Source organism: Oncorhynchus kisutch, linkage group LG28 (assembly GCF_002021735.2).
Source record: "Oncorhynchus kisutch isolate 150728-3 linkage group LG28, Okis_V2, whole genome shotgun sequence".
Lineage (NCBI taxonomy): Eukaryota > Metazoa > Chordata > Actinopteri > Salmoniformes > Salmonidae > Oncorhynchus > Oncorhynchus kisutch.
This window is the reverse complement of record NC_034201.2, coordinates 23,501,644-23,645,822: the sequence shown is the minus strand read 5'-3', so window position 1 is coordinate 23,645,822 and position 144,179 is coordinate 23,501,644. Positions and strand designations below refer to the sequence as shown.

Sequence of the window (144,179 nt, the reverse complement as noted above, 5' to 3'; positions counted from 1 at the left end):
AGTACATTAAATTGATTGGACAAAAACCAAGCCATGAGGTCAAAGGAATTGTACATAGCACCGAGATAGGATTGTGTTGAGTCACAGATCTAGGGATGGGTACCAAAAAATGTCTTCAGCATTGAAGGTCCAAAGGACACAGTGGGCTCCATCATTCTTAAATGGAAGAAGTTTGTAACCACCAAGACTCTTCCTAGAGCTGGCTGCCTGGCCATCCTGAGCAATCGGGGGAGAAGGGCCATGGTCAGGGAGGTGACCAAGAACCCAATGATCACTCTGACAGAGCTCCATAGTTCCTCTGTGGAGATGGGAGAACCTTCCAGAAGGACAACCATCTCTGCAACACTCCACCAATCAGGCTTTTATGGTAGAGTGGCCAGACGAAAGCCACTCCTCAGTAAAAGGCACTTGACAGCCCACTTGGAGTTTGCCAAAATGCACCTAAAGGACTCTCAGGCCATGTGAAACAAGATGCCCTGGTCTGATGAAACCATGATTGAACACTTTGCAAAGCGTCATGTCTGGAGGAAACCTGGCACCATCCCTAAGGTGAAGCATGGTTGTGTCAGCATCATGCTGTGGGGATCGTTTTCAGAGGCAGGGACTGGGAGACTAGTCAGGATTGAGGGAAAGCTGAACGTAGCAAAGTACAGAGAGATACTTGATGAAAATCTGCCCTAGAGTGCTCATGACCTCATATTTGGGCGAAGGTTCACCGTTCAACAGGACGATGGCCCTAAGCACACTGCCAAGACAGGAGTGGCTTCAGGACAAGTATCTGAATGTCCTTGAGTGGCCCAGCCAGAGCCCGGATTTCAACCCGATCTAACATCTCTGGAGAGATCTGAAAATAGCTGTGCAGAGACGCTTCCCATCCAACCTGATAGAGCTTGAGAGGACCTGCAAAGAAGAATGGGAGAAACTCACCAAACACAGGTGTGTCAAGCTTGTGGCGTCATATCCTAGCAGACTCAAGGCCTTAATTGCTGCCAAAGGTGCTTCAACAAAGTACTGAGTAAAAGGACTTAATACTTATTTAAATGTGATATTTCAGGGGGGGGGGGTTTTAATAAATTTGCAAAAATTTCTAAAAACCTGTTTTTGCTTTGTCACTACTGTATATTGTGTGTAGATTGATGAAGGGGGAAAAAACGATTTAATCAATTTTTAAATAATGCTGTAACTTAACAAAATGTGGAAAAAGTTAAATGGTCTGAACACTTTCCGAATGCACTGTGTCGTGTGCAATATGATTATTAGGCAATGGCAGTTTGTTTGTGTGCAAGGCTGAAGAAAGAGGTACTGTACCTACTTATTAAATTAATTCAATCTTCATTTTCATGTTGTTGGCGTCGCTTTTGAACACACTAACACAGTACATGTAAATCAAAATTTCAAAGAGGGGGGTGGAACTCTTGTGAGATTCGAACGTTTGCCACAATCTGCGACAATTACGTGGACCAGACACCAGTCAGTCAAATACACATGATAGTTGCTTTGATGATCAGAGTGTGCTGTTGGACTTAGGTATGTTATTAAGGACGCTTCCATCGATGAACAAGTGTTGGAACAAGTCCAACTACTATTTTTAATTGGCTGATGCAGTTATGCCAGGATATAAATCAGTGCCACCTGTTGAATTTAGCATAGGGCTAACGTGTGCCATGTTATCGGATGCGACAAGCTACAATTTAGTGCGCTGTCGCATGCAAGAAAATCAACCATTTTAATTGGCTGATTCCCATTTTGAGCTGGAGAACTCATCTAACTGAATTGGTTACTTATGATTGCAAGTATGGCCCTAACACATTTATTTAGTGTGTTGAGATCTGATTAACTTTATCCCTAAATGTTTTTAATTTAGAAGTTATGCAACACAACGCTTATCTAAATTTCATCTCAACCACAATATTTTAGCTAAAATAAAGCGAAGCATCAATGTCAGCCCAGAACCTCAAACAGCAATCAAAGCAGATGTAGAAGCACGGTGGCTAAGAAAAACTCTCCAGAAAGGAAGGAACCTAGGAAGAAACAGAAAGGAACCAGTCTCTGAGGGATGGCCAGTCCATTTAGGCCAGATTGTTCTTCAAGATGTTCATAGATGACCAGCAGGATCAAATAATAATCACAGTGGTTATAGAGATACAACAGGTCAGCACCTCAGGAGTAAATATAAGTTGGCTTTTCATAGCCCAGCATTCAAAGGTCAACACAGCAGGTGCGGTGGGTGGGTGGGGGGCATACTTAAGTTCACACAGGACACCAGATAAGGCAGGAGAATTTCACCATATAAGACGTACTGACCCTAGCCCCCCGGCACATCCCCTATTGCCACATTGATACTAGAGGCTGAGACAGGGGGAGTAGGGGGACACTGTGGCCCTGTCCGATGATACCCCCGGATAGGGCCAACTAGGCAGGATATAACCCCTCCCACTTTGCCAAAGAACACCCCCACGCCACTAGAGGGATATCAACAGATCACCAACTTTCTACCCTTGGCAATTTTCCTATTTTGTTGCCTGACAACCTGGAATTAAAATATATTTTTTTTAGGGGTTTGTGTCATTTGATTTACACAACATGCCTACCACTTTGAAGATGCAACATATTTTTTACTGTGAAATAGACAAGAAATAAAAACTTGAGCATGCATAACTATACACCCCCCCCAAAGTCAATACTTTGTAGAGACACCTTTGCAGCAATTACAGCTGCAAGTCTCTTGGGGTATGTCTCTATAAGCTTGGCACATCTAGCCACTGGGATATTTGCCCATTCTTCAAGGCAAAACTGCTCCGGCTCCTTCAAGTTGGATGGGTTCCGCTGGTGTACAGCAAAGTCATACTACAGATTCTCAATTGGATTGAGGTCTGGTTTTTGACTAGGCCATTCCAAGACATTTAAATGTTTCCCCTTAAACCACTCAAGTGTTGCTTTAGCAGTATGCTTATAGTCAATGTCCTGCTGGAAGATGAATCTCCATCCCAGTCTCAAATCTCTGCAAGACTGAAACAGGTTTCCCTCAAGAATGTCCCTGTATTTAGCGTTTCCCAGTCCCTGCCGATGAAAAACAGCATGATGCCACCACCATGCTTCACGGGATGGTGTTCTCGGGGTGATGAGAGGTGTTGGGTTTGCGCCAGACATCGCGTTTTCCTTGATGGCCAAAAATCTCAATTATAGTCTCATCTGACCAGAGTACCTTCTTCCATATGTTTGGGGAGTCTGCCACATGCATTTTGGCGAACACCAAATGTGTTTGCTTATTTTTTTCTTTAAGCAATGGCTTTTTTCTGGCCACTCTTCCGTAAAGCTCAGCTCTGTGGAGTGTACGGCTTAAGGTGGTCCTATGGACAGGTACTCCAATCTCTGCTGTGGAGCTTTGCAGCTCCTTCAGGGTTATTTTTGGTCACTTTGTTGCCTCTCTGATTAATGCCCTCCTTGCCTGGTCCATGAGTTTTGGTGGGTGGCCCTCTCTTGCCAGGTTTGTTGTGGTGCCATATTCTTTTCATTTTTTAATAATGGATTTAATGGTGCTCCGTGGGATGTTCAAAGTTTCTGATATTTTTTATAACCCAACCCTGATCTGTACTTCTCCACAATTTTTTCCTGACCTGTTTGGAGAGCTCCTTGGTCTTCATGGTGCCGCTTGCTTGGTGGTGCCCCTTGCTTAGTGGTGTTGCAGACTTCCAGATGTTATTTAGGGGCTTCATAGCAAAGGGAGTGAATTCATATGCACGCACCACTTTTCCGTTAATAAAAAAAAGAAATTTAAGCAAGGTATTTTATTCTAACACAAAATAGTCCAACTTGGTGAAGTGAATGTCCATTACATGAAATCCAAATAAAAATTAATTTAAATTGCAGGTTGTAATGCAACAAAATAGGAAAAACGCCAATGGGGATGAATACTTTTGCAAGGCACTTTAGGAGGGCCAAGCACAGGAAGTAGCTCTTTCAGTAGTTTCATTGGAATAGGGTCCAGTAGGCAGCTGGAAGGTTTATAGGCCAATATTATTTTTGTAAAATGTGTCGACAGATTTTTTTAAAATGAATGAATGTCTCCCTTGATCCACTGAGTCTACAGCCATGTGCAGACTCAGGGCAACTGAGTTTGGGGAGAAATACACAGATTCAAAGAGGAGTCCGCAATTTACTTTTCTTTGAATAAGTTGAATTCATCACTGCTGAAGTGAAGGCTATCCACTCTTGGGGAATGTTGCTTTTTAGTTAGCTTTGCAACAGTATAAAACAAATATTTTGGATTGTTTTAATTCATTATTAAGTTGGAAAAGTAGGCTGATCGAGCAGCAGTGAGTGCTCGATATTGCATGGTGCGGTCTTTCCAAGCTTGTCGGAAGACTTCCAGTTTGGTGGTGCATCTTGAGTATTATGCAGGGTTAAATTTAGATCCTTGGTTAGGTGGTTAACAGATTTTTGTACTTCAACGTCCTTGGGTAGGTGGAAGGAGTCTGAAAGAGCAGCTAGGAATCTTTGGGTTGTCCGAGAATTTATAGCGCAGCTTTTGATAATACTTGGTTGGGGTCTGAGCAGATTATTTGTTTTGCAATTGCAAATTTAATGAGATGGAGGTCAAATAGTTCAGGATTCTGAGGAAAAACATTTAGATCCACAATATTTATTCTACAGGACAAAACTAGATCCAGATCCTATAGAGCTCATCACTCCCCCTAACTGGGAGGGGGCCAGAGACAATTACGTGATGCCAACACGTCTTTCTAGCTACATTATATGCTGAAGTTATGTTGCGCTTCGTGACCTCAACCTAACATCGTTGGAGCCGGCATGGATAAAATATCCCTATACCATCTACACTCGCCAATTTTAGCCTCAGCCAGCACCATCTTCAGTATTAGCCTTTACGTCGGTAGCCCTGCCCCCTGGTAAACAATGTATGATCACTGGATGATTATTATTTTATTTATTTATTTAAACATTTTATTTACCCCTTTTTCTCCCCAATTTCGTGGTATGCAATTGTTAGTAGCTACTATCTTGTCTCATCGCTACACCTCCCGTACGGGCTCGGGAGAGACGAAGGTTGAAAGTCATGCGTCCTACGATACACAACCCAACCAAGCCACACTGCTTCTTAACACAGAGCGCATCTAACCCGGAAGCCAGCCGCACCAATGTGTGGATGATTCTTTTTAAGTGTAACATTGTGGTTAATGGAGTTGCCAAGGACTAGGGTTTTCAATTTGTCAGAGCTAATGGTGGGAGGCTTTGGCGGCTTAGATCCCGTAACAGGTGGAGGAGAGACCTGAGAAGGCTCGTGCTCTGACTCCAACTCATTGTTTAGTGGGGAAAACCAGTTGAAAGTTTCTATCGGCTGAATGAGCGACACTGGTTGAGCATGCTGAAAGCATTTCTTTCCAGGAGCCATGAGAAAATTGTCCAGCTGCGGGAACAGTGTATTCACACACAGGTGTGCGGAGGTCAAACCCCTGGCAGGAAATACCATTTATGGCTATCTTCACAGTGAACAGAAAGAATGGTTAGTGGGTTGGAAGAGAGGCAGCCATATGTGGACAGGGTAATGTAATCTCATGTAATGGTAATGTCGGGGGAGGGTAGACATGGTAATGTCACCTCACCTGGATTAGAACGTTATCATGGATCCATGTGACGTTGAGGAGGTGACAATTGGCTGAAAGGGGAGCCAATGAAATGAATATTTACTAGAAGATGTTAGTCATAACAGGGATTCCTACAGGCAACATTATGATAACCCTCACAGTAGTCAGTAGTGCCTTACTACAAATACACAAATAACACTGGTCTACATCACAATTTCCCTCCATTTTTTATTTTTTTTTATTTTTTTATTTCACCTTTATTTAACCAGGTAGGCTAGTTGAGAACAAGTTCTCATTTGCAACTGCGACCTGGCCAAGATAAAGCATAGCAGTGTGAGCATACAACAAAGAGTTACACATGGAGTAAACAATTAACAAGTCAATAACACAGTAGAAAACAAAGGGTGGGGTCTATATACAATGTGTGCAAAAGGCATGAGGAGGTAGGCAAATAATTACAATTTTGCAGATTAACACTGGAGTGATAAAAGAACAGATGGTCATGTACAGGTAGAGATATTGGTGTGCAGAAGAGCAGAAAAGTAAATAAATAAAAACAGTATGGGGATGAGGTAGGTGAAAAGGGTGGGCTATTTACCAATAGACTATGTACAGCTGCAGCGATCGGTTAGCTGCTCAGATAGCTGATGTTTGAAGTTGGTGAGGGAGATAAAAGTCTCCAACTTCAGCGATTTTTGCAATTCGTTCCAGTCACAGGCAGCAGAGTACTGGAACGAAAGGCGGCCAAATGAGGTGTTGGCTTTAGGGATGATCAGTGAGATACACCTGCTGGAGCGCGTGCTACGGATGGGTGTTGCCATCGTGACCAGTGAGCTGAGATAAGGCGGAGCTTTACCTAGCATAGACTTGTAGATGACCTGGAGCCAGTGGGTCTGGCGACGAATATGTAGCGAGGGCCAGCCGACTAGAGCATACAAGTCGCAGTGGTGGGTGGTATAAGGTGCTTTAGTGACAAAACGGATGGCACTGTGATAGACTGCATCCAGTTTGCTGAGTAGAGTGTTGGAAGCCATTTTGTAGATGACATCGCCGAAGTCGAGGATCGGTAGGATAGTCAGTTTTACTAGGGTAAGCTTGGCGGCTTGAGTGAAGGAGGCTTTGTTGCGGAATAGAAAGCCGACTCTTGATTTGATTTTCGATTGGAGATGTTTGATATGAGTCTGGAAGGAGAGTTTGCAGTCTAGCCAGACACCTAGGTACTTATAGACGTCCACATATTCTAGGTCGGAACCATCCAGGGTGGTGATGCTAGTCGGGCATGCAGGTGCAGGCAGCGACCGGTTGAAAAGCATGCATTTGGTTTTACTAGCGTTTAAGAGCAGTTGGAGGCCACGGAAGGAGTGTTGTATGGCATTGAAGCTTGTTTGGAGGTTAGATAGCACAGTGTCCAAAGACGGGCCGAAAGTATATAGAATGGTGTCGTCTGCGTAGAGGTGGATCAGGGAATCGCCCGCAGCAAGAGCAACATCATTGATATACACAGAGAAAAGAGTCGGCCCGAGAATTGAACCCTGTGGCACCCCCATAGAGACTGCCAGAGGACCGGACAGCATGCCCTCCGATTTGACACACTGAACTCTGTCTGCAAAGTAATTGGTGAACCAGGCAAGGCAGTCATCCGAAAAACCGAGGCTACTGAGTCTGCCATTAAAGGCCATGATTCCAAAAACTTTTCCTCCAGCTTTGAAAATGTAGAATCTGATAGTTTCCACTTGGCCCTGGTCTGTAAAAGAAACACTTTGAAGTGTGACAAAAAATAATAACCCTATGTCATTTATTGTGCTATTCTAAGTCTTTCTTGTAAGAAATAGATGAGAGGTCTACATTAATACATACCAGTCATTCTTTGATGACAGCTTTATAATTAATATATCTAAGTCATTCTTCAGGCACTCTAGCTAGCTCTCTCTAACCATGCCACCAGCACCATGACATCTGTCTTGTGTGAGCCATCACAGGGACTCGCTGCGAGAGACACATTTACTCTGGAATAACGAAGGGTGACTGTTGTCCACCTCCCTGACTTCATTATTCAAAGCGAAAGGATGTATCACGCTCAGAGAACAAGATGTCTGCCCCCTCCTGCCTGAGACCCTGTTGCCCATCAATACGGTTCAGCTAGCTTTGGCCTCCACCAAGTGGCTCAAGAATATGACAAGAATACAGTTGGCCATTACAGAGATGAACAAATGAATATCTGCAATGCAGGGTTACAGAGAGAGAGAAAAATGAAGATAAGTAAAGATAAGTCAATTCAAATTAACTTTATAATACATGTTTATTGCAGAAAAAATACTTTGTCTCTAAGGGACTAGGTTTTCTTTCAGGTGTCATGTTCATTCTTGCTAGGAGGAGCTGTGGCACCTTGCTCAGGTGGAGCAACAAGACATTTGCCTTGACTGTAAATGGATATGTTGAGAGGATGCAGGAAGGTCCCAAAGCACTTCTCAAAGTTCACGGATCTCTCTCCCTTCCAAAAACACTGAGTAATTATACAACCTCAATCAACCCCTCCAGCAACGACTCATTGATTTTCTCATGATATCTACTTGGAATGACAAATTCCCATTCCTCGCTTGTGGAAGGAGGGCCGAGGCTCTCGGTCACAAATGTCAGTATGGAGATTATCTCGATTGCTCAAAGACTCACTGTACATACATACTGTAAGTCAATGAGTTCTCAATAGTAAGGCAAGTTATGGTATCACTGAACAGAAATGCAATGTTCATAAGTACAGGGACATGGTTGTAAGACAGACGACTTCAGATTGAATTCATACTGCAGGATTAAACGAAAAACATAATTTTACTCATTTGGGAACATTTTTAAAACATAATTAGTATTGTGTAGGCTTTTGTGCTGTATCAAATATTAACACAATGTTTTTCCTCTCTAGTAACTGTGCCTGTGGACATAGGTCACTAACCTGAGAACTTGGAGGATAAACCAACAGATAAAACAGGCCACAATGTGTCTTTTTTAATTGTATCCTGAAGCTTTTCCTACCCCTCGCGGTAACAAGATTCATGTCATGTTTTGTTACGATTGGCTACCGCTAAACCAAAGAGAAAAGCCTTTCTGTTATAGTACCGGTACGTATTTATACTGTTGTTTTGCTATGAGGTAGAATTGATGCTGCAGAGGCAAGAGAAGAACAAATTGAAACGGACTTCTACCATACAGTATAAAGTGGAGATTTTTTTTTAAAGTGGATATTGAATTAAAATGGTTATTCAATCAAAATTATATCAAAGCCCTTGACAGCGTGTAATTGCAATCAGTTAAATTGCTTAATCTAAATGGAGAGACATAGCCATGGTGTGTTTGAGAGAATGAACTATAGACCGTTTCTCAAACCATTTCCTACAGCGTTTAACTACATTTAACACTGATGATTAAATGTGTGTATACTGTCTGGCAGTTGGCTAATACTGATGAACGTACACCACCATTTGTTAAGTAAAAACACTGTGATTGAGTGGTATCTTAACTTCTAACACAGCAAGCCTTCCAAATCTCTACTACTCAATCACTGAGACCAAGAAGTTAAAATGCGAAGATTTTGTAGACAGAATATGTATTAGCCAGAATTATAATGATACTCCAGATATTTACCACCAAATACTTACAGAGAAGAACATATTTGTATTTTTTGTTGATGGGTGGCTTAGTTGGTAGTTAAAAAGTATGCACACATGACTGAAAGTCGCTTTGGATAAAAGCATCTGCTAAATGGCTTATATTGTTATTATTATATTATTGATGGATGAATGATAATGAAGGGGAAGTGTCCAGCACCCCAAGAAGGTTCATCAGACTTTGCATTAATACTGTCTGACCATGATGGAAGTGTTCCGTCTAACCATGCCTTTTCCCTATTTCAGCTCTATTTCCCCAGAGAGAAGCATGGAAGGCGTGGAAGAAAAGCAGGCTAGGATCGGTAGGCCATAATTTAACATGCTCCAGAGTTGAGATTATATCCGAACATTATGATGGTGGTGAGAAATAGCCCCTCTACACTGTGGGCTTGTGTTCCAGCAACGCTGAGGTGAATAATGGCACCCGGAGAGCAGTGATTTGGTTGCCGAGTTCACATGTACATTACCACAGTTTATGTTCAGAGGGCTCTCCGAGAGCCGAATACTTTATGGTACTTTGTAGGCAAGATAAAGGCATTCATCTCATTTTAACGCAGCTGCAATGGAGGGAGAGAGAGGGCCTCAGTGGAATGTGAGTGGCTCTCTCTCTCGCCTCCTTCCGTTGTGTTATTTATCCCCTTTCAGTGAGCTCCAGCAAGTCAACTGATTGAGATAATACATTTGGAGTGTTAGTAATGCCACTTTAAGTGCCTCTGGAGGAGCCAGGCAAATTAATAGTCTCCATGCCACGATCTCAGCCAATTACATTATCCCCTGATTTATGGAAAAACAGGCCTTAAATAGAACCGTAACCTTGAGTCGGAGGAATGCAAAGTGAAATAGCTTTTCTATGAAATTCCACAGTCAGAAATGCTCGACATCGCTAAAACGCTTAAGAAATCAACCATAGACATGAAGAGATGAGAAAACAATGTAACTTCTTTGTTTGTTGATTTGGATTTAAATACAGATGCTTTCTTTGGCAGTTCAGTGGAATGAGAGTTAAATTTTGACACCAAGTTGAAATCCATGAGTGAACAAGAAAACTTAATGTACTCTGTGGAATGTATTATAATTCAGTCGATTCACCTTGCAGTACTGTCACGTTCTGACCTTTATTTCCTTTGTTTTGTCATTATTTAGTATGGTCAGGGCGTGAGTTGGGGTGGGCAGTCTATGTTTGTTTTTCTATGATTTGGGTATTTCTATGTTTCGCCTAGTATGGTTCTCAATCAGAGGCAGGTGTCATTAGTTGTCTCTGATTGAGAATCATACTTAGGTAGCCTGGGTTGCACTGTTTGTTGGTGGGTGATTGTCTATGTTAGTGGCTTGTGTGAGCACAGGTCTCATTTGTAGCTTCACGGTCGTCATTGGTTTATTGTTTTTGTTACTCTTTTGTATAGTGTTGCAGTGTTCAGTGTTCTCTTTATTAAAATTCACTATGAACAGATACCACGCCGCATTTTGGTCCTCTGATCCTTCTCGCCTCTCCTCTTCAGATGAAGAGGAGCAAGACCGTGACAAGTACTTTGTTATCACTCCCAGCTAACTCCGAAGTGCCTGGAATCCTTTGGACGCTATTGTGCAAATAGGCCTGCAAAAGGCTTTTGAGTGGCTGCCTAAAGTGAAGTCAGACCAAATTAAAGATTTCGAGAGTCATAACGATCAGATTTAGAAGCATTAACATAATAATTGTCTCTGACAGCCATTGCAATAGGTTTTCAAAACAGGCCTAGTATTTCATGTAGACCTTAGATATTCATAATAGTCTAATTTATGTAATGCTGATGTATTCTAGCCATGCAAAAGGGGGCTATAGCAGTATGGCTACAGAGGTTGGATTGCTAGCTAACAGATCTTGTGCATCAATCAATGCAATTACATCTAGCAAGGAGGATGATGATAAGGATATCCTTGTGACAAAACTAACTGCCCTGAAAGGATCAACCATAGACTTCAGCTCACATTAAATCCAAAGTCAGCGTCCTGCTATTAATCTACAGTGACTCAGTGATCGACTCATTGGCCTACATAGCCTGAGGAGAGAGAACCAAGGAACAACACAATGTGTTTGATAGAGATTTCGGATGATTGGCTTGTCTGCATCTGGGAGTCACCACAAGCACACGAGAGTACATTAAAGCAGATTAAAGCTGAGCCTGTTTTGCACAGCAGCTTAAACCGCTTGTGACAGCCTCTTGTCCTGTGGGCCTTCGAGTGGGGCTTCAACCACCACAGGATGACTAGAAGTGCCACCGTTGTTTGGACTGCCTGTAATGCCAGCAGACAAAACCTCCAAAAATCAATGGACGTCCGTTGTTGTTCTGATATCCTTTGCTTAGTTTACATACAACGAGTGACCTACCAAGTGGCCTGTGAAACCTGATTTAATCACAGTCGGTGGGTGCTGCTTACAAACCAAAATGAAGCATTCTCATCTACAGCAGTAGTAAAGCCAGACATGTGTTGGTGGGTGAGCCTGCATAATTTTGGGCGGGCCCAAAAAAATGACATTAAAAAATAAAGAAAAATGTGGGAAAACAGCTAACTTCCTGCACATTTTTCCATGGAGCAAAGAGAGAAAAAAAATGCAATTTTATAGCTAATCTCATGCTATTCTACACATTTTGCAGTCAGGCTGGTAGAACCTATTTCATTTCTTTAAATATAGGTGTGTTGACCGCAATAAAGGCACTGGATTATGAACTGTATTGTTTGCTAAATAGACAAATGAAGTAGGCAGTGGCATGGTGCATATAGTCATAGAAGCACAGTGGAGGTGTGACTATCAGTTAGTTATTTTTGGCATACCATCCCATGAGAGTGAATGTCATTTCAGTTCATCTGAATGTCATTCCAGTGCACTGCTTGCTATGAAAAGTGAAAGTTGGAGACTTTTATCTCCCTCACCAACTTCAAACATCAGCTATCTGAGCAGCTAACCGATCGCTGCAGCTGTACATAGTCTATTGGTAAATAGCCCACCCTTTTCACCTACCTCATCCCCATACTGTTTTTATTTATTTACTTTTCTGCTCTTCTGCACACCAATATCTCTACCTGTACATGACCATCTGATCATTTATCACTCCAGTGTTAATCTGCAAAATTGTAATTATTTGCCTACCTCCTCATGCCTTTTGCACACATTGTATATAGACCCCCCCCTTTGTTTTCTACTGTGTTATTGACTTGTTAATTGTTTACTCCATGTGTAACTCTTTGTTGTATGCTCACACTGCTATGCTTTATCTTGGCCAGGTCGCAGTTGCAAATGAGAACTTGTTCTCAACTAGCCTACCTGGTTAAATAAAGGTGAAATAAAAAAAATATAAAAAAAATGAATTCTATCTGATAGTGTTTGCATGTTTAGGTAAAAAGAAAAATAATGTCCCGTTTGGAACACTGACAAGTACAGAGCATAAAATATGTAAATACATTCTATGCAACTGATCTACAGTATCTCCAATTCTCCAAAGCTGAGTATATAGTGTAGGTGGCATTCAGAAAGGTCACTGGGGGACTATTGAATATGCCACTGTAATTAAACGTCAAGTCACTGTGGCTGTATTGAACAAGTCTGTAGTCTGGAGTCTACAGCACATAAAAAAAAAAAAGCACATTATGAAAAAAAAAAAAGCACATTATGACCTATGATAAAGTAAACATACTAAACATTAACACCATTTACACACACCACTTGTCTCAGGGGTAACAGCTCTTAAAAAGTTATATAACCATGTAAATATGTTTGTTTATGTGAATATACATTGGGGCAAAAAAGTATTTAGTCAGCCACCAATTGTGCAAGTTCTCCCACTTAAAAAGATGAGAGAGGTCTGTAATTTTCATCATAGGTACACTTGAACTATGACAGACAAAATGAGAAGAAAAAAATCAAAACTCTGTCCTCCAGAAAGTGGAGAGCAACACTTTGCAGTAATTCATGATGACTTTCAAAAAAGCTGTGTTAGAAAGGATTACCTATAAGGATTACCTATACATACTGAGCAGCCCTTTGTTATAGACAGAAGCATGCTACATGGCAGACCAATCCGAACTCATCTCTCGGCATGTCCAGCCTATCCATTGTCTTAGCCAATCATGGCTAGTGGGAAGGTTCCTGACTTTTTCCGTTGCTAAACCGACTAGGCTTGTAATTTAACAATTGAATTAGTATTTACAGACCATATAAAAGTTTGTAATTAAGGCACATGAAAGTACACATATTCCAGAAGGCATATCTACCAAAAATGCATTATGATAAAAAAAAAAAAAATGTTTATGTTCAATTGCCTCTCCTGTGAAGTAGTGACATGTGACATACACCTAGTTTCCTGAAACAAGTCAAATTGTGTTGTGTTACAGCCTAAACTTTAAATTGATACAATGTTGTCACTGGCGTACAAACAATACCCCATAATGTCAAAGTGGAATTATGTTTTTGGACATTTTTAGAAATGAATTAAGAATGAAAAGCTGAAATATCTTGAGTCAATAAGTACACAAACCCTTCGTTATGGCAAGCCTAAATAAGTTCAGGAGTAGAAATGTGCTTAACAAGTCACATAATAAGTTGCATGGACTCTGTGTCTGTGTGCAATAATAGTGTTTAACATGATTTTTGAATGACTACCTCATCTCTGTACCCCAAACATACAATTTAGCTGTAAGGTCCCTCAGTCGAGCAGTGAATTTCAAACACAGATTCAACCACAAAGACCAGGGAGGTTTTCCAAGAAGGGAACCTATTGGTAGATGAGTTTTAAAAAAACAGACATTAAATATTCCTTTGAGTATGGTGAAGTTATTAATTACACTTTGGATGGTGTATCAATACACCAAGTCACTACAAAGATACATACCTTTCTGAGTTGCCAGGTCACAGCTTATTATGTGACTTGTTTAAGCACATTTTTACTCCTGAACTTATTTAGGTTTGTGTCACGCCCTGGCCATAGAGAGGCTTTTTATGATCTATTTTGGTTAGGCCAGGGTGTGACTAGGGTGGGCGTTCTATGTTATTTTTTCTATGTTTTTGTATTTCTTTGTTTTTGGCCGGGTATGGTTCTCAACGAGCGACAGCTGTCTGTCTCTGATTGAGAACCATACTTAGGTAGGTCTTGCCCACATGGGTTTTGTGGGTAGTTATTTTCTGTTTAGTGTGTTTTGCACCTGACGGAGCTGTTTCGGTTGTTTCTTTTGTTCCTTGTTGTATTTAGTGTTCAGTTTATTAACATAATGATGAACACTTACCACGCTGCATCTTGGTCCTCACCTTCTTCATACAACAACCGTTACAGTTTGCCATAACAAAGGGGTTGAATACTTAGAGTCAAGATATCTCACCTTTTCATTTTATATTAATTTGTAAAAATAAACATAATTCTACTTTGACATTATGGGATATTGTGTGTAGGCCAGCATACCCATAAAAATAGCTGAAAACACAATGCGAAATCTACGCTGGAGGTGCTTACCAAAAAGACAGTGAGTGTTCCTGAGTGGCCGAGTTAGTGTTGGCATAAATCTGCTTGAAAATCTATGGCAAGAATTGAAAATGGTTGTCTAGCAATGATCAAATAACAATTTGACTAAGCTTGAATAATTTAGAAAATAATAATGGGCTAGGAATGTACCATGTAAATGCCTTAACTGAAGATGACATTCATTGTAAATTAAATTATGTGCTCCGGATTTTAGCACATCATGCTAATATTCCCAATCCTTCAGCACCTCCATTTATTTTCCTATAATGTGTTCACACTGAATGAAACATTGAGGATAATGCTGTTTTCACACCAACCATAGAGGTGTATCAATCAATCAAATTGATTTATAAAGCCCTTCTTACATCAGCTGATGTCACAAAGTGCTGTACAGAAACCCAGCCTAAAACCCCAAACAGCAAGCAATGCAGGTGTAGAAGCAGGTACTGTATTCTATCATTCTATTCACTGTCGATTGATGTTTTGTTTATTTTTTAGCTAACATTATAAAATTGGTCAGTAATTGAAATAGCTATAAAAGCTTTAAATATAACCTATTGTAATACAGGAATGCAGGAAGAAATGGTCATGATATAGATCTCCACACCCTCTAACACGTGCATGCTTCCGTTACAGCATATGTATCTGTGCAAATTGCAGACCAGGCCTTCCCAGGGACCTGGTTGACAGTCAAGGCCTGGGTAGACAAATTACCATTAGCACATACAGCCTGGGTCAAGTGCTGAGGGCCACAGATTCATTATCACAGCCAGGCTAAGAGAGGCTCCACATGCCTAGACATGGGCCACATTACATGATGAAGAGGGTTGAGATGTGGCTAGGAGTTTCCTTACCTTGCCATTACTCACCTGGATATAATACCACTGTAGTCTGCTTTGTCAATCAACAGCCATCCAATCAAGACTGAGCATAGGATTCCATCGATCCACTGAGATACTGGACATTGCTGACAAAAAGTTATTACAAGGCAGATGTAGGATGTGATGATTGTGAGACATATTGGAGAGGACATGAGTTCATACAGATTCAGATGTAAGACCATAGTTTCATAGTTCACTGTTTGTCACAATATTGTGTACGACAGGCACACACAACAAGGGAGAGAGAGAGAGTTGGTTTGTTTAACTATATTCTTGCACAGAGAATAACATGTAAGCCTATGAATGTAAATCCAGTATCGATAATGTGAAACACCAAAAATAATCAAATAAACCTTTATGACCCCTCTACCTTGCAGTGCAAAACCAGTTTGCAAAGCAATGTGTTTTACTGCTCTATTTATGCCGTATGTCTTTGGTGTTGATCATTGGGCAGTGTGTCAGAAAAATATATATCACCTTGTGGAGTTTCCCAACCTTGGGTTCAGTAATCGGAACCATTAACGATCCTCACGAGCCCTGCAACACAGCTCCTCTCCCCTCCTAGTCAAACCTCAGCACCTTAGCCGCATGGCCCAACCATTGCTTCTGAATCACACACTCTCCAGTGCCATATAATGCAAGTAATTAGACTGAAATCTCATGACCATTGGAGTCCAATTTAACCAAATTGGTGTGGCATGACAAATAACACGCTTTATAGAGGGTATACTATGTTTAATGCACATGTGTGTTATGTGACTACACAATGGCCAAGCATACTTTCTTTCAATGGTCTCTTTCTAGCCATAATTGTAACAATCCAGTTTAATCTTCAGAGGAAGGGGAGAACCTGCCAGATTGAGGGTTTATCTTACATTTTCCATTACACAGGTCCCGATCATGTCACAACTCTTGTCATAGTAAGCGTTCACTGTTTTCACTAAGGTTCAAGGCAATTGAAAATAATGATTGTAAAGTCGACTCTATTTCAAGCCAGAGCCCGCTCTCCAGTTAACCTTGGTCAGGTCCAACAACAACAACCACCACCACAACACCATTAGCGGCCTGTGCTCTCGATGTCTGATACCACGTGGAATCTGCACTACAATCTGCAAAAAAAATACCTTAATTTATCTTCTTAAGTGAGAAAGCATACCAAGATGAGCAACAAACCAAATCCCCAACCAAACTTGTGCAACATTTCCAAATCAATCAAGATTCAAATGAATGAAACCACACACCTGCAGTGCCAAGCTATCGCCAGAGGACAGTGAATAATCTGCCAATAAAATGAATCAAGCAAAAGGGTCTGACTAATTATTCACAAACAATCTGGAGCATGGCGGTGTGCTTAAACAGTTGATAGTTATCATTGAATTAGAGCAGAGATTAGTGCAGGCGCAGTGGCTGGGTTGTTTCATCATTTAGGAGCCTGATGAACTGTGGCCTGGGCTGGGCATTTGTTTTGGGAGAGTGACAGGCAGCCCTGACTTTAATTTGCTAGAGCCTAAAGAAGGGTCAGAGACAGAGAGAAGTTAATTACTAGTGGGAATGCAGCGCCACAGCGGAGCAGAGCATTACAGCATGGCAGAGTCACAGCTCCTGTCTTACATAAACTCAACAAAAAAAGAAACGTCCCTTTTTCAGGACCCTGTCTTTCAAAGATAATTCATAAAAATCCAAATAACTTCACAGATCTTCATTGTAAAGGGTTTAAACACTGTATCCCATGTGTGTTCAATGAACCATAAACAATTAACGAACATGCACCTGTGGAACGGTCGTTAAGAAACTAACAGCTTACAGACGGTAGGCAATTAAGGTCACAGTTATGAAAATTTAGGACACTAAAGAGGCCTTCCTACTGACTCTGAAAATAAATAAATAAAGATACCCAGGGTCCCTGCTCATCTGCGTGAATGTGCCTTAGGCATGCTGCAAGGAGGCATGAGGACTGCAGATGTGGCCAGGGCAATAAATTGTAATGTCCGTACTGTGAAATGCCTAAGACAGCGCTACAGGGAGACAGGACGGACAGCTGATCGTCCTCGCAGTGGCAGACCACGTGTAACAACACCTGCACAGGATCGGTACATTCGAACATCACACCTGTGGGACAGGTACAGGATAGCAACAACAACTGCCCGAGTTACACCAGGAACGCACAATCCCTCCATCAGTGCTCAGACTGTCCGCAATAGGCTGAGAGAGGCTGGACTGAGGGCTTGTAGGCCTGTTGTAAGGCAGGTCCTCACCAGTCATCACCAGCAACAACATTGCCTATGGGCACAAACCCACCGTCACTGGACCAGACAGGACTGGTAAGAAGTGCTCTTCGCTGACGAGTCACGGTTTTGTCTCACCAGGGATGATGGTCGGATTCGCGTTTATTGTCGAAGAAATGAGCGTTACACCGAGGCCTGTAGTCTGGAGCGGGATCGATTTGGAGGTGGAGGGTCCGTCATGGTCTGGTGTGTCACAGCATCATCGGACTGAGCTTGTTGTCATTGCAGGCAATCTCAACGCTGTGCGTTTACATGGAAGACATCCTCCTCCCTCATGTGGTACCCTTCCTGCAGGCTCATCCTGACATGACCCTCCAGCATGACAATGCCACAAGGCATACTGCCGTTCTGTGCGTGATTTCCTGCAAGACAGGAATGACAGTGTTCTGCCATGGCCAGCGAAGAGCCCGGATCTCAATCCCATTGAGCACGTCTGGGACCTGTTGAATCTGAGGGTGAGGGCTAGGGCCATTCCCCCCAGAAATGTCAGGGAATTTGCAGGTGCCTTGGTGGAAGAGTGGGGTAACATCTCACAGCAAGAACTGGCAAATCTGGTGCAGTCCATGAGGAGGAGATGCACTGCAGTACTTAATGCAGCTGGTGGCCACACCAGATACTGACTGTTACTTTTGATTTTTACCCCCCATTCTTTCAGAGACACATAATTCAATTTATGTTCACATGTCTGTGGAACTTGTTCAGTTTGTCTCAGTTGTTGAATCTTGTTATGTTCATACAAATATTTACACATGTTAAGTTTGCTGAAAATAAACGCAGTTGACAGTGAGAGGAAATTAATTTTTTTGCTGAGTTGTGTACATGTGTACAGTGGGGGTATATAGGGTATGTGATCTCATAATGTTAGTATGTTTACCTCTGACTGCAATCAAGTAAAGTTACTCTCTATAAAATGGGATTTCCCATTTTGTGCCTGACTGGTTTGACCCAAATTTGAATATTTCAAAGGGACTTCAATGGTACAAAAGATTTTGGATACATGTAAATCCAAATGATTTTAGTTAGAACCACAGATGACATTCATATTTGAACATCCCTGCGTGCCTGATCTCCCACTGCCATATCCATTTAAAAATCTTGACTGCCACTCAGATAATTTTTTTATGAACATTTCCGGGAAATTGAGATGCTGTGTTCCCCTTAAACGAAGCAATGACACTAATCATTCAAACAATAAATCAAAAGAACTTGTGCCAGAGGGACATTATCAATTTCTAGTTTTAGAACGTACACCATTGAAAAATAATAGATGAAGTTGGCTCCGAGCAAAAGCACTAAGCACTTTAAAAGCTTTCACAGGCTTACAATACATTTCCAAATCAATATTTCATTATCTGGAAAGAGGTGCAATGTTCTTTGTTAATAAAAATGGATAGAGGTACATAGTTCTTTGTTAATAAAAAAATGTTTTTGCTGGATACAGAGTTAAAGTTTACAGTTTGAAAGACTTTAGGCATGAAGATATGGTATAGGGTAGGTAAGGTGGGGGGCTGACTGTGACCTGTCGCATGGAGAGCCCTGATTGTATATGTGTTTATGGCTCGTTTTATGGACAGAATGCAACGGATCCCTATAGACACATGTATTAGGTGACTTTCCCCACAGCAGGTAGTAAGTACTGTACAGTAGGAGGTGCTCTGACTCTGGCACTGACTAATCTCATAGGGCAGGGCTACTCAAATACAATTTGAGAAGGTCCAGTGACACAAATTTGATGTGATGTTTTCATTTATCTGCAATTCGATGTAGTAGCAAACCTCCACTTTCAGCTTTAAAGCTAATTTCCTGCAATTCTGCACATTTTGGCATGTCTTATGTGTGTTCATATGATACCTGAGGGACTCAACAAAATCAATGGGGGTCGAGTTGAAAGCTCGACTGAGTTCCCCAAAAATATATATGAATATGTTTTTAAGTCGGGACCCGCGGTCATAGGAAGACCGGACGGACCATATAAACCGTGGAGCTGTATAGCATAACTATAATTAATGTCAACTGTACGGTTGACATTTAAAGAAGAAGAATTGAAGATTTGGAGGCAAGAGGTGGAAGGTGGTAAGGAAAGTCTATTTTGAATATGTCCCCTCTCTACCCATATGGTGCCATCCCCACAACTGCATAGCAGCACACTGTTTATCAATTACCTTTGTAATACTAGTAACTATTGGAATGATAGGATGACACAGTATTAAACAAATTCTGTCATTACATTATTCAGCAATCCCATTCATTCTAAGATGATAAGGTCGCGCGTAACCAATTTAAATATTGAAATTGTAACATGCATAACAATAGGATTGGATTTGTGCCTCTCAATAGCTGCTCAATTTAAACATGATATTGGATTTTATCTGCCCGGAATATAAATTGTGGGCATGTGCTCCATTCAATCAAGAGAAACATATTCCAACACATTTTTCTGGTGCTGTTGGGTCTTTGCATAATTTAGTGTTAAGTGCATTTAGGAGCAACACAACAGTGACACCTAGAGACAAGCAGTGACTATTAGGCAAACTGGCTTCCTTCATTATGATTATCACAACATGAATCCATTGTGTTGGATTCATGTCAGAGGTTTTATTATATTTTATTATATTATATTATATTATAAAACCTCTGAAACCTTACTGCAAAATTAAGTATGTTAATGCAAATCTATAACTATAAACTAGGCTGGCATTTACAAAGATCTTCTATACTAATTCTTATTCTAGGAACAGAACTAATGCCCCAAATGTCCTCCTTGCTGATTCTGCAGTGATTATCTATTATAAAGACGCATTCATGATGGAAACAACAAAATACCTATTTTAAGGATGCATTCATGATTCAGCAGGTAAAAAAGCCAGACCCCACCCAGGAAATTGCCAACGTGATGAGGACGCTCTGTAAGCAAATATATTAAGGGACAGATGTGAATATTGTTTTATTGAAGCCTTCAGACTAGCTGAAGTCCAGGATGCAATGAACGTGTTTATGTCGGATTCTGTTATTGCTTTGTCTCAAGGGCAAAACATTCTGTGCAGGCTGCATGGCCGTGTGAGCTGCCGCTGGTGTCTGCAATGGATTTCATTTAGGAGCTAACATGTTGTGGCTGCACAAAGTATTCCAACCTAAACCACTACTACTATCATATTAACAGTAACACAACCCCCACTGCAAGAAAATAACATTCTATCTCGCGAGAATACTTCACCCAAGGAGTGAGAAGAAATCTATACATGGCCTTTTCTCAATGCACGGCTTCGCATGATGAATAATAGAGGGCTTTCTCAAATCAAGACATTTTATGTCTTTCACAACCATCTCTCTTGGCAAATCACACATCTAGTTGACTCAGTGGCTGTGGAGCATATGGTTGAAATGATGCATTATTGAATGTCTTTAATCTTTTATCATTGGATCTATCCTGGGACCTCATAGTACCAAGCACAGAAGAGACCATACCCAGTCACATCAGAAGTGAATACTTATTTCTGAACAGGAAGTTGGCCGAGCAATCCAATGTCTTATTCATCAAGTTCCTCCATATATAGATCAAAATGAATGTGAATCGTTTCACAACCCCATCCTGTAGCAAAACAGCAAAATTTAACAGCAAAATTAACACTGGTTAATCAGTGTGCTTTTTAAAACCTGAAACCAAACGTATGGCATGTGGCTGATGCACACTCAGCCTACCTTGTTCATGTGACAATGTTTCTGCCATTCATTCCAATGTAAGGAATGACACATTGCTGATGTTACAGTATCATTCTACCTCAATCAGCTCACTCAGATCATTGTCTAATTGCTATGCTCGTCTAGTGATTAATCAGTGTTTTCATTTCACAGCGAGGATTCATCTAACATCCTCTTTACTTGTACAGAGCTGATAGACAAGATGGTTTCCTTAACACAAACCTTCAGGGTTATTGGTCTTTCTTGACAGCTGCAAAAGCTTTTTCACAGCATTTGTATATTTCCGTGTCGCTGATTGGAGGCAATCATCTGTACAATATCAGCTAATTGGATGAGGCATTACACAAGCCAGCTTGTCTCCACACAACTGGGGGATAAAAATGCTTCATATGCAACAACTGAGAAGCTGGGAGTCACCATATTTGAGCGGAGAAAGTAAATAACCACTTTCTGCAAATGTGTCAATAATGGCAGCATTTGTTATACTGCATACCGGTAAATAAAAACGTATGATGTATGCATGTCTGTGATTGTGCTGTGCTCTACTAAGGTGTGATTGGGGAGAAAAAATAATCATTAAAAGAAAGAACAGCTGCTATGCTTTTGCTGGCTCTGATGAGTTCTGTGCTCTGGGAAACGATGGGATAGTCATGGGCTCTAACCTGAAATTGAGGGCACTTGTCTGCTGAAATTGGGGCCAGGAGATAGCATTTTATTTTTAAATACACTCAAAGCCATTCGGAGCCGACATGGGCTTTGGCAGGATGAAGTGACAGACAGAACAGACAGGCTGGCCAGATCTGTAACATAAGAAGTGGGGAAATAGGGCAATTAGGAACAGCAGTGACCCTGCTCCAAGCCTTTCCTCCTCCCAGACTGCTCCCCAACCTGTGACCTTTACAAGATGGGGAAACCTTAATATAAAACTGATAATATACACGGGAACTGTAACCAATTTTGTCACAGAATGATGGAGAGTGGTGAGGATGGGTTGAATAAGTCAAAATGTAAAGGTGAATGCATGGTATTGAGAAACAGAGAAAAAAAGTATTCCTTTGGATGTAGATCAAGATACAGCACAGTGCTCCCCTTGAGAAAACATCATGTCAATGCTAGACTGCTTCTTCTTTACTGCTGCATTTTAAAGCATTGTCAAGTTGCACCGTTTTGTAAATGCAGTCAGGCCCAAAGGAGAGCCCTGTCTACACTCATAACAGTCACAGATCTAGAAGTAAATGGAGCATAGAAATGGGAGCTGGTGTTACAGGATTACACAAGGGGAGATGGCTTGGTTACTGTTGTCATGCAAAACCAGACACCATCAGGGGAACCCCGACTTGAAGGGTATTTGGATGTTGTATTCGCAGAGTTGTTGGAAGCAAACCAAGATGTCTATTCAGCCGTGGTGATGTGCCTTCTGACAAGGTTTTCGTGTTGATGCTGTGGTTGAGGGAATTCAGCAGTGCTTTGCACAGGTCAAAACATAGTGATGCAATGTCGTAGTACTGTCTATTTTCTCATTATGATAAATAAGCCAAGTTTACCCTCTCCCATAAAAAAATGTATTTTTATTTTACTAGACAAGTCAGTTAAGAACACTTGTTTATTTACAATGACAGCCTAGGAACAGTGGGTTAACTGCCTTGTTCATGGACAGAATGGCAGATTTTTACCTTGTCAGCTCAGGGATTTGATCTAGCAACCTTTCAGTTACTGGCCCAATGCTCTAACCACTAGGCTACCTGTCACCCCACTCTACCCACTAGAATACCTGCCACCAGGCTACCTGCATGAATGATGAAAGTTAAATGGAGTTTTGAGCCTGCATTACAGTTGCTAGATTGTAAAAGATTATAATAGTTTGGTCTCTGACAAAAATAATGGCAATGCAGCACCAACTCACCTGTCTACCTTATTAATGCACTTCATTTAATACAAAAAGCTCCATAACATCAAGATTCACCTTCATATTTGACAGTAGGTATGGGGTTATTTTCTGCTTATGCATCCTTATTTCGACGTCAAACCCACCACTGGTGTGCATGGCCAAAGAACTACATTTCCATGTGACCTGACCATACCACCGGTTCCATTCTAAGTGCCAATGCTACTTAGCAAACTCCAAGCTTTTAGACTTGTTGGATGACATGAAAGTAGAGCTCTACTCAAAGGCATCATCAACTTTACTCAGTACCTGGACATTTTAGTCAAAAACTTGGTTGTCAAGACAATAATCCCAAAGAAATTGTTAATTGACCACATTATCAACATTTTGCAATGGCCATGAACCCCATTGAAAACCTGTGGTTTGAATTGAAGAGGGCAGTCCATAAGCGCAGACAAAGGATATCAATGATCTGGAAAGATTCTGTATGGAGGAATGGTCTAAGATCCCTCCGAATGTGTTTTCCAATCTCATAATTTTTTTTAGAAAAAGTCTGTGTCGTTATAATCGCAAAGTGAGGTATTGAAAGGTATTTAAATCAGGGGTGGCATTAATGTTGACCACTATCTTTTTTAGAAAAAATATATTACTGGTTAAACAAAATATCTTTCTCTGAGCAATTGTATTAGTATAAAATAACATACACACATACAGTTGAAGTCGGAAGGTTACATACACCTCAGCCAAATACAGTTAAACTCTGTTTTTCACAATTTCTGACATTTAATCCTAGTAAAAATTCCTCCAGACCAGAGATGGTGTAACTGAATCAGGTTTGTAGGCTTCCTTGCTCACACACATTTTTCAGTTCTGCCCACATATTTTCTATAGGATTGAGGTCAGGGCTTTGTGATGCCCACTACAATACCTTGACTTTGTTGTCCTTAAGCCATTTTGCCACAACTTTGGAAGTATGCTTGGGGTCATTGTCCATTTGGAAGACCCATTTGCGACCAAGCTTTTTCCTGACTGATGTCTTGAGATGTTGCTTCAATATATTCACATAACTTTCCTGCCTCATGATGCCATCTATTTTGTGAAGTGCAACAGTCCCTCCTGCAGCAAATCACCCCCACAACATGATGCTGCCACCCCTGTTCTTCGTGGTTGGGATGGTGTTCTTCGGCTTGCAAGCCTCCCCCTTTTTCTTCCAAACATAACGATGATCATTATGGCCAAACAGTTCTATTTTTGTTTCATCAGACCAGAGGACATTTCTCCAAAAAGTATGATCTTTGTCCACATGTGCAGTTGCAAACCGTAGTCTAGCTTTTTTTATGGCAGTTTTGGAGCAGTGGCTTCTTCCTTGCCGAGCGGCCTTTCAGGTTATATTGATATAGGACTCGTTTTACTGGGGATATAGATACTTTTGTACCTGTTTCCTCCAGCATCTTCACTTTGCTGTTGTTCTGGGATTGATTTGCACTTTTCGCACCAAAGTACGTAATCTCTAGGAGACAGAACGCGTCTCCTTCCTGAGTGGTATGACAGATGCGGCGTCCCATGGTGTTTATACTTGCATACTATTGTTTGTACAGATGAACGTGGTACCTTCAGGCGTTTGGAAACTGCTCCCAAGGATGAACCAGACTTGTGGAGGTCTACAATTCCCCCTAGAAATGTCCAGGAACTTGCAGGTGCCTTGGTGGAAGAGTGGGGTAACATCTCACAGCAAGAACTGCAAACCTGGTGCAGTCCATGAGGAGGAGATGCACTGCAGTACTTTTAATGCAGCTGGTGGCCACACCAGATACTCACTGTTACTTTTGACCCCCCCTTTGTTCAGGGACACATTATTCACACACATCATTATTTCTGTGAGTCACATGTCTGTGGAACTTGCTCAGTTTGTCTCAGTTGTTGAATCTTGTTATCTTCATACAAATATACACTACCGTTCAAAAGTTTGGGGTCATTAAGAAATGTCCTTGTTTTTGAAAGAAAAACATACTCCTCTTTCTATTCTGGTTAGAGCCAGTTTGTGCTGTTCTGCGAAGGGAGTAGTACACAGCGTTGTACAAGATCTTCAGTTTCTTGGCAATTTCTTGCATGGAATAGCCATAATTTCTCAGACCAAGAATAGACTGACGAGTTTCAGAAAAAAGTTCTGTGTTTCTTGCCATTTTGAGCCTGTAATCGAACCCACAAATGCTGATGCGCCAGATACTCAACAAGTCTAAAGAAGGCCAGTTGTATTGCTTCTTTAATCAGAACAACAGTTTTCAACTGTGCTAAAATAATTGCAAAAGGGTTTTCTAATGATCAATTAGCCTTTTGAAATTATAAACTTGGATTAGCTAACACAATGTGCCATCGGAACACAGGTGTGATTTAAACAACATGCCTACCACTTTGAAGGTGCAAAATATTTTTTTTAAATTGTGAAACAAACATAAAATAAGACAAAAAAATGAAAACTTGAGCGTGCAAAACTATTCACCCCCCCAAAGTCAATACTTTGTAGAGACACCTTTTGCAGCAATTACAGCTGTAGGTCTCTTGGAGTCTGTCTCTTTGGCACATCTAGTCACTGGGATTTTTGTCCATTCTTCAAGGCAAAACTGCTCCAGCTCCTTCAAGTTGGATGGGTTCCAGGCCATTCCAAGACATTTAAATGTTTCCCCTTAATAACCTCTACTGACTCCCCATCCCGCATGCGGGAGCGTAATTATCGCCTGACACAAATTAGCATAATACAACGGACATAACTATCCCTAGAAAATATTCCTATTCATGAAAATCACAAATTAAATATATTGAGACACAGCTTAGCCTTTTGTTAATCACCCTGTCATCTCAGATTTTCAAAATATGCTTTACAGCCAAAGCTAGACAAGCATTTGTGTAAGTTTATCGATAGCCTAGCATAGCATTATGCCTTGCTAGCAGCAGGCAACCTTTTCACAAAACAGAAAAGCAATCAAATTAAATCGTTTACCTTTGATGAACTTCGGATGTTTTCACTCACGAGACTCCCAGGTAGATAGCCAAAGTAAATTTTTTCCCAAAAGATTCTTTTTGTAGGCGAAATAGCGCCGTTTGTTCTTCATGTTTGGCTGAGAAATCGCCTGGAAATTGCAGTCACGAAAACGGCTAAAAATATTCCAAATTAGCTCCATAATATCGACAGAAACATGGCTGTTGTTTATAATCAATCCTCAAGGTGTTTTTCAAATATCTATTCGATAATATATCCGTCGGGACAATTTGTTTTTCAGTAGGACCGATTGGAGTAATGGCTACCTCTGTATTTTACGCGAGAGTCACCCTGGGAGCCATCAGGTGACCACTTACGCAATGTAGCCGCCTACGGCTATTCTTCAACATAAATGCGTAAAACTACATCACAATGCTGTAGACACCGTGGGAAATACGTAGAAAGCGTAAGCTGGTTGATAGCACATTCACAGCTCAAAAGGGACTCATTGGAACGCAGCGCTTTCAAAATATGGGGCACTTCCGGATTGGATTTTTCTCAGGCTTTCGCCTGCAACATCAGTTCTGTTATACTCACAGACAATATCTTTACAGTTTTGGAAACGTTAAGAGTGTTTTCTATCCAAAGCTGTCAATTATATGCATATTCTAGCATCTTGTCCTGACAAAATATCCCGTTTACTACGGGAACGTTTGTTTCTCCAAAAATGAAAATACTGCCCCCTAGTCACAACAGGTTTTAAGCATGTTTTTACTCCTGAACTTATTTACTGTTGGGCTTTTATAACAAAGGGGTTGGATACTTAGATACTCAGCTTTTCATTTTTTATTAATTTGTAACTTTTACATTATGGGTATTGTGTGTAGGCCAGTGAAATTGTTTTAAACAAATGTAATATTCAGACTAACACAACAGAATGTGGAAAAAGTCAAGAAGTGTGAATACTTTCTGAAGGCACTGTAAGTAGTGCTTTTTTTTTGTTCCAAAAATGAAAATACTGCCCCTAGAGTCATTACTTGAGTGTTGCTTTAGCAGTATGCTTAGAGTCATTGTCCTGCTGGAAGGTGAACCTCCTTCCCAGTCTCAAATCTCTGGAAGACTGAAACAGGTTTCCCTCTAGAATGTCCCTGTATTTAGCGCCATCCATCATTCCTTCAATTCTGACCTGTTTCCCAGTCCCTGCCGATGAAAAACATCCCCACAGAATGATGCTGCCACCACCACTGTGGGGATAGGGTTCTCGGGTGATAAGAGGTGTTGGGTTTGCGCCAGACATATCATTTTCCTTGATGGCCAAAAAGCTTCTTCCATATATTTGGGGAGTCTCCCACACCAAACGTGTTTGCTTATTATTTTCTTTAAGCAATGGCTTTTTTCTGGCCACTCTTCCGCAAAGCCCAGCTCTGTGGAATGTTTGCTGTGGTGCCATATTCTTTCAATTTTTTAATAATGGATTTAATGGCGCTCTGTGGGATATTTTTTTATAACCCAACCCTGATCTGTACTTCTCCCTGACCTGTTTGGAGAGCTCCTTGGTCTTCATTTTTTACATTTTATTTTTACCTTTATTTAACCAGGTAGGCTAGCTGAGAACAAGTTCTCCTTTGCAACTGTGACCTGGCCAAGATAAAGCAAAGCAGTTCAACACATACAACAACACAGAGTTACACATGGAATAAGCAAACATACAATCAAAAATAAGTAGAAAAATCTATATACAGCATGTGCAAATGAGGTAGGATAAGAGAGGTAAGGCAATAAATAGGCCATGGTGGCGAAGTAATTACAATATAGCAAATAAACACTGGAATGCAGTGATCTGTGAGCTGCTCTGACAGCTGGTGCTTAAAGCTAGTGAGGGAGTTAAGAGACTCCAGTCCCATAGATTTTTGCAGTTCGTTTCAGTCATTGTCAGAGATGTGGAAGGAGGCGGCCAAAGGAGGAATTGGCTTTGGGGGTGACCAGTGAGATATACCTGCTGGAGCGCGTGTTATGAGTGGGTGCTGCTATGGTGATCAGTGAGCTGAGATAAGGCCTAGCAGAGACTTGTAGATGACCTGGAGCCAGTGGGTTTGGCGACGAGTATGAAACGATGGCCAGCCAACGAGAGCGCACAGGTTTCAGTGGTGGGTAATATATGGGGCTTTCGTGACAAAACGGATGGCACTGTGATTAACTGCATCCAATTTGTTGAGTAGAGTGTTGGAGGCTATTTTATAGATGACATTGCCAAAGTCGAGAATCGGTAGGATGGTCAGTTTTACGAGGGTATGTTTGGCTGCATGAGTGAAGGATGCTTTGTTGCGAAATAGGAAGCCAATTCTAGATGTAATTTTGGATTGGAGATGCTTAATGTGAGTCTGGAAGGAGAGTTTACAGTCTAACTAGACACCTAGGTATTTGTAGTTGTCCACATATTCTAAGTCAGAACCGTCCAGAGTAGTGATGCTGGACGGGCGGGCAGATGCAGGCAGCGATCGGTTGAAGAGCATGCATTTAGTTTTACTTGCATTTAAGAGCAGTTGGAGGCCACGGAAGGAGAGTTGTATGGCATTGAAGCTAGTCTGGAGGTTAGTTAACACAGTGCCCAAAGGGCCAGAAGTATACAGAATGGTGTCGTCTGCGTAGAGGTGGATCAGAGAATCACCAGCAGCAAGAGCGACATCATTGATGTATATACAGAGAAGAGAGTCGGCCCGAGAATTGAAGCCTGTGGCACCCCCATAGAGACTGCCAGAGGTCCGGACAACAGGTCCTCCGATTTGACACACACACAAACTCTATCAGAGAAGTAGTTGGTGAACCAGGCGAGGCAATCATTTGAGAAACCAAGGTTGTTGAGTCTACCGATAAGAATGTGGTGATTGACAGAGTCGAAAGCCTTGGCCAGGTCGATTAATACAGCTGCACAGTAATGTCTCTTATCGATGGCGGTTATGATATCGTTTAGGACCTTGAGCGTGGCTGAGGTGCACCCATGACCAGCTCTGAAACAAATAGCAATACTTTTTTAAAAGTCTGAGATAAAAGTTTGAGGTGGGGGTTTAAGTGTTTTTTCCCTAATTTATGCGTTGGCCACAAATACAAGTATAGGACAAGTCAAAAACATTATAAGCATATGAGTTAAGAGTATATGAACTTTTAAAAAGTAAGAATTTCATTGGACAGTTACTTTAAGCTACATGAAACCTACCCTTAAGAAAAATATTGTTTACTTAACTGAAGTTACTTTGAAAAAGTAGATTACTACATCCAAACTACTTCATGATAAATTATCATATACAAATATGAAATGTCATTGACTATAAATTTCAACAGATAACATCTGAATTCATAGTTAACAGAATGTGTAACAGACTATTAAATGCCCAAAAGGAAATGATTGCCTACTTCACCCATATGCAATTTTATTTTTGCCCCCCCCAAAAAGATGTGTGTAGTTCCAGTAGCTAGCTACAGCACTACATACAACAAAGTAATGAACTACTGAAAACACTACCAAGATTTGAATTTAGTTCAACTACCTCCAAGCTACTGCAAAATAGAGTTAAATTACTGGTTGAAATCTGGTGATGTGTCCTTGAGCAAAGCGCTTTATCCCTAATTTGCTCCTGGTGCACCTTACTACTATGGCTGACCCTGTAAAACAATACATTTCAGTGCACCTATCTGCTGTATGTAACAAAACTTTTTTTTTTCTCCACAACTGCTGGATATAATCGCAAGATTTCTTTTAACACAAAAACATACTTGTCTCAATTTCTGGATGATTTTACAGCATAATCAATCCTAAATGAGAAAGCCATAATCATAAAAACAATCCAGCAAATATAATACATGATTTATTTACGATAAATATCAAATCACAAACAGAGTGTATTAGTTGCCCTATCGTGTGTGGATAATGGTGCGATTGAAATAGCCTGTCTTTTGTTCCACTTTAGATGGGAGCCCTTCTACCAGCTTGACAAAGTAGTGGCAGTGCACTTTATCCATGATCGCAAATATTCCTCTGCCATGGAAACGGATACGTTTCAGGTACTTCCCCTTTTTGGAGAATGATTCCATTGAAGAGAGGGAGAAAGGGATAAATGTGCGGTTTTTTTTCATTCCGGAAATTGCATTTAAATGTCAAACATCAGAATTGAGAGATTTCAGTTTCCATTTGTTTATCTATAATAACTTCTACATTACAACTGCATAAATCATACTCAGCCACTGAAGTGAAGACAGGTATTTTTCAGGTATCAAAAATTACATCCCTATTGGGATTTATCAAGACATTTCCATTGACTTAAATTTTAAACAGTCAGGATGTGATTAAAATGCACTATACACCCTTTGATGATCATCACCATAACTTGTTCTAACCTTCTGCTAAAACAATTTACATTAGAAATTCAATCATGCTATTTAGGGCACACATGGGCAATTTATGTCATACTTTTAGAGATGAGTCTAACAAGAGGTTATGTGTATGTGTAAGATTTCAAGAAGATGTTCTAAAGTTGACACTTACGAACATATAAATTGGACTTGTTATGGACTGCCATCTCCTGGGCCTGCAAGATAAAAATATTTAAAAAACAATGTATAACATGAATGGAAGACAGTGCTCAAACACTGACTAAGTCATACCAGTGGATGTTGTCAGTATACTGTAACTATAGAACTACAGTACATTAGCATATCACAAGCCTAAAGAAAATAGTGTATTGTTTTGCAAAAATAGGAAACTAAGTTCCTTGTTGTCCACATGACCAACAAACTATTATGGTCCAAACACACAAAGACAGTCGTGAAGAGAGCACGACAAAGCCTATTCCCCCTCAGGAGACTGAATTGATTTGGCATAGGTCCTCAGATCCTCAAAAAGGTTCTATAACTGCACCATCATGACTGGTTGTCTTACTGCCTGGTATGGCAACTGCTCGGCCTCTGACCGCAAGGCACTACAGAGGGTATTGCATACGGCCCAGTACATCAATCGGGCCAAGCTTCCTTTCATCCAGGACCTATACCAGGCGGTGTCAGAGGAAGACCCTAAAAATTTCCAAAGACTCCAGCCACCATAGTCATGGACTGTTCTCTCTGCCACCAGAGCACCAAGTCTAGGTCCAAAGTGCTTCTTAACAGCTTCGACCCCCAAGCCATAAGACTGCTGAACAGCTAATCAAAGGGCTACCCAGACCCCTCTTTTACGCTGCTGCTACTCTGTTTATTATCTATGCATAGTCACTTTAACTCTACCAACATGTACATATTACCTCCACTAACCACAGCCCCCACACATTGACTCTGTACCGGTACCCCCTGTATATAGCATCGCTATTGTTATTTTACCGCTGCTGTTTCATTATTTGTTACTTTTATTTTCTATTTAGCATTTATTGTTGGTTAAGGGCTAAGTAAGCATTTCACTGTAAGGTCTAATACCTGTTGTATTCAGCACGTGACAAATATTATTTGATCAAATTTGATTTAAAAGCATGCTGTTGACAGTTGTACAAGGATAAATTAGAGGTGTTAAAACACACCACATTGTTGTCATGACGTTGGCCTGGGGGTAGGTTTATGACAGTCATAAATACCTCTTCCCCCCCTTTTTCCTCTCTCTACCCTACTGATGTGAAATTTGAAAACCCCTTGGTTAACATTGAGATTCTGGGAGCATCAGAAGGTGGGGGGAAATGAACTACATTCTGGTAATCCAACCAATTGAACATATGGAATTGTTGTTCAATTTAAATGCTTGAATATAAAATTATTCGTGATGGGATGAATTGTTATTTTAGTTTCTAAAATGTGAGAATTGGGTTTTCATGAGTGATTTAGGCCCGACTCAGTGGCCCGCCCACGTGAAGAGACATAGGTTGTAAACTATGAAACACACCCCTTTTCTCCCTCCAATATATAAGCCCTTGACTAAAATGTAACCTCCCGTTCCGAGGATGTGAGGACGACGGTCCGATGTCAGAATGGTTCAGATATTAACTACAGAACAAAGCCAACATCAGCGTGAGCTTTGGTTGAGAATGGTATGAACTTCGAACTCTTATTCACTACAGAAGTGATACCTCCAAGCCATTGAGTGTTGGGGAATAATCAGAATTAGTTGGTAACATAGGTAAAATGTTTTATATTCATCATATTTTTTAGAACACACTCAAGAACCTCCAGAAGCTAACCAGCTAACTAGCTGCCAAGATGGCGTAGCAGTAGGTCGTCCTGTCCTGTCGTGTCCCTGTATATATCGTTTATTTTTCATTTTTTACATATTTTCTCCACATATCTCTTTGAAAACATTTTGCTAAACCCTAAGCTTCCAAATACTCTCCTGCAACCCGACTCACCCAATGTAGCTATTTTTCCTAAAGTATTTATATTTACTTCGGGACCCCTCAACTGAAGCTAGCCAGCTAACCAGCGGGTATGCTAGCGGTCTCCAGCTAACCGGTCATCAGCTAACCTGTAGTTCGGAAAGCTCTCTCCTGTTCGTACAACGCGACTTTAACCAGAGCACAACGGACCTATTTATTTTTCATCCCCGGATTCCCACCGCAAACGGAACATCTTTCAGCTGGATTTTTCAGCAACTAGCTATCTAGCTAAACCGCAACCTCGGATTACTCCTGGCTAGCGTTTCCACCCACTTAGCTTGAAGCTAGCCCGGCCGTAGCACCTGCGCTACCACCGTAGCATACTCCTGAGCTACAATACCCGGGCCCACGACCGGTCTACCGATGTCATCGCATGAAGAGGAATAAACAGACTCACCCCATCGCGACGTCCCCCAAAGGCTAACTCTCTAGCCCTCGCTATCTCCCTGCTTGCTAATTCGGCCTGCTAACTGCTAGCTTGTCCAGCTCCGGCCCGCTAACTGCTACCTTGTCTAGCCCGGGCCTACAAACTGTTAGCTTGTTAGCACAGGCCTGCTAACTGCCTGAATCGCCGCGTCTCAAACGCTCACCGGACCCATATTTACTTTCTATCTCTTTTGACTTTTAATTTGTTTATACCTTCCGGAAACCTGCCTCACCCAATGTGATACGGAATCGCTATTATTTTTTTATTTATTTTTAGAACACACTCAAGAACCTCCAGAAGCTAACCAGCTAACTAGCTACAAGCTATTTAGTCATTGTTCGTTTTTTAAAAACCTGGATAACACTCGCCAGGCCAGCTTCCCTGCCCCATCCACCGCTGCCCCCTGGACACTGATCTCTTGGCTACATAGCTGATGCACGCTGGACTGTCCATTAATCACGGTACTCCATTCTGCTTGTTTGTTTTATCTGTAGGCCCCGTTTCCTAGTCAATGCCATTTTACCTGCTGTTGTTGCGCTAGCTGACTAGCTGTTGTTGTCTCACCTACTGTTTTAGCTAGCTTTCCCAATTCAACACCTGTGATTACTGTATGCCTCGCTGTATGTCTCTCTCAAATGTCAATATGCCTTGTATACTGTTGTTCAGGTTAGATATCATTGTTTTAGTTCACAATGGAGCCCCTAGTTCCACCCTTCACACCCCTGATAACTCCTTTGTCCCACCTCCCACACATGCGGTGACCTCACCCATTACAACCAGCATGTCCAGAGATACAACCTCTCTCATCATCACCCAGTGCCTGGGCTTACCTCCGCTGTACCCGCACCCCACCATACCCCTGTCTGCGCATTATGCCCTGAATATATTCTACCATGCCCAGAAACCTGCTCCTCTTATTCTCTGTCCCCAACGCTCTAGGCGACCAGTTTTGATAGCCTTTAGCCGCACCCTCATACTACTCCTTCTCTGTTCCGTGGGTGATGTGGAGGTAAACCCAGGCCCTGCATGTCCCCAGGCACCCTCATTTGTTGACTTCTGTGATCGAAAAAGCCTTGGTTTCATGCATGTCAACATCAGAAGCCTCCTCCCTATGTTTGTTTTACTCACTGCTTTAGCACACTCTGCTAACCCTGATGTCCTTGCTGTGTCTGAATCCTGGCTCAGGAAGGCCACCAAAAATTCAGAGATTTCCATACCCAACTATAACATCTTCCGTCAAGATAGAACTGCCAAAGGGGGAGGAGTTTCAGTCTACTGCAGAGATAGCCTGCAAAGTAATGTCATACTTTCCAAGGCCATACCCAAACAGTTCGAACTACTAATTTTGAAAATTACTCTCTCCAGAAATAAGTCTCTCACTGTTTCCGCCTACTACCGACCCCCCTCAGCTCCCAGCTGTGCCCTGGACACCATTTGTGAATTGATCGCCCCCCATCTAGCTTCAGAGTTTGTTCTGTTAGGTGACCTAAACTGGGATATGCTTAACACCCCGGCAGTCCTACAATCTAAGCTAGATGCCCTCAATCTCACACAAATCATCAAGGAACCCACCAGGTACAACCCTAACTATGTAAACAAGGGCACCCTCATAGACGTCATCCTGACCAACTGGCCCTCCAAATACACCTCCGCTGTCTTCAACCAGGATCTCAGCGATCACTGCCTCATTGCCTGTATCCGCTACGGAGCCGCAGTCAAACGACCACCCCTCATCACTGTCAAACGCTCCCTAAAACACTTCTGTGAGCAGGCCTTTCTAATCGACCTGGCCCGGGTATCCTGGAAGGACATTGACCTCATCCCGTCAGTTGAGGATGCCTGGTCATTCTTTAAAAGTAACTTCCTCACCATTTTAGATAAGCATGCTCCGTTCAAAAAATGCAGAACTAAGAACAGATACAGCCCTTGGTTCTCTCCAGACCTGACTGCCCTCGACCAGCACAAAAACATCCTGTGGCGGACTGCAATAGCATCGGACAGTCCCCGTGATATGCAACTGTTCAGGGAAGTCAGGAACCAATACACGCAGTCAGTCAGGAAAGCTAAGGCCAGCTTCTTCAGGCAGAAGTTTGCATCCTGTAGCTCCAACTCCAAAAAGTTCTGGGACACTGTGAAGTCCATGGAGAACAAGAGCACCTCCTCCCAGCTGCCCACTGCACTGAGGCTAGGTAACACGGTCACCACCGATAAATCCATGATTATCAAAAACTTCAATAAGCATTTCTCAACGGCTGGCCATGCCTTCCGCCTGGCTACTCCAAACTCGGCCAACAGCTCCGCCCCCCCCCCGCAGCTCCCCGCCCAAGCCTCTCCAGGTTCTCCTTCACCCAAATCCAGTTAGAAGATGTTCTGAAAGAGCTGCAAAACCTGGACCCGTACAAATCAGCTGGGCTTGACAATCTGGACCCTCTATTTCTGAAACTATCCGCCGCCATTGTCGCAACCCCTATTACCAGCCTGTTCAACCTCTCTTTCATATCGTCTGAGATCCCCAAGGACTGGAAAGCTGCCGCAGTCATCCCCCTCTTCAAAGGGGGAGACACCCTGGACCCAAACTGTTACAGACCTATATCCATCCTGCCCTGCCTATCTAAGGTCTTCGAAAGCCAAGTCAACAAACAGGTCACTGACCATCTCGAATCCCACCGTACCTTCTCCGCTGTGCAATCTGGTTTCCGAGCCGGTCACGGGTGCACCTCAGCCACACTCAAGGTACTAAACGATATCATAACCGCCATCGATAAAAGACAGTACTGTGCAGCCGTCTTCATCGACCTTGCCAAGGCTTTCGACTCTGTCAATCACCATATTCTTATCGGCAGACTCAGTAGCCTCGGTTTTTCGGATGACTGCCTTGCCTGGTTCACCAATTACTTTGCAGACAGAGTTCAGTGTGTCAAATCGGAGGGCATGCTGTCCGGTCCTCTGGCAGTCTCTATGGGGGTGCCACAGGGTTCAATTCTCGGGCCGACTCTTTTCTCTGTATATATCAATGATGTTGCTCTTGCTGCGGGCGATTCCCTGATCCACCTCTACGCAGACGACACCATTCTATATACTTTCGGCCCGTCATTGGACACTGTGCTATCTAACATCCAAACAAGCTTCAATGCCATACAACACTCCTTCCGTGGCCTCCAACTGCTCTTTAACTCTAGTAAAACCAAATGCATGCTTTTCAACCGATCGCTGCCTGCACCCGCATGCCCGACCAGCATCACCACCCTGGATGGTTCCGACCTTGAATATGTGGACATCTATAAGTACCTAGGTGTCTGGCTAGACTGCAAACTCTCCTTCCAGACTCATATCAAACATCTCCAATCGAAAATCAAATCAAGAGTCGGCTTTCTATTCCGCAACAAAGCCTCCTTCATTCACGCCGCCAAGCTTACCCTAGTAAAACTGACTATCCTACCGATCCTCGACTTCGGCGATGTCATCTACAAAATGGCTTCCAACACTCTACTCAGCAAACTGGATGCAGTCTATCACAGTGCCATCCGTTTTGTCACTAAAGCACCTTATACCACCCACCACTGCGACTTGTATGCTCTAGTCGGCTGGCCCTCGCTACATATTCGTCGCCAGACCCACTGGCTCCAGGTCATCTACAAGTCCATGCTAGGTAAAGCTCCGCCTTATCTCAGTTCACTGGTCACGATGGCAACACCCATCCGTAGCACGCGCTCCAGCAGGTGTATCTCACTGATCATCCCTAAAGCCAACACCTCATTTGGCCGCCTTTCGTTCCAGTACTCTGCTGCCTGTGACTGGAACGAATTGCAAAAATCGCTGAAGTTGGAGACTTTTATCTCCCTCACCAACTTCAAACATCAGCTATCTGAGCAGCTAACCGATCGCTGCAGCTGTACATAGTCTATTGGTAAATAGCCCACCCATTTTCACCTACCTCATCCCCATACTGTTTTTATTTATTTACTTTTCTGCTCTTTTGTACACCAATATCTCTACCTGTACATGACCATCTGATCATTTATCACTCCAGTGTTAATCTGCAAAATTGTAATCATTCGCCTACCTCCTCATGCCTTTTGCACACATTGTATATAGACTCCCCCTTTTTTTCTACTGTGTTATTGACTTGTTAATTGTTTACTCCATGTGTAACTCTGTGTTGTCTGTTCACACTGCTATGCTTTATCTTGGCCAGGTCGCAGTTGCAAATGAGAACTTGTTCTCAACTAGCCTACCTGGTTAAATAAAGGTGAAATAAAAAAAATAAAAAAAAATATGTTTGTAAGTTACTTCTCATCAGAATGTTATTTTTGTATAATACTGTGGCGGGGTTGCAGTATCTGTTCTATGTCAAGACTAAGTTGCTTGGGCCGGAGAGAGGGGAGAGGTCAAGCGTGTATCTCTTGGCTCCACAATGTCTGTGTGCTAGTCAGTGTGTCTCTGTGATCTTGTCAAGATAGGATGGATTTGATATATGGCTGTTGATATGGAGGATTTGTTTATGGTTCTGAGTTTGAGAAAAGAGCATGGTTTAGGAGACAAAGCTGAACGATAAATTATGTCTATGCTGTCTGGCTATGTGTGTTTTTTGCTATTAAAGGATCTCAGTTGGTTGCAATGTGGAAGGGACTCTCAGAGAATTCATTGATAGACACTGAATTGATCTGAGAGTCACAGGGTTGTGATAGAGCTCATATAATTAAAGATGGACTTTGATAGCTAACTCTGACTTGTGTGTGGTTTGCTCTCATGATTTGGTAAATAGAGGAAATTTCCATGAAATTTGGCGATGAGGAGGGGATGTGAATCTTCACTCGGTGACCATTCCTGACGATCTAGGTAAATAAATCGTGCACGAGGGATCCCCCAAACTTGGGATCTCAGGGAAACCACACTTCGGGAACGAAGCAGATGGACCAACCTTTGATCTAAGAGGAAGCGAGCCGAGTGGATACCACATCTCGAACTGAGTTTTTTTTAAAGAAAAAGGTGAGCGAACCACACACAGATTTGATGTCGAGTTTTTAAATTATGCCTGTTACGTATACTCTGAGCGTGAATTCCTTTGTAAGGAAGGCACATTGGCGGCGTAAGCAGGGCCGAGTCAGGGGAGAGTAATCTGGGGGTTTTGTGGACTCAAAAGATACTCTGCACTGTCCGGTTGCGAGTGACCAAGAGCCCTCCTGACACTGAATTGATCACAGTGGGGATTTGGTGAGGTCTGTAGGGGTGAGGGGCCAGGGGACTGTGTATTCTAGGTGAAACACGGCACTTGGTGAAGCCCTATTGGAAGAAGGACCTCATTCTGTGCATCTGTGTGATTGTCTAAGTGACCCTCAGAGGTGGTGAATTTTTATTTTAAATGTGCTAGCCAGGTATGCCCTGGGTTACTCTGTGTGAGTATTCTGTTATGGGATCACTAGGTAATAGTTGTCGGACCGTTCTGTGTGAGCGGGGTAGGGTTGACTCTGTGTGGGCAAACCTTTTTATGTTCTGATGTTCTGTGTGGACGTCTGACCAGTTCTGTGTGGACGTCTGACCAATCCTGTGTGGGTGATCCTTAAAGTTCTGTGTGAGTAACTAAGATTTCTTAAGTTTTATATGGATTCTGTGAATTATTTGAAATTATGATAAATTGTATGTGTGTATAATCAATTACTAGAGATTTGATAAAGTAATGCTGAGAATGATTAGATACAATTTAAACCACCCATTCGTAGATGTACGTAGGTTTTGAGTTGGTATCTTAAATGGATAATTTGATAAAAATGACGTTTTTAAGCACTATTAAAATAATCTACAAAATCTGGGAAATTGAGCTCTAGAAACTGATTAGAGTGTGTCCACTTTTGGTTATCTTACCCTAACGATGTAACTATAAAACGCATATTGGATTATCTCTGTCTGGGTGAAACATTTTAAATTTAACTGCCTTTAAGGTCTGAACATGTTATATTTTTTCTTCCCAGTATGAGAGAAGTTGCGGGATTTATTGAATAAACTGAATAAAGTTAGAGAGAAATAAGGGGGAATCTCGATGTAATTTATAATGTCGTACAAAGCCTAAGGTTTTCCATCAAACTAATTATCATTGTGTGATTAATGTGATGTAGTAAAGTAATTGAAATACGTTGCATAAGTAAACATAATCTACTTTTATTAAAAGGCGCAATATCTTTTTCCTATTTTATTCTTTGATTGCTAATATATTCATTTGGAATTTGAGAATCATAGCTGGAGTAACGTTTGTACTATTAAAATTGGGCTATTATTCTTCTGGGAATTGCCGACAGTGACGTATTTTGATTTTACTTGTAAATTGGGTTTATTTGCGGAGAATCTTAGTTTCTTACATAGCATTAGTGGTTCAGTGGTAGAATTCTCGTCTGCAACGCGGGAGGCCCGGGTTCCGTTACCAGTCATTGCGCTGACTGAATTCTGAGTTTTTGATTGTAAAATAATCTATTTGTATGTTTTGCCTGGAAAGTTATGGTCGCTAGTGTTTGTATAAGATATATAATAGCTTAAGCTATTAATAGCTTGTCTGGTTCAAATTGATAGAAGGGATAAATTGAACATTTTCAATAGATTGTTTAGGTTAAATTGATAGACTAATTCAACTTAAAATAATAACGAAGCGAATTCTGATGCTAGACGATGTCTGTTCACTAAATTATCTGCTGGAATAATGTATTGAGAATTGAGTCGTATTTAAATTACTGTATCAATAGAGAAGACAGTTACCTAAGTTTTAAAAAATCTGAATAATAGCGGAGAGAGAATGGCGATAGAAAGTGATTACCGAAATGATTTTCATTCTTATAGATTGACTGACGCATGTTATAATTTTGGCGCTGCGCGTGTTATTTTTAAAGAAATATGATACATTTCATAAGTGTGGAGAGCAAAGAGAAGAGGAAGTTATAAAGTTGGGTTTTAATCTTACGATAGAGGTAAGGAAAAACGTTGAAATGAGAGGGGTTATATTTTTGCCCACTGGGGGAAAAAGAAATAGGAGAGTTAAACTGAAAGTTGTGAATGAGTAAGACATTGTAAGAATAGATTCTGATGGTTATTGATTATTGGTTTGATTGTTAAAGTAACACCAGTTAATTTGAGCAGGAAAGTTCATGTAGTCTAACATTATAGTATGTTTCCATTATGTGGAACAATGTCAGGTCATTAAAGGTGATTGCTGGATTGAGTAGTATGAGAGCCCGTTGGCAGAAGACTAAACTAATATGTTAAGTGGGGGAGTATCATAGATTTTAATTATAGTGTTGTTACCGCAATAGTCAACACAATTTCATATGTTTTGGGGAATGAAAGCCTTGTGGATATGAGTGGGAAAAAATAATAAGTTTGTTTTGATTTTTACGCTGATGAGACAGCGCCAACTTTTGAAAGATTTTAGGTTGAAATTATTAGATTGCTGATTAAAAGTTTTTTTAGGAGTTGATTTAACTTAATTAAACATTGTATCATGCATATACATTTATTTGATTAAAACTTATGATTAATGATTTGAGGTGCAGTGGAATTATCATTAGGTTTGGTTTATAGTTCACGTTTGAGTTTCTGAATCGATGTAGTGTAATGAATACTAACTAAGTGTTTTTGTGTTTTCTCCGGGAAAATTGATATTTCACTGTCTCTCTCTGGAATGTTTCCAGGGACTATACTCTTGTGGAGAGTGAGTGAAATTGAGGCCATAAACTACCACATTGGAGGGGGCCTGGAAGTGTTTTGTTTTACACACGCAAATTCTTTTGATAAAGGAATGTTCTGGGAACATGGAAATACAAAAATGTTGGAACTAGTTGATTATTGTTTGCAATTTGTTTTATATAGTGAAAAACACTGCTTTGAAGGGTTTTGTATGACCTATGACCTTCTGATGACTTCCGTTGTGGCTTGATCACCCGCATTGGAAAGCCATTTGGATAATGAGTTTATGGTCATTTGTAATACTGCTTTCAAAATCATTTGTGTAATTGCTAAATATGTTTCTTAGCCATATTTGTAATTTGGACCACTGTGAAGGGCATTGCTTTTAACTAAGGGTATGCTGCTTTTAAGTCTATTTTCCTATGACCATAGGGGTTAAATCATTTTTCTTTGGAGTTTTTTTTCAGTTTAGTGATTTTAATTTGATTAGGTTAGTTGAAATGTTGTTTTACATTTCTTCTCAGTTTTGTTTTACATTACTCTCATATGGAGAGATGTGTGTAAAACATGGGGGAGGATTCAGTTTTTTGAGGGTTTGAATTGAAGTTATACACCTTAAGTGATATGTGAAGGAGTGTATTGTATTGTTGAGTGTATTGTATTGTTGTGTTTGTTTTGTTCTATTCCCGAGGGGTATAGGTCTAACTTCTTGATCCTTGGCTCTACGATGGAGTTGACAGTGAGATGGGGAGTATAAACCAATTTGAAAGAATAGTTTCAATAGAATGTTTTGATATACTCTGTGAAATATGTTTAGATATGTGTATTAGGAACAATTGGTAAAAGTAATAATTTATCATGTAGTTAATGAACTGAACTGAACTAAACTGTTGTTCTGATCTGATCTTTCGAGGTTATCATGAAAAGTGACATCAGATGGTATCTTAATGCATGGAAGAGATAATTGGACAGAATGATGTGTGTACCTCAAAACCCCCTCTAACTGGCTGAAGAAGAGTGACAAAGGCGTTGAAGGCTTTCCGAACCACTTCTACCGAGAGAAAAGAACCAAGCCAGAAATTGGTGTACAGTCTCAGATCTAAGCTATCAACTGCTTTCCTTTCATGTTTCTCTCATACTGTGAGAGTCCACTTGGAGTGATCATGGAGAAAGATCTGTTCTAACATTTTCTTATGATGCTGGTATATTGGTTGACGAATGGACAAGACATGAGTGGTAAAGATGAGACATTGAAATTGGGACATTATCATGGGCCGTCCACTTTGAACTGTAAGGCTATCTGAAGAAGAACGAAAGAGACGCCAGAAGATGCAGTGCCTGAGAGGGGGGGGGGGGGGGGGGGGGTTGGTCAACTGTGCCATTAAATGGTTTATACTTATTGTGGTATCAGGATGATTGAAGAGGTCTACACTATGTAAATTGTAGTAATTTAGATTAAGAATGCATTGAGATACTGATCTGTATTATAATCATGATTAAAAAAGTTAATAGTAGAATTATGGGATAATTATACTGAATGGAAGTAAATCTGCTAATATTGATGATGTGTGTTAAATTGAGGTTTTTACTTTGAGTGATAAGACAAATTTGAATCACTGAGGAATGCTATTCTAAATATTGGTTGGATAAATAGTTGGGTTGTTACTTATGATTTGGAATATGAATGATTTCACTGCCCTATTCTCTATTCCTAAGTATATTTCTGAGCATGAGGACTTAGAGGGATGTCTGTCCTATATGTTGTGAGGAGGCCTGTGTTTAGATACTGGTTCTCATGTAACTTAGGGAGCATTTCTAAATATTGGTTGTGTTTTATTTTCCTCAAATGGATTATTCTGTGTTATTAAACATGTGCAAGTTTGTCTTGTAGAATAAAGGTTGTAAACTTAGTTTCAGAAGGGAGAAAGCTTACATATAAGCTAAGGTATTTGACATTGAGGGGATTTGAATTTTTATATTGAGTATGTAATTAATATTCTGATTCTTTAGAAGGGACAATGTCCCTTGAGAGGGGAATGTTGGGGGAATAATCAGAATGAGTTGGTAACATAGGTAAGATGTTTTATATTCATCATATGTTTGTAAGTTACTTCTCATCAGAATGTTATTTTTGTATAATACTGTGGCGGGGTTGCAGTATCTGTTCTATGTCAAGACTAAGTTGCTTGGGCCGGAGAGAGGGGAGAGGTCAAGCGTGTATCTCTTGGCTCCACAATGTCTGTGTGCCAGTCAGTGTGTCTCTGTGATCTTGTCAAGATAGGATGGATTTGATATATGGCTGTTGATATGGAGGATTTGTTTATGGTTCTGAGTTTGAGAAAAGAGCGTAGTTTAGGAGACAAAGCTGAACAATAAATTATGTCTATGCTGTCTGGCTATGTGTGTTTTTTGCTATTAAAGGATCTCAGTTGCAATGTGGAAGGGACTCTCAGAGAGCAAAACTCATGTGACCACTTGACGCGATGTTATCGTTGTGGCTCATTTTTTTTGAAACTATGTCTGAAGACTGTTGACACCTTGAGGAAGCGATAGGAAAAGGAATCTGGTTCATATCCCTTTAAATCCAGCAAAGGGAGGATATGGAACATGGAGTTTTCAAAATAGAAGCCACTTCCTGGTTTGATTTTCCTCAGGGTTTCGCCTGCAATATCAGTTCTGTTATACTCACAGACAATATTTTGACAGTTTTGGAAACTTTAGAGTTTTCTATCCAATACTAATAATAATATGCATATATTAGCAACTGAGACTGAGGAGCTGGCCGTTTACAATGGGCACCTTTTCATCCAAGCTATACTGCCCCTGCAGCCATAAAAAGTTAATTACATTTACATGATAAGCCCAATCAGGTAATATTAATTACAGAGAAAGGATTTTATAGATTATCATGTCATATTACTTAATCCGGCATAGCCAAATACCCAACATAATTGGTGCCCCCTGTGAGGAATCTAAAATAGAATGACGCTTTCAATTTGATTCAGCCTATATAAAATTGAAAAACAGATTACATAATATACCAAGTTTATTATACACATTTTTGGAGTGATAGAGACAAGAATTATTGGGTGTGTGTGCGCTGAGTATTCCCCACCTCCGTGTTGTTCTCTGACGTAGTCAGTGGGTAACGTAAGCGATTACATTTCTGTTTGAGGGCTGATAAAACTAATTATAGAAATCTGAGAAATAGAGCGTTTGGCCACGCAGGGCTATTTCTGTCTGGCGCATTTCAGACACGGGTAGGCTCGGTCATTATGAATTTCTCGAGCGAGGACAAAGAGCCAGCCGATTCAGGAGATATAAGCTTGACCAGCGATATATATCTCTGATTCCTCGCGAGTAGACCACGGTGCATTTCTTTGTTTGCCGCGTGTTCCGGTTAAAACATTGTCAAAAATGCAGAAAAGGGTTTGAACATAATACGTTATAAGTAAAACCTTTCCCTTGCCAAGGGAATCCTAAGTGCTGCATTTTCAGGTACAAAGGAGGGTTTAGCCGCATGAGATGCTAAAACTAACAAGGAAAAATAGCAATTTTTCGTTTCTTGTGCCACGTTGAAATTCCTCCGCCTTGCGGAACGGAAGTCCCGCCCCGGGTAGTTCTGTTTGATTTCAGCGTGTGAAATCATTGACCGCTGAAGTGTGCCCTACTATATTCGATCAAGAAATAATTATTCAGGTCACACTCAAGTCATTACTTATGATATCCTGACAGATATCAATGTCTTATCCAATTGAACTAATACGTGTAAATCTGGCAATTTACATTCTGAAATAGATATTTTAAATAATATCCAAATTGATGAGTTTTCTAAATATGACATTGTAAACTTTTTCCAAACTAACCTAGATGAAGCAACTTCTCAGGTTAATTAAAGTTTAATTCCCAAATAGCCTATACAGGTCTGATTTATCATTAAATTGATAAACCAGTAAAATGTGCTTTTTGCAAAACCATTCAGTAATCCAGTACTGACAGAAGTCCCGCCCCAGCGGGAATCCCATGTGGCTTCAGCCTTAGGGAGAAGTGTACCATAGTTGTGGTGAATGTTCCCAACATTTGATCTAATGTTTACACTTATGATATCCAATCAATGGAGATTGTATGGATTATCGTCTCATTCAATTTAATAAGTTAAATTGTTGAACATTATTTAATGTTCTTCCAATAAATGAGACACTTTTAAACTTGTTATATTAACCTAGATGAAGCAACGTCTCAGGTTAATTAAAGTTTAATACCCAGATAGCCTACAAAGGTATGATTAATAATTGGCATTGATTAATTCAATTTGCTTTTGGAAATTCATTCACGTCCAACTTCCACATTACTGGTACGGTACTGATGGTTCGTCAACATCTATAAATAGATTAAACTTGTCTTTGCAGCTTCCAATGAATTCCAAACCCAAACTTTGAAAAAAAAGGAACAATTTCTCTAAATTTTTCTAATAATGTGCAAGCTATCAAAGGTGGTCACCACTCCTCCGCTAATTAGTGAACCTCCACCCATAAAAGGATTGATCTCTAACCTCAGCAGTACCAACCCTCAGCAATACCAACCTTAATTATGCCATTAGCGAAAAAAACAGCCGAAATTGCGAACGCTCTCCAAAATCAATCATCAAACACAGGCTTTGTGACGGTTCTCCCCACTTTTGCACTGATGTATCGCCATAAAAATGTGGCATTGGTCCAATACCACAGTGCACAGCTGAGGAACGTGCCAGACATGGCTAACATGAGGGGACAGGTGGAGAGAACTGAGCAACTATTGACAAAAGCAGGAAATGAAAACAATCTGCTAGTCGAGGAACTGCATTTGAAATTTGAACAATTAAAAGTAATTGCAAATACTTATGATGATGAACATGCACAAACTCTCCAACAAAATCGTTGTCTCCAGGAACAACTCGATTTAGCCAAAACTAAATACGAGGTAGTTCACTCCAAACTAGATAAATCTGTTGAGTTATCTACAAACAGGAGCATGCAATTTGATAACATGCGGGCAGTTTTGTTGAACGTTACTTAGAGTAACAATGTTCTACTCCAAATTCTGCGGACCAAAGACGATCAGTTGATGAACACAATGACTAAGTTGGATGACAAATCAGCAGAACTCATTGAAGTCGCTGACCATATGAATGATGAGAGAACTCGGGTGATGAAGATGGAACTCTTAACTTCTAAGCAAGCGGAATAAATCTCATCACTGAATCTCTCGCTCCGTACTCAAGAACTCTATCTGCAAACCATGACAGATAAGTTTGAGACCGAAAGGAGCAAGTGCGACACTCACGTGTCCAAAATCAGTACTCTAAGCGCTCAAGTGGACTCTGCAATGCAGCAGAATACCACCCTTAGGTACCATCTGGAGGAAGTCCAGAATGGTCACGCTCTACAGCGTGACTATCCATCCAAGCAACCGGAGTGAAGACGATAGGTTTCAGACATTGCCTCCATCAAGTGTCCCTCAGTCTTCTCCTCTTGGCCACTCGGCACTGAGTAATATGGCGCCTCTTGGCCAACAAAGACAAAGCTTGGCTTCTCCTCTTGGCCTTTCGGCCCCACTTTTCCCACAGGATGAAGCCAACATTCTCCGCCCGCCTGATGCGGAATACCTTGACAAACTCGTCAAGAATTTCCCCACCTTTGGGGAGGTCAGCCAAACGATACTGAGACGTTCCGAGCTGACATAGAGGACGCGTTGGATGGCTACCCGAATGCTACGTGACAAGGTTAATTCACCTACAACAGCAACACGTGCTAAATTACTACACTAAACTTGCCACAGCTTTGAAATTAGAATTCAGTCGTTCTGCAACTCGCAAACACGATAGCTCACAGGCTAACACGATCAAACAAGCTCGGAATGAACACCCACAAGCTTACTGTCATAGGCTTCGTTCAGCTTACTTTGGCCTACTCACTGAAACAGGCATGGAAGACCTGTTACCATTTAAACAAATGTTCCTGTCGAACATGTATCCCACCTTCATGACCTACTTCGGCCCTGCCCACGTTGGCTTGCCTATCTTGCAACTCAGAGAGCTTGCAAGCACAGCTTTTGAGGCATCAACGCTAAGAGCCCTGACCACTCAGTTTTGAAGTTTTGAACTCACTCAAGTTAGAGGGTGCATTATCAAGTATTGGAGCGTTAAGAGATGACGCACAACAACAGTTTCTACCATGAAACCATGATACCAATAAACTCCGCAGTAGAAATAACTAAAGTACGTCGCCATCAAAACGACTACCGCTACAATCGACCTGTTCACTACGTTCCTGCACCCAACCTACACAAAGTGTCAGAGCACATGGGTAACAAAAGGTTGAAGGATGATCAAAACGTAGACCAATGTTCTCCAGAAGCTCCACTACGTGAAGAACTAAAGTGAGAAACATTTGAGAAAAGGGTAAGTCACAAGGACTAGACGGTGAATTACCGGACACCAGGTCCGCAGGAATTAACACCCATAGCAAGGACGTTAAAATTCATATCTCTCCCGCTCTCACTCGAGACCCTATCCAGGGCCCGCTTGATCAAGAAACAAGCCCACGGGATTTGTCAATAGACTCTGATACAAAGGTTGCGAAGAAAAAGGTAAAATGCTTCGTTAAAGCCCACTCAGAATCTGAAAAGTCGATCTGCTTCCACCTTGAACAGAATTGACACATCACGTCGTTGCGAACGACCACTCCACTTTGTGGGGAATATGTCCACTAAACACGAATCGAAATGACAATACCTGGAAACAGTCCTGGAGGACTGCTTAACTTCTTGGATATAGGGGGCGCTATTTTAATTTTTGGATGAAAAACGTTCCCGTTTTAAACAAGATATTTTGTCACGAAAAGATGCTTGACTATGCATATAATTGACAGCTTTGGAAAAAAAACACTCTGACGTTTCCAAAACTGCAAAGATATTGTCTGTGAGTACCACAGAACTGATGTTACAGAAAAACCCCAGATAAAAATCCAATCAGGAAGTGCCAAATTTTTTAAAATCGCCTCATGCCAATGACTCATTATATGGCTGTGAAGGAGCTAGGAGTCAGCTTAAGTTTTCCACGTTTTCCCCAAGGTGTCTGCAGCATTGTGACTTATTTGTAGGCATATCATTGGAAGATTGACCATAAGAGACTACATCTACCAGGTGGTCGCTTGGTGTCCTCCGTCGCAATTATTGCGTAATCTCCAGCTGCAGTATTTTTCAGTTTGCTTCTGATGAGAAGCCAACTGCCACCACTGATAGATTATCGAATAGATATGTGTCACGTTCTGACCTTTATTTCCTTTGTTTTGTATTTATTTAGTATGGTCAGGGCATGAGTTGGGTGGGCAGTCTATGTTTGTTTTTCTATGATTTGGGTATTTCTATGTTTCGGCCTAGTATGGTTCTCAATCAGAGGCAGGTGTCATTAGTTGTCTCTGATTGAGAATCATACTTAGGTAGCCTGGGTTTCACTGTGTGTTTGTGGGTGATTGTTCCTGTCTCTGTGTTTTGCACCAGATAGGGCTGGTTTTGGTTTTCACGGTTCTTGTTTTTGTTAGTTTGTTCATGTGAAGTGATTTATTAAAACATGAATCAAAATAACCACGCTGCGCTTTGGTCCGCCTCTCCGTCAATGGAAGAAATCCCTTACAATATGTGAAACACCTTGAGGATTGATTCTAAACAACGTTTGCCATGTTTCTGTCCATATTATGGAGCTAATTTGGAAAAAAGTTCGGCGTTGTAAGTGAATGCATTTTCCGGTCTTTTTCTTAGCCAAACGTGATGAACAAAACGGAGCTATTTCGTCACACACAAATAATATTTTTGGAAAAAATGAACATTTGCTATCTAAATAAGAGTCTCGTCATTGAAAACATCAGAAGTTCTTCAAAGTTAAATGATTTTATTTGAATGCTTTTCTTGTTTTTGTGAAAATGTTGCCTGCTGAATGCTAGGCTTAATGCTATGCTAGGCCATCAATACTCTTACACAAATGCTTGTGTAGCTTTGGTTGAAAAGCATATTTTGAAAATCTGAGATGACAGTGTGGTTAACAAAAGGCTAAGCTTGTGTTTGAATATATTTATTTCATTTAATTTGCGATTTTCATGAATAGGAAACGTTGCGTTATGGTAATGAGCTTGAGGCTATGATTACGCTCCCGGATACGGGATTGCTCGAGGTTAGAGGTTAACTTGTCATGCGCCAATTGATTCGGGTGGGACAATATCACTCATCTCTCAAACATTGTTTGATGATCTAAAAAGGGCCTTTGTAGAACGATGCCACACTACACTTCAAGAGGTCACTCGGACTACCTCGCCTCTCACATTGAGAGTCATACTGAAACTACACTTCAAGGACGTATCGCTCGTCCACCATGTGTATGTTACCAGCCTCGAAACTGTACCCCTGCTACTTGGAGTAGACTTGATGGATCGGTTACTCCCATTGATGGATTGGAAAACCAACCAGGTATGGTCACAGGCTACAGTGCCTTCTCCACCGACCACACTGTCTTCCCCTAACGCTAGCTGCAATGCAGTCATTCACGAGGGGTATATGTCGAAAGCACCACTTGGGAAAAAGATGTTTGGAAAACACTTGGTGCAGAATCCGATCCAAGGAGATATTACCATATCTCAACACATTCCATCAGCCAATCTGATTGACAATTATTTTCATGATTTCGAGCCAGCTATCTCTGTGAATGAGCAACTTCCCTCCTCCTTGCAGTCGTGCAATACGGTAGTTGAGATGAACTTCTCTTGCCCTTCGGACACTTCCGCAAACACTGCGGCCGTCTCAGCAAGAAAAACATTGATGTACAGAGTATACTCTGCTTCCGATGATACACCTTCCGCTTTGTGGGGGACTGTCAACCCTTACTATGACACTAATGGTGTCAATCCAGCAACTGACCCGATGACTCCCACTGTTGAAACACTTTTTGATATCACAGACCGATTTCAGTTCGCAGGTACTGAAGAGGTTGCCACACACAGACGCGGTGGTGACTGACAGACCGACGGCCACTGACAACTCGTACATAGGGTCCAAACCTTTCGTTTGCGCCTCGGATACCAACACCACATGCTGGTGGGGGGATCCCGAGACACAAAGGGGGGGAATAGTAGCCCAGACCCATGATGAGCCTTATCGAGGCCGGTGGAGGGAGGGGGGGGGGGGGGGGGTCGAGACTACGGACAACACCGTACGAGGCCGCCAGAGCATAAATCAAATCTAGTTGTAAACTCCCCTTTAAGTACAGTGAGGAGCAGACAGGCCCCTAGACGGGGATTATCTTAGAACACATCTAAAATAGTACTGAGGTGTACCACACTGGTCGTAAAGGAAGTCCAGTGGACTTGTCCACCTCCAAAACAAATGGCAACAATAATCATTCCTTGCCATGTGTAGTAGTCACTACAAGACAACTAGTAAAATGCTCTAATCATGTATTCCTGTAGGATAACATTTCAGAATAAATTGGTAGGACAACTGGACCCCTTGAGTACCAGTACCAATACCACAGTCAGTCCAGCAACACTCAGTAAGAGGATTGGTAACCTCACAAGTTAAATTGCTATTGATAATAGCGATATAGCAGTCACTCAGAATGCAACACGGGGAAGGGAATCTCCAATGGTTAAACATGCCACTAATAAATAGAACCCTCCGTTCAGGAGAAAAGTTATTAGAAGTCATGAACCATGATCACACCACGTACGACTGGTCTAATACTTAAAGAGTACTTCCGTCATGAGGTTAGCTCCTCCGTGGATCACATTGCTATGAAGTAGACTTCTTCATACCTACCGCCACTACAATAGTGGAAGACAATGACTGGTAGTAAAACCACTACAGACTCTCTCGACACCAATTCTGACTGACCTCCAGACATTGACCTGAAAATTACCAGACTCATTCTGAACAGGTTGTAATCTGCCAAGATACTTGGTTTCCTTCCCTTGACATGTGTGCTTGCGTAAGCATAAACTCACATGCACAACGGAACATCCCATTAGGATTTATGCTAGGATCACTTAAGGGTCTGAGCAAAATACCAGCCTTAGTAAAGTTTAACATTTATTTTGAGGCCTTTAACTCTACAGCCTCAGCACTCACCAGTTTTCTTCTCAGAAGTCCATAGGTCATCTCTGTAGACTGCCTAAAACTAGTGCCTTACAGCTGTAGACTTATCATGTAGTTATCAACTTAGGATAGTACCCTAAGCAACACCCTGCAAATTAGGAAAGCCCTAGATATGACATTAGACAATGCCATGATAGGGTCATTTTGCCAAGACCACGGATGTAGATAGAATACAGTCCAATTAGATGATTAAGGGGGCATAACTATATTTTGTATTGTTTATGCTTTGAATCATTTTGTTAAATTTTCTTCGGCAAGTAGAAAGTGATAGAGCCATAAACAACTTCCCCATACAACCTTCAGTTAGTGCCACAACGCCGCTCATTTGGGATGAATGTAAATGTAATGATATATTTCATGAGTGTGTGTGCGTTGTTAACATCTGCCTAAGTTACTGCCCAGATCTTCCAGTCGGACGACCAGACCACGGGTCCGGAACATCACTGCTCTAGAGGAGATCTGCATGGAGGAATGGGCCAAAATACCAGCAACAGTGTGTGAAAACATTGTGAAGACTTACAGAAAACGTTTGACCTCTGTCATTGCCAACAAAGGGTATATAACAAAGTATTGAGAAACTTTTGTTATTGACCAAATACTTATAATTATACACCATAATTTGCTAATAAATTCATTAAAAATCCTACAATGTGATTTTCTGGATTTTTTTTCTCATTTTGTCTGTCATAGTTGAAGTGTACCTATGATGAAAATGACAGGCCTCTCTCATCTTTTTATGTGGGAGAACTTGCACAATTGGTGGCTGACTAAATACTTTTTTGCCCCACTGTATAAGCCCTTGACCAAAATGTAACCTCCTGTTCCGAGGATGTGAGGACGACGGTCCGATGTCAGAATGGTTCAGATAATAACTACAGAACGAAGCCAACATCAGCGTGAGCTTTGGTTGTGAATGGTATGAACTTTGAACTCTTATTCACTACAGAAGTGATACCTACTAGCCAGCAGCTGCAAACGAGGGTTAGGAAGGAACAGACAGAGTATCCCGTCTATCACACAACAACGTTATTACAATGTATCCAATTGACCACCAGAGACATTCTTCAAAGGACAAAGGACTCGGTTTGGTAACACGGCCTTCCATCTACCACCAACCTACCGAAGCGCTGCTCAGAGTAAATATTTATGCATTTTCCTTTTCCAAATGGGCGGTAATTTAGAATGCATAAAATACTATATTTACAATAGCACAGCTTCTTCCTTTGGTCCTCAGTCTTCCCGCTCTTTCACTCAAACCCATCCCTTTTCTTTTGTGTAACCAGCTGTCATATCTGTTCTGCCCGCTAGGGACATTTTCCTTTATGACGTAATTTGTAATCTAGGTATGATTAATTCTGTGTATATGTAATTCTGTGTGATTAGTTAGGTATTTAGTAAATAAATAATGAAACCCAATTTTGTATTGCTGATTCAACTTGTTAGCCAGAGTTCGTGAAGATAACCAAGAATTTACAACTTTCAGATGAGACAGAATTAAGGTGACGATTAATATTGACTGCTATTGATGTAAAATATTACTAGGTCTTTAAGAGTTTATTCGGAAGATAACAGCTTTATAACTATTATTTTGTGGTGCCCCGACTCTCTAGTTAATTACATTTACATAATTATCTCAATCAGGTAATATTAATTATGGAGAAAGGATTTTATAGAATAGCATGTCATATCACTTAATCCGGCATAGCCAAAGACACGACATTGTCTTTGCCCCCTTTTTGTCGTTGAACTTAAGCTGTGCAATGGTCTTGTCAATGGTCATTCCTCTGATCTGTTGGAGGAATTCAAAAGTCAACCAATGATATGTTTTAACAAAATATAATAATTAAAGAACAACCTACAAGTAGGCTGGTCAGAGAAGGTCAGCAGGGAAGACCATAGCCGTGTATACGACGATGCTATCACACTTAGACAACATCTTTGCGTAAAAACCCATCACCGAAAACATCTTGTGTGTCACAAACCTTCAATAAAATTCCATTTGAATTTACTGGCATTTTCTGCAGGGGGTTGGACCTTATGCCATTGGGAATTTGAGCAAAAATATCCACAAGAAAGTAATATTCAAGGCCCAGTGCAGTCAAAATTCTGTTTCCCGTGTTTTGTATCATATCACAACAGCTGATGAAACGAACACTGTAAAAGTGTGACGTGTTATTTCCTGATAGTTGCTGGTTAAAAATATAACCGACAAAGACCTTCTAATCTGCAGGTTTTGCATCGGTGGAGTGTTGGCTTGCCTGGTGACAGACAAGGGGCAGTGCAGTCAAAAATGTGATTGTCTTGTGTTTTATGTAAAGTACGTCAAAAGTTGACACACCTACTCATTCAAGGGTTTTTCCTTTATTTTTCCTATTTTCTAGTGAAGACGTAAAACTATGAAATAACACATATGGAATCATGTAGTAACCAAAAAAAGTGTTAAAACAAATAAAAATAGATTTTATATTCTTCAAAGCAGTCACCCTTTTCCTTGATGACAGCTTTGCACACCCTTGGTATTCTCAACCAGCATCACCTGGAATGCTTTTCAACAGTCTTGAAGGAGTTCCCACATATGCTGAGCACTTTTTGGCTGCTTTTCTTTCACTCTGCAGTCCATCCCATCCCAAAGCATCGCAAATGGTTTGAGGTCGGGTGATTGTGGCAGCCAGGTCATCTGATGCAGGACTTCTTGGTCAAATAGCCCTTCGACAGCCTGGAGGTGTGTTGGGTCATTGTCTTGTTAAAAAAGAATGATATTGGGACTAAGTGCAAACCAGATAGGATGGCAAATTGCTGCAGAATGCTGTGGTGGCCATGCTGGTTAAGTCTGTCTTGAATTTTAAATAAATCACTGATAGTGTCACCATCAAAGCACTCCCACACCATCACATCTCCTCCATGCTTCACGATGGGAACCACACATGCAGAGATCATGCGTTCACCTACCGCGTCTCACAAAGACTCATCAGACCAAAGGACAGACTTCCACCGGTCTAATGTCCATTTCTCGTGTTTCTTGGCCCGAGAAAGTCTCTTATTGGTGTCCTTTAGTAGTGGTTTCTTTGCAGCAATTCGACCATGAAGGCCTGATTTACGCAGTCTCCTCTGAACAGTTGATGTTGTGATGTGTCTGTGAAGCATTTATTTTGGGCTGCAATCTGAGGTGCATTTAATTCTAATGAACTTATCCTCTGCAGCAGAAGTAACTCTGGGTCTTCCTTTCCTGTGGCGGTCCTCATGAAAGCCAGTTTCATCATAGCGCTTGATGGTTTTTGCGACTGCACCTAAAGAAACGTTCAAAGTTCTTGACATTGACCTCATTGACTGACCTTCATGTCTTAAAGTAATGATTCTTTGCTTATTTGAGCTGTTCTTGTCATAATATGTACTTGGTATTTTACCAAATAGGGCTATCTTCTGTATACCACCCCTACCTTGTCACAACACAACTGATTGTCTCAAACACATTAAGGAAAGGAATTCCACAAATTAACTTAACAAGGCACAGCTGTTAACTGAAATGCATTCCAGGTGATTACCTCATGAAGCTGGTTGAGAGAATACCAAGAGTGTGCCAAGCTGTCATCAATGCAACGGCTGGATACTTTGAAGAATCTCATATGTTTTGATTTGTTTAACACTTTTTTGGTTACCACATGATTCCATATGTGTTATTTCATAGTTTTGATGTCATCACTATTATTCTACAATGTAGAAAACAGTAAAAAAAAAAAAAAAAACCTTGAATGAGTAGGTATATCCAAACTTGACTGGTACTATAGACACTGAGTATACAAAACAGTAAGAACACTTGCTCTTTCAATGATATAGACTGACCAGGTGAATCAAGGTGAAAGCTATGATCCCTTATTGATGTCACTTGTTAAATCCACTTCAATCGGTGTAGATGAAGGGGAGGAGACAGGTTAATAGGAGTATTTTTAAGCCTTGAGAAAATTGTGTGTGTGTGGGGGGGGGGGGGGGGGGGTATTCCTAATGGAAGATGTTCCTAATGGCAACCAGGTGAAAGTGTGTTGGCTCGGCCTCACAATGCCCAAGAGAAACAAGGGCCTTCTCAAAAAAGCATCAGCTCTCTCTGGCAATAAAAAGGGCCATTGTGTAGGTCTGCCTCCATAAGGTGCCGCTCCTCCGTTGCCCTAAGGCACATGTTATGCAGCATCACTTGGCTTCCTTGGGATGAGATAGATCCCAAATTAATACAACCACTAGAATCCCAAAAACTTTAATCAATGAGCCTGACGCAAAAGATGAGAACGTTAAAAGCTGCATTTTTATGCTGAAAATTATCTTCCCAAACTTAACCTACGCACAGTGTATGTATGCCATTTAGGCTCTACACCTGTAATTTACTTCATTTTAAGAAGTTATTTGGCCACATTAGTTGTGATACAAACCTTATCAAAACATATAGGCTAGATGGTGTTAAACTATGATTCGAAAAAGGTTGCAAAAAAAAAGGCATTGTTTCTTGACTTACGCATCATTCACAAGTGATAATATATATTTCACAAGTGATAGACTAATATTGTCACCCATCAGACTATTCTTGATTTAATCTTGTCTCGTTTTGATTTAGAAGGGACCATTATCATGCAACTGTCGCGATACAGGGGCAGGGGAAAAAACACGTGTCATCTCCACACTTAAATAACAAATAGAGGACACTTTACTTGTGGTTCATTTTCATGCAAGCCAGGTAGGCTATACTCCTGTTGTAAAGATGAGTCATGTGCTTAATATTAGTTGAGAAATAAATATAGTAGGCCTAGCCTATTGAAGCTGATGGGACCTCTTTTTATTAGATGCCATCACTGTTTTCTCACGCAATTGCATAGCCCATAGAAATTGTTGCACAACATGAGCTCATGGGCTCTCATTTAGTGTTTGATTGGATTTTTTACTACATATGCATTGATGTCAGAGTGATTAGAGGGACAATAGAGTGCTGAGTACCAGGCAATTAGCAAGTTTGGTAGGCTACTAATGACCATCAGTAGCATCAGAGCTTGGAAAAGCCTAATTACCGTGACTAAATGGTCACATGGAATTTGACAGCCTTCAAGACCACCGCTGTCACCAAAACACCCCTACTCACAAGCGAGGGAAAAATATTGTATGGACAATGTTAGGAATTTGACTAAAACATAAAATTGTCAGTAGAACCACAGTAAGGATTTCACCCACCACTGCGACTTGTATGCTCTAGTCGGCTGGCCCTCGCTACATATTCGTCGCCAGACCCACTGGCTCCAGGTCATCTACAAGTCTATGCTAGGTAAAGCTCCGCCTTATCTCAGCTCACTGGTCACGATGGCAACACCCATCCGTAGCACGCGCTCCAGCAGGTGTATCTCACTGATCATCCCTAAAGCCAACACCTCATTTGGCCGCCTTTCGTTCCAGTACTCTGCTGCCTGTGACTGGAACGAATTGCAAAAATCGCTGAAGTTGGAGACTTTTATCTCCCTCACCAACTTCAAACATCAGCTATCTGAGCAGCTAACCGATCGCTGCAGCTGTACATAGTCTATTGGTAAATAGCCCACCCTTTTCACCTACCTCATCCCCATACTGTTTTTATTTATTTACTTTTCTGCTCTTCTGCACACCAATATCTCTACCTGCACATGACCATCTGATCATTTATCACTCCAGTGTTAATCTGCAAAATTGTAATTATTTACCTACCTCCTCATGCCTTTTGCACACATTGTATATAGACCCCCCCTTTGTTTTCTACTGTGTTATTGACTTGTTAATTGTTTACTCCATGTGTAACTCTTTGTTGTATGCTCACACTGCTATGCTTTATCTTGGCCAGGTCGCAGTTGCAAATGAGAACTTGTTCTCAACTAGCCTACCTGGTTAAATAAAGGTGAAATAAAAAAAATAAAAATAAAAAATCATCAAATCAAAACAGCATCACAGTGCTTTACAGATACCCCGTCTAAACCCCCAAAGAGCAAGCAATTCAGAAGCGGAATACATGGGGTTCAGGGTGTGCATGCTGATGGATAATCAGAACAGGAAACGTTCATTGATGACCATCAGGGTCAGGTAAAGGCCATAATGGCTATGCAGGGTGCAAACACTTCAAGACTATGGTCAGATGGCTTTCATGTTTTAGGAAGTAAAAGTTTATGGGTGGGGTGGGTTGTGGGGGCTAGTACCTTTCCATTCACCTTCCCACCCATGGGCCAGTCATAGGACTGACAGAAGAGAGAAGTCTTCAGTCTATACTTGAAGGTTGAGACAGTCTGATTCTATCACATTGGCAAACCGTTCCATAAAGAGGAGCTCTGTAGGAGAAAGCCTTGCCTCCAGCTACTGAAGCCATGCTTCCAATTCATCTGACCCGAATGGGCAGAAAAGGATCATTACATATAAACAAAAATGACGCGCAAAACACATGGAATCTAACCTGGAATGTTGTCTAGCCATACCATCAACTTCTCCTTGGTTTCCTCCTTCATGGCCTTCTGCCGACAGAGTTGTATTGCCGGTGCTATAACACATGAAGTTGAACAGATTGTTTAAAATACATCTGCGGTTTTTTTTTTTGCAAAATGATATTATAACACAATTCTGAGTCATCTCAATACCTAACTGATTTCCGGTTACACGTTTATATCTGGTTTCTCTCTGACCCTGGCAGCATTTTAGAAGGCACAGTGAAGGCATCAATACGATGAGAAGGTATCATCTCTTTCGTGCTCTTCCCAAATGTTATAAGGTTGGACCACAACCTCTCCATATGTTTTCCGTCAGCAAGCCCACTACCAGTCAAATACTTGGTACCATCAGTGACCTGAAATTTTATGTATAATCAGAAATCAATGAGCATTACAATGGGTGATGATGATTAATTAAGGGACTAGGACAAATTACAACTAGCTGTTTCTTAACACTTAGTGTAACTGTCTGCAACTAAAGTGGTGTTTAACAGAATAAATTATAAATAAAAGGTTTAATTACCTGACAGTCAGCATTATGAGCATAGGCATGAAAGTCCTGGACTGCAAATGTGGTGTCCAACCTTCAGATCGGGACTGTTTATCTAAATGTCAAAATAATTTAGTGTAGCAGTTCTTTTTAGAATTTGTGTAAAACATTACTCATGATTACAAAGCAGGTATGGAGGAATCAGATTCAAGCCATTCATAAAACCGTATCAAGCAATTCATGAAACTCTTACATTGTGGTGGTTAAAAATTCAATACATTATCTAATGTATTATTATAGCTAACATAGATTGACCTATCAATTTAACCTGTAAATGAGGCTTCAGCTAGCAAGCAATGTCATAGTGAAGAAATGTGATGTTCGGTCCCTGCATTCCTCGCAGGTCCCCCAGCAGGAACACCGGCATTTGCAAGCCAGAAAAGTCAGTTCAACATCTGTCATTGTAAACAACGTCATATATAACTAAAATACATCAGCTACACCTCTGAAGCATCCATCCATCCACATTACTTCTCTCCTCTTTTCAGGTTCAGGAACTTCAGTGGATGCTCGTGCCTGCACACCATCCCAAACACACCCAGTTATATCTAGTTTCTGGATCGCAGCGCATCCTCGGCTTGAAATTCTGGGTACCCCTGTAAAATAAAGTGAATAAGCATGAGTGAAGAAACACATCACACAAGTCACACAGAAGAGGGCTAGTGAAACTGAATGTGAGACACAGCCCCTTCAAAATGTCTGATACTCCTCCTACAAAGCAGTCAATTCTGGAGGCAGACAATATTTTCATGGGGCCCAAATAGTGCATCAGCTGCAATAACTTGATGACCTTTTTTCTTAAAATGAATTCTACAAAATTATTAGGGATGACTCAATTGTGAGCTTCCGGTAGAGCTCAACTGTGGAGATTAACTACTCCTCTTAGTGAAACACTTGCATGTATGGTTTGATTTCCAATTTAAAATACAATAACTTCCAGCATGTATTGGATTTATGGAAAGCCAAGGTAATCTCTCTCAAAGACACACCACACTCCAGCTGAAGGGCTGCAAACTGGCCAGGAGGTCCACTGAAACAGCTGTTTGTGGCAGATCAGGGTGACAGGTTCCAGCTAACAGCTGCAAAACTGCACCCAGACACCATGAGCTCTTCCTGAAATGAGACATTCAATTTCTTAGATTGCATTGCTAAACATCACATCCGATGTCTTAAGAACTCTCAAAATGACTCCATATTTTTATCATAATGTTAGCAGTTGATATTCTTCAATAACAGACCAAAGCAAATCAGAGGGAGAAAAATATATTTATTCATTTGTTTACGTACGCCTCTTGGAGGGGGGAACGCAACACCCTGCTACACTCAATTCCATGTGGAGTGAAAGAGGTATGTGATTGTAGGTGCGGGTAAGGATGACAGAGGCAGAGAATATTACCGTTTACAGGTAATTTATTACAGCGTAGTGTGCACAATACAATGAAATAAGTAGATGACACAATCAAGGGAATATTTCATTACACAAGTTGTAAGAAAATCTGAAATCAACTCGGTGCTTGGCACGACAGATTTAGTCACATTTACCTTACCGCTGCAGGGAACTGTAACTTTTTAGAAACTCTATTTGTACTGTACTATATATTTTTCTCAACCTTCCTAATATTAAGCAAATATTAAGTGCATTGCCAGAATTTACAACAGGTGTATAGCCTACCTGGCTGGCATGAAAATGAACCACAGGAAAATCATCCTCCATTCGCTATTAAAGTGCAGAGATTACGTATTTTTCCCCCTGCCCGTTTTGAGACAGATACATGATAATGGTTCATTTAAAATCAAAACGAATTACACACATATATTATTTAGTATATGTAAAGCCACAATTAAATCAAGAATAGTCTGATTACCCTATAATTTGTGAAGTATATATTAGCACTTGTGAATGAGAACCACCATAAGAAACAATGGCTTTAAAAAAAAAAACGTTTTCAAATCACCTCATGTAGCCTAGCCCATAGGCCTATATGTTTTGATAAGGTTTGTATCACAACTAAAATGTCCAAATAACTTCTTAAAATTAAGCAAATTAATCTGGTTTACAACGGGTGTAGAGCCTAAATGGCATACACACATACGCAGCGTGTAGGTTTCAAGTTTGGGGAAGATCATTTTCAGCATAGAAATGCACCTTTATAATAAAAGCAATACATGCATAATCGCATTTGTGGTCACTTCAGACTGGTGTTTTCCTGCTAATAGAACATTCTCGCTTTTTGCCTATTGCCTTATGCGCATTGCTGCGCTTATAATGGAAAGAAATAGCCTAATAGTTTATCAACATTTTAAGCTAAACGTTCTGATCTGTTGCGTCAGCCACATTGCGTAAAAAAGTTTTTTTGATGCTAGTGGTTGTATTAATTTGCGATCTAGCGCATCCCACAACTGTCCCAGACTATGTTTGGAATATTTATTTATCGCAAAGAATAGAATAGGTCGACTTTTGTACCTTGGGGATAGTAGATTGACATAAACTAGTGCTTTTGCTGTTCGATAGGTCTACTCATCTTGTTGGCTGACGAAAAGTAAATGGGGACAGTTATTCCAAGATGCACAGCGGGTGCATTACGGCCACACGAAGTTGGAGGAGGCTGATCTATGGTCCTGTGGGTATTGTGGCTCAGTTAAGTATTTCTGTGCCACCTGTGCTGTGAGAAAACACAGCACTCCCAACATTCTCCACCAGTTGGATTTATGGAAGGTAATGTATTTTAAGTTAAGTCAACAAACTTTACTTGTTCTATAAACGTTCTACAGACATTGGGCTATAAGGTATGAGCTCTGCTTTGGTTTTTGCGCAGGCTGTACACACTACATCAGTCACTCATTCACAATTTGACAATCACTTAATAATGGATGCCTCCTTGAAATTCTAGGCATTATTATTAAATTGTGAATGAGTGACTGATGTAGTGTGTACAGCCTGCGCAAAAACCAAAGCAGAGCTCATACCTTTCATGCAACTTTTTTCAAATCATCATTACAGTCGCATCATTCAGCCTTACAATGTATTAAAATCAAAACATATAGCCCAACGTTTGTAGAACAACTAAAGTTATATTAATAACAAAAAAAAGCATACAGGAAAACTTGTTTTTTTGTTAACCACTTAACACAAAATAGCTGCATGTGCGCACTCCCTCAAATCATTTGGAGAAAATATATTTTCTATTTTATTCAGCTTTGTTCATTTGTATTCTTCATACTATATAATAATGTCCCGGATTCCGAAACAAATCTTGTCTGCTAAATTAACTAGTGTAGCCCACAGCCAATTGGCATAGCCAGATCAGGACACAACCTAAGAACTCAACAGTATGCTATTCTGTTCAACTGAAATAGGCTACATTTTCTTAATATCATGCTTCTTTAGACCTGTCAAAAATACATTATGGATTTATTGTGATGGTGTAGGCTATATATTACATGGATTTATCACTTTTTAAAATGTAGATGTTCCAAAGGTCAGCATCAGTGGCTTGTGTGGAAGCCAGAAGATGTTAATGTGTTTATGTTAATTAACAGTCAATTACCGTGAGACCCACAGTTATTTGATTGACAATAAACTGACTGACGAAATTTCATGACCGCCACAGCCCTATACATGATCCAACATTTTGGACTGTGAAGCAATTTTTTGGGACTGGGAAGCAATTTTTTTGACATAACTTAAAATACATTACCTTCCATAAATCCAACTGGTGGAGAATGTTGGGAGTGCTGTGTTTTCTTACAGCACAGGTGGCACAGAAATACTTATCTGAGCCACAATACCCACAGGACCATAGATCAGCCTCCTCCAAAACTCCACACATACTGCAGATTGTGTTGGGTTGAGTAGCTCCCTCAACACCTTCTAGGCCTCAACATACGCCACCTTCCTTTATTTATGCTGATGGATGTGGAGGAGGTGCATCACTGCAGCTGGGCACAACTTCTGCTACAGAGGGAAGTGTCTGCTCTCCCAGTACTTACTAGAGAGTAGTGACAATTGTTACTGAGTGGACTATCCTGGTTAAATTAAGTTGACTAGAACTGAACAGAGCAATTTTCTCACCAACCCAAGTCGATGGCAGGGGTGTAGGCGCTATCGTGCCTCTAGTCAGGCATCTGTAAAGAAAAACAAGACAATGACAACTGATACATAGGACACATAATTATCTATCATAATTCATGACTAGTAGAGTTACTTTGCTTACACTCAATTATTTTCTTATAGGGAATGTAAAGACGGTTATGGGTAGGAAGTTGTGATTTGCATGGCCATAACTAGTCTGAAATGGCTCCAGAGACAGGTGATGAAACATATTTGGGCTTCAACAAGCATGGGACAGGAATATATTGGCTAATGGATATAATGTAATATCTAATACTTTCCTAGTCTAGTGGTTCTCAACTTTTTGGGTCATTATAGCCCCGATCACATCTTGCTCTGCCAATAATGCCCAGAAAGAACCGTCTCATAGGCATTTTAAATGTAGGCATATTATCATATACAATTAGCCTTCCTAAATACTCACTTTGGGTATTGATTCCTGGTTGGGAACCACTGGCCTAATCTATCTACATAAGCCACATTAGGTCATGACTTTGTCTATCTGTTCCTTTCATCCCAATTGTCATCTCATTTGATTGGCGTAAACAAAGGATAGGGGGATTTTCCACCATAAAACCTATACCAGTCATTTAATTTCTTAAAGCGAGTGATCAAGAGCACCTTCATGTTGAGGAACATACAGTGCATTCGGAAAGTATTCAGACCTCTTCGATTTTCAAGTCTCTGTCCTTGAGTGGCACAACCAGAGCCGGACTTGAACCTGATCGAACATCTCTGGAAAGACGTGAAACATCTCTAGAGAGACCTGTGCAGCGAAGCTCTCCATCCAACCTGACTTGAGAGCTTGAGAGGATCTGCAGAGAATAATGGGAGAAACTCCCTAAATACAGGTGTACCAAGCTTGTAGCGTCATACCCAAGAAGACTCGGGGCTGTAATCACTGCCAAAGGTGCTTCAACAATGTACTGAGTAAAGGGTCTGAATACTTATGTAAATGTGATATATTTTTTTCATTTGCAAAAATGTATAAAAATCTGTTTTTGCTGGGGTCTAGTGTGTAATCAACTTAATCCATTTTAGAATAAGACTGTAATGTAACAAAATGTGGAAAAACTCAAGGGGTCTGAATACTTTCTGAATGTACTGTAGGCAACATCCTAATTCTCCACCCCTTTTCAGAAGTGTGCACTTGAACACACCCTGTCATTATTAAAAAATTAGATGAACGGTGTAAGCATTGGCTAGGAGTTTAAATCCACACCAGAAAGTGTATTAATGAAAACGACTATAAATTCAGATCAAATTGCACAAAAAAAAAGTTCTCCCCAGTTCATATTATCGGGCTATCCCGAGGTAAAAATACTTTAAAAAAATAAAATCCTTTACATTAGCTTTGTAAATCAGTTAAAAAAATAATCAGATTACGTACATTTGACGACGACATAAAACGTTATTCTAGTTTTAGTTACAGTAAAATAAAAATGGTTATTACCGCCACCAACTTATATGGGGTGTAATAAAAGCTGTGGTTGACATTTTGCCTACTTGGAAATTACCATATGAAACGTTGTTTTGAACCTGGCACCCCTCTGTCTGATTCACATCGCGTGATTTATGATGATACTATAGTTCTCGATTATATCAACTGATTGGTTCTGTATGGGGTGCAGTGTTGCCAGCTAATTTTGCTAGAGGCAGGTTGATTTGTTGCTAAAAGTTGCTAAATGACATTGTGATGTCATTGCGTAATAACGTAAAACTACGTCATTACGTAGAATACACAATAACATTACTCAAATTGACTGGAAAAGGTGCCAAGATGGCGGCTTGAACAGACTCTTTTTAGCTCCTTACCAAACTTCAGAAAGATTGTGAAAAAAAAAAGTTTACAGTCATTACCATTTTTATTTGTTCAAAATATAAGACCTTTCCCGTGACTGGAATGATAATTGGATCATTTACTTCGGCATGTCCATGCAAAGTCGTGACAAAAAAAGAAAGGAAGAAGTTAGCCGTTCTATTGCTAATCAACAAGAGAGAAACGTGCTTATAGACTACGCTTGGCCTATGGATAATATCATGCTTTCGAATGCTGTTGAAGATGACGATGACGAATTCCCCTCTTTACCGGTTACTCCGTGCAAACCTCCACCCTCCAAAAAACCTAACATGAACTCTGACATCGTGGCTACCCTCTCCTTACTCATCAACTCCAGGTGTGACGAAATTGAGAACATGGTAGGCACGAACACCATGGTTATCGAAGGCTTGAAAAAGACTGTGGAGTTTGTATGTGGTGAAATCAAGGATGTGAAAACGAGAGTGGCAAAAGTTGAAAAAAATGTGGTAAGGGTGGGAAAGAAAAACTATGTCTACCATAGACGTCTCACTGATCTGGAACAATACACAAGAAAATGGAACCTGAGACTCTACGGCTTGCCAGAGGTGGAGAATGAAGATGTGCGAGGAGAGGCTATCCGTATCTGCCAAGAAGTTTTGCCTGCAGAGAAGAACAAAGTTGGTGATACCATCAACGTTGTGCATCGCCTCGGCAAGAAGCAACAGCAAAACGATTCAAGACCCAGGGGTATCATCATCCTATTCACTGCCAGATTCTACAGGGATGCTGTCTGGAAAGCTGCTAGGAAGAACGCCTTCCTTCAGAGCCATGGTATGCGTTTCGCTGAGCATCTCAGCCCGGAAGACTTAGAAAGAAGGAACAAGTTGTGGCCAACGATAGCTCGAAATGAGGGGAAGGATGCTTACTTCGTCGGAGGACGAGGCTTCATCAACAGTTCAGAAATCCATATTCCTCCCTAAAATCTCACCAGAAGGAACAGGTTGATGGTTTCAGCCATGGTATTCTCATTTTCCTTATGTTGTTTACCTAACAAGCATCAGGTGACTATTTTTCAGCAATACTCAGGTATTTCAATTTTTATTTTATTCTTGTATGACCAGAAGACCTATTTTGTTTACAAACTTACGAAGAAGATTGAAAGCTGTATTTATTTTGTATGTATACAGTAACTAAGATACTGTTTTAAAGGGCATACAGGTCTGCTCTGACTTTACACGGTTATTGCTCTATTTAGTTATTAATACTTATTTCCAAAAAAGGTCTTAGGAACGTTTATATGTAAAACATTTTTTATTCAATTATTTTATGATCAGTTTTCATATGTACTTAAAATAGTAGGTACCCTTTTATTTAAATTATTATTTGTTTTATTTCTCAGAATAGTTCCTGATTACACTAAAGAGGGTTTTTAGTCTCTCTTACTACAAGAACCCTTTTTAACATTACAATAGATAATTCAACTGATAGGTGGCCCCCAGGTAGGCCAACCAATCAGAATTTGGGTTTAATACTTTTTATGGAAAAGTTTGATCTTACTGATATATGGAGAGAGAGGTTTCCGGCCGAAAGATCATTCACTTGGAGTAACAAAACAGGTTCCAGACAATCCAGAATAGATTTTTGGCTTATATCCAAATGTATTGATAGTGAGTGTGTTACTACAAATATTTGTACTACTCCCCTCACAGACTATAGGGCTATTTACATAGATATCAGAATATTTACCCCTGATACGAACCTTGGTAGAGCATCCTACTGGAAGCTAAATAGCTCATTATTAAATAATGATATAGTTAAATTTGAGGTTAAAGATCTGCTCTCACACTTTTGGGAAAGGGCTTGTGAAGAAAAATGTATTGCAAGAACTGGGAGCTCTTTAAATTTGAGGTGTCCAAATACCTTAGAAAATATGGTAGTAATCTTGCTAAGACCAGAAGAGCTGAGGAGGAAACGGTGATCATTAAGATAACTTCCCTTTAAAAGCAGAAGGAGCCTGTATTAGATCTAGGAAAAAATGGATTGAGGAGGGAGAACAGAATTCATCCTATTTCTTTAGACTTGAGAAATTTCACTCTAAAAATAATAAGTTAAACATTGATGGTGTTATTACAGATGACCAAAAATGTATCGCTAAATACTGTAGCAATTTTTACAGAAAATTGTATAGCTCTACGTACTGTCAGGAATCCACATATATGTTTTTTAACTCACTGAATAATGTTCACTCTATCAGTGATATAGAATCTAAACAGTGTGATGAACCCATCAAAGTTGAAGAGATTATAGAGTCTATCAAACATCTAAAGAACAATAAATCACCAGGTGTTGATGGATTACATCAGAATTTTACAAATTATTTTCTGAACAAGTAGCTCCCTTCCTATTTGAAGTATTTTTAGAGAGTATTAAAAACAATGTTCTCCCTTCTACAATGAGTCAGGGGTTAATAACACTGATACCTTAGCCTAAAAAAGAAGTGCTGCTCATCGATAACTGGCGTCCAATTTGTCTTCTTTATAATGACTATAAGATATTAGCCTTACTACTTGCAAAAATAATTAAAGAAGTCCTGGATGCAATCATTGATGAAACAGTCTGGCACAGACATATTTCTAACAATGTCAGACTAGTATTAGACACACTTGACTACTCAGACCTAATAACTGAGGATAGCTTCATATTATTTTTAGATTTTTATAAAGCATTTGACACAGTAGAGCATCAGTTTCTCTTCCACTCCCTTGAGAGACTTGGCTTTGGGGATTTTTTCTGTAAGGCTATTAAGACTCTCTATGCAAATGGTAACAGCTCTATCAAATTGAAATATGGCACCTCACCTAGATTTGAGTTAAAGAGAGGAATTAGGCAAGGTTGTACTATCTCTCCGTACCTATTTTTATTAATCACCCAACTTCTTGCAAATTCTTTAAATAGTCCTGTACAAGGTATTTCCATAGCTGGTAAAGAAATTATTATAAGCCAGCTGGCTGTCGATACTACTCGTTTTCTGAAAGACGCTAACCAAATTCCCATATCGATCAATGTGATTACAATCCTTTTCCAAAGCGTCTGGTCTATATCTTAACATTAATAAATGTGGACTCATAGCTGTCAAAGATTGTGTGACACCTTCATATTATGGTATTCCAGTAAAAGAAGAACTTACATATTTAGGCATAACCATTAAAGGATCAGTCTAGAGGTTTACTAAATTTTAACCCTCTTATTAAAAAAACCCAGAAGAAACTAAATCAATGGCTACAGAGGGACTTATCTTTAAAAGGTAGAGTCCTAATAACCAAGGCTGAAGGTATCTCTAGACTAACATATGGTGCTCTATCTTTATATCTTGACAGTAAAATAAGCAAGGAGATAGACCAGATGCTTTTCAACTTTCTTTGGAGAAACCGTACCCATTACATTAGGAAAACTGTTGTAATGAACACTTATGAGAATGGTGGACTGAATTTTCTAGCTTTACTACTTTAAATAATACTTTTAAGATCAATTGGATAAAACAATTCCTAAGAAGACCCACTTCTATCTGGAATGTTATTCCTTCATGTTGTTTTGCAATTATAATATTGACAAAGTTCCAATGAAACTTTCTGCTTTTCATCGTCAGGTTTTCTTGTCATGGTCCTTAATTTATAAACACAATTTTTCTCCACACAGATATTATATATGGAATAATTGGGATATATTGTATAAAAATACCTCTTTGTTTTTAGAATATTGGTTCCGAAATAATATCCTATTGGTGAGCCAACTGGTAAATGCAGAGGGTCTTTTACTCAGTTATAAAGAATTCTTATCACTTTACAAGGTCCCTGTAACACCTGTAACACCAATTGTTTTAGATGCCATTCCCTCAGGTGTTGCTATGTTATTCAGGAATGTGTCAAGACCTGACCCTCAGAGCCTACCTTCTATTGACCCTGTTGACTCATCAGTAGGAAAGATTTGTTTCTCTTCTGGTCCATTCAACAACAGAGCGATACAATTCTTATGTCATGCCTTATTGGAATGGATTTATTGATAATATCTGTTGGAAAAAAGTTTGGATGATGCCACACACATACCTACTTGTTAACAAAATTAAGGAAGTTTTATAAATATTATCTTGCCAACCACTATATGAAGAAGTTTAAGGAAAACATCAACTCAAATTACTCCTTTTGTAATGACCACCCAGAAACAGTGTTGCATCTTTTTTGGCATTGTATGCATGTAATAAAACTGTGGCAAGACATCAGTAGGTTTATAATTGAACACATTTATGAAGATTCTACACTATTGTGGAGAGATGTACTGTTTGGATTCTTTACATACAATAGAAATAAGCTGAAACATTTTTATGTAATTAATTTAATTATTCTTTTGGCCAAATGTCAAATACACAAATGTAAATTTACAAACAGAAAACCACATTTTCGTACCCTACAAAAGAAATTGAACTGTATTTTAAGACGGTTAAATGCTCTAACAAAAAAGCTGTTAGAATTGTAAGTATATGCATGTCCCTTAAGGTCCTTGTGTAATTGTAATGTGATATTGTACACCCTAGCTCGATTGTCCATTGTTTGTAATCTATGTATGCTTGTGTTCCCTCATGTGCTTTATGTATTGATTTGTTGTTAATAAAATAAAATAAAATAAAATATGAATGGCCATCTCGGCAAAAAATATGATTTGACATTTGTTCAGGTACAGACTCCCACTCTTTTCTGTACTTCTGGCTGTACAATTTTTATTGAGACATGTTGATTGATGTTGTAAGTTCTGTTCAAGATCAAACATTCGTGACCAACTATATTCATTGGGTTTGGCTCCTCGAACCAGTGCTACTGCTGCTGCAGTCCGCGAACAATGATTTGCAATTTGCTGGAATTGCTGCTGGCCTGCTGCTGCCTGTGCACGAGCTGAGAGCCTGCTGCTGACATCACTCACAATGCACTTTTGCAGCCAGGCACGTGTGTTGTGACTGAGTGTATGACAGATACATTTAGAGGGGAAATGCATGCATTTTAGCGTTTCAGTCACTTTTAAATAGATACATTTGTTGTTAGGTGCTGTTTGGATAAAAAAAGTTGCCAGGGTAGTCTGAAAAGTTGCTAAATCTAGCAACAGAATTGCTAAAATCTACCAACAGAATTGCTAAATTGGCATCAGTGGGCACTTCTCGTCAAAGACAGTACAGTATTGTGGGATCCTGTATTTTACATTATAGATATTAGCATATATATGATTAAATATTATCTGATGTTGGCTGTGTGAGGTGTCTGCATTTGTGCACTGGAGCATCATTATGAGATTAAACAACTGCTTGCTACTTGCCTGTTTGTGTGTGTGTGTGACAAGAACTGATTAACATTTTTTTTGTGTAAATGTTGTACCTTTATTTAACCAGGTAGGCAAGTTGAGAACAAGTTCTCATTTACAATTGCGACCTGGCCAAGATAAAGCAAAGCAGTTTGACAGATACAACGACACAGAGTTACACATGGAGTAAAACAAACATACAGTCAATAATACAGTATAAACAAGTCTATATACAATGTGAGCAAATGAGGTGAGAAGGGAGGTAAAGGCAAAAAGGCCATGGTGGCAAAGTAAATACAATATAGCAAGTAAAACACGAATGGTAGTTTTGCAATGGAAGAATGTGCAAAGTAGAAATAAAAATAATGGGGTGCAAAGGAGCAAATAAATAAATAAATAATAATTAAATACAGTTGGGAAAGAGGTAGTTGTTTGGGCTAAATTATAGGTGGGCTATGTACAGGTGCAGTAATCTGTGAGCTGCTCTGACAGTTGGTGCTTAAAGCTAGTGAGGGAGATAAGTGTTTCCAGTTTCAGAGATTTTTGTAGTTCGTTCCAGTCATTGGCAGCAGAGAACTGGAAGGAGAGAAAGAATTTTTGGGGGTGACTAGAGAGATATACCTGCTGGAGCGTGTGCTACAGGTGGGAGATGCTATGGTGACCAGCGAGCTGAGATAAGGGGGGACTTTACCTAGCAGGGTCTTGTAGATGACATGGAGCCAGTGGGTTTGGCGACGAGTATGAAGCGAGGGCCAGCCAATGAGAGCGTACAGGTCGCAATGGTGGGTAGTATATGGGGCTTTGGTGACAAAACGGATTGCACTGTGATAGACTGCATCCAATTTGTTGAGTAGGGTATTGGAGGCTATTTTGTAAATGACATCGCCAAAGTCGAGGATTGGTAGGATGGTCAGTTTTACAAGGGTATGTTTGGCAGCATGAGTGAAGGATGCTTTGTTGCGAAATAGGAAGCCAATTCTAGATTTAACTTTGGATTGGAGATGTTTGATATGGGTCTGGAAGGAGAGTTTACAGTCTAACCAGACACCTAAGTATTTGTAGTTGTCCACGTATTCTAAGTCAGAGCCGTCCAGAGTAGTGATGTTGGACAGGCGGGTAGGTGCAGGTAGCGATCGGTTGAAGAGCATGCATTTAGTTTTACTTGTATTTAAGAGCAATTGGAGGCCACGGAAGGAGAGTTGTATGGCATTGAAGCTTGCCTGGAGGGTTGTTAACACAGTGTCCATGGTGTGACCTGCATGTTGCAAAACTGTAGATAACAGCAGATGCTTTGTCCTTGTGTTTGTATGTAACAATATTGAGCACATGGTGTGACTTGCTGTATCTTACAAAGTTGTGATAGGGAGGGATGGTCAACACGAGGTTTAACTGAGATGGAAAAATACTGAACAACACAATAGCAGGAACTGAGCAACTGTTATAACTAGGGGGTGATACCAGAACAGTAGGAATCTATACATCGACGGAGGGAGGACTCCAAGAAGCGCCAAGAGGCGGGGACCCGCCTGAGCGCCTGCGATAGGCTGAGCAAGTTTAAACCACGCCCAGTCTCTACTGTGATAGGCCAACAGACGGGTTGGGACAATGTCTATCACAGTATAAGAACACTGTTTTACATACAACTTGTCAGTTCTCTGTTCTGCCCTGCGTGGCATTACAGTGAGCCCCTATATACGAAAGTTGCATTTGCCATTTATTACTTAGCTAATAAAAAATACATAGAATAAAATCGGTGACTCATTGTTATATTTATCCTGATACCAGATTCGAATTTACGCAACTCTAACAGTATGAAGATATACAGTATGAAGATAAAACCAAATGACCGCTAAAACCAAATACTTTTCCAATGGGAACAAATTAGTCATAGTGGGCAGAACAAGCAAGGAGGTGGGCAGAGCCAAGCAAGAGAAATCCCACTGGTGCGTTCTAGCATTCATTTGCATATTTCATAGGGGAGCGTTTGCAAAGGGTCAAGTCTTCAAAACGTAGCCCACTCTGGAAACAACAAACTGTATTGGAATCAAATGTTTAATGATGAGAACATTTCCAGAATGTCGGCCCAAATCTATCGCTTTCCATCTTCTCCCACTTTAGGCCAGTGGGCTTCCTCTACCATATTTCAAATTATATTTGTCACGTGCCGAATACAACAGGTGACACTGGCCATATTCAACTGGTGTCGAGTGTTCGTAAATTAATCCGTTATTGCGCTCTCGAATTAACAATGACCATCGCGAACGCACAAAGACTATAACTCTTAGCTAAGAATGACATATAGTTAATATACTGGCAAGTTCGATGTATTGGTACTAGCTAACATCACTCGGGAGCCCCAAGTTTTACTTTTTATTTAACTAGGCAAGTCAGTTGAGAACAAATTCTTACTTACAATGACGGCCTACCAAAAGACAAATGCCTCCTGCGGGGATGGGGGCTGGGATTTAAAATGCTTTAAATTAAAATATAGGACAATACAAACGTCACGACAAGAGGGACCTAAAACGACAACATAACACGGTAGCAACACAAAACGGTACAAACATGGTTGCGCACAGACAACAGCACAATGGCAAGAAGGTAGAGACAACAATAGTACTGCTTTAATGATATGCTACAATTCGTAAGGATAGCGTAGCTAACACGTCAGCCAACGTAATATATTTGAAAAGTAAATACTTTATTACAATGCTCTACATTTCTTAACATTTGTCATAATTGTCAGCAATGAAATTGTATCTGATATCGTCGGACTTCGGCTGCATATATTCCACAATTTTCTTGAAATCTGAAACCGTTGTGAAGTCACGCCCTTCTCTGAAGAATTAGCATTATGGCCCTAAAAGCACGTACATAGTGTGCACTGCTTGAATATTTCGTATGTTGGCGTATTTAGTACGATATCCATGATATAACCAATAAGCATACTACATACTCAAATACGTCGCAAATAGTATGGTTAGTGCAGTTAGTATAAGTATTCGAACACAGCTCGCGTTTAGCCTATCTTCATACTGTACTGTTCTTGTTGTGGTTTCGTTTTATCATTGTTAAAATCTTCATATACAGTCAATTATTAAAATGCATAATATACAAATATGAGCTGATAAGACAAAATGTATTTATCAAATGCGAAGGAAAAAAAGGCAAGCATACTGACATAGTTTAACCCTTCTCTGGTTCCGTACTCTTTACGACAATTGGGTCAATCATACGGCTTTCGTTCTGTTTATGATGCAGCATGAACGCTCCACTTGAATAAGACATGTGCTTTTGAATAGTTCTTTATTCCCGAGTGATGTGAATAGATTTTGATTTACTGTATATCAATTTAGATTCTGAATGTCGATTACTCCTTTCACAATGCACGAGAGACTTCTTCCAGCCTCTCCAAACTGGTACTCTTCGCGATGCAGTGACACGAATGACAAGGGTATATTGGCGTTTGGAGCTAAAAACACCATATATTTGGTTGACGTTACAGCATCATCCTCTACAGTTGTTGGTAAGTACCCTATTATTCTTATGTTAGCCATTGTGTGTTCTAGAAGTCAGTCAGTGGACATGTATCAAATAAACATGGCTAATTATAATTTGTCTTGCTTTCAGGTGAACTGGTTGGCCACAGAGAGAGAGTGTCTGGCTTCTCATTCTGCCAGCATCCCGGCCAAAGCCATAATTGTGCCAGTACTTCTGATGATGGGACTGTTAAATTCTGGGACACAAATGAGAAGGTCCTGGTAAAGGAGCATAAAACTCACCAGGTAAGTTCCACTCTGAGACCTTTTTGAATAGTGTTGATTCCATCTTGTCTCTCACTCCCAGGTTTAAGATACAATACTTTGAAAAACTTTTTCTATGAGAAAATGTATCTAAGTCTATTATGTGTACAGAACACCATCACAGCCCTCCACTGGTCCCCTGGGGAAAAGAACCTTGTGGTGTCAGGGGATGAGAAGGGCATTGTGGTCTGCTACCAGTACAACACTGGTGAATCTCAAAGCTTCTTCCCCGAACCAAGGAATATCTTCTGCCTGTCCTGCTCCCCTCACAACTGGCACTATGTTGCTGTGGGGTATGATATTTAACCTCTAGTGGTGCATGCATGCACAACAATTGCTTATGCTGAGAAGTGTACATTTTAGGGCTGTCCACGACAAAAAAAAAATCTTGGTCGACCGAAAGTCGTCTGCTCAAAACGTGTATTTTTCCATGTAAATATACACCCTATGTGTTTTAATAAAATAAACAATATATGCAATGAGCTGTCTGATGCTTTAAGCTCACTGTTTGATGAAATAAGACACAAATTACTCAAAGGGGAGCTAGAGATCAAGATAAACAGAAGAAGAAGAAAATGTAACATGTCCCGACCATCCTCCCACTCCTACTGGCTTTCCCAAATTCTGTCGTTACTCTCCTGAAGTTGCTGGCAATAGGCTACACGAGAAGTCTGCAAACTTTCTCATGTGGAATGCCAATTTATCTTACAATTTCTATCGATCTGTGTGCCAGTTATGGTTTTCTTATGCATATTTTATAACAGTTTCATTGAATTTATAATAACGTCTTCGGTATTTCAACATCATTGTCATGTGGTTAATCAAAATTCGATGAATATTATACAAACCCAAAAAGTAACTCCCATTGCCAACTATGTAAAAAAAAAAAAGCCTATAAAGCTAACAAAGAAAAACATTCCAGCCTGCAGGTAGAAAATATCTTGAGTTGAAATATAAATATCCTATAAGTCACATTGGCATGGCATGTCTGCAACGAACTTCAAATATTGTATCAACTATTAACTTGGCTCCGGCCTGAAGCTCCTTGCAATCAGAAATATGTTCAGATCCCCAAATCGGCACATTTATATTCCTACATTTGTGCACCGGCCAGGTAGCCTATAGGCCTACTTCAAAGCGTAATCAGGTGCGCGTCCTTACTCAACATTGACAGGAGCGCTCCAAACAAAAGACTGACTAAATTTACAAAACTCATGAATGGAATAAAATTAACCAAAATGTGTTTCTTGTGTAGCATAGGTTGTGCGCTCTGCAAACAATGTATCCACTCTGACAATGAGAACAGTAAAATACTGGAGTAATAATATATTTAATGCATTAACAGACATTACAGTAACCAAACAAACATTGTAGATTAGGAATTAACGGTAAATATACTACTGGCAATATATGTAATGGGGAATTGATGTACACTAACAATCAAACGCAAACAGTTCACACAATGAAGTTATGAAACAATGAATGTGCACAATGGCTGGAAAGTGCATTCTGGAGAGAGATGTGCCTTGTGCAGCCACATTCCCCTTCTTGGACTGTCCCATCCCACAGCCTCCGCAATGGATTAGATCCCTGAGATGGGCGTCAATAAGATGGGTGTCTCGTGTGCCATTAAAAACTAATATATAATGATATTTTCTACTGCTCGACAACAACAACAAAAATCTAGGTTGAAGTAATAAAATAAAAAATAAAAATAAATAAAAAATTCTAGGGTGACCAACAGCCTATCGACCCGTTAAATAATTGGGGTCAGCCCTAGTACATTTCACAGCATCCATCGATATGCATCACGAACAGCAAATACCAGTGACAAATTACTTCCCAGGAAAACATTACATATGGTTATGTATCTTAATCTCTCTTAGGTACAAAGATGGCATGATTGTGCTGATTGACGTCAGTAAGAAAGGTGAGGTGGTGCATCGTCTCCGTGGCCATGACGACGAGATCCACGCCCTGGCCTGGGCTCCACTACCCAATGAGGAGGTGCTTTACAGCAGAGTAGACGACAACACAGGTGGTGTGTTATGAAAGATGCTGTGCCGAGCCATCCTAAATGTATTCAGTCAGTGACAAGTGGCATGATGAGAGAACTATCTATTTTTAGTCATCAATGTTTTTAAGATACGTTTTACCCCTTTGTCCACCAATGTAAAGCCTAAGGCCAGAAACCTTGGTGTCTTTTTTTTTACCCTGACCTAAACCTCGAGCTGCATGTGAAGAAGGTTGTCCAGTCCTGCTCATCTAACAAATATAGTTAAAGTCAAGTATTTTATTTCAGTCACTGATCTGGAGAAAGTTATGCATGCTTTTATTTCCTCACACCTATATTACTGTAACTCAGTCAGAAATCACTCTGTCTATAGTAAGTTCAAAATGCAGCTTGGCTTTTAAGAAGCACTAGGAAGTGTAGCCATTACCATATCACACCTATTTTAGCTTCTCTTAGCTGGCTACCTACCTGTCACTTTGAAAATAATAGAAAATTGTACTACACGTTTAAGGCTTGTTTTAGCCTCATCCTATATCGGATCTTTTATCTCCCTACGAATCAGGAAGCAGCCGGAGATCCTCTGGCAAGGCACTGGCACTCATACATTAAAAGACACTGAAATCCTGATCATCTCTGGCAGACTATTCCAAAGTCTAGGTTGAAAACAGGGAGCTTTTGCCCTTTAGGGCCCCTAGACTTTTGAATGGTCTGCCATAGGAGATCAGGATTTCAGTTTCTTTTAATGTATGAGTTTAATTAGCTTTTCTTTTTCATTGTCCTTTCTCTTGTCTTTTTGCTTCTTTGTTATTACTGTTTTATTATTATTTTATGTAAATCACTTTAATTTGTTACGTATAATTAAAATTATATTTTCAGAAACGACCAATGGGATGACCGAGGGCAAAGAAAAGGGATGTTATCTTGCATCTGGGAGCAAGGACCAAACCATAAGAATCTGGAGCACGCTGAAGGGCAAAGGTGAGATGATATCCTAACTGAGTTAACAACCTGCATCCTCCATAGCTCTATCTGCGTATCATACTACTATTGAGAGTTTGTGCAGTATGCTCTTTAAGAGGGTCCCATCTCTTGGAGTTAACGATGATTATGTCTCTCTCTGTCAGGTGTGATGACCATGAAGCTACCGTTCCTGAAGAGACGAGGGACAGGGGTGGATCCTGCGGTCAAGGAGAGACTCTGGCTCACTGTGCACTGGCCCAAGGGGAAGCCAACGCAAGTCGTGTCAAGCTGCTTTGGGTATGAACTATAAAAACATAATTGAGGATGGTACAGTTAATTGTGATAAATATGTTTTAGTCGGTAACTCGCTAATACTTAATTCTTTTGATCATTCGTTTTGCCCAGACTGTACTAACATCCCCCTGTATGTGAAGGGGTGAGCTGATCTTGTGGGACCTCACCAAGGGAGGCAAGCAGAAGTGGAGCCTGTTAGGAGCATCCTCAGAGGGCCAGAACCACAGCAGGATTGTGTTCAACATGAGCTCAGTGTGTGTTCAGGACAACAGAGAGCTCCTGCTCAGCACCTCAATGGACAGAGAGGTGAGATGAGGGTTAAACCCTCTCGATGTAGCTTTAGCAAGCAATTTACTGACTGTCTATTGACAACAGTGACACTTTGAGTATGGTGTGAAATTGGGCCCTATAAGTGGTCAATCAAACATGCGGTTTATGAGCAGTACTTAGCGTGCATATGTGCCGAGAGTGATTACAGAATTTCTCACAAATTCGCTTATCATTATTCCAGATAAAATGCTGGGATCTGTCGTCGTTGGACTGCTGCTGGACCCTTCCCACCCTGGGGGGGTTTGTGTACACCCTGGCCTTCTCTCCTGTGGGTACGGGCTGCTTGGCCCTGGGGGTGGGAGACGGCATGATCCGCGTTTGGAGCACCCTCTCAATCCAGAACAAGTACGACACCAAGACCTTCTGGCAGGGCATCAAGTCCAAAGTCACAGCGGTAAGAGACTCTTAGGGCTTATTGATATCAGTTATTGACTAATGGTTTATGGTAAAACTGAATATGGCTAGCGTGTGTGTGTTTGACAAGTCTTTGTTCATTACAGTTGTCCTGGCATCCAACAAAAGAAGGATCCTTAGCTTTTGGAACCGATGACGGCAAAGTTGGCATTTACGATGCTTTCTCTAACAAGTAAAACTCTTCATCTACAACTTTCTCTTAACTCTAGTATCTGAGATACTGTATGTTGGCGGTTTAATCAAATCCATACTGTTAGTGATTATCAACACTTCTCACCAAGATAATGACATTTCATGTCTGTTATGGCGTTAATGAAAGGTCTTTATTGTGTTGTTTCCAGACCGCCTCAGGTATCCAGCACTTATCACAAAAAGACTGTGTACACATTAGCCTGGGGACCCCCAGTCCCTCCTCTGTCATTTGGTAAGCTCTTAATAAGTGTAAGTGTGTGTGTACTGTATGCTGAGCACCCTCTAACCCAGCAACTTCTCTGAGTGGACGTTGTGCCAAAGCCATGAGTCAGCAGAAAGCATGCATCTCTTGACACTTTTTAAAATATACTCCATAATTCAAGGAGTTGCGAAAACAATTGTCTCTCTCCCTGAGCCATTCATTGGGAAATGAAGATGGTGGAACGTACATTTTACCAGCTGCCGGCAGATGACATTTTGATTACCGTATCAGTCATTCAGTCTTTTGAAGCAGTAAACATAATTGCTCCTGTGAGAAAGATCTGCTGATGGTTTCTAAACCAACAAAGACCTGTTAATTTGTTTAGACACTTTCTGCTGGAAAGGCTCCAGAATGTCATGTGGACATTGAGATTGAGATGTGACGTCTTGAGGGTTATCAATAACTGATTAGTGTTGTCAGACTCTGCAACCATCAGATAATATACCATACTATACGCTGGATGAGTATGATTGTGTGTGAATAAGTAAGACAAGGGGGTGCTGGAACAGTGTATAACAGTCAGCGTGTCATCCAGGTGGAACAGGAGACCGTCTGTCCTACAGCCTGTATAGCTGTGCTGGAGAGGGCATCATCCTACAGCATGACCCCTGGAAACTGGCGGGAGAGGCCACAGACATTGACAGGGTCATCAAGGACACCAACAGCATCAAGGTGAGATGGAAAGGCTATCTATATTTATGCATTTCCTTTTCAGCAAAATCCTCTACTTAATTCCTTAAGTATTTTACCCAATCACTGCATGTGGCGATGTGCAATTGAATATAATGTTGGTAATTTGAATAGGTTTTGAAGGTCATGTTCTCTTTTCTGCAGCACAAGCTGTCACCCCACACAGATCTCAGCTGGAAACCAGATGGTAAAGTTGTGGCCATCGGCAATGAGGACGGGTGAGTCCTCTCATTCCCTTAAACTGTGTATATTGGCCTGGAGAATTGCCTGGAACCAACTGTCGTCTAGAATGATTGAGTGCCTATCTAAAATAAGACAACAGCTGTAATGATGCATTTACTGTAATGTGGTAGATTTTATTTATGTATTCATTTACAGGAGGTCACAAAGTGCTTGAAATGATATGGGGCTAACTATATTTCCTGGCTTTGTCTCTTTCAGGTCTGTAGAGGTATACCAGGCTCCGACTCTCAAGCTGCTGTGTACCATCCAGCAGCACCATAAGATCATCAACGTGCTGCGCTGGCACCATGACCACAGTTCCCTGCCCGAGCTGCAGTACCTCCTGGCCTCTGGGTCCAGCAACGCCTTGGTCTATGTCCACGACCTCCGCACTGTCATAGGTGAAGAGAGTTCCCCAGGGGTGTATTCTAAGAGCTGAATCTTATTTTGAGATCTGAGTGTTTAACTTAAATATTCTATTGATATGTTGTCTGATCTGTGTGAAAGACAAGTGTGCATATCTCAAGGTATGTTGCAGTGAGGGTAATATGGGATGTAGAGACAGCAGTAGGCCAGCGGAGGTCTCATTGTGAACGGTAGCTATGATAACTAATGACCTTGGAAGATGTTTTTGCTATGCAGGAGTTAGCCATTTCTGGTTAATTTCACAGTATTTTGAAGTGGTCACTGTTTTTCTTTGTTCAGAGACTCCTCCAGAGATTCCCGTTGTGATGACCGAGGCGTATCGGAGCCTGGCGGGTCACACAGCCAAGATCACTGGCCTGGCCTGGAGCCCCCACCACGACGGGAGACTGGTCACCGTCTGTTACGACGGTACAGCACAGGTCCGTCTCAATGTGTTATTTACCTAACGACAGCTACACGGACCCAGCCTTTACACCTTTTACTAGTGCCTACTGTTTTCTTCCATGTGGTTCTATATAGTGATGGGGGGAAAATTGATATAGTTGCATGTCGCAATATTATTTTGATCGATTTTATTATATCGATACATGGACTCCAAGTATCGTTTCTTTTTTGTTGTTGCTAGGTAGCGTTTGCTAGTGCTAGTTGGCTGTACCTGTGCCATTTATAGCAAATTAAATCTATATGGTCCCCAGGTGTGGGACGTGCAGAAGGAGGAGGGGCTGTGCAACTACAGGGGTCACAGGGGCCGGCTGCTGTGTGTCCAGTGGTCTCCTGTGGACCCGGACCTGGTCTGGACGGGAGCAGATGACTTCACTGTGCAGGAGTGGGCTGTGTCCAAGCAGGAATTCACCAAGCCCCCCAAAAGTAACAAAACATTTTTTTTTTTTTTAGTTTTATTCACAACGTTGCTTTTTAGAATGTTGCTGGTTGTGTAAATGGTCAACATTTGATCATTTTCATATATTTGATTGTAAAGATCCATAACATTTAGAGTGCAATGAATTGTATATTGTTCTAATAATAATAATACAAAGGTAAAAATGTATTTCTCTTCTTAGCGAAAAAGACATTTGACCAAGTTAAGGCCAAGTTAAAGGCCAAGAAGAAGAAGAAGGCAACTGGGAAAGGAGGAGCAAGGGCGGAGGAGAGCTTGTCTCTAATTGGAGATGGGAATAAAGGAGGGGCGTCCCCGGCACCAGGAGAAAGACCATCTGACAACGAGGAGGAGGAGGAGGAGAGCGAGACCACTAGCATCTCCTCAGTGACAGGTAGCACTGCAGTCATGTCCAATCTACTATTACATTCAGTCTGTCTCAATCCAGTCATCTCCTTCAATTGCATCTGCCATATACAATCCTTAAATAATGACAATGTCATACAGCTCACACATACTACTCTTTTCATTTTAGTCTCTTCATCCAGTAATCAGATGGAAAGACCTGTGATGGAGAAAGTACAAAATGGAGGGAAATCCTTACTCACTGTAAAGAAAGAAATAAAAAAAGTGGAGAAAACAGGTACTGTATGGAATCAAAATACACGAAGAAAATTGTTCATAGGGCACAGAGTTTTTCCTAACCACGTGAACTAACCAAGAAAAACATAGGGCCCTTTATTAAATGACAAGTGGAAGTATCCGTCTCCATCCACTCCAACCCCTCTTGCGGTCTGTCTTTCCTCCAGAGGTGACTCTGAAGAAGAGGAAACCTCGCTCCATGCTGCCCCTCAGTACCTCCATGGACCACCGCCCCAGAGAAGACCTCCAGCAGGACTGTCTCAACCTGGCAACAGTCAGGCACTCTGAGGGTGAGACTCAATCCATCCTTATCTGGATTATACTACAAGATTAGACATGTATCCCAGTAGCTACACCTTTTGAGGACCTATATCAGGGATCATCAGCTAGATTCAACTGTGGGACGATTTATTTGGGGGTCGGAGGCCAGAACATAATTACAAATAGGTGGTAGACTGCAAATTGACTGCAAGAAGCCCTAACAGTTATTTTTGACTAAAAAGTAATCATTTCAAACCTCACTTACATTTGTATACGATCACGTGTCTCTCTATTATGCGTAGGAATATATATATAGATATAGGAACAGATTTCTTAAATTAAAATCACTTGGCGCTGATTTCCTGATGTTTTTAGTCTGTTTTTTTGCTCAGAACATAGGGGGGCAAATAAACCCCAGTTGGGGAACCCTGACCAAAACAATGAACATGTACTCAACTATTGTTTCCTGACTACATTTTCATGTGTAGGCGCCGGGATAAAAAAAAAAGCACCCGGATTTGTCTTTATTTAAGTCTGCATCATTAGATTCATGAGACATGGTCCAGAAAGATAAGTGGTCATTTTTTTTCTGTCCTCCATAGAGCAGCGTTTGACTCTGACCCTGTCTTTGTCCATCCCTGTCTGTCCTCAGCCTCTCCAGCCCACTGTGTCCCAGGCCTGGGAGATCACATCCAACTGGGTCTGTTCGCAGACAGAGATGCCCTCTATAGGATGTTCCAAGAGGAGGGTGAGTACACTAACTTATGTTGTATTATATGATTGTTATTACACGTTCATAGCGATTACATACTTTTTTAACACTTTAACCTCTAGCGTCGAGTAATCCCGTATCCGGGAGCGTAATTATAGCCTCAAGCTCATTACCATAACGCAACGTTAACTATTCATGAAAATTGCAAATGAAAGAATGAAATGAAAGAAATATATTCACTCACAAGCTTAGCCTTTTGTTAACAACACTGTCATCTCAGATTTTCAAAATATGCTTTTCAACCATAGCTACACAAGCATTTGTGTAAGAGTATTGATAGCTAGCATAGCATTAAGCCTAGCATTCAGCAGGCAACATTTTCACAAAAACAAGAAAAGCTTTCAAATAAAATCATTTACCTTTGAAGAACTTCGGATGTTTTCAATGAGGAGACTCTCAGTTAGATAGCAAGTTCAGTTTTTCCAAAAAGATTACTTGTGTAGGAGAAATCGCTCCGTTGGCAAACGTTGTTTAGAATTAATCCTCAAGGTGTTTTTCACATATCTATTAGATGATAAATCATTCGTGGCAGCCTGTGTTTCTCCTCGAAGCAAACAAAAAATACACGCAGCTGGAGATTACGCAATAATTGCAACGGAGGACACCAAGCGGCCACCTGGTAGATGTAGTCTCTTAAGGTCAATCTTCCAATGATTTGCCTACAAATACGTCACAATGCTGTCGACACCTTGGGGAAATGACAGAAAGTCTAAGCTCATTCGTGACCTATACACAGCCATATAAGGAGACATTGGAACACAACGCATTCAAAATCTGGGGCACTTCCTCTATGAAATTTCATCTTGGTTTCGCCTGTAGCATTAGTTCTGTGGCACTCACAGACAATATCTTTGCAGTTTTGGAAACGTCAGAGTGTTTTCTTTCCAAATCTGTCAATTATATGCATAGTCGAGCATCTTTTCGTGACAAAATATCTTGTTTAAAACGGGAACGTTTTTTATCCATAAATTTAAAAGAGCGCCCCCTATATCCAAGAAGTGAATAGCACTTATTATAACACTTTCATAATACATATACATGTGTTATAATGCTTTCTCTATGTGTCTGTGTGTACATGTATGTGTGTATATACAGTACCAGTCAAAAGTTTGGGAACCTACTCATTCCAGGGTTTTTCTGTATTTTTACTATATTCTACATTGTACAATAAGAATGAAGACATCAAAACTATGAAATAACATGAAGTAACCCACTTTTTTATTTTTATTATTTTTATAAACTAATCAAAATTAATTTTAGAATCTTCGAATTAGACACCCTTTGCATTGATGACAGCTTTGCATACTCTTGGCATTCTCTCAACCAGCTTCACCTTGAATGCTTTTCCAATAGTCTTGAAGGAGTTCCCACATGCTGAGCACTTGTTGGCTGCTTTTCCTTCGCTCTGCGTTCCAACTCATCCCAAACCATCTCAATTGGGTTGAGGTGGGTGACTGGAGGCCAGGTCATCTGATGCAGCACTCCATAACTCTCCTTCTTGGTCAAATAGCCCTTACACAGCCTGGGGGAGTGTTGGATCTTTGTCCTGTTGAAAAACAAGTGATAGTTCCACTAATCGCAAACCAGATGCGATGGCATATCGCTGCAGAATGCTGTGGTAGCCATGCTGGTTGTGTGCCTTGAATTGGAAATAAATAAATCCCAAAAGCAAAGCACACCATCACACCTCCACTTCCATGCTTCACGTTTGGAACCACACATGTGGATATCATTCGTTCACCTACTCTGCGTCTCACAAAGACTCATCAGACCAAAGGACAGATTTCCACCGGTCTAATTTCCATTTCTCGTGTTTCTTGGCCCAAGCAAGTCTCTTCTTCTTATTGGTGTCCTTTGGTAGTGGTTTCTTTGCAGTGATCGATCATGAAGGCCTGATTCACGCAGTTTCCTCTGAACAGTTGATGTGAAGGTTACTTGAACTCTGAATAATTAATTTGGGCTGCAATTTGTTAGGCTGGTAAAGTCTGCAGCAGTGGTAACTCTGGGTCTGCCTGTCCTGTGGCAGTCCTCATGAGAGCCAGTTTTATCATAGCGCTTGATGGTTTTTGCGACTGCACTTGAAACTTACAAAATTCTTGAAGTGTTCCACAGTGACTGACCTTCATGTCTTGAAGTAATGATGGACTTTCATTTCTCTTTGCTTATTTGAGCTGTTATTGCCATAATATGGACTTGGTCTTTTACTAAATAGGGCTATGTTCTGTATACCATCCCTACCTTGTCACAACACAACTGATTGGCTCAAACGCATTAAGAAGGACATACATTTCACAAATTAACTTTTAACAAGGCACATCTGTTAATTGAAATGCATTCCAGGTGGCTACCTCATGAATTTGGTTAAGAGAATGCCAAGTGTCCAAAGCTGTCAAGGCAAAGGGTGGCTTCTTTGAAGAATCTCAAATGAAAAATATATTTAGATTTAACACTTTTTGGGGGGGGGGTTACTACCTGATTCCATATGTGTTATTTCATAGTTTCGATGTGTTCACTATTATTCTACAATGTAGAAAATAGTAAAAATAAAGAAAAACCCTTGAATGAGTAGGTGTCCAAACTTATGACTGGTACTGTGTGTGTGTGTATATATATATGTATGTGTGTGTATATTTCACACACTCTACATGACCATAAAGTATGTGGACAACTGGTGTGGATGAAATGGCCAATTCCCCTCATTTGAAAGGGTGTCTATAAACCTTACTGTATATACAGTGCATTTGGAAAATATTCAGACCCCTTCCCTTGAACATTTTGTTACGTTACACCTGTCTGTATAACGTCCCACAGTTGGCGGTACATGTCAGAGTAAAAACCAAGCCATCAGGTCGAAGGAATTGTCGGTAGAGCTCCAAGCTAGGATTGTGTCGAGGCACAGACCTGGGGTAGGGTACCAAATAATATCTGCAGCTTTGAAGGTCCCCAAGGACACAGTGCCCTCCATCATTCTTAAATGGAAGAAGTTTGGAAACACCATGACTCTTCCTAGAGCTGACTGTCTGGCCAAACTGAGCAATCAGGGGAGAAGGTCCTTGGTCAGGGAGGTGACCAAGAACCCGATCGTCACTCTGATAGAGCTCCAGAGTTCCTCTGTGGAGAAGGGGGAACATTCCAGAAGGGCACCCATCTCTGCAGCACTTCACCCATCAGTCCTTTATGGTAGAGTGGCCAGACGGAAGGCACTCCTCAGTAAAAGGCACATGACAGCCTGCTTGGAGTTTGCCAAAAGGCACCTGAAGAAACTCAGACCATGAGAAACAAGATGATCTGGTCTGTTGAAACCAACATTGAACTCTTTGACCTGAATGCCAAGCGTCATATCTGGAGGAAACCTGGCACCATCCCTACGATGAAGCATGTTGATGGAAGCATCATGCTATGTGGATGTGTTTCAGCCTCAGGGACAAGGATACTAGCCAGGACCGAGGCAAAGATGAACAGAGTCAAGTACAGAGAGATCCTTGATGAAAACCTGCTCCAGAGCACTCAGGACGTCAGACTGGGGTGAAGATTCATCTTCCAACAGGACAACGATACTAAGCACACTGAGGCTAGGAAACATTGTCACCACCGATAAATCCACTATAGTTGAAAATCTCAATAAGCATTTTTCTACGGCTGGACATACTTTACACCTGGCTACCCCTACCCCAGTCAACTGCCCTGCAACCCCCCACAGCAACTCGCCCAAGCCTCCCCATTTCTCCTTCACCCAAGTCCAGATAGCTGATGTTCTGAAAGAGCTGCAAAATCTGGACCCCTACAAATCAGCCAGGCTAGACAATCTGGACCCTCTCTTTCTAAAATGATCTGGCAAAATTGTTGCAACCCCTATTTACTAGCCTGTTCAACCTCTCTTTCGTATTGTCTGAGATTCGCAAAGATTGGAAAGCTGCCACAGTCATCCCCCTCTTCAAAGGGGGTAACACTCTAGACCCAAACTGCTACAGACTTATATCTATCCTACCCTGCCTTTCTAAGGTTTACGAAAGTTAACAAACAGATCACCGACCATTTCGAATCCCACCGTACCTTCTCCTCTATGCAATCTGTTTTCAGAGCTGGTCATGGGTGCACCTCAGCCACGCTCAAGGTCCTAAACGATATCATAACCGCCATCGATAAGAGACATTACTGTGCAGCCGTATTCATCGACCTGGCCAAGGCTTTCGACTCTGTCAACCACCACATTCTTATCGGCAGACTCAACGGCCTTGGTTTCTCAAATTACTACCCCGCCTGGTTCACTAACTACATCTCAGGTAGAGTTCAGTGTGTCAAATCGGAGGGCCTGTTGTCCGGACCTCTGGCAGTCTCTATGGGGGAGGGTTCAATTCTCGTGCCGACTCTCTTCTCTGTATACATCAATGATGTCGCTCTTGCTGCTGGTGATTCTCTGATCCACCTCTACGCAGACGACAACATTCTGTATACTTCTGGCCCTTCTTTGTACACCGTGTTAACTAACCTCCAGACAAGCTTCAATGCCATACAACTCTCCTTCCGTGGCCTCCAACTGCTCTTAAACGCAAGTAAAACTAAGTGCATGCTCTTCAACCGTTCGCTACATGCACCTGCCCGCCTGTCCATCCAGCATCACTACTCTGGACGGTTCTGACAACTACAAATACCTAGGTGTCTGGCTAGACTGTAAACTCTCATTCCAGACTCACATTAAGCATCCCCAATCCAAAGTTAAATCTAGAATCGGCTTCCTATTTCGCAACAAAGCATCCTTCACTCATGCTGCCAAACATACCCTCATAAAACGGACCACCCTACCGATACTCGACTTCGGCGACGTAATTTACAAAATAGCCTCCAACAGTCTACTCAACAAATTGGATGCAGTCTATCACAGTGCCATCCATTTAGTCACCAAAGTCACATATACTACCCACCACTGCAACCTGTACACTCGTTGGCTGGCCCTCGCTTCAAACTCGTCGCCAAACCCATTTGCTCCATGTCATCTACAAGTCTTTGCTAAGTAAAGCTCCGCCCTATCTCAGCTCACTGGTCACCATAGCAGCACCCACTCTTAGCACGTGCTCCAGCAGGTATATCTCACTGGTCACCCCCAAAGCCAATTCCTAATTTGGCTGCCTTTCCTTCCAGTTCTTTGCTGCCAATGACTGGAACGAACTGCAAAAATCACTGAAGCTGGAGACTCATCTCTCCCTCACTAGCTTTAAGCACCAGCTGTCAGAGCAGCTCACCTGTCACTGCACCTATACATAGCCCATCTGTAAATATCCCATCCAACTACCTCACCTCAATACTGTTATTTATATATCTTGCTCCTTTGCACCCCAGTATCTCTACTTGCATATCTATCCCTCCAGTGTTTAATTTGTATATTGTAATTACTTCGCCACCATGGCCTATTTGTTGCCTTAACTCCCTTATCTTACCTAATTTGCACACACTGTAGATAGACTTTTTCTACTGTATAATCGACTGTATGTTTGTTTATTCCATGTGTAACTCTGTGTTGTTGTATGTGTCGAACTGCTTTGCTTTATTTTGGCCAGGTCGCAGTTGTAAATGAGAACTTGTTCTCAACTAGCCTACCTGGTTAAATAAAATAAATAAATAAACACAGCCAAGACGATGCATGAGTTGCTTCGGGACAAGTCTCTAAATGTCCTTCAGTGGCCCAGCCAGAGCCAAGACTTGAATCCAATTGAGCATCTCTGGAGAGACCTGGAAATAGCTGTGCAGCGACGCTACCCAGGATCTGCAGAGAAAAATGGGATCCCCAAATACAGGTGTACAAAGCTTGTAGCGTCATACCCAAGAACACTGAAGGCTGTGATCGCTGCCAAAGGTGCTTCAACAAAGTACTGAGTAAAGGGGCTGAATATTTATGTAAATAAGTTATTTCTGTATTTTTTTTTTGCAATAAATGTTGTTACATTTCTAAACCTGTTTCCGCTTTGTCATTGTGGGGTGTGTTGTGTGTAGATGTAAATTTCTTTAATCCATTTTAGAATACAGCTGTAACGTAACAAAATGTTGATCAAGTGAAAGGGACTGAATACTTTCCGACTGCACTGTGCGTGTGTGTGTGTGCGCGGATAAAAGGTGACTGACAAATCACTTCCATTCTTCTTATGTTGTGGTGTCCCTTTGAATCCTGTAGAGGAGGGCCATGTGGAGGCAGGTCACTATGAGTCTGCGGTGTACCTGAGACTATGGAAAGGTGACATCGCTGGAGCTCTGCAGGTGGCCACTGAGAAAGGAGAGCTGAGTGATCACCTGCTCTCAGTTGCACCTATGGGTAAAGGGCACTAATTTTAATTGTAAAATGGTTTTATTTCTTTAATATTTATTCCATTTTAGAATGCATATTTCGAATATTAAGTTGTTCTGATTCAACAACCAACTAGTCAATTTAGTTAGTTTTTGATTAGTATAATTTTTTTGTTCTCTTGCTCTTTGACATGGTGAAGTACTGTATGAATGGATGCATGCAGGTGTGTAATGACACTTGTGAAACCCTCTCAGCTGGTTACCAGGTGTGGCTGAAGACTGTGGAGGTCTATGTGAAGCAGCTGTGTCTTCAGGAGCAGTTCCTCAAGGCTGCCTCCCATCTTCTCTCCATCAACAAGGTCTACGAGGCCATCGACCTCCTCAAGTCCCACCAGCTCTACAGGTCATTCAGCAGACACACACACGTTCGTCTGTTTATTTTACACATAAATGATGAAATAAAGAATTAAAAAGTTAGTGTTGTAGGAGGATCCATTAGAGTAACTTCTAAGTGGCAGGATTTTCGATTGTGCTACCTTTGACTGACCTATCAATAGGAGTGATCATTGTAATCTCTAAGCTGTGAGTGAAATGTTTGTGCTTTCTCAGGGAGGCCATAGCCCTGGCCAAGGCTAGGCTTCAGCCAGATGACCCTGTGCTCAAGAAGCTCTACACCACATGGGCAGCTGTGCTGGAGAAAGACGGCCACTTGTCTACTGCTGCTAAATGGTAATTAAGACTAACCTTTACCTATTTTCATGAATAAAACTGCGTCTTGGTGTAAAAGTGCACTGTGCAATGCAGGTAGAGTAAAATCTGGTTCCTCGAAATAGCTGACTTGATGCTAAAGGAACTCGCTGTGTATTTATCACTCAGTTATCTCGCCGTGGACTCCAGCTTCGACGCAGCCAAAGTCATCGCCAAGAAAAACGACCCTGTCTCACTGAAGACGGCCGCTAGTCTGGCGAGGATCGCTGGCGAAAGCGACCTGTCCTATTCACTCTCCCTGAGATGTGCAAAAGACCTGGCGTCCTCTCAGGATTGGCTGGGAGCACAGCAACTCCTCAGCACACATGAGAGCCTATTGGTAAGTTGCCCTGAACTGGCCGATGCTTACAGATGAAGATGCTCATAGATGAAGATGCTATATATAGTCCCATTGATTAGCTATAGATCATGGTCAGATAAGAGTTGCGTGTTGATTTTCATGCTTTATCTATACTGTCCCCCTCTGCTATAGGCCCACCGGTTACATTACTGCACTATTGAGCTGCTCACTGTGAGTCTAACAGGGACCGACATAGTGACTTGGACCTGTTCCTCCATCCATCCCTGGTCTGCTCCCTGTAAGAATCAAGATGGCTTCCTGGCTACCCTGAGGGCTGTGTGGGAGAGAGGGTTTGCTGTCTCCCCCAGCAACCCAGAGATACTCAAAGCTCTTCACCAACAACTGAAGGCTATAGAGAATCCTCAGACAACACCTAACGTTCCTATGAAACAGGTAGGTCATCAGTGGACAGAGGCTGGGCTGGGGTGAAATTATTCTGCTGATGAGATGGAGCGATATTGACAGATCTTAATCTGAAATTGTAAGTTTGTAGACATTTAGGAGAAGATCTACTCTGTAGACAGTGGTGCCTCTGCCTGTGTTTTCATCTGTACCCATTGTAAATGCTCTTGTCCCCATCCAGCTTCTGATCCAGCTGTCCCTTGACCTGACCCTGGGTGCAGTGAGCTGGTTGCTAGGTGACTGGGGGGCGGCCCTAGAGAAGCTGTTGCAGGGCGTGGCCAGAGGGAATGAGGCGGGTCACTTCTTGCTGATGTCAGAGACCTGTAGGCTGCTGTTTCCTCAAGGTGACTCAACATCTTAGTTTACCCATCTTTATTATCCATGGCAAGGATTACACACTGACACATAAGAATATAAATGTATACAATGGATTATTTTTTGCACATATACTGTATTTGTACAGTACCTTCAATTTAGAAATGCTACCATAGAGCAATGTCCAATACATATGTTAACAGGTATTATTTTTTTTCATACAACAGCCATTCTCTTCAGTCTTATACAAAATCCATAAACCAATCTTATACAGTTGGTGGCACAGAATGGTTAGTAAATTAAACATTGTTTTACTGTAATATAATGCATTGATAACAACATGTTTAATATGGATTTTAATGGTGGAAGAGGCATGGCAGCTTCAGAGATCTCCTTAGATGCACTCCAGCCTGTGCCGTGTCCATGGACATCCCAGTCAATGGACATCCTAGTATAGGAGCGGCCCCAGGGAAGTGTCCACCTCCTCCAATACTGTAGTGTTCAGAGTTGCAGCCAGTTGGTTTAATCCCAGAGCAGATGGCCATGGCTGCTCGTTCATTATTGATCGCTCTGAATGTGATGACGCCAGGTTTAAACTAATTTCTTGGCTTGGGTCCATAAAAGTCTCTGGTGTGTCTGTGGTTGTAAATAAGAAGGACTGGTCCTCTGTTGCAAGACCCTACATTGTATATCACCGGGTAACACTTGAAGAGTTGGTTTCCCTTTTGAAGGGTGAGGAAGTGTCTCTGTGTGGTAGAGCAGGATGGAGACCAGGTTCCAGTGTTCCATAGGAGTTGTTAGGGACCTGCTTCACTGACATGTCCTCAGCCATGGTGTCATAATACCCAGGGCTCTTGGAAGTTGTTGGCGCTTGCGCCCTCTGGTGTTCCAAAAGTGGCCCAGTTCCCCTCTCCATCTTGGCGGTTTGTTTTTATTTTATTTAACTAAGAAAGTCCGTTAACATTCTTATTTACAATGACGGCCAAACCCTAGGGTTGCTGCCCTGCTGGCTGGACCAGCGGTTGCCTACCTCGCACTTCCCGTAATTGTTGTTCTCGTGCATGCGCCCCACAAGTGTCCAGCTGCCAGTGGTGGTCATATCACTGAAGGTCTGGTATATGATCCCACTTGCTGTGTTCAGGTAATACTGCCCATCTTCATATCGGTCCCTTATTTCTTTGCAGCTTCTGGCAATGGCTTCTGTTTCAAAGCCAGTTCTGGCCACTGCATGCCTGTACTGCTTGTGCAAGTTGAGGCAGTGACGTGAAATGAGTTGTAAGTCTGTCTACGTGTTCTATATTGAAAACATCAGTAGAGGGGGATCATCAATAGGAGAACACAGAGAAATGTCTGAGTCTCTGACTATAGGAGGTTCTGTTTGTTCAAGTCTTGGCAATACTTTTATGTATACCCATGTCTTATCCATATGCTCTTATTTCCCATGTCTGAGAGGGAACTGAAAAGAAAGCTATAAGGATTTACTGTAATGGCATTTACTGGAAAGTACTAGCCCATCTCAGCAAAATTGTGTTGAAAACAAGAATGGTAAAACAGCTAAACAATGATAAGCCTAGTTGATTATCAATAACATTCACAAGAGGCCTCATGTTTGATAAAATGTACTGTTATACTTTTAATCTGTGTGAATTAGTCCATTCCAGGAAAAAAGGCCCAACCCTTTAACTGCAGTTGTACTTTTTTTTTTATGTGCACAGCCTGGTGACAACAGGGCAATCTGTGCCTACAGTACTCAATATCACTGGAAGTGTGGACACTTACGCTGTATGGTCCTCGTCTTTCAAATGTATGAAATAAATGCATCCTTTAAACCAATGTGAAATTCTCATATAAATTCTACTCTTTCTCTGCCAGGTATCGACTCCATCTCAGAACACAAAAAGATGGTGGACCCCTCGGATGAGAAGGCCTTGGCTGCAGCTCGGAGCCTGGAGGCGTTTGTGTGTTACCAGGACCTCTACCACATGTGGTGGAGCCTCAGCACTAACACAGCAGGAGCTCAGAGAGACATGACTAATGGACTGCACTCAGCCAGCGAGAACCACATCAATGGATTAGACGGCCACATTACTGACACTCCAAATGGAGATGGGATGGGATGGTGTGTGAGTGCTCAGAATGGAGACGTGAAGATGGGAGTGTGTGTGAACGCTTGCCAGGTGCTGCTGTCTGAGCCCCACGCAACCTGCCAGGCCACACAGAGGGCTATAGCAAAGATCCAGCAGAGACTGGCCTCCATGGTGCACCAGCACAGCCAAACCCAGGAGACTAAAGCCAGCCATGGGGAGGGACAGACTGAAAAGCCCACCTCGGCCCAGGGCTCCACTCCAACAGACAGCCAAGAGTCCACTGATGCAGGACAAGGGTACAGCATATTTATTCTCATTGTGTCTTTGGACATTAGAGTTAACTGTTTAGACTATAAAGACAACTGCAATAATTTGTTACTTGATGTAAGTTATGATTGTTTTTCAGAGCTGACACTGAATCTCTACCCTGCTTGATTGCCATGGTTTCTGAGCACCACAAAGAGTTGGCTGACATCCCAGAACATGTCAAAGTAAGACACCCTCATACTTTTTTACTGAACTTTTTCCTGATGCCATTGTCTTTAAAATATTTTTTTATTTCAGAAATATCCATACCCAGATGTTCTGGAGTGCTGCTTAGTTCTGCTCTATTTGAGTAAGAGTTCCGATCTTGTTCCTGATCACCTAAAGAATGAAGCAGTGGCCTTGATCCGCAAGTATGGAACTTCCTCTCTCCGCAAAGCCGCCCAGCGATTCCTATCTTAATGGTTATTTTTATTCAGTCTGAACAAAGTCAATGTAAAATGCACATCAATAAACATTTTCACTAAGCTAAGTCTGATTTACTATATGAATACCAGCCTTCAAATAAATTTGTATTGATTCAGAAGTAGGATTTTAGTTCAATGTCTTTGCACTGCTGGGGGGGGCCTAGGCCCACTCAATTGTGTACATTACCGTGGTTAGAGTATCCCTCGATCATAGGACCTGATGTCTAGTAAGGCTCTAAATAAAAATTCCAGGTCGCACAGCAAAATATTTAGGAGCATGTGAGAATTGGTTGCATGTCTGGCTGTCACAGCTATAGCAAAAGCTTGGTTAGGAAGAAATGGCAGCATGGGCACGATAAAAAGGCTCTGCAGTGCAACCATTTCACCTAAATATTTTGTGACAATGTAGCCCAATTAAACAGCAACAGGGACAGAATTGATTCAATAAGGCATGCCCAAAATAGGAAATACTATTGAAAATAGATTTTTTTTAATATACAACTGTTTCAAACAATGCATGTTGTAAAAACAATAGCAACCACAAACCATCTTTTTAAACAGAGCAGTGAACAAATTAAAAGCAAATGTTGCACAGAACTGCAGTGTGCCCCTAACACATTTATACTCAGACCAGCCTGGCACCCATCTAAAACTTCAGTGAAATTTTACTTTAAAATGGTACGATCCCTACAAGCATGTATCCAACAAAGAACTGGTTTTCTGATTGATACCAAGGCTTGAGCTACAGTTGGGTTTAAATAACGTTTGTTTTGAAAAGCAGTGCAGAGAATTGTTGAGCACTTTCAAATGCTAAACTTCTTATTCGAAGTACAATACAAGAGCTGGTCCCATGCTTTTAAAAGAGTTGTTACTGCAATGCTGATAAACAAAGGTTTCTGAATACTGGTCCTGGGTGATAAAGGCTCAATAGTGGTACAATAGGGAATTTGAATGTGACAATCTGCAGTAAAATCAACTATGACAGAACAAAATGGGTTCAAGAGGAGAGTCTGGTAACCAATGTCCTTTTTGCAGCTGGTGAAGCTGGACACAGAAATTAATCTCATGTATTCTGGGAGTGGGGGGAGAAAATAAACATCTACTGGATAGGTTAAAACAAGTGCGGCTTCCACTTGATGGCCTCGCGGTCGATCAGTGCTTGTTGTTGGTTTCCTCTTGGGAAGAGCTTGAGATGCCGTTCTGATTTTGAGTGGACCCAGAGCCCAATCCATACAATCGCCCACAATACTTTGCGTCATCAATGTTGTCTTCAAAGAAAAGCTGCAAAAGAAGACAACTTGTTTCATGTAACTCCCAAGATGCCAGTCCTCATCGAGACTAGTTCTCAAACTTCCCAATCTTTTCCTTCCTGACCACTAAGTACAATGTTAAATCTGTCCTTTCACCTATTAGTTGTCATGGAAGGTAGACAATAGGTACCTCTTTCATCCTAAAGAAGGCCATCCCTGTGAGCAGCGAATCCGAACCGGCCTGGTGTTGTCTCCCGATCCTCTTTAATTCCAGCTGGTCAGCCACCTCCTGGAGTCCTCCCTGAACAAACACACAGTTGACATTCAGCTAACTGGAGACATATGCTCTGCCTCAGGAAATCAGGACATTTCATGTCAGTCACATTTTGGTGAAATAAAATATTTGTTTAAAAGGTGGACACCTCACTATAGGCCAGCATTGACTAACTGAGGTGGTTTGATGAGCCATGCTTGTGTGATGGAGTAACCTTGCCTGAGACTTAACTTGCATTAGGTAATCAAGCTAATGCTTCAGCTCAGCAGGCTAACAAAGTTGAGACATTTGGCAGCCAACAGTCCGTTCATTGGTTTTGCAAATACCATAACATAATAAGCAAGTTACCAGGAATGTCTCTTTACCTTCAAGTTTTTGCAGCTCTTCATCAGATATTTGACATCATAGATTGCAGGGAAGAAGAGATTGAGTATCTGGAAGAACTCATGTTCCTCCTCAGGTAGCCGAGTGTCTGTTAATAGCTTCACCAGGTAGCCAAAATCGTACCCGCTGCAAATGAGAAATACGGCAAGGAGATTCATTACAACTTGATTTTGCAAATGACTACTAGGGCACTGTTGGGAGTGTTCATGACTAGGGCCCAGAGTTTATCCTGTTTACCAGAAAAAAATACTAGACCCACTGACATCGCAACACATCCCTACCTGTGAAAGGAGAGCCACTTGACATTTTCACACAGCACTAAACCGGATGTCATCAGGAGCTCAGCAAAGTAGAGTGTGTCAATCCCCTCTTCCTCGTGCTTTTTGAATTGGAGGCCGGAGTTCTGAAGTAAGTCTATCGAGTCCTGGGAGTACATATCCTCTCTGTTTACAAAAGAACAGAATGGAACAAACAGTGAAACAACAGACTATTACTCAAGAGCCTTCTAATGAGGCATCAGATCCTACCCCAAAAACATAAGCATAGCATAGTTTTAATCTCATTACTGGCTATACTGTTTTATAACAAGGATTAAGACCCACGTTAAATTAAATTTGAAATTGAACTGCCATGTCGTCGTTCCAGGGGGATAGTCTCCATCCTCGTTCATAAATGACAGTCCCAGTTGGATGATTTTCAGAAGGTCCACGTTGCACCTCAAGAGCTGGTACTGGTAGTCTACCGTACTGCGAAACTCGCCAATGGGTCGAACCACCACTCCGGGGAATTCTGTGTCCTGTTGGAACAAGGACATCGTTAATGACAAAAAAAAGTTTATGCAATAAATACCAAAACCTTCTTAGATCTACTAAGAATCAATGAAAAAGTTAGCATAAGGCACATTTAGCATGATATATTACCATGGCAATGAAGTTGTAGCTTTGAATTATCTGTCGGATTTTCCTCATTTCCTCATCCACATTGCTTGCCCAGACCTCACAGATAATCTGACTGGTATCTGCCAGTGCAGCTGGCATTTTTGCAGGTTGAGGAAAGGACTGAAAACCCCGACAATTCTGCAGCACTTTCAGGGAACAGTCTGCTGAAAAAAATTCAAGAAGAGGTTGAACATTATCTATGCCATTCAGCTAAACATCAATTAACTGCAAAATGATAGTTAAAGTTGTGTGCAGTAGCTAGAGTTAACAAACTATACACACACACACAGACACAAAAGTATGTAGACACCCCTTCAAAATGTGTGGATTCAGCTATTTCAACCACACCCATTGCTGACAAGTGTATAAAAATCAAGCACACCGACATGCAATCTCCATAGACAAACATTGGCAGTAGAATGGCCGTACTGAAGAACTGTGACTTTCAACACGTCACTGTCATAGGATGCTATCTTTCCAACAAGTCAGTTTGTCAAATGTCTGCCCTGCTAGAGCTGCCCGGACAACTGTAAATGCTGTTATTGTGAAGATGAAATGTCTAGGAGCAACAACGGCTCAGCCGCAAAGTGGTAGGCAACACAAGCTCACAGAACAGGACAGCAGAGTTCTGAAGCATGTAGAAAAATCTGTCCTTGGTTGCAACTTCAGCACAAGAACTGTTCCTAGGGAACTTAATGAAATGGGTTTCCATGGCCAAGCAACCACACACAAGCCTAAGATCACCTTGCGCCAAGCATCGACTGGAGTTGTGTAAAGCTCACCGCTATTGGACTCTAGAGCAGTGGAAATGCTTTCTCTTGAGTGATGAATCACACTTCACAAATCTGGGTTTGGCAGATGCCAGGAGAACATTATGCATAGTGCCAACTGTAAAGTTTGGCGGAGGAGGAATAATGGTCTGGTGCTGTTTCATGGTTCAGATTAGGCCCCTTAGTTCCAGTGAAGGGAAATCTTAACGCAACAGCATACAATGACATACTAGACGATTCTGTGCTTCCAACTGTGGCAACAGTTTGGGAAAGGCTATTTTCTGTTACAGCATGAAACACGTGCACAAGGCGAGGTCCATACAGAAATGGTTTGTTGAGATCAGTGTGGAAGAATTTGACTGGCCTGCAGAGCCCTGACCACAATCCCATCAGTCACCTTTGGGATGAATTGGAACTTCAACTGCGAGCCCCACATCAATGCCCTACCTCACGAATGGTCTTGGGGCTGAATAGAAGCAAGTCTACGCTGCAATGTTCCAACATCTAGTGGAAAGCTGTTATAGCAGCAAGGGGGGGGGGGGTTGGAATGAGATGTTCGACGAGCAGGTGTCCACATACTTTTGGTCATGTGGTGTACATGTCTGGGCGCCTAAATCAAAACCTGACTGGCCTGTGTGATGCCAGCGAGATAAAGAGCAAACGAACTTGGCAGGATAAAACAACCCCGGTGTTGGTTTTCTGCAAATGAATTAGTTTATTGTATAAACACTGAACTAGCTAAGGTTACCTAGCAACAATTAAATGACGGACAACAAGCTATGCAGTAGCTAACTAGCATCCAAATGGCATGTAGCATTAGCTGCCGTTAACTAGCCCAGATAATGTGGAAACAATATTGTATGCCAATGCTAGCTAGCAAGCCACACTGGAAGTTAACTAAAATAAAATGTTCGCTACCTCGAATCAGTCTTCTATTACACATAGTTAGCTATAACAGCACGTAGCCAAACTTCATTGGGATAGCTAGCTAGCTCAGTTTGCCAGCATTGGTGACGTCAAGATGGCTAGCTAGCTGGAAACCACCAGGCTAGCCAACTCACGTTGGGAATTGTTTTGACTTAAACATATTATTATATTAGCTAGTTACTATGAAACGTGTAAAGCACAAATAACAATATCTACCTGATCCGTCGTATGATCTTGTTCCGTTGGGGCTACTGCTAGCCCTTGCTAACGTTGCTGCATAACGTTGGCTTCCTTACTCTATCGGAAGTCATAGAAATACATCTAGGCAGGCGCAGTAAAAAAAATTTTTTTTTTAACTCACCTTCACGTCTCACTTGATGCTCTGACCAGTAGCTAGAGTATGGACTGTGGAGCATACACCACCTCATTGTTATCCACCCGTTTCCCCCCCAGAGAAATACAAACTTAAATTGCTACACATCTATAGCGTGTAACTTCAATGATGTACATCAATGATGTCGCTCTTACTGCTGGTGATTCTCTGATCCACCTCTACGCAGACGACACCATTCGGTATACTTCTGGCCCTTCTTTGGACACTGTGTTAACAACCCTCCAGGCAAGCTTCAATGCCATACAACTCTCCTTCCGTGGCCTCCAATTGCTCTTAAATACAAGTTAAACTAAATGCATGCTCTTCAACCGATCGCTGCCTGCACCTGCCCGCCTGTCCAACATCACTACTCTGGACGGCTCTGACTTAGAATACGTGGACAACTACAAATACCTAGGTGTCTGGTTAGACTGTAAACTCTCCTTCCAGACCCACATCAAACATCTCCAATCCAAAGTTAAATCTAGAATTGGCTTCCTATTTCGCAACAAAGCATCCTTCACTCATGCTGCCAAACATACCCTTGTAAAACTGACCATCCTACCAATCCTCGACTTTGGCGATGTCATTTACAAAATAGCTTCCAATACTCTACTCAGCAAACTCCAATACCATACTCAACAAATTGGATGCAATCTATCACAGTGCAATCCGTTTTGTCACCAAAGCCCCATATACTACCCACCATTGCGACCTGTTCGCTCTCGTTGGCTGGCCCTCGCTTCATACTCGTCGCCAAACCCACTGGCTCCATGTCATCTACAAGACCCTGCTAGGTAAAGTCCCCCCTTATCTCAGCTCGCTGGTCACCATAGCATCACCCACCTGTAGCACGCGCTCCAGCAGCTATATCTCTCTGGTCACCCCCAAAAAACAATTCTTTCTTTGGCCGCCTCTCCTTCCAGTTCTCTGCTGCCAATGACTGGAACGAACTACAAAAATCTCTGAAACTGGACACACTTATCTCCCTCACTAGCTTTAAGCACCAACTATCAGAGCAGCTCACAGATTACTGCACCTGTACATAGCCCACCTATAATTTAGCCCAAACAACTACCTCTTTCCTTACTGTATTTATTTTATTTATTTAGCTCCTTTGCACCCCATTATTTTTATTTTTACTTTGCACATTCTTCCACTGCAAATCTACCATTCCAGTGTTTTACTTGCTATATTGTATTTACTTTGCCACCATGGCCTTTTTTTTGCCTTTACCTCCCTTATCTCACCTCATTTGCTCACATCGTATATTGACTTGTGTATACTGTATTATTGACTGTATGTTTGTTTTACTCCATGTGTAACTCTGTGTCGTTGTATGTGTCGAACTGCTTTGCTTTATCTTGGCCAGGTCGCAATTGTAAATGAGAACTTGTTCTCAACTTGCCTACCTGGTTAAATAAAGGTGAAATAAATAAAATAAAAACTTTATAGTTGCCAATGTGGTTGGTTTCATGTCATGACCCTATTTATCAAGGTTTCAGCACAATAATTTCCTAATTATCCAGGAGTTAATTGGTTTGTAAAAGTTTTTACAAATGAAATGCTTCATAAATTGTGTCACATTTCCTCAAATCTTCAACTGGATGGACGTTGGTATGCCACAATAATCAATGCAAAGCTTTAATAGGATGTTGTTTAAGACATTATCTTTATTTGAAAAGCGTAAAATACCTGATGTAAAATAGCTCAAAAAGTCCAAGGAAAACCTGATACAGTTCCAAGACACAGATGACCACAATCACTTTTCCTACTAAGATACAATTACAATAGTTGTCATCATTCAATTACTAATATTCTGGTTATACAATTACACCTGAAGATAAACAGGGAGGCATGTGTGCCAAAGCAATATTACATTCATTTGCAATACAGACACCTGAAGTACTTATCCTGAAGGGGGTTATCCTGAAGTCCTGGTGTTATGAATAATGCATTGAATCATGGTAATTGTGAGACATGGAAAAGTCTATATTCAGAATTTCTCAATTAATGTCAGTACATAAGCACAGTATTTGTATGAGAAACGCAGACATCAATGTCATTCAAACATGTCAGCTCTAGACTCCTCAAATACTGTACATTGGTATATCTACTGTGCTGAACAACAGCAGCACTACAATACTCCACGACGAGTAAACACCGTTTGTCAAAGGTACATTTCTTCTGAGGCGTGGCACTTTAGATAGACATCGAAATAAATATAAAATAAAGCTGAGGAAGTATTTTTAAAACCGCAATGCCATGTCAATGCTTTTTGTCAGGGTCCCTTGTTCGCACAGCTGGCAGAGAGATGTGGTCACTGTTGGTTAGAGTCAGCACTACTTTGAATGTGGGACACCTCTAATACAGGCATGAGGAGCTGGAAGGCATCCTGGATGTACGATGCACTGTTTGAAGCCTAAAGAAGACGAGATACATACAGTACATAGATACAGTTGAAGTCGGAAGTTTACATACACTTAGGTTGGAGTCAGACGGAATGAAAAGGATGTGATATGCAGCAATGTACGATAATTAATTCGATACAAACCTCCAAAAATACTCCCGTTATGAGTGGATTGAGGACATCTCCATTTTCATTTGACTGCAAAACAAAATGTTTTGGTCTTATTAGTCAGTGAACTAGGAATCTTATACACCTATTAAAGGGATAATTAGGGATTTTGGCAATATAGCCCTTTATTTACTTCCCCAGAGTCAGCTGAACTCACTCACGGATACCATTTTTATGTCTCTGCATCCAGTATGAAGGAAGTTAGAGGTAGTTTTGTGAGCCAATACTAACTAGTGTTAGCACAATGACTGAACGTCTATGGTATCTAACATTTTGTTTTGCAGTTGAAAAAGAAAAGGAGAGCTCGGATGCAATAATTGTATAATTAACTTTTTGACAGACAAGCTGTCTTCATCAGTGTATAATGACAAACACTTCGGTTCACAAATTTATATACTTGGAAAGAACACACACAGGTGTCTGTAATCATGGCCAAGTGTTGCTTGATTTTATTGGTTGATTTACAGATATAAATAGAACATATGAAAAAACGTCTAGCTTGCTATTAGTTACCATAGACTTCTATTCATTGCATTAACGCAAGTTAGAGATAGATCAAAAAGTGCTGGGGGGTAGTGGCTAGTCCAACTCAAGGTGTCATAAAAAAAAAAAATTGCACTCCCCTTCCCAAATGTACAAATATTTTCACATGACCCTCCCCCCTCATAGAATTATCTCGAAATAATGTTTATGGCCACAAAGAACAATAACTGTAGAGAACCTGTGTTTATAAACATGGATATCGACTTAGACACTTCAGCATGCAGTCAATGCCACCCTGGGCTACGGGCCAGAAGGATGAGGGTTCGTCAAACAACACAGACGAGCTCACTCTCCCTGCCTGTTTCATTTCACTACAATCAGAGCCTGGTGCAGACAATGATCAGCTAGGGGGAAATCAGATTTTTTTTATGCCATTTATAATTATACAGTGCCTTCAGAAAGTATTCAGACCCCTTGACTTTTTACACATTTTGTTACGTTACAGCCTTATTCTAAAATGTATTCAATATAATTTTTTTCCTCAGCAATCTACACACAATACCCCAGAAATGTTTGTAAATGTATTAAACATTAAAAACAGAAACACCTTATTTACATAAGTATTCAGACCCTTTGCTATTAGACTCAAAATTGATCTCAGCTTCATCCTGTTTCCATTGATCATCCTTGAGATGTTTCTACAACTTGATTGGAGTCCACCTGTGGTAAATTCAATTGATCTGACATGATTTGGAAAGGCACAGACCTGTCAATATTAGGTCCCACAGTTGAGAGTGCATGTCAGAGCAAAAACCAAGAAATGAGGTCGAAGGAATTGTCCGTAGAACTCCGAGACAGGATTGTGTCGAGGCACAGATCTGGGGAAGGGTACAAAAAAAATGTCTGCAGCATTGAAAGTCCCCAAGAACACAGTGGCCTCCATCAATCTTAAATAAAAAAAGCTTGGAACAACCAAGTGTCTTTGTAGAGCTGGCCAACCGGCCAAACTGAGAAATCAAGGGAGAAGGGCCTTGGTCAGGGTGGTGACCAAGAACTCAATGGTCACTCTGACAGAGCTCTAAAGTTACTCTGTGGAGATGGGAGAACCTTTCAGAAGGACAACCATATCTGCAGCACTCCACTGCCAGGCCTTTATGGTAGAGTGGCCAGACAGAAGCCACTCCTCAGTAAGAGGCACATGACGCCTGCTTGGACTTTGCCAAAAGGCAACTAAAGACTCTTTGGCCTGAATGCCAAGCGTCATGTCTGGAGGAAACCTGGCACCATCCCTACGGTGAAGCATGGTGGTGACAGAATCATGCTGTGGGGATTGTTTTTCTGCAGCAGGGACAGGGAGATTAGTCAGGATCGAGGCAAAGATGAATGGAGTAAAGTACAGAGAGATCCTTGATGAAAACCTGCTCTAGAGAGCTCAAGACCTCAGACTGGGGCAAAGGTTCACCTTCGAACAGAACAACGACCCTAAGAACCCAGCCAAGACAACGCAGGAGTGGCTTCGGGACAAGTCTCTGAATGTCCTTGAGTGGCCCAGCCAGAGACCAGACTTGAACCTAATCAAATATCTCTGGAGAGACCTGAAAATAGTTGTGCCGCGACGTTCCCCATCCAACCTGACAGAGCTTGAGAGGATCTGCAGAGAAGAATGGGAGAAACTCTCCAAATACAGGTGTGGCAAGCTTGTAGCGTCATACCCAAGAATTGCTGCTAAAGGTGCTTCAACAAAGTACTAAAGAGTCTGAATACTTCTGTAAATGTGATGAGTTTTTTTTATTAACAATAAATTCGCAAACATTTTGAAAAACCTGTTTTTGCTTTATCATTATGGAGTATTGTCTGTAGATTGATGAGGGGAAAAAACTACGTAACAAAATGTGAAAAAAGTCAACGGGTCTGAAAACTTTCCAAATGCACTGTATACAATATTTGAAACTTATTTTCCACAAACAGGTTTCTGTACCAATGCACTACACAACCAATAAACAAAGCATACAGACTTTGGGCACTTCAAAATCATGGTTTGCATTTTCAACACCAAAATAAAAAGACTGTCAATCTCAACAAAGAGAAAATACATCCCTCACTACCCAGAAGGCTTACCCAGTATTGAAGACATCTCAGAATGTCATTAAACCTTTTGGTGTTTTGTAACATATGTCTCTTTCCGTTCATCAACTGGCCGCTGCACAGTTTGGATTGATTAATTGATTGACTTATTTGTCAGTTAAAATAGTACATATATACACAAATATTGTTTGGACAATAAAGTCTGGGACTTATTTCCATTGTGGTCCTTATTTCTTTTTACATAAATACATACAATACCAGTCAAAAGTTTGGACACACCTACTCATTCCAGGGTTTTTCTTTATTTTGACTATTTTATACATTGTAGAATAATAGTGAAGACATCAAAACTATGAAATAACACATATGGAATCATGTAGTAACCAAAAAAAGGTGTTAAACAAATCAAAATATATTTTATATTTGAGATTCTTCAAAGTAGACACATTTTGCCTTGATGACAGCTTTGCACATTCTTGGCATTCTCTCAACCAGCTTCATGAGGTAGTCACCTGGAATGCAATTCATTTAATAGGTGTGCCTTATTAAAAGTGTGGAATTTCTTTCCTTCTTAATGCGTTTGAGCCAATCAGTTGTGTTGTGACAAGGTAGGGTGGTATACAGGAGATATCCCTATTTGGTAAAATAAGCAAAGAGAAATGACAGTCCATCATTACTTCAAGACATGAAGGTCAGTCAATTTGGAAAATCTCAGGAACTTTGAAAGTTTCTTCAAGTGCAGTCGCAAAAACCATCAAATGTTATGATGAATCTGGCTTTCATGGGGACCTCCACAGGAAAGGAAGACCCAGAGTTACCTCTGCTGCAGAGGATAAGTTCATTAGAGTTACCAGCCTGTCACGCCCTGGCCATAGAGAGGCTTTTTATTCTCTATTTTGGTTAGGCCAGGGTGTGACTAGGGTGGGTGTTCTATGTTCCTTTTTCTATGTTTTGTATTTCTTTGTTTTTGGCCGGGTATGGTTCTCAATCAGGGACAGCTGTCGTTGTCTCTGATTGAGAACCATACTTAGGCAGCCTGTTTTCTGTTTTGTGTTGCTGCACCTTACAGGACTGTTTCATTTGTCAGTTTGTTGTTTTTGTTCAGTATTCATCTTTATTAAAATTATTATGAATACGTACCACGCTGCACTTTGTCCTCTTCTCCCGACGACAAATGTTACACAGCCTCAGATTTCAGTCCAAATAAATGCTTCAAAGAGTTAAAGTAACAGACACATCTCAACATCAACTGTTCAGGGTAGACCATGTGAATCAGGCATTCATGGTCGAATTTCTGCAAAGAAACCACTACTAAAGGACACCAATAATAAGAAGAGACTTGCTAGGGCCAAGAAACACGAGCAATGGACATTAGACCGGTGGAAATAAGTCCTTTGGTCTGATGAGTTAAAATTTTATATTTTTGGTTCCAACCAGCTCCAGGCTGTGTAAGGGCTATTTGACCAAGAAGGAGAGTGATGGAATGCTGCATCAGATGACCTGGCCTCCACAATCACCCAACCTCAACCCATTTGAGATGGTTTGGGATGAGTTGGACCGCAGAATGAATGAAAATAAGACTAAGTGCTCAGCATATGTGAGAACTCCTTCAAGACTGTTGGAAAGGTATTCCAGGTGAAGCTGGTTGAGAGAATGCCAATAGTGTGCAAAGCTGTCATCAAGGCAAAGGGTGGGTACTTTGAGATTCTTCAAACTTTTTTGTTGACGACATGATTCCATATGTGTTAGAAAATAGTTTTAAAAAATAAAGAAAAACCCTTGAATGAGTAGGTGTCTCCAAACATTTGACTGGTACAAACATTTGACTGGTACTGTCAAATATATATGGCCTAAACCCAGAGAGATAGAGATATGCTGGTGACATGCTACAACACCAACATGCATTTCTTTATGTGAGATGGCTACTGCATCTACTATACAGGTATAGACATACAGAGGTAGGGTTATTCATACATTTTCGATCCAAATATTTTAAATAAGCATTATATTGTTAGATTATATGAATATTCTGGTAGGCCTGAAACAGCTGAGGCGGCATTGGTACGCACTACGCTCTTAAACTCTTGATGGTTGCTAGTCAGTGCCCTGTTACCGTCATCCTGACAGTTCTAAACTTTGCAAGGCATGTGACTTGGCCCATCTCTTCACATAGCCCACCAGTAAGAAATACTGTGGGAATAAATATCACTGAATGACGAAAATATTGGAATAAAGAAGGCTAATGCAATTGAAGGCATGTATCGAACTGTTGCTTACTGAAACTCCCAAAGTCATCTTATCATTGTGATACATATGAAACAATAGCCTCCTGTGTGTGGCACACTGGTCTCATAGACTAGACGTAACATAGTAAAGTAAATCTGTGATATCCAGATTAGTATGATATGCACAGCCAGAAGAAAAGCAAGTTCAAATCTCATCATGGACAACTTTAGCATTTTAGCTAATCAGCAACTTTTCAACTACATACTACTTTAAGCTACTTTGCAACTAATTAGCAGGTTAGCTAACCCTCCCCTTAACCCTTTAACCCTAACTCCTAAACTTAATCCTAACCTTAACCCTAACCCTCAGCTTAGTTAACGTTAGCCAGCTAGCTAATGTTAGCCACCAAGCCACCTAGCTAGAATTTGTAACATATTGTACATTTAGCAAATTTGTAACATACAATACACATTGTAATTCGTAATATATCATACAAAATGGGTGATGACATCCACAAATGAATACATACCATATCATACTAAATGGAGTGTGAAAAATATGTAATTATCTGAGACCCCGTTGTGTGTGGTCAACTAGATGATCATTTCAGCATGATTTTGATTGGGACAGCGACATCGCACTGCTTTGAGACAAAGCAGTGATACATTTATCAGTGTAAGATTTTTGTTTTCACTGAATCGCCGTTTGGATATTGGTTAAGCTACAATTAGTCTGGGAAAATGTTAGCTAAATTGCTGTGAGTGCTGCTCATGGTCATCTTGTATAGTTGGCTCAATTATTAGAAAATGTTGCCATGTTATGTAGTTTAACAAGTGGATTATTTTGCTAGCAGTCGCTTAGTAGCCTAGGCCTACTCCCGACCAAAAACCTGTGATTTCACTGACTTCTCATCCCTAATTGCTCCTGAAAATTGCTCTGAATAAGAGTATACTAAATTACTAAAATGTAAACGTAAAAATGTTGTCTGATAATTAATCAATGTGATTTTATTTCACTGAATTTCCATCTGTATGGGCTATTTGGAGGCGGTATAGCTCATCTATCTATTAGTTTGCTCATCTTGGGGCGGCATGTAGCCTAGTGGTTAGAGCGTTGGACTAGTAACCGAAAGGTTGCAAGATTGAATCACCGAGCTAACAAGGTAAAAATCTGTCGTTCTGCCCCTGAACAAGGCAGTTAACCCACTGTTCCTAGGCCATCATTGAAAATAAGAATTTGTTCTTAATGGACTTGCCTAGTTAAATAAAGGTAAAATAAAAAATGAATCTATCACTGATCAGAAACATTTTCTGTGACAAGTTGTGTGGGAAAGATGTTATTTGTATTTCATTCTGTTATATTCTTACTATAGTATACACTGAGTATACCAAACATTAGGAACACCTTCCTAATATTGAGTTGTCGTCCCCCCCTCCCCCCTTTGCCCTAAGAACAGCCTCAATTCGTTGGGGCATGGGCTCTACAAGGTGTCAAAAGCGTTCCACAGGGAGGCTGGCCCATGTTGACTCCAATGCTTCCCACAAGTTGGCTGGATGTCCTTTGGTTGGTGGACCATTCTTGATACACACAGGAAACTGTTGAGGGTGAAAAACCCAGCAGCGTTGCAGTTCTTGACACAAACCATTGCGCCTGGCACCTACTACTGTTCAAAGGCACTTAAATATTTTGTCTTTCCCATTCACCCTCTGAATGGCACACATACACAATCCACGTCTCAATTGTCTCAAGGCCCCCCCATCTACACGGACTGAAGTGGATTTAACAAGTGACATCAATAAGGACTCACAGCCTTCACCTGATCAGTCTATGTAATGGAAAGAACAGGTGTTCTTATTTTTTTTTATACTCAGTGTATATGTGTGTCGACAGTAATCGGGTAGGTTTGTCTTGTCTGTTTAATCAACAAAATAACAAATTATTGATTTCATTTGAGCCATTTCAGCCATTGCTGCAAAGACCCGTACCATAGGCCTAATTAAACTCAAAATACGCCTACCCACATCTGCACACCACAACTACCACTCGTCCCCGGCATGCCGGCATAAAAGGCATATGCATAAGAGGGTCATATAAACATCGCCCTATCTGTTTTGTTTACAGGCAAAATACCTTAAATCCTATGCGAAAGCAGTTTTTGTGAAACTCAAAGGACAGTTTATACATTTTCATAGTGAGGCAGTACAATTAAGTTTCATGATGAAAAGTTGTTGTGCATGACCATGAATACTAACATCTGAAGCTGAGTTCTGTGAATGTGGCTTCCAAGAGTGTAAGCTTAGTGACAGGCGAAATATACTTTGTGATATAGTTTGTATAGAATCACTACCTTACCCCTATTGTAGTTAAACAGGAGGTGAACTTCTTGGAAAGTAGCGATATCTCTTTACACAACACAATTGTTATTCTGTAAGAGGAGAACAAAATGTTGAGTTAGAGCACAATCGCATACTGGAATATGACAACAATGAGGGTATCAATACACACACGTTATGTCTGAAGGTTAGGGATGTGTGAACCAGAGCTATATCTATGGCTAGTAATATAACACTCTGTAGATGGCTGATGGTGTGTAGGAACTTACTGCGAGAGGATTTTGGCCTGCTCCAAAGTGGTGACCTTCTGGTTGTTACAGAGCAGGATCATCTCGGCCACTTTGTGGAACTGCTCTATGGATCTGGCTGTTAGCTCAGCCAGGCTTTTGATGGCTGACGAGTGGACATTCTGAGAGGAATCAACAACACTCACATCAGTAGTTACAACAGAAAGAAGCTCCATTCCAATAGTCACAATGTCAGATAATAATTTTGCATACCTCAACAGTATAGGTTTTTGCCACTTCCTCTTCATTCCTTTCTTCTTCCTTTATGGGTTTGGTCATTTGGGCAATCTGGTCACATGCATTCTTACTCACCTGATGAGTGTTTGCAGAGAGAAAATAGGTTAGAGATTAGTGATCTACCAATGCCGAAAAAGCAAAGTCGAGTAGTGTTCAGTCCTTTCAAAACACAAGTCCTGCCAAAACTCTCCAGAAGATGGCAACAAACACTGCTATATTATTGTACCGCTAGCATGAGGCTGTAAGATCACTGGCTTGAAATTCAACCAAAACAGAAATGTATTGTGCCAACCTTGCCAAGTTTGTCAGCTGTTGTGGGTATGTGTAGTGCATCAAGGGCCTCTGTTAATTCCCTGAGAAACTCAGCGCCATCTTCATCTGAAAATAAATATGAATAAACAAAATGTATTGCTTTTGCTCATTGTATTTATCACAAAAACATACTGCCATCTTTCCCTAAAATAAGATAACAATTCTGATGTTTTTCAGTTGAATTATCACACACAGAAAAAAAATGTTATAGAACAAAAGTATTTTGTTTCTGTTGTGAGTACAGTGGCGACCCATCATTCTGGGCAGGTAGGGCAGAGACCCACCTGTTTTGAGCCCTACCTGTTTAGCAAAATATATACAGTACCAGTCAAAAGTTTGGGCACATCTACTCATTCAAGGGTTTTTCTTTATTTTTACTATTTTATAAACTGTGAAGCATTTATTTGGGCTGCAATCTAATGAACTTGTCCTCTGCAGCAGAGGTAACTCTGGGTCTTCCTTAACTGTGGCGGTCCTCATGAAAGCCAGTTTCATCATGGTACTTGATGGTTTTTGCGACTGCACTTCAAGAAACTTTCAAAGTTCTTGAAATGTTCCGGATTGACTGACCTTCCTGTCTTAAAGTAATGATGGACTGTCATTTCTCTTTGCTCATTTGAACTGTTCTTTCCATAATATGGACTTAGTCTTTTACTAAATAGGGCTATCTCCTGTATACAACCCCTACCTTGTCACAACACAACTGATTGGCTCAAATGCATTAAGAAGGAAATAATTTCACAAATTATCTTTTAACAATTAACACCTGTTAATTGAAATGCATTCCAGGTGACTACTTCATGAAGTTGGTTGACAGAATGCCAAGAGTGTGCACAGCTGTCATCAAGGCAAAGGGTGGCTACTTTGAAGAATCTCAAATAAAACATATATTTTGATTTGTTTAACACTTTTTTGGTTACTACATTATTCCATATGTGTTATTTGTTATTGTTACATTGTTATTTACAATGTAGAAAATAGTCAATATAAAGAAAAACCCTGGAATGAGTAGGTGTGTCCAAACTTTTGACTGGTACTGTATATTGCCTGTTTTGCATGCTATTTTGGCATTCATTCGTGTTACTTATCAGTTTGCAAACAATGTAAACAACTATAAGAATTAAGTTAATAAAGCCACATACTCTCTTTCTTGAGTAAGGCAGCTCCAAAAGCAGGTGTTTCAGACTAACTCCGTGCTTTCAGTGGTGGAGGGGCAGCCAGCGAAAGCACAGAGCGTAGGCATTGGTAATGTTCTCTAGTTGCACTGTGATTGGCTTAGTGTTCGGTCACTCATTGGGACACTGCGGAATCTACAGGGAGAGCTTGGCAGTTCAAGCCCCCTTGGGTGCTGCCATAGATTTACAATAGAGGTTCCCGTCCAAGAAGGCTCAAGGTCATTGGCCACAGATAAAATGACTTCAAATCACATTATATCTACCATAGCTTTGATTGGACTGATCATGTCAACATCATACCTTCAAAATCTTAGCTAGCAAGCAAGCTAACTAGCTAGACAAGCAAGATAGCTAGCTAGCTAGACAAGCAGTCATCATGAATCATGTAGACAATCTACTGACAAATCCTTTTCAAATTATGTCATGTGAAGAGAAATTATAGATAAAACGTATTGGTGCTCATCGGTCATAAACATTACACAACAAGTCGGAAATAGCAAATTTCAACAATGCAATGCAACAATGAGTAGTTTTGAAGAAATCAGTGGCTAACTGCAAGCTTTGCAAAGCAATCACTCTTTTGTTTCCCCTGCCTGCTATTTGGTGGAGAGAGTGTGTGGTCCAAGTCTGGGTTTAAGGATTTAAAACATCTGTCTGAAAGGGTCTCTTTTCCGAGCTTAAAAGGATAAATATTCACGCGCAACACCATGTCCCAGAAAAGGTTGAATACATTGTTGCTCTCTCTCTCTGTGTGGTGACTTAAAGAAGAGTAGAGTTAAGGCCTGAACATCTTGCTGAATTTATCTAAACTAACATCTGAATTTCTGTCTGTGTCCATTTTGAAAGTGCAGAATGAAGGCCTACCTCATTTGCTTGCACTTGCTGATACTTAGAGCTAAGTGTTAATGATAGAAGAACAAACATTATGAATTTACTGAACATATATTTTATAATGTTTGTGTATGGTTCAAAAGTAAGAACTAATTTGTTATTGAAGGAGAATGCGGTTCTTATTGAGTTACACAAATCCACAAAGAGTCAGTGGAAACCATATTTATTTAAGCAAGTCAGCCATATCAGCTATGGTTTTTTAAAAAGGCAGTAAATGAGGTTGAAGGAACTGTTTTCATGCCAGACTAGGCTCCACTGAAAGCCAGGTGTAGCGGTGGTACGGATTCACTCTATGATGCTGAAAGGAAAGCTCTGCTGTTGTGACAGCTTTATGTAGGCCCTAACAGTTTGTGGGCACTGTTTGTCACTGTTATAGTGCTGTTTAATGTATTGTTTAATGTTGTGTAGTGGCTTTGTTGGCATGCATCTAAAAAAATTGGTTGCCCCAGCAAGATTTACATGCTAAAATTGTCACTGTTTGAGTACTAAAAGACTGTAAATGTAACAGTGTGATAGTAGACTTTATGTGACTGTTCTGTGATGGTAGGCTACCTTTCTTTTCTTCCACCTCCTCGTCGTCAAACTCTACCAGAGAGAAGGGTTCCTTGATGAGCTTCAGGTCCTCTTTGAGTTGGGCCAGCTCCTCTCCAGACAGAGTGGTTAGAACAGACTTCACCTACACCACACAACATACAACTGATTCAGTCATAGATAAGATCTACTAAAACGGGTAGGCAACTAGATTCAGCCCGTGGGCCGGAAAATAATATAACAATTGGTACACTGAAAATTGACAACAACTAGGCCCAAAGAGAGATTGTATTTAAAAATAACAATAATTTTATACCTTGAGACACAATGAGACATGCTCACATATGTATATTTTTACTTTATTTGTGGGAATACTTGGGAAAAGATTTCCTAAATTAAACTCATTTTTAGCTGAATACTTGGTGATTTTACAGTCTTTTTTTTATCAACCCCCCCCCCCCCCCCCCCCCCCCCCAAAGAAAATCACTTGCTAGCCTGTTGCTAGCCCCTGTACTAAAAGAAGCCAGGAGGATTTTAAAGTGCCATGGACTTGTTTTATATTTCAAGAGGTTGCAATGGCTGTAGGTTCTCCATTTACAAGTGAACAAAAATACAGCTAACATGATGTTGTATTAATTTCAACGGAAGGCTGTGTGCTGTGTGCAATAAATAATGTTTTGAGAGGCTGTTTACTTGTTTCTTTGTACGAGGTACAAAATGTGGAACTTGCTCAGTATTACCTTTGACTCACTCTCCCTGGAGAGAATCTCCAGAGCTTCCAAGTGGGCTAGGCCCTGGAATTCATCGAACAGCATTCCGTAATGGGCCTTCTTTTCTGTGTCAGAGGAAACCTCCCTGGCTGTTTGATGCTCCTCACGCTCCTTGGCCTCCCGTAAGACCTTCAGCCAAAGTAAAAACCTTATTCAATCTTGGTCAGAAAGCTTTCAAATGCAAATAAAGTGTAAGCACAACAGTGGAGGTGGCTTCTCTAACATCCATTCACCTGAGAAAGAGTGTTAGTCTTGATCATCAGACCCTTTGTTTTCTTGAAACCTGGATCTCCCTCTGCTATGACATCCATGGTCTTCTTGCCTATGAACTCCAAGGCATCCAACCCTCCTGTTAGGACTGTTTTCCCCTGGAATATAGATATTTAAGTCAGAAAACCAAGTCACTTTTGCCCATAAACAACATATTATGAGGGTAATCGTCAAAAAAGCAGAGAAGCATTGTTTCTTACAGTGCTTTGAACAACACTGCTGAGGGATGAGAACATTCCCATGGCTGATGCTCCATCTCCTTCCCCTTTATCAGTTTCATTACTGGGTTCACCTAGAAGTAATATACATGTCAGACATCAACCTAATGTGCATAGTTGCAACAGTGAAGTACTCTACATCACAACAAACGCATCCTAAATATACTAAGGCTTATCACGGCTGATGCTAAATCCAGAGTGATGACTCGTGTTGATAATGTTAATGACCAGCGTGTGCTATCATTACCTTCTTGTTTGTCCTCCTCTCTAATTGGTGCAGACAGCTCTGTGGAGCTGGGGATTCCCAGTGAAGTCTCTGCCTTCTCAATAGCCTGGGTGATCCCTTGGCCTCAGAATGAAAAGAAAGGAATACATTTATTTTTAGATCTTTGAAAGTGTACCTATGCTGACTGAAAGAGCAGACATATTGTTTAACATGAAACCATAATGATAATACAATCTGACTATTACTCAGACAGAGACAAACCAAAAACTCTGACATTAAAATTTGTACATCCATTTTTTGGATCTCCTCACCTACAGTGGCCACAGTGGCCGAGGCCGTTGACATGATGGACTTTCCCCAGCTCCCCCAGTAGCCCCATCCTCCCCGGGCTACTGTCAACTCACTGGATGTCTGGAGGAGAGTGAGAATGTTTGTACCGGACTCTACCGTTTGTAGCCTATACGGCTATAATAAAACCTAAACCATATCCAGACCTTAAAAGGGACAATCAGCAGTTGCTACATCAGTTTTTATTATATTTAGATATACACTACCATTCAAAAGTTTGGGGTCACTTTGTTTCTGGCCATTTTGAGCCTGTAATTGAACCCACAAATGATCAATTAGCCTTTTAAAATGATAAACTTGGATTAGCTAACACAACGTGCCATTGGAACACAGAAGTGATGGTTGCTGATAATGGGCCTCTGTGCACCTATATAGATATTCCATTTAAAAATCTGCCGTTTCCAGCTACAATAGTCATTTACAACATTAACAATGTCTACACTGTATTTCTGATCAATTTGATATTATTTTAATGAACAAAAAAATTGCATTTCTTTCAAAAACAAGGACATTTCTAAGTGACCCCAAACTTTTGAACGGTAGTGTAAATGAATTATATGTACCCACTAATTCTTGAAGAATACAACTTAGAAATGCATCATGAGCTTAGTTGCACTGTCATCCCATCAGAACCAAAAATATGACCTTGTTTTACTCAAATGTTTATAAGCAAAGTAAATATTAACAAACACTATATAGCCTCAAAACATGGTTAAAACTATACTTTTGATATCATGGATGGTCAGTCCCTGCATCCATAGCTCTATCTATGAATTTGAGAGAAAAAAAATCTCCAGACCCATCCCTCAGCTTTTTACCAAAACAGTGGCGGGAGCACGCTTTGTTATTGTTTCAACTGCTGATTGGTCTTTTAAGTTTAGAAGTTAAGCTTACTGAATCTTTCACCCAGCTGTATCACATCATGTCTTACCTTGGCTGGCTCTTGTTCTACTTTGGGTTTCTCCTCCCGAGTCTCCTGGACTTCAACTGGAGGTTTTGGCTCTGGTCTTTTCCTGGTCTTCCTTTCCTTTCTGGTCGGGGTGACATCTGTGGAGTTATCTGTGGTGCTGTCTCCAGTTGGTATCTGTGGAGAGCTGTCTGGTGTCTGTTGAGCACTGTCTGTTAGTGTCACAGGCATGGGTTGCTGCAGTTGCTGCAGTGGGGCCTCTGTCTCTGCGAACTCAGAACTCCCAGCAGGGTCACTGGGGGCTTCGCTGTCCGACATATTAACACATACCTGTTGTTATTTGATGAAAATAAAATGAGAACTTCATGTGCAATGTACAATGGCAACTAAAAACAGGTTTAAAAAGGACATTCTATCCAATCATTAAGCTGGAGGTAGAGGTCTCGTGCCATACTGACAAGGCATTTTCTTGCAGATTTAGTCTAGCTAGATTAGCTAAATGACAGATTAGGTACTGATACTCAGAAACTAAGATAACAGTTGTCTGAGCCAAACATAAGATGGCAAGGTAGGCAGTGTTACATAAAACATATTCAAGTGGAAGTAATTCTACACTCCCTGGAGGAATATTACTTGTATTATTATTTTTTTAACATTTTCTGACAAGCGAGCACTTAGATGTGGTAATTTTCACATTCTCATAAATTCATAGAATGTTTGGTAATTACTATAGTAAGGGATTTGTGAAAATTCTATAGCAATATAGAGTGGGAAAGCAGCTGTGCGTTTGGACAATTAATAGACACTGCAGTAAATAAAACCTAATAAAATAAAATAAAACATCTGTCCTGTCCAGGACCAGAGTCCACGCAGACCGGTGCGGCATAGCCAATCAGTTTTTTTATTTTATTTTTTATTTCACCTTTATTTAACCAGGTAGGCCAGTTGAGAACAAGTTCTCATTTACAACTGCGACCTGGCCATCTGGTCACCACTCTGGTGAAGACGACAAGCACGCAGATGAGCTTCGCTGAGACAGTTTCTGACCATTTTTGACAGGTTGTGCAAACCCACAGTTTCATCAGCTGTCCGGGTGGCTGGGCTCAGACAATTCCACAGGGGAAGAACCCGGATATGGAGGTCCTGGGCTGGCGTGTCTGTAGTTGTGAGGCGGGTTTGACATGCTGACAAATTCTCTAAAACGATGTTGGAGGCGGCATATGGTAGACAAATGAACATTACAGTTTCTGGCAACAGCCGGACATTCCTGCAGGCAGCATACCAATTGCTCGTTCCTCAAAACTTGAGACATCTGTGGCATTGTGTTGTGTGACAAAACTGCAAATGTAAGAGTGGCCTTTTATTGGTCCCAGCACAAGGTGCACCTGTGTAATGATATCAATTTAAGTTTAATCAGCTTCTTGATATGTCACACCTGTCAGGTTGATTGATTATCTTGGCAAAGGACATGCTCACTAACAGGGATGTAAACAAATATGTGCACAACATTTGAGAGAAATCATATTTTTTGTTGTTGAGAGAAATAAGCTTTGAACATTTCTGGGATCTTTTATTTCAGGTCATGAAACTTGGGATCAACACTTTACGTGTTGTATTTATATTTTTGTTCATTCTACATATTTAAAAAATGTGTTCAGGTGTATTTTGTGACTTTTGGCGAACGTGTTCTAATGCTCTAAAGTCACACTGTTGCTACAGCCTGTAAACACACAGTCCAGTTCAAAGTGAATGATGGCAGGCCCGTGTGGCAAATTGCTTTTTTGCATATAGGCCAACTGTAGCCATGCTCAAGGTCCTAAACAATATCATAACCGGATCTCTGGCAGTCTCTATGAGGGTGCCACAGGGTTCAATTCTCAGGCCGACTCTCTTCTCTGTATGCATCAATGATGTCGCTCTTGCTGCTGGTGATTCTCTGATCCACCTCTGATCCACCATTCTGTATACTTCTGGCCCTTCTTTGGACACTGTGTTAACAAACCTCCAGAGAAGCTTCAATGCCTCCTTCCGTGGCCTCCAACTGCTCTTAAATGCGGTAAAACTAATGCATGCTCTTCAACCGATCACCGCCCGCCACGCCCGCCCGTCTAGAATCACTACTATGGACGGTTCTGACTTAGAATATGTGGACAACTACAAATACCTAGGTGTCTGGCTAGGCTGTAAACTCTCCTTCCAGACTCACATTAAACATCTGCAGTCCAAAAATGTTATCTAGAATTGGCTTCCTATTTCGCAACAAAGCCTCCTTCACTCATGCTGCCAAACATATCCTCATAAAACTGACTATCCTACTGATCCTTGACTTCGGCGATGTCATTTACAAAATAGCCTCCAACACTCTACTCAGCAAATTGGATGTAGTCTATCACAGTGCCATCCGTTTTGTCACCAAAGCCCCATATGCTACCACCACTGCGACCTGTACGCTCTCGTTGGCTGGCCCTCGCTTAAATTCCTCATTTGGCCACCTGGAGGTCACCAGATACTGACTGGTTTTCTGATCCACGCCTTTACCTTTTTTTTAAGGTAGCCATGACCAACAGATGCCTATTCGTATTCCCAGTCATGTGAAATCAATAGATTATGGCCTAATGTATTTATTTCAGTTGACTAATTTCCTGATATGAACTAAAATTCAGTAAAATCTTAGAAATTATTGCACGTTGCATTTATATTTTTGTTCAGTGTAAATACCACGGGAGTCCTCTTACATTTGGGAACATCACAGTCCAAACAACCATTAAAAGGAAGGCTCTTTCCCTCAGTTGCCCATGCATACCAACAACAACAAGATCAACAACTAACGCTAGCAGAGCGAGATTAGCTAAAAATCTAAATCAGGGATAAACCCTCTCAAACTTGTTCAGCTAGTTGGCCGTCAAATAACCGATGGGGAATAATAACCCGCTTGTCCCGTTGTCAAGGAAGTGAGTTTGTGTTTATACAGGACCTCCCGCCCCCAACTACAGTCAATCAATCATGTCAATGCGGAGCCCTCATTATTGTTAAAACATTTTGGATGCGCACAGCGATGCGGTATGGAGTGCAATTTGGCCTCTGCGAGACAACGCAAATACGTCACACCCTCCACCAAGAGCCCTTACAAAAAAAGATGGCAGTTTTGAATCTGCAATAAAAGTAGTTGTTGACTGTGTTATTTTGGACGCAGTAATTGCAGAATAACTACCAAGTACTACAGTTGAACTGCAGCTATACTTCACTGTAACTGCAGTTGCACTGCAAAAGTACTGCATTGAAAAAAAGTGTTATTGAATTCTGACTGCAACCTTTTTTCGTCAGGGAGCCTCCAACCATATTTTCGGATTAAGCATAAATTGGCTTTGACTCGATTGCATATCTCACTGCTTTCTTCCTGCTTCCATGCACTGTGCTCTCCTGACGCCAAATAATCAGCATTTCTTAATATTAATTCAACGGATTGTGGTCAGTGGAATATGGTGTTAGGAAATTGCATACCTACTGTTAATAACAGTATTTATGAAAATGTATTACAAGTGCATAACTAGATGGTCATTTTCCATTACGAAATATGGTTGGAAAAATACTTTTTTATCATTATTTTGGTGCAATGTTTTCATAAACCATGTACCATGTTGATTGGCACAAATGTTTTTGGGACATTACATCGTCACATTACTGCTAAATAATGTGTTTGTCATGATGTGCGCACTCTGCAGTTTCAAAATAATCCAAAGGGTGGCAGCCTAGACCACAAATTAATGTTTTACATGAAACAATGTTCTGTTTATGTGCAATATAGCAGGATTGGGATTTTAGGCTGCCATTTTTAGGATTTTGTTGGAATTGAGTAAACTCACATTAGCAGAAGGCTTATATTATAAATGTAGAGTGGGGGGACACAGACAACTTTTGCAAATAATACGTACAAACTCATGCACCAAACACGCTTGAAAATAATAATTTTATAGTATTGGGGTAATAAATCAGATTCCAAGGTCAATTATTTCTACCTATTTAATTACACAAAAACAAATATACCTCCTCCAACCCCTCCCTTCCCCTGAGGAACCTGAAAAAGTTTGTGGGTTTTACACTTCACAATTTTACACAAATGTACATACCAACATACACCCTTTTGCCAACTAAATATTCACAATGTTTGTGAGTTATATTACACAGTAATAGGATGTTAGTCTATCCATGCAGATTAGAAATTCAACAAAATTATACTGTAGGTAATGTAATCCCAAGTCTTTGTGTGTGTTATGTTACAACAGTGAAAGAAAGCTACTTTCCTGTTGAGGGTAGCATCAATCTACATCACCTATTTGTCAGCTGTGCAAACCTGTTAATGATTTCACTCTTTTCCAAGCGTGTTAACTATATCTTTGTCAAATGTCAAGACAGCCTGGTGATGAATTCTATCTTGGGTCATTGTGCTCCTAAACCAGGTATGTAGACATCTTAACGCACTGAAAGATCTCTCATAGCTGCTAACTGGGTTGGTCAGCGCAACCTGTATGATTGATTTCAGTGATTGGAACATACCAGGGTCTAACAGTTTATACAGTTTATACTCAGAGGACATGCCAGAAGTGGCATCTTTTTTGGGGGGCACTTCCTATGGCTTGAAAGGACTATGATACATGTTTGTCTTGTGTGGGCCTTCCCTTTCCTGTGTTCTCCTCTCTCGCTCCTCCCTTTTCCATGCTGTCTGAAATTGTGCTTTTCCTGAATCCACTATATTATTACAATGAATAGTATCAGTACAGTTGCACAATGGAGTATTCTGAACACAAAAACAGAGAGCGAAAGAGAAGCAATATGAAGACCTGGAGAACTGTTATATAATATTTACCTGAATTGAGCTAAAGGTAAAATATGGGATAATTTATGTTCCTTAATGATAATAGCAGTTCACACAATCTTAAATCTGATGAACATTTAACTGTCTTAGCTTTTCACTAACCACGATATATGTGTTTTCTCTCTCTCTCTCTCTCTGTTCTACTGAACGCTCCTCTGTCTCTTTATGTAGATGCAGAATAATATCAGTGCATTTGCAATTGTGGGCAAAAGACGCGGGGCTGAGCCAAAATCATTCGGGGCTTGCCCAGGTCTGGTGACGTCAATGGTTCAAGTTCAACATAGCTAGCTATCTAGCAAAGCAATTCACATTTCTTGCCAGCCAACCAAATGACACCTGCATTTTTAGCTGTAGCCACCAAAAAAATATACATGGGGGGAAAGTCAGTTACTCACCCACTCCTCCAATGACAAGACATCCTCCCAGCAGTTAGCTAGCTAATGTTAGGCTCCTTGTTTTCAGCTTGCTAAATAAATAAATATCTACATAAATAGATACGCTAGCCTAGGGGTGTCAAACTCAATCACCGAAATGGCCATATTGAAAAAAACAACGTTTATAAAAATAAAACGTGCATCTGCGACCCCAAACTGGCCATTGTTTTATTAAAAACAAATGCTGTATATAGAATTTTAACATATTTAAAAAACGAGATAAAAAACATTCTCCGGCCTTTGCAGATGTGAATAATATGCTGCGACCCTAATGAAAAACGAAATTTACTCCAAACAAGAACGTATAGGTTGTTGTAACATTTAAACTTAAAACATGTTTTACATTTTTTTTGCAATGCATGGATCACCGGTGTGGTTGAATGTAGCACTGCTGTATGGTGCACTCAAAATGTATTGTAGTTGAGTAGCCAGCCTAGGGTACTGTTGAAATTTGCTGTAAAAGGCCTACATGTTTCTCCTTTGCATGGTGTTTTGTTGCAGGTCTACTTTTTTGGTTATCCATTGTCAAGGTTTAGAAACCAAAGCCATACTGAAACCAGTGTTGCCAACTAATTTTCAGGGTAAGTTGCTAGAGGCAGGTTGATTTGTTGCTAAAAGTTGCTAAATGACGTTGTGATGTAATTGCGTGATAACGTAAAACTGCGTCATTACGTAGAATACATAATAACGTTACTTAAATTGACTGGCCATCTCGGCAAAAAATATGATTTGACATTTGTTCCGGTACAGACTCCCACTATTTTCCGTACTTCTGGCTGTACAATTTTGATTGATGTTGTAAATTCTGTTCAAGCTCAAACATTCGTGAGCAACTATATTCATTGGGTTTGGCTCGTCGAACCCGTGCTACTGCTGATGCAGTCAGCCAAAAATTATTTGCAATTTGCTGAAATTGCTGCTGGCCTGCTGCTGCCTGTGCACCTGCTTGTGACGTCACTCACAATGAACTTTTGCAGCCAGGCACGTGTGTTGTGACAGAGAAAATCGTTTTTGTGTCATTTAGAGGGGAAATGCGTGCATTTTAGCGTTTGAGTCACTTTTCAAAATTTGCTAAAAGTTCCAAATAAATGTTTAAAAGTAGCTAAATTTGTTGCTAGGTGCTGTTTGAAAAAAAAAGTTGCTAAATTGGCACCACTGACTGAAACATTTTAGTAGTCTAGCTAAGACTGTGGCATCTGTCTGTACATGTTCCCTCCACTGCGCGAAATGTATTGGTGAATTATATTAATCATGCATTGAACTGCATCCGTCTATTCTACCAAAAATGCCTTACTGTACGTCATGGAATTTTGAGTCAAATATAACCTATTTTTAAAACCTCGTACAAAGTTAGTTTAGAAGCATAAACTGGGAAATGTATATTTTTGACTGATATTATGATTGTCGGTCTGTTTGTTTCATATCTGTTTCATATCAGGGGCGGCAGGTATCCTAGTGGTTAGCGCATTGGGCCAGTAGCCGAAAGGTTGCAAAATCGAATCCCCGACGTGACACGGTAAAAATCTGCCCCTGAACAGTTAACCCACAGTTCCTACGCCATCATTGTAAATAAGCATTTGTTCTTAACTGACTTGCCTAGTTAAAATAAAGTTGTAAAGACGCTGTCAGTTCCACGCTAGACACTGCTTACTAGCTTGTTTTTAATCTAATATTGCTATCATTTCTTCTAGAAAGGTGATAAAAGTCTACGAAATAAGTTACATTGTTTAAATAAAGGCTACAAACTATTGACGTTACAAACCTAGCAATTGTATCCGAAAAGTCATAATATTCTTGATTTGATTCTTTATCTTGCAAGCCACGTCACACGATGATTTGTTTGGGTTGAGAATTTCCTCTACTGCTAGGCGCGTGGATTTCCTGTACAAAATAGTACACATCGCCACCTGCTGAGCGGGAGTGAAAAAACATTCGCCAGTTGGTTTAATTAGTTTATTTGGGCCAAAATCAAATTACCAAAGATAACGCCTAGATAACTACAGATAACAACTTGCAATATAATGAACATTGTAAATGTCAATAAGCATACTGTACTTTGAACGTCTATGTTGAGCTATCTATGCAGATTCTGACCACCATACATACAGTGCCTTTAGAAAGTATTTACAGGCCTTAAGTGCTAGAGTGACCACATGTCCGGGACAGTCCTGCATTTTGGCCCTTAGTTCCGGGTCCCGTAACTAAACTATAATGTCCTGCATTTTATCAACAAATTCAAGCACCACTAATTTAGGAAAACAAGGTTGATTTGTCCCGTATTTCAGTCAGACATTCTAAATGGTCTATTATAGTCATGTTGCACTTGTGAAAATATATCTACTGGTGACGTTAAACCCTTCTCAAATTGTTTTTTAGATCTTATATTCTGCGCAGCGCAAGAGGAAACATAGGCCAATATCATAGGCAACACATTTTTATCAAAATCCTTTCGAGCTAAATTCCAGCTAAACTTGGAGAGGACAGTTAGGTGTAACTACTTGCAAAATGTGTGCTTCTGATGAAGAGCTACAAAAGTAGCCTAAGTAAATGGCATTATTAGACTAAATGCATATTCCCATGAAAATGATTGAGAACAAATGATTGGCATACGATGCTGCCAACATGTTGTATTCATGTAGGCTACACTATCCCGCGAATGTCCCACAAAATCATTATGTTGGGTATTTTAAATGTGGTCACCCTACCCTTGACTTTTTTCACATTTTGTTACATGGATTAAAATGCATTAAAAATAGAGTTTTTGTCAGTGGCCTACACACAATAACCCATAATGTCGAAGTGGAAACATGTTTTCAAAATTTTTACAAATGATTTAAATATGAAAAAATAAAATGTATTGAGTCAATAAGTATTCAACCCCTTTGTCATGGCAAGCCTAAATAAGTTCAGGAGTGAACATTTGCTTAACATGTCACATAATAAGTTGCATGGACTCTGTGTGCAATAATAGTGTTTAACATGATTTTTGAATGACTACTTCACCTCTCTACCCCACACATACAATTATCTGTAAGGTCCCTCAGTATAGCAGGGAATTTCAAACACAGATTCAACCCCAAAGACCAGGGAGGTTTTCCAATGCCTCTCAAAGAAGGGCACCTATTGGTGAAAAAAAAATGAAAAAAATATCCCTTTGAGCATGTTGAAGTTACTGAATACACTTTGGATGGTGTATCAATGCACCCAGTCACTACAAAGATACAAAGGTACAGGCATCCTTCCTACCAGAAAGGAAGGAAACCGCTCAGGAATTTCACCAATTGAGACTTTCAAATAGTTACAGAATTTAATTCCTGTGATAGTAGAGAAATGTGGATGGAATAACAATATTGTAGTTACTCCACAATACTAACATAAATGACAGACCGAAAAAAAGGGCCCCTATACAGAATACAAATATTCAAAGATGTTTGCAACAAGGCACTAAAGTAATATTGCAAAAAATGTGGCATATGTGTAAATAAATTGTTTTATGTGGGACAAATCCAATACAACACATTACTGAGTACCACTCTCCATATTTTCAAGCATATGGTGACTTCATCATGTTATGAGTATGCTTGTAATTATTAAGGACTGGGGAGTTTTTCAGGATAAAAAGGAAACAGAATGGAGCTAAGCACAGGCAAAATCCTAGAGGAAAACCTGTTTCAGTGTGCTGTCCACCAGACACTAGGATATTAATTCACCTTTCTACAGGACATTAACCTAAAACACAAGGCCAAATCTACACTGGAGTTGCTTACCAAGAAGACAATTAATTTTCCTGAGTGGTTACAGTTTTGATTTAAATCTGCTTGATAATCTATGGCAATACTTGAAAATGGTTGTATCTATGATCAACAACTTTTTAAAGAATAATGGGCAACTATAGTACAATCCAGGTGTGCAAAGCTCTTAGAGACATAGCCAGAAAGACTCACAGCTGTAATTGCTGCCAAAGTTGATTCAAACATTTATTGTGTGAATCATTATGTAAATGCATATTCATGTATTTCATTTTCAATAAATGTGCAAACATTTCTAAAAACATGTTTTCACTTTGTCATTATGGGTTATTGTGTGTAGCTGGGTACGATTTTTTTGAATACAGGCTGTAGCTCAACAAAATGTGGAATAAGTCAAGGGGTATGAATACGTAAAAAAAAAATCTCCATATACAAACTTATACATATGAACAACAACTTACAGACGCAAATAAACAATGACTACATCTCATCTGTCCAGACCCACATGCTCACACCCCCATCCCTAGTAAGTGCATTATTGTTTGCCACTTGGCCTTAATTGTATACATTTGTTTTTCTCGGTCGCCCATGCGATTTTTCCATTGTGTTAGTGATTGCGGATTGATTGAGTTCCATGTTTTTAGTACACGTTTTTTCAAGTTGAGTGATGAGAAGAGAATCGTCCTGCCCATTGGGTATCTCACTACACCTCCATATGCCATGTCTTGAAATATGCAGAGAGACAGATTAAAAGTACATTTACATTGTATTATTCTGACAGACAACTTTCTAGCTCCGCCCACAACTTCCGGACTTTCTAGCATTCCCAGAAAGCATGGATTATTCGGTCATTATTATTTTCACACTTAAGATATAACTCTGCCGTTGTGTTGTAGAATTTGTGGCTTTTGTCTCTTGTATAATCAATTCTAAATGTCATTAGTTATGCTTCAACTTCTCCTCCATATTGTGCCAACATCAGTTCTTTTGAAGTCTTGGTTCCAATAGTTTATATATTTTTTATATCATATCTATCAAGGAACAAGGCAAGACCCAGATGTAGACACAGGAGGCAGATGGTTGGAGTCTTACAATATTCAATCATCCAAAGGGGTAGGCAAGAGAATGGTTGTGGACAGGCAAAAAGGTCAAAACCAGATCAGAGTCCAGGAGGTACAGAGTGCCAGACAGGCTCATGGTCAAGGCAGGCAGAATGGTCAGGCAGGCGGGGACAGAGTCCAGAAACAGGCAAGGGTCAAAACAGGGAGGACTAGAAAAAGGAGAATTGCAAAAGGAGTACGGGAAAAACACGCTGGTTGACTTGACTAAACATACAAGACGAACTGGCACAGAGCGACAGGAAACACAGGGATAAATACACTGGGGGAAATAAGCGACACCTGGAGGGGGTGGAGACAATCACAGGAACAGGTGAAACAGATTAGGGCTAGACAATATCATTTTCTCACTCAAGTAAGATTCCCTCAAGGTTGCTCTGATGTCCAAAACATTTAAAAACTAAATTTTGTGATATCTAACTTTTAAGTTGCATGTACAGTATTTTAAATGATCTACATTGGTCAGTCAAAAATTGCTTTTTCATTCTATCATGGAAATAAATGTATTACCTGTTACCAAGTCATTTACGGTTTCTATGCCTTTAGTTTTCCAAGTGGACCTATTTATCTGTGAATTCTGAAAAGCTGTCCAAGGATTGTTCCATGAGGTTGTGTTTTTAGGCACTGATATTGGTTCTTGTAGAATACGTTTAATTAATACGTTTTAATTGTTGTAGTGTTTTTAACTATGAAGTTGTTAATGTTCTTAGCTTTATCCTTTGAAAATGCACATATACTTTCTGAAAGCACTGTATATTTATGGTGACCATGCCAGCTGAATGCAGCAATAGTGTGCCGCTGCAGCCCGTAATCCGGGGCGTTGTTAACAGAACTGCGGGGGGAAAGGGGGGAACTGTCTACCGGTGTGTTGTAGCTATAGCCGGCTACCGTTGTCAACCCCGCCTCGTCTTCTGTGGGATTTATCGGCGGTTGGCATCCAACGTTATGGGTCATTACCACCAACTACAGTTGGTGGTAATGCCCCTGCCTCTCTCAGGGGCATTACCCCTGCCTCTCGCCTATGTACCGGAGTCATAGCTTAAAAATGTACTAATAGAAGTGTTAGAAATGGATATGTAGACGGACGAGTCGGTCAAGGATCGATTCAGACAAGGTGGTAAATTGTATGACAAGCTACAGTTTATTCAGAGTGAAGATATCTAGAACAGCATAATTACGGCTCTCCCGCTGGTTCGTACGGAAGCGCAGACGAAGAAGAGACCGTTACAATCAGTACACCACTATTATATAGGAAAGAAAGTAGGTTGATTCTGGAAGATCGGATCTTTGGATTGGTTCAGCTGGGGTGTAGTCTGTAGTCTTCCGCCATTGGCTCAGTAGTCTGTCCGTCATCGTAGAATCCTCTTCGGACACACAATGTTAAGAGACAAAGGAGATCATGTGTGTGTGCGCTGGTTTTGGCCATTAGTGTAATGCGGGAGCTACCCTGTAGGGGACCCCACAGGCTCAATTCTAAGTGGTAGCCCCCCCCTTAACAATAATCTGGTCACCTACATAAGAAATAGCATTTCTCTACAAAACCCTCTCTTCACGTCTCACCAGAGACGTGACACAACCTAACTGGATCCAGACACAAAGAGAAACTTCTCCCAAGGGGACTATGAAATAAGGCACGGTATTAAACAAAAATAGATATAGTATTACCATCATGTTCTCCATTCAATCCCACTATGTACTAAGTTGGCTACCAGCCACCCAGGAACTTACAACCCTCATTTAACAAAGCGGAGAACAACTGCTCAAAATAAAAGTAAAATGCTTGTCTATATAAGGCAACTTTTTCCCGCAGGAAAAAGTTGTGATTCCCTCTCTTCACATCTCCAAAGAGATGTGACTTAAACTTGGCAAGTCAGGCGGAATGATCCACTTGCATAACACATACATACATCCCCATAAGGCAACAGCAGATATAATGTAAATCTAATAGACACTCTCCTCCTCATCCTCGAATTCAAGTAGGTCTTTATCCAGCAGAGGAAACATCTGGGAAGGGGAGGAAGGGTCAATGGCTTTAGAGATAACCCTAGTGGCAAGGGAACGGATGCATGGAATGCAACAGCATCCACAGAGAACTAAAATGGCAGCGAACACCGAAATAGATACCAAAATGGAGGACACCAGGGTTTTATATTTACCAAACGCACTCATCCAGGAGTCCCACATCGAGGTATCTATTCCAGAATGAGATTTCATTTTACCATTAAGCGTCCGCAGACCTTCTAGGGCTATGGTCAAGCTACCATCCGAGGCTGTGTTATTAGGGATGAAAGTACAACACTGGTCACCAAACATTGAGCAAACCCCGCCCTTCTCAGAGAGTAACATATCAATTGCAATACGATTTTGGAAAGCCATCAGGCTGGTTGCAGCCAGTTGACCATGTACTGCTTCAAAACCCTGCTGAGTCCAGTTGCCTAGCCTTTGGACGTTGTAATGTATATAGTTAATACGATCAACATTCTTGTTAATTGTGCACCACCAACAGATGGATGATTCAAACCCTGCAGCTACCTGATCTATTAACTTATACTCATCAGGCACTCCCCTAGGGACTCCGATAGCGTCTATGTAGGAGGGGTCTCCACTAGATGGGGTGGTGTCTCTCCTTGAACGTCCCCTATATCCGGGATTTACTCCCTGGGTCCGCAGAACAAGGTCCTCGGCTCCTATAGGGTAGATAGAAACAGGCAACAAGAGAGTAACAAGTGCACAGCGTCCAGTACTGTTGGAGGGTAACTTATCAAACAGGACCGTGCTACCACACCACCACCACACATCTGCTCTGGATATTGACCTAAGGCTCCCCTTAATATTAACTGTATCCAGGCACCAATCCGCAGGGATCCATCCCACTTTGGTTCCTCCTCCCGTCATATTGACACAAGTAAAATTTGCCCTTGCAACCTGGTTGGAAAACACTGGGTTCCTAGTTGTGAATTTAGTAACCGGATAGACCTCATCCCAGGCAGTACATTTACCCCTGGGGTTATCTGTAGTCATAAGAGGGATTAGACAAGCTAGAGTCACCACTGCAGGGACAATGCGGAGCAATGGACGAGCTCCCATGCATACCACACAACTCTGCCTGGTGGTATTTGCAGCTTCCTCGGTCAACAATAGCCAATTATTGGAGAAACCTGAGACTCCTGTGGCTGTTAAAATTACATCATCCGGACTTTTAAGCCTGGATATTGCCTCCACCGGGCCAAACAGTGGGGATGACGGGGACCCTTTTACGGGTGTAGTCATGTCATTCCTTACTGTAACCGAAGCCGGTTTAGGATTATTAGTCATGCAAATTCGCCACAACCAATATCTGACCCCGGAATTCCCTGGGGCCAGTATGAAATCATAACACCCTAAGGGCTGGCCCCCTGGCCTGACAGTAAGTTTCAGTCCCGTATTTGTCTTAGTTAAGGTCAGTCGCTTCCGCCATTTCACTGCCCCCTCGTCTTTTGTCCAGTCTTCCCACCCATTACCTGTCTCCCCCACCAAATTTCTCCATGACCAATCGCCAACCTTCCCTAATGTCATATACCAGACGTGTCCGGCAAACCAGAGTGCACTGGTCCCCGCCTGTTCCCTCCCCTTTATCCTAGAGTACCCTAAAGTCCCCCAAGGGATGTTAATGATATTAGTTGCATTTGCGGGGACGCAAACGGTCGTGCTCCGTATGTCGTTGGCCTTACAATCAGTGTCAGGGGTGGTGGAATGCCTTTTGCACAAATGATTAGTCAGTTCTATATGTGCCATGGATGTGGTCAGGTTGGATGACCCATTAAAGGGTCCTATATCTGCTTGTGATGTAGGTGTATGATGCTCTAATACACACAGGAGAATCCCCATGGAAACTCCTGTGACTACAATAAAAATAACAAACACGGGGCCGGATATCCCCAATCTCGTCCAGGGATAGCCCCTATCTCTGGACGACCTGTTAGTTGGTGTGCTGGGGAGCTGCTCCCACATCCTCACCAACTAAGGGTTCTGTGGTTGTAATCAAATTTAGGTCGCTCAAATCGACCCTGACTTCAGTCAGCGTTCTTGAAGGAGTCGGTGCTGGTGTACAATGAGTCAAGTGGTGCCAAGGTGCGCCCGATTTACCTTTGACCTGGACTGAGTGTGAAGTAACCTCCTTCACTTCGTACGGTCCAGTCCACCTGGGATCCGCCCACTTTCTTTTGTGGACTTTGATCCTTACCCAATCGCCGACCTTTACCCTCAGTTGCTCCGGATCTCCCGTCAGCTTCCCCTCATGGACTTTGTGTATCTGTTTGGAAAGAGCTGCGGACAGTTCCGTCAATTTTCTTACATAGTCAGTCATACCTATCTGGTGTACATCAAGAGGGGGCATATGACCTCCCTCTCTTGGTGGACCTGGCATTACTCTTCCTGTCATTATTTCGTGGGGTGAGAGATGAGTCCCTGCCCCAGGTGATGACCTCATGGCCATCAACGCCAGTGGCAGGGCCTCCACCCATGTCAGTTTTGTACCAGCACACACTTTGGCTATCTTACACTTAAGAGATTGGTTGCAGCGCTCCACAAGGCCTTGGGCCTGCGGCTTATACACGGATCCAAACTTGTGTATAATGCCGAACCTTTCCTCCACCTGTCTCAGTTGTTTGTTTGCGAAGTGGGACCCATTGTCGCTTCGGATATGTCTGGGGACCCCATATCTAGGTATGAGTTCTGTCTGTAGCCACTTAATGACCGTTAACCCATCCTCCTTAGCTGTTGGAATTGCTTCTACCCATCTAGAGAATCTATCTACCATTACTAGCAAATATCGCTTCCCGTTCTTTACATTGTCTTCTCCCATGTCTGTGTAGTCTATACTGATGTCTTGGAAACATGCGTTTGGCACCGGGTAGGCCCCCATCGGGGTTTGGTAGGGCTTCTTTGGATTGTGGCTTCCACATATGTTGCATTCGTCACAGAATAAATCTGTCATGTCCTTCATGTGGGGGTGCCACCATATGTATGAAACCTTCTGTAAAGTTCTGAGTTTCCCTTCATGAGTGGGTCCATGGGCTTCCCTTATCAGTTCTGGACAGAGGTTAGCCGGAGCCACCAGTCGGTCATCATGGCATCTCCATATTCCATCTGGTCCCTTAGAGCCTCCCTTCTGTGTCCAAACCGAATGTTCGTAAGGGCCTGCCTCTTCCTGTAGTTCTAGTATGTGTTGGCTTGTCAATTCAGTCCTTGCCGGTTCTATCCCGAGCACCATCTGTCGGGGGCTGTATCCTCCTGCGGCCTTGGCTGCCAGGTCTGCGGCATCATTTCCTTGATTGATTCTGTTGGTCAGTCTTTGGTGGCCTCGGCATTTCATTATGGCCACTGTCTTTGGTAAGGACACGGCATGCATCAAACGTTCCATTTGGGCTCGGTGCTTGATGGGTAGGTTACCTGTGGTGGTAAAGTTGCGCCTAACCCATTGTGGTCCATCTATGTGCACTGCTCCGTGTGCGTATGCCGAGTCCGTGTAAATGTTGACGGTTTTTCCTTCAGCTTTCTCTAGAGCTTGAGTCAAAGCCACAATTTCCGCAAGTTGTGCTGATGCTGGCTGGGGGATAATTCCTGATTCCAACGTGACATGTGTTTTGTCATGCAGCTGCTGTACGACCGCATAGGCAGCTACATTTCCTGTGTCTCCCTTGTAGCAACATCCGTCTGTGTACAACCATAGGTCTGGAGATATCAGTGGTTCATTTTCCAGGTCTGGTCTCAGTTTGAGCTCTTGTGCTGCCCTCTCTTGGCAGGAGTGTGCTAGGCCATCTTCTGCGGTGAGTGCATCTGCCATGTTCTTGTCGGTGTTCACAAAAGTGATGTGTGACTGGGTGCATTTGTTCTGGATTTTGTTTTTTCTGTCCGCACTGAAGGTAAATTCTTTGCTGATGAGGTATGCTGCCACCCCGTGGTGGGTGTGTATTTGCATCTTGTGGCACATTACCAGATGGGCTGTCTTCTCAATCGCCTTGGCTACCGCCGCAACGTATCTGGAACAGGCGGTCTGTCCGGTTTCAATGTGGTCAAGTTTTGAAGAGTGGTACATGAGTACTCTTCTCTCCCCCTCATGTTTCTGAAAAAGGACGGCGGATGCAAAGCCTTCCTTTTCAGAAACATCCAGGTGAAATGTTTTACCGTAGTCTGGTGCCGTGAGAGCAGCAGCCACAGACAGGTCAGTCTTCAGGAGCCCAAACGCCGTTGAAGCCTCAGGAGTCCATATAAGTGGGGCCTGTAGGTTTCTTGGGCCAGCTTCTCGAACAATTTCTCTCAGAGGTTCAGTTCTTTCAGTATAGTCTGGGATGTGAGTACGGCTGTATCCCGTCAACCCCAGGAAAGAGAGCATTCCTGAAACAGTAATGGGCCTGGGATGATGTAGGATTGAGTCTCGGTGTGATTTTGAGAGTCCGGCCCCCTCGCTTGAGATTTCCCTTCCCAGGAACAGGACGGTTCGTCTGCATGATTGGACTTTTGACATCTTGACTTTGTAGCCTTTGACTGCCAGAAAGTCCAACAGGGTTTTAGTCATTTCTAGACAAAGGTCTGAGGTGGGAGCCCCCAGCAACAGGTCGTCTACGTATTGTATGAGTATCACTCCTTCTGGGATTTTCAGTTCTGCCAGGTGAGTCTTCAGAATATAATTGAAGATTCCCGGGGAAGAAGTGTAACCTTGGGGAAGTACGGAATAGGTAAATTGCTGATTCTCGTAGGTAAAGGCAAAAAGTGGCTGGGAAGCCTCATCCAATGGGATGCTGAAAAAGGCATTGGCCAAGTCCACTACGGTGAAATACCGATGTTTGGGTGACAGGTTGCTCAGTATAATGTGTGGGTCTGGAACAGGGAGATCGATGGGTGTGGTAACTTCATTTACAGCCCGGAAATCCTGCACCATCCGGTATGTTTCTCCTCCTGCCTTCGGAACTGGAAGTATGGGGGTGTTCCAGTGTGATTTAGTCCTGTATATGCACCCAGCTTCCAGTAGGCCTTCGATAGTGGGTCTTATCCCCTCTATCTGTTCTTGCTTCAGTCGATATTGGGTTCGAAATATTGGTACTTGCGCCGGATTGGTTAGGGTAATGCACACTGGTTGGACCTGTAACTTTCCCACGTCAAATGGTGTGGTTGTCCATATTGCCTTGTCTATGGAGTCCAAGACAGCAGGGGAGGAGGGGTGATCAGAATATGGTTTCCCGTGATGCCTGGGGAGAGTGAGGCGCTCAGGCTGGCACTGTTCTTCAGTGTCCACCATAGTCAGACGCCACATCTCTTCGGTGGTTGCCTTCAACAGGCCTGGTGCACTAGTCTCTTCCCAAGTGAGTTTCGAGGCCCTCTTTATCATTTGACCCAGACTTCGGGCCTCATGTCCATTCCCTACTGCGAGGGTCACGTGTGGAGCAGAGTCGGGTCCCAGTTGATACCAAGGTTTAATATGGTGTGGGAGTATGACTGGGGCTGCCACCCCCTCAGGGCCGCACACGATGGTAAGGCAGCGTATGTTTGGGGTAAGATGCATCATGTTTTCATCCCAATCTTGTGTGTACGGCGTGTCTTCTTCGTCAGTGACGTTGAGAGTGCAGTGCAACTCAGCCTGTGGTGTCTTATAGGGATGGAAGGTATATATTAGCTTCCTCCATTGGTTGAATTGAAATTGGATGGCAGGAGTTCCAGGTCCAGATGGTAGGCATTTGAGCCAGTAAACCTCCTGTGTGGTGGATAGAGCAGGTGCGGGCAGAATTGGGAGCATCAGGATTCGGGCCCTTGGCGGTGGATCGAGCGCGACCTCCACACCTGACTCAGTTAGGTATATTGCGCATCCTAACTTACAGAGTAGGTCTCGACCTAGTAGGTTGATTGGGCAATTTGGACAATATAGGAATTGGTGTTTCAAACTGGAAGGGCCCCACTGGAACAATAGTGGAGTAGTTTTGTATTGATCTTCAGGATTTCCTGAAACCCCCACCACCTTTACCTTGTCTGAAGAGAGGGGTTGATTAGAATTGATGGCGGAATATGTACATCCAGTGTCCACAAGGAACCTGTGGGTGACCCCTTGTACTTCACATGTAATAGTGGGTTCCGTGTGGACAGAGAATTGTTGGCCATCTAACCCAACTGGTGGTGGTGGGCAGCCTCATTCCCATGGGGGGTATCCCTCGGACATCCCCTGGAAGGTGGGACCGGTAGGGGGCGCTGGGTTGTATGCTGGTTGATATCCCTGGGTAGGGGCTGGTGGATATCCCTGGGCAGGGGCTGGTGGATATCCCTGGGCAGGGGCTGGTGGATATCCCTGGGCAGGGGCTGGTGGATATCCCTGGGCAGGGGCTGGGTACCTTGGGGCCCCTCTTCCCCGTTGTCCACCTCTCCTCCCTCTGGAGGCCAAGTATGACTGGCGTTGCTGTGAGAGGGGAGCAGGGCAGATCCTTGCATAATGCCCTTCTTGGTAGCAATTGTAGCAATTTCTTCTCGCTTGCGGCGGTCCCCCCCATGTCTGTCCAGATGGGTTAGAAAATCCAGGTTGGGTGTAACCCTCATATCCGTAGTTGGCTCCTGGATTTGGAGGGGCGGCGTATACGACCGGTGCCTGTGCGGGGGTCGGTGGTGCTGGAACGGCCACCAACATCTGGTTAATGGTCTGAGTCACAATCTTGGCTATATCAGTGGGTTCCTCCGCCACCATTTGCTTTTTTGGCTTTGCAGTCTTTTGGGCCTCATTCAATTGTAATTTGAGCAGTTGGAGTTGCAGCGACTGAACTTGTGAATCAGCCGTGCCTTTGTCTTTGTTGTATTGAGAGATGTGATGGTGGACATGGGAGTTGAATTGGGCAGTGGGCAAGGCCATCAGCCCCACTGTGGCCCTAAGCTTGGTTTTGACTTCTATGGGTGTCCCATTCACCACCATCTCCTTCCACATGCTGAGAGTGGTTCCGCTCTGGTCATGGGGTTCAATGTGGACTGACCTCCAGGTGGTCTTGGCCCTATCTAGGTATTGAGCTGCCTGCTCCCCGTCTTTCATGGCAAAAGAGGTAAGGGTTGCATAATTTTTTTCGGTGGGATATGCCCTTCTGAGCTCATTCCACAGTGATACTCTGTATTTCTCAGGTTCTGTTGCTGACCCCAATTTTCCCAGTCCTGCTGTGTTTATTAGGGCATTCATGGTCGTGTAGTCGGTTGACCTAGCCAATAAGGCCTTCATGTCCCCCAAGGCAAGCCGGACCCCGGAAGTTAGGGACTGAAGCTGAAGCAGCCAGGCTGAGGCACCCCCATGTAAGCTCGGGAGCTGTTCCATCAGGGCCGTTAAATCGTGCATCTTCCAGGCAACGTATTCCTCTCGGTGGGTTGTTTCGTCCATCCTGAGTGGCATTTGATACGGCCCATGTTGTCTTTGGGCTTCTTCTTCTCCTCCTTTCCTTTGTCTGGCTATGATGCGCCTCGACCGTCTTACTGCCGTTTCAACGGGGGTTGATTTTCCCTTAAAAACTCCTTGTATCAGGATTATTTCACCCGATTCTTCTGCGACTTCTTCCATGAGTTTCAGTTGGCTTTCTGCCTCCCATACACCTGCAGCCGTGAGGGGAACGTCCTCCTCTGTCTCCTCTTGTGGTTCCATATCCTCTCCTTCCTGTTCTTCCGGTTCGCTGAAAGACATTAAATTTTCTTCTTGTCGGCGGCCACTTGTGAAATACTCCTTACTAATATCGCTCCTAGGTTCCCCTCTATGTTCTCTGTACACACTGGATGTGCAGAAGGTGGGGGTTCCTCTCCCCTCTGACTTCAGGCTGCTCCCGTTGCCCCCTGCTCCATTTATGAATGGATTCCTCGTGTGGCCACTGGGGCGGAGCTGTTCTTGCATAGTTCGAGGGGCATGCATGTCAGATGGCCCTGGTGTGCACTTTTGTGCACCCCCTGGTGTGGAGCATCCCTGTGGGCCAGGCTTTAATTCTTCACACTCCAGGTGGCCCCCTTTGATCAACGTATCCCCTTGGAGTACTCCTTCTTTTACAAGGAACACAGGGGCCTGTGTTGACGCGTGCCCGGCCCTTTTCCCCTTATCAGTATAAGGTGGAGGCAAATTTGAGAGGACTGGGTAAAGGGGTTGGGTCGTTGAGGGCACATGTGTTGGCGGGGCAGAGGGAAATGGATTTGGCGCCATCTCCTGGTGGTGGTCCGTCTGCTCGTCTTCCCCTTGTGAGGGAGTGGCCACCCCCATCATTTCCGTTTTTTTATTCAGTTGTGCTTTTAGCGCCTCTTCGATGGCCCAAGTTCCTATCTTCAGTTCCACTTCTGCCCTTTCTCTCTGTTTAGTCCCTTTTTTCTTAAATACGTGACTTTTGTTATTTTCTACTTCCTTGTCTCTGGCCTCCTGTAACGTCCCTCTCAACTCACATTCCATCGTTTTCAGCTGGGCCCCTGTTGGCGGCCCCCCCCCTAGATAACCTGCTTGTGTCCATTTTAACTTCAATCCCTCCCAAACTTTCTTTATAGGCTTCCATTGTTCCTGTCCCCCTGATCTATTTTCAATTTTTTGTTCTAGGAACTCATTAAACCTCAGCTTTGGAGTATTGGGGTTCGCCATTGTGAATTTGCTTTAAATGTAATTTAATTTAATTCAATCGGAATTTAATCGTAGTTTTAATCGAAATTCTCTCCTTCTATCTGAATATAGTTAGCATATACTTCGCCCGACGTTGATTAATGCCCACGAGGTATTCGAAGAGACACTATTGCTCGTGCTCTGCCTTATCTCAGAGCTTCCCCTTCGTATATTCAGGTTGAGAAAAAACGCATGGGCTGGTATAGCATTTGTGGAGCGCACAACCAAGGGATCTATTCGACTATTTAGTCTCAATATTTACATATTATATTCAGATATTATTTCAATTATACATCAGTCATTTCATTCCTGATTATACATTTATACATGTACCTATTAACATGGGTACAATATAGAAGTTTCGGATTTATCCAATATCCCTTATTATAATTCTCTCTCTCTCCCTCTATCTAACCACCAACAATCTTAATGGAAACAATTACAACCACATTGCATTTTAACATAACATAACATAAACAGTTACACATAGACAAAACAAGACAAAACAGCACGTTATATCTCTGACCCCTGAAAGCCGATCCTTATCAGTGAATTTCTATCAGACTGAGCCGTACCGGACCACAGGATAAAATTACAACTTATCCCCATCGGCGCCAGATTTGAAGAATAGTAATTAGCTATCCCCTACTGATCTCTATTCCTGATCCCTATCGAGCTGACCCCTATCAGAATTATTACACATGTCCGACCCCTATCGGTGAATCTCTATCAGACTGAACCACACCGGGTCACGGGTCCCAAAATTACAATTTGTCCCCTCGGCTGCAGAATTAATGAATAGTAATTAGCTATCCCCTACTGATCTCTATTCCCGACCCCTATCGGAACTATCAAAGACAAAACAGTGATCACTCATCATTGAAAGCTAGCAGACTGTGCTGACCGGGTCACGGGTCCCAAAATTACAATTTGTCCCCTCGGCGCCAGATTTAATGAATAGTAATTAGCTATCCCCTTACTGATATCTCATCAATGATTTAAATCACACCGGCCGTCGCCGGTTCGTTACTACATATGTTCACGTACACTGTTATTTCGACTCGTCAGCAAATTATAAATTTACACAAGAATTCATACTTACTCGGAAAAACTGATAAAATTTGGACAGACTATTCGACAATATGCAAAGTTTGATTTAACAGGCTTTTGCTTACCTTATTTTTTTTTTTATGGTGCACCTTGAAATCAGTTTTCCGAGTTGAGCAGAATTGTTGCCCTCCCCCGAAAGTCTTCACCCGTCTTTCTTATTTATTTAATGAATCGTCCTTTCCCCAACTCGCCTTCTCCACACCCAAATCAACTCTCTTCGACTGGATCGTTAGTAAACCATCCTCTGCTACCATTTCTGTTAGAAATGGATATGTAGACGGACGAGTCGGTCAAGGATCGATTCAGACAAGGTGGTAAATTGTATGACAAGCTACAGTTTATTCAGAGTGAAGATATCTAGAACAGCATAATTACGGCTCTCCCGCTGGTTCGTACGGAAGCGCAGACGAAGAAGAGACCGTTACAATCAGTACACCACTATTATATAGGAAAGAAAGTAGGTTGATTCTGGAAGATCGGATCTTTGGATTGGTTCAGCTGGGGTGTAGTCTGTAGTCTTCCGCCATTGGCTCAGTAGTCTGTCCGTCATCGTAGAATCCTCTTCGGACACACAATGTTAAGAGACAAAGGAGATCATGTGTGTGTGCGCTGGTTTTGGCCATTAGTGTAATGCGGGAGCTACCCTGTAGGGGACCCCACAGGCTCAATTCTAAGTGGTAGCCCCCCCCTTAACAATAATCTGGTCACCTACATAAGAAATAGCATTTCTCTACAAAAGTATAAAGAGGGGTTCCTGGAGATGCAGGAATGCCCACATGCAGGAACGCCCTGAATTGCAGGCTGCAGTTGCACCCTTCTCGAATGCAGAAGCCACCAGTTACTGTTTGTTCATGAAGGTAGCTAAACAAAGAAAGCGTATAGTTCATTTTCTGTTTGTTGGCTGCTGTAGTTATGCCTTTTATTGTCGATTTTATCTAAGCTGTGTTGTGAGAATCTATAAGTATTCTATGATTAATATTCATCGGGGCACTTATGCTTGCTAACGTTACTGAGCAACATTGTAGCTGACATTTGCAAACTAACGTTAGCTAGCTAGCGCCTCCAAGCCAGCAATTTCATTCAGCACCACACCACCACGATGCACACCAGTGCCCCTGTCTGTCACCATCTAAGCGGCCTGATATTCAGAGCTCCAATTTCCAAATTGATTAGTCACAGGAATAAGAACTAGTAAAGCCAATGAACGGCCTGTTTTACAAATGGTGGGCCTAACACATGGATGGACAGTCATCAAATTCCATTGCAGGCCGACACAGTAGGCTATACGGTAGCCTGTCCAGACCAACAGTCCTGTCCAGACCAGCAGTCGTTTTTTTGGTGCAATCCAGACCGGCCTTGATTTCCACATCCACTGATGTTGGTTTTTGGTCCAGTCTAGACCAGCCTTGATTTGACCCAAACATAGACTTCTATGTTTGGTTCAAATTTGGTGCGGTCTTGATTTCAACATTCACGGACATAGATTTTTGGTCTGGTCCGAACCAAATCTGAACCAATCATAGATGTCTATGTTTGGTTCAGATTTGGTTTGGACCAGCCCAAAAATCTATGTCCGTGAACGTTGAAATCAAGACTGCACCAAATTTGACTGCTTCTCCAATAGAAATCACTGATCACACTTGTAGGCAGTGTCATGGTGGCGTTGGCTAGCTAAACTCATGAGCAGAAATATATCATTAAGTCTAACGGTCGTCTCGCACCAAACTGTGCATGTGCAGGACGACAAATCAAAGGCACTCCTTCGATATCAAGTTGTTTTTGACAAAAATTTCTAGGAATTGTACTTTTAACATCATATTTCAACAGGATTTTACTTTATCAGGTACATTTTGATGATATTAATGAAATAGTAAAAATATGTTTGTCCTGGCTAGGATATCTTGGGGATCCGTGTTATCACTGCGTTTTTAAATCTTGCGAAACAGACCAAACAGACCAAGCCGGGATTTGGGATATGAGAAGTCAATGAGAGAAGTGAAAAATTCTTCCTTAGTTGTTAATTTTATCGAAATCTAAAGGCACAACCTATTTTTTGAGACAATATCTTAAGTTGTTGATCATGTTGTTACTCCAATATTGTGAAAATGACAAACTCAGTCTCTCGATGTGCAAAACTGATAGAGACATACCCCAAGCGACTTACAGCTGTAATCACAGCAAAAGGTGGCGCTACAAATTATTCACCAAAGGGGGCTGAATAATTCTGCATGCCCAATTTTTCAGTTTTTGATTTGTTAAAAAAGTTTGAAATATCCAATAAATGTCGTTCCACTTCATGATTGTGTCCCACTTGTTGTTGATTCTTCACAAAAAAATACAGTTTTATATCTTTATGTTTGAAGCCTGAAATGTGGCAAAAGGTTGCAGAGTTCAAGGGGGCCGAATACTTTCGCAAGGCACTGTACTTAAGTATCAAAGTAAATGTAATTGCTAAAATATACGTAAGTATCAAAAGTTAAAGTATAAATCCTTTAAAATTCCTTATAATAAGCAAAGCAGACAGCACATTTTCTTGTTTTAAAATGTATGGTTAGCCAGCGGCACACTCCAACACTCAGACATAATTTACAAACTACGACTTTCTGTTTAGTGAGCCCGCCAGATCAGAGGCAGTAGGGATGACCACTTGTTCTCTTGATAAGTGAGTGAATTGTGCCATTTTTCTGTACTGTCAAGCATTCAAAATGTAATGAGTACTTTTGGGTGTCAGGAAAAATGTATGGAGTGAAAAGTACATTATTTTCTTTAGGAATGTTGTGAAAGTAAAAGTTGTCAAAATATAAATAGTAAAGTAAATTACAAATACCCCAAAGTAACAACTTAAGTAGTATTTTAAAGTATTTTTACTAAAGAACATTACACCACTTTTGAAAATGCTACTGTTGCTGCTTCCTGTTGTCATGCAGGCTTTTTGATTTATTACATTTCTTTTCACAACACCAGTTGTACATGTCCAAATTCATAATCAATATGCTGAAAGAAGTTTTTATATTTTGAAGACCAATACATAAAAGTTCATCCCTACACATACATATCACACTTGTGTTCAGAGGGTGGCTACTTTGAAGAATGACAAATAGTAAATATATTTAGATTTGTTTTAACACTTATTTAGTTACTACATGATTCCATATGTGTTATTTCATAGTTTTGATGTATTCACTGTTATTATACAATGTAGAAGATAGTAAAGATAAAGAAAAACCCTTGAATGAGTAGGTGTGTCCAAACTTTTGACTGGTACTGTACATACAGAATAATATGAAAAGCTCTGAGACCAGGTTGCAGCAGGGGGGCTATGGAAAGCCACTGGGCAGTTAGGTATGACTCCTTTGGGGTTATGTAAAAAGCCAGAAAAAACACTCCTCATCTCTCATCTCTGTGGTAGGCTAAGTGGATAATGTGAAAGGCCTCCGTTGACCATTTTGATTTAAAAGGGCAGGGTCAAGTTGACCGTTAAGCTGCTTCACTCTTAGCTACAGCTGTAAAAAGCATTAGGGTTATTAGACTGGTACAGAGGAGCCAGCCCAGGTTAGCCTAGAATCCTACCATAGCTGCAGATTTTTGGGCCAAAAACCTTCATTTGATAGCAACTGGTTCATATGAAGAGAGTGGCTGAAATACTTGGTTACTACAGATGCTGCATTTTGTTTCCCATGTTGAAAGTTCTAACGCAGACAAAGACTTCACCCAAGCTGGCTATTCAATCTGGAAGAATGCTATTGTTAGGACCAAAAGATTTGCTAGGCACGCATCAAGCAAAGGACGTTTAAATGCAATGCACTGTGGAAAGAAAAACTTGTTTGAAGTGCTATTGGTAACATCGGTGTCATCACTCTCACTTGTTTGATGATGGGCAGCTGGCAAGAAATCCCATGTATTTGTCTGTGATTGTGGACATTATTGAGTTCATGGTTTCAAACCAGACAACCACTAAGGGGGACTGTCAGATGTGTGCGTACTGGTAGCGAAGTCAGGTGCAGGAGAGCAGAGATTTGTGAACAGGCAAACACTTTATTTAGGCAAAAGTGCAAAATGTGCAAAACAGTCACAAGTAATTATGTTTAACAATAAACATCTTTGTGAAAACAATAACATGGAAAAAACAAGCCAGTCTGGCGCGTCAACAATACACACGTAACACAAACAATCTTACACAAAGACATGATGGGGAACAGAGGAATAAATACATGTAGATTGATTGGGGAATGAAAACAGGTGTGCAGGGAAAAAGACAAGCAAACGTCGCCTGAACAAGGAGAGGAGCCGACTTCGGCGGAAGTTGTGACAGGGACGTTAGACTCAAAAGGGGAGTGAGGCAGTGGACTTTTTCAGTCTATGATGGAATATACTGTGCCTTCAGAAAGTATTCAGAATCCTTGACTTTTTCCACATTTTGTTTGCGTTACAGTCTTATTATAAAATGTATTAAATGTCCCCCCCCATCAATCAACACACTATACCCCATAATGACAAATCAAAAACAGATTTTTATATATTTTTGCAAATGTGCTACAAATAAAAAACTGAAATATTACATTTACATAAATATTCATACACTTCACTCAGTACTTTGTTGAAGCACCCTTGGCAGCATTGAGTCTTCTAGGGTATAATGCTACAAGCTTGGCACACCTGTATTTAGGGACTTTCTGCCAGTCTTCTCTGCAGATCCTCTGAAGCTTTGTCAGGTTGGATGGGGAGCGTTGTTGCACAGCTATTTTCAGGTCTATTCAGAGATGTTTGTCCGGGATCTTGCTGGGCCACTCAAGGACATTCAGAGACTTGTCCCGAAGCCACTCCTGTGTTATCTTGGCATTAGGCTTAGAGTCGTTGTCCTGTTGGAAGGTGAACCTTCTCCCCAGTCTGAGGTTCTGTGCGCTCTGGAGCAGGTTTTCATTAAAGATCTCTCTGTACTTTGCTCCATTCATCTTTGCCTCAATCCTGACTAGTCTTCCAGTCCCTGCCGCTGAAAAACATCACCATAGCATGATGCTGCCACCACCATGCTTCACCGTAGGGATGGTGCCCGGTTTCCTCCAGACGCAACGCTTGGCATTCAGACCAAAGCATTCAATCTTGGTTTCATCAGGCCATAGAATCTTGTTTGTTATGGTTTTAGAGACTTAAGATGCCTTTTGGCAAACTCCAAGTGGGCTGTCATATGCTTTTCACTGAGGAGTGGCTTCCATCTGGTCAATCTACCATAAAGGCCTGATTGGCAGAGTGCTGCAAAGATATGGTTGTCCTTCTGGAAGTTTCTCCCATCTCCACAGAGGAACCGTGCAGCTTTGTCAGTGTGAACATCAGGTTGTTGGTCACCTCCCTGACCGAGGCCCTCCTCCCCGCTCAGTTTGGCCGGGCAGCCAGCTCTAGGAAGAGTTGTGGTGGTTCCAAACTTCTATTTAAGAATAATGGAGGCCACTGGGTTCTTGGGGACCTTCCCCAGATCTGTAACTCAACATAATCCTGTCTCGGAGCTCTACAGACAATTATCTCGACCTCATGGCTTGGTTTTTGTGTTTTCACGTTGTCATTATGGGGTATTGTGTGTAGAAGCTGATTTGTATTTATTTAATTCATTTTAGTATAAGTCTGTAATGTAGCAAAATGCGGAAAACGTCAAGGGGTCTGAATACTTTCGAAAGGCACTGTACTCTCCAAAAAGGCAAAGAATGTGTTAAGGTGTTTAGCACCATACCCCACAATGCCACATACACGTCACAAGATTGTCTAAACTTTCTGAGCATCCACAACTACATGCGAGAACCAATTTTCCACTTTTATAAACGTGTTCAGCCAGCACAGAAGAATCATGCTACACCTGAGAAAAGCTCAATTAATCCAACTGGCATTTGAGGGGGATCTTACAAGAATATTTTGGAGAGAATGGAATGATTGATTACTCAGGAAGTTCCACATAGCATCAAGGAAGCTGCAACTCTTTTGAAAAGGTAAGATTGAAACCAAATCTAGCTGGTTGGTTTTTATCAAAATCTTGCTTTGGTGTGAAGGGCGCTATCCATGGGGCTGATAGAGCGCAGCGCGATTTCGTGCCATTGAACCTGTTACTTCTTGGTCAAAATAATTGTTTGATCTTTTATGTTTATTGTGGTATTGTGTGATATAAACAGAATTCATTATAATTCCAATGCAAGAACTCAAATGGCACCCGTGGATAGAGCTACTACATAATGGTATTTTTCATCATACAAATACACTGAACAAAAATATAAACACAACATGCAACAATTTCATAGATTTGACTGAATTACAGTTCATATAAGGAAATTGAAATAAATGCATTAGGCCCTAATCTATGGATTTCACATAACTGGGAATACGGATATGCATCTGTTGGTCACAGATACCTTTTAAAAAAAAGTTAGGGGCGTGGATGAAAACAAACTGTCAGTATCTGGTGTGACCACCATTAGTCTCATGCTGCGCAACACATCTCCTTCACATAGAGTTCATCAGGCTGTTGGTTATGGCCTTTGGAATGTTGTCCCACTCCTCTTCAATGGCTATGCGAAGTTGCTGGATATTGGCGGGAACTGGAGCACTCTGTCGTACACTTCGATCCAGAGCATCCCAAACATGCTTAGAGGATGACATGTCTGGTGAGTATGCAGGCCATGTGGGATATTTTCAACTTCCAGGAATTGTGTACATATCCTTGCGACATGGGGCCATGCATTATCCTGTTGAAACATGTCACAATATCTCTGTACATTCAAATTGCCATTGATAAAATACAATCGTTTTTATTGTCCGTAGTTTATGCAACATTGACATCAGCAAACCGCTCGACAACACGCTGTCTGCCATCTGCCTGGTACAGTTGAAACCGCAATTCATCTGTGAAGAACACACTTCTTGGTTGTGCAAACTCATAGTTTCATCAGCTATCTGGGTGGCTGGTCTCAGATGATCACGCAGGTGAAGAAGCTGGATGAAGGGGTCCTGGGCTGGTGTGGTTACACGTGGTCTGTTGGACATACTACCACATTCTCAAAAACAACATTCTTTTGGAGAAATGAACAGCTCTGGTGGACATTCCTGCAGTCAGAATGCCAATTGCACTTCCCTAAAAATGGAGACATCTGTGGCATTGTGTTGTGCGACAAACTGCACATTTTAGAGTGGCCTTTTATTGTCCCCAGCACAAGGTGCACCTGTGTACTGATCATGCTTTTTGGCAAAAGTGAAATGCTCACTAATACGAATGTAAACACATTTGTTGAGGAAAGTCCACCAGAGCTGTTGCCAGAGAACTGAATGTTAATTTCTCTACAATAAGCCTCCAAAGTCTCCAACGGCATTTTAGAGAATTTGGCAGTGTATCCAACCGAATAACCGGTCCACATGTGCATGGCATCGTGTGGATGAGTGGTTTGCTGACAAAGGAATAAGCTAAGGACAACGAACACAATTGCATTTTATCAATGGCAATTTGAATGCACAGAAATACCATGATGAGATCCTGAGGCCCATTGTTAGGACACATGTTTTAAAGGTATCTGTGACCAATAGATGCATATGTGTATTCCCAGTCATGTGAAATCCATAGATTGGGGCCAAATGTATTTATTTCCTCGTATGAACTGTAACTCCCTAAAATCTTAGATACTAATGCATGTTACGTTTATATTTTTGTTCAGTATAGAAAAATAATTTAAAGTATTATTTGACTCAGGGAAATAGGTGTAATTCTACTATATTTCCAGTTGATGGGGGTGCTGCACAAAACTTTTACAGCGCTAGCAGGGTCTCTCAAGTGGGATAAAAGCAATACTTTGTGAAATGAAATGCCATATTGGATAACTATAGGGACAATTGATAGTAAGGTTGAATAATAATTAAATTCTTACTGTTGAGTCACACCTAATGGCATGTGCTCTACATACATGATTCCTACTTGCCTACATGTGAAATGGGTTTGTAATTCTAGCAATGACTATACATAGTTAAAATTACATTTGAATAGCATTCAGGATAAATGGCAATTGAAGACTAACTTACTTGGCTTCAGTGGGTAAACAGTAAGAACTGGAGACAAACTATTACAGGGACATACAGTGCATTCGGAAAGTATGCAGACACCTTGACTTTTTCCATATTTTGTTACGTTACAGCCTTATTCTAAAATGGATTAAATAAATGTTTTTCTTCATCAATCTACACACAATGCATAAGTATTCAGACCCTTTGCTATAAGACTCGTAATTGAGCTCAGGTTTATTCTGTTTCCATTGATCATCCTTGTGATGTTTCTATAACTTGATTGGAGTCCACCTGTGGTAAATTCAATTGATTAGACATGATTTGGAAAGACTCACACCTGTCGATATAAGGTCCCACAGTTGACAGTGCATGTCAGAGCAAAAACCAAAACATAAGGTCAAAGGAATCGTCCGTAGAGATCAGAGACAGGATTGTGTTGAGGCACAGTTCTGGGGAAGGGTACCAAAAATTGTCTGCAGCTTTGAAGGTCCCCAAGAACACAGTTGCCTCCATCATTCTTAAATGGAAGAAGTTTGGAACCACCAATACTCTTACTAGAGCTGGCCGCCCGGCCAAACGGAGCAATTGGGGGAGAAGTGCCTTGGTCAGGTAGATGACTTCCAGAAGGACAACCATCTCTGATGAAACCAATATTGAATTCTTTGGACTGAATGCCAAACGTCACTTCTGGAGGACACCTGGCACCATCCCTATGGTGAAGCGTGGTGATAGCATCATGCTGTGGGAATGTTTTTCAGTGGTAGGGACTGGTAGACTAGTCAGGAACGAGGTAAAGATGAATGGAGCAAAGTACAGTGCGATCCTTGATGAAAACCTGGTCCAGAGCGCTCAGGACCTCAGACTGGGGCGAAGGTTCACCTTCCAACAGGATAACGACCCTAAGCCCACAGTCAAGACAATGCAGCAATGACTTCGGGACAAGT

At 41.3% G+C, this 144,179-nt stretch overlaps 3 protein-coding genes across 9 annotated transcripts; 1 reads left to right on the top strand and 2 right to left on the bottom strand.

Moving 5' to 3' along the window:
- The first annotated feature begins 71,618 nt into the window (after positions 1 to 71,618).
- On the top strand, positions 71,619 to 92,520 carry gemin5 (gem (nuclear organelle) associated protein 5). 2 transcript variants are annotated; one of them, XM_031807648.1, is made up of 29 exons: positions 71,637 to 72,035; positions 72,791 to 72,960; positions 73,065 to 73,219; positions 73,349 to 73,530; positions 75,124 to 75,278; positions 76,128 to 76,229; positions 76,376 to 76,508; positions 76,646 to 76,811; positions 77,017 to 77,229; positions 77,336 to 77,421; positions 77,591 to 77,673; positions 78,239 to 78,375; positions 78,538 to 78,611; positions 78,835 to 79,016; positions 79,321 to 79,460; positions 79,737 to 79,908; positions 80,103 to 80,312; positions 80,454 to 80,561; positions 80,728 to 80,850; positions 81,474 to 81,569; positions 87,760 to 87,897; positions 88,125 to 88,272; positions 88,479 to 88,598; positions 88,746 to 88,956; positions 89,110 to 89,370; positions 89,561 to 89,723; positions 91,567 to 92,077; positions 92,188 to 92,272; positions 92,346 to 92,520. In XM_031807648.1, exons 2-29 carry the CDS (start codon positions 72,798 to 72,800, stop codon positions 92,505 to 92,507), a joined length of 4,479 nt encoding a protein of 1,492 aa, XP_031663508.1. In that variant the 5' UTR covers positions 71,637 to 72,035; positions 72,791 to 72,797; the 3' UTR covers positions 92,508 to 92,520. The 2 variants fall into 2 exon arrangements, with proteins under 2 accessions (XP_020319519.1, XP_031663508.1); XM_020463930.2 differs by having other exon boundaries at positions 71,619 to 72,960; positions 75,124 to 75,275.
- A 460-nt stretch (positions 92,521 to 92,980) lies between these two features.
- Positions 92,981 to 98,497, bottom strand: LOC109873129 (CCR4-NOT transcription complex subunit 8). Of its 5 annotated transcripts, none has more exons than XM_031807651.1 (7): positions 98,275 to 98,497; positions 95,341 to 95,519; positions 95,023 to 95,216; positions 94,702 to 94,863; positions 94,402 to 94,546; positions 93,953 to 94,063; positions 92,981 to 93,793 (listed from the first exon to the last, which is right to left on the bottom strand). In XM_031807651.1, the coding sequence occupies exons 2-7, from the start codon at positions 95,455 to 95,457 to the stop codon at positions 93,665 to 93,667; spliced, it is 858 nt and encodes a 285-aa protein (XP_031663511.1). In that variant the 5' UTR covers positions 95,458 to 95,519; positions 98,275 to 98,497; the 3' UTR covers positions 92,981 to 93,664. The 5 variants fall into 5 exon arrangements, with proteins under 5 accessions (XP_031663511.1, XP_031663510.1, XP_031663509.1 ...); XM_031807650.1 differs by lacking the exon at positions 98,275 to 98,497 and adding an exon at positions 97,417 to 97,519; XM_031807649.1 differs by lacking the exon at positions 98,275 to 98,497 and adding an exon at positions 97,417 to 97,515 and having other exon boundaries at positions 95,341 to 95,522.
- A 579-nt stretch (positions 98,498 to 99,076) lies between these two features.
- LOC109872951 (protein FAM114A2) lies at positions 99,077 to 120,480 on the bottom strand. 2 transcript variants are annotated; one of them, XM_020464383.2, is made up of 14 exons: positions 120,375 to 120,480; positions 113,330 to 113,635; positions 112,362 to 112,461; positions 112,072 to 112,173; positions 111,807 to 111,898; positions 111,570 to 111,704; positions 111,307 to 111,465; positions 110,588 to 110,711; positions 107,950 to 108,035; positions 107,634 to 107,732; positions 107,403 to 107,542; positions 107,153 to 107,225; positions 99,983 to 100,036; positions 99,077 to 99,850 (listed from the first exon to the last, which is right to left on the bottom strand). In XM_020464383.2, the coding sequence occupies exons 2-14, from the start codon at positions 113,621 to 113,623 to the stop codon at positions 99,749 to 99,751; spliced, it is 1,560 nt and encodes a 519-aa protein (XP_020319972.1). In that variant the 5' UTR covers positions 113,624 to 113,635; positions 120,375 to 120,480; the 3' UTR covers positions 99,077 to 99,748. The 2 variants fall into 2 exon arrangements, with proteins under 2 accessions (XP_020319972.1, XP_020319973.1); XM_020464384.2 differs by having other exon boundaries at positions 113,330 to 113,612; positions 120,375 to 120,475.
- Positions 120,481 to 144,179: the final 23,699 nt, after the last annotated feature.

Coding starts and splice junctions, on each gene's coding strand:
- gemin5 (XM_031807648.1), top strand. CDS start 72,798: ATGTCGATTACTCCTTTCACAATGCACGAGAGACTTCTTCCAGCCTCT. Junction 73,531..75,123: donor TGGCACTATGTTGCTGTGGG/GTATGATATTTA, acceptor AATCTCTCTTAG/GTACAAAGATGGCATGATTG. Junction 81,570..87,759: donor TAGGATGTTCCAAGAGGAGG/GTGAGTACACTA, acceptor TGAATCCTGTAG/AGGAGGGCCATGTGGAGGCA.
- LOC109873129 (XM_031807649.1), bottom strand. CDS start 97,483: ATGAGGTGGTGTATGCTCCACAGTCCATACTCTAGCTACTGGTCAGAG. Junction 94,864..95,022: donor AATTTCAAATTTAATTTAAC/GTGGGTCTTAAT, acceptor TTTTGTAAACAG/AGAGGATATGTACTCCCAGG. Junction 94,547..94,701: donor AAGTGGCTCTCCTTTCACAG/GTAGGGATGTGT, acceptor TCTCATTTGCAG/CGGGTACGATTTTGGCTACC.
- LOC109872951 (XM_020464383.2), bottom strand. CDS start 113,623: ATGTCGGACAGCGAAGCCCCCAGTGACCCTGCTGGGAGTTCTGAGTTC. Junction 107,733..107,949: donor CAGCTGACAAACTTGGCAAG/GTTGGCACAATA, acceptor AACACTCATCAG/GTGAGTAAGAATGCATGTGA. Junction 100,037..107,152: donor CCTGTTTAACTACAATAGGG/GTAAGGTAGTGA, acceptor TTTGTTTTGCAG/TCAAATGAAAATGGAGATGT.